Here is a 144,179-nt window from a genome sequence, read left to right as displayed (position 1 = left end):
TACAACACACAAACAAAAATTGGTAATAATCAGTCGGGTGTGGTAGAGAATGCTTTTGGTCCCAGCACTCCAGAGGCAGAAGCAGGAGGATCTCTGAGTTCAAGACCAGCCTGGTCTACAAAATGACTTCTAAGACAACCAGGGCTACACAGAGCAACCCTGACTTAAAAACAAACAAACAAACAAACAAGCAAACAAACAAAGAGTAATATGGTTACAAAACTGTAAGTCAGATACATGACAATATCAACTGTCCAAATAGCTGAATAGCAAAATTTAAGGAAAAAGGTGGGTTGTTATGGTGTATACAATTTAAATTCTAATGTGTTCCATAGTCTGGTTATTCTCTGTTTGCTCCACCAATTTTCAGATTCTTTCTCTAACCCCACATGTCCTGGAGGCTCATTCCTAGGAACTATCAATAAAATAAGGCTTCCTTGTTCTGCCATTCCTGGGAAGTCATTCGCAGTTAACAGCAGTGGGAAGACAGAAAAGTCAGATTTGTTTTGTTTTGTTTTTCTTGACAAGATTTCTCTGTGTAACAGCCCTAGCTGTCCTGGAACTAGCTCTGTATGGCTGGCCTTGAACTCACAGAAATCTGCCTGCCTCAGCCTCCTGAGTGCTGGGATTAAAGGCATATACCACCACTGCCAGTTTTTTCTACTGTTTTAAAATATTTTGTATTATAGTGTGTGTATGTGAACTCCATGTGCGCAGGGTGCCTGCAGATGTCAAAAGAATATATCTGATCCCATGAAATTGGGAGTTATAGGCCTGATGTGGGTGCTGGGGACTGATTTCAGATCCTCTGGAAGAGCAAGTGCTCTTAACCACTGAGCCTCCACACGTACCCCTTTTGATGGGAGCCTTTTGGCAGATAGCATTGATGGTCAAAGCAGTTATGTGCCAGTAATGACAGCATTAGAATGACTCAGCTAGTGCTATATCAGGACCTTGGAAGCCAAGGGCCAGCGAGATGGTTCAGCAGGTAAAGGCACTTGTCACCACGCTTGAGTTCAGTCCTCGAGATCAACATGATAAAAAGAGAAAGCCAGCTCCCACAAATTGTCCTTTGACCTCCTCTCAAGAGCTACACAATATGTGGGGTTCCTCGCCCCACAAAATGAATAAACAAATGTAGCAATGTTTTTTTAAGTCCAAAGGACTGGAGAGATGGCTCAGTGATTAAAACACTGACTGCTCTTCCAGAGGACTCAGGTTCAATTCCAGTTCCAGGGAATTTAATGCCCTCTTCTGGCCTCCTAAAGCATTGGACTTGCAAGTGATACACAAACTTACATGCGGCCAAAACACGCATACAAATAAAAGTTTAAAAATAAAATTTGAAGAAAGAAATGCCACTTGAGGATGGTACCATTTGAGAGACTTGCCAATCAGGAGCAAGTCTCTCAAGTACCTGTTCGGTCTGAATCAAAGTCTTGGGTTAAGTTGGTTCTGAGTCCTGGTGAGCTGAGCCCAGACTCTTGAGGCTCAGCTAGTATTAACATTTTGGAGGATGTCTCATATAAACAAATGTTGAAATAGCATAGAACAGATTTAAAGAGAAGCCAAATGCTCAGCCCCCGAAAGAGAAGGAAACAGCAGGGAAAAGTAATGAGGGAGGGGTGCAGCCTGATGAAAACAGCTGAGAAATTGGGGTTTACTCAGCTGAAAAAAACCACTCAAAGTCACCCCCTTTATGGAAATTAGCCAGTTTCAAAGTTTGAAAATTGGAAATATTTATCCAAGCACACCGTGTGGGACTGTTACAACACAGACCCTGCATGGCAGAGGTAAGCTAATGCAGTGAGCTTCCACTGGGCCTTGTGAGCAAGGGACTCTTTCCAGCAACCTGAGCATGGGAAGGTTAATGTTGTATGCATTACAGGCTATGCCAGTCTCCTAGCTGGGACCCAACGTTCTTTTAAATCTCCAACCACCAGAATTCCTTAATAAGAAAAGGAAGGAAGGAAGGAAGGAAGGAAGGAAGGAAGGAAGGAAGGAAGGAAGGAAGGAAGGAAGGAAGGAAGGAAAAAAGCCACCTTTTGGGAACACCCTTGACAATCCTCATTGTCTCCAGAGCTGTCATCGGTGCACAGAATGGTTCCTCTGATTAGATTGCCAGGAGGTAGCTCCTGAACCATGACTTGAAGAATGAAAACTAGGAGGCCAGGCTCCCCCAAAAGCATTGTCCTCCCATTTGCCAGAAATTTAAGAAGTCGTGGGGACAAGGTACATATTAACCTACACATACTCTAGAAATTTAGGGTCTCATTTTTAGGTAAAAATTTGGCAAGATTAAAACAAAAGATTAGTATTGTGCATCCCTCTAAGGCCCAGGGAACATTATAGAAGAAGAGGCAGAAAGACTAGAATAGCCAGAAGTAAAACGATGTAAAATGTCATCTTCCAGAATCCACAGCTGCTACACTGCCTGGACTGGATCTGCATAAGAATGGACCATCCGCAGTCAGGGATCAGGAATGGAAGAGGGTTCAGGGCTTACTGCTGCTGAGCTATGTGCTACTGACAATTCAGAGTGGTAGTCATTGACTTCAGTTGTATATACCCACTGATGACTAGCTGGAGTAGGGGTAAAGTGATTGGAATATATTATATACATGGAAGAAAAACAGAATCAAGTAATCCAAAGCAAAGATTAGAATTAACAATTGCTCAAAGGGGTAGAGTAAAATTAATCTGGCAGACAAATGAAGTTAAATTTAACGCCAGGGGTGAAGCAAGTAGAAGAATTCGGTTGTATGTAAAGGTAGTGGCTAATAGGCATCTCCTGTCCTAGCAAGTCTTTTCTAGGCATTTAAGGGAACAAGGAGCCATAGCCACATATAGTCAAGAAAATAAATGCTACTGCTCTGTTTACTAATTTTCCCGCAGTTAGGTTAAAAAGTGTGGGGGGGTAGCATTCTGTAAGTCAATATTTAGTTATTTATTGAAGAAATGCCATTATTAAAGTAATGTTTCAGAATTCAACTTCCAGGGAAGACTTACAAAATATGTGGATATTATCACAACAGCATTTACATACCTATCATGGCAACCTTAATTTAATCCTCTATTAGTGTCTTGGAACACCCAGGCATCCCAGGAAATGAGGAGGGTGACTCAGCGGGTGGCACACTCCTGCCTCTGAGTCAGGATGGCACAAACGTCCTCCCTCAGGATTGCCAGAGGCACCGGTGTGTGTGTGGGGGGGGGGGTGATCCATGACACTTTGCCCAGGAGCCAAGTGCTGGCTTGGTTCATCTCCTGTGCTAACACAGGGCCTTTCTGTGCGGTCTTAGGTTTTCGGTCAGATCACAGCTCGTCACTTTCCTCTTCGGGCAAGGTTGGTGGGCATGTAGAGCAGCTCTCTTACTGCCTTTCCGCTTTCACTTGAAAGCAAGTGAGAAAAGAGATGGAAGTTAATGGCTGAAGTGAGATGTTGTTGGTGTTCATCTCCTGGCACTACATCCTAGACCAGAATTCCAGGACCAGATTCACACTGGGAGCTGTGGGAAGCTCCTGTGGTTTGTGTGCTCCACACGAAGCGATATATCAGCTTGACTCCGAAACCATTATTATCTGCAGTGTGCTGAATTCAAGAGCAGCACACACGCTGGTCCGTGAGCCATCCCTCCAGCCTGCTTTGTATTTGTTCACTTTTAGTTGTTGATTTTGTCTGGGCTTTTGAGACAGAGTCATGCTGTGTTGCCTTTGCTGCCACTGGCCTGGTCCTCACTGTAGTCCAGGCTGCCCTTGAACTCACAGCAATGGTTCTGCATTAGTAAACCTCCCAAGCACTGGAATTAAAGGTGTGCTCTCCCACAGCACACTCTAACAAAAAAATAAAATGAAATGCAAATCATTTGGCCATGTTGAAAAAGTGCCAGCAAGGTTACTGAAGCATAGAAATTGCTCACTGATGTTCTCTGTCGACTTTTTGAGACAGGGTGTCACAGTGGAGGCCACCTTCCTACCCCCACCTCCAGGTTCTCAGATTCCAGGCCTGTAGCCCCACACCAAGCTCTATTTTTCTGTCCAATACATTTTTACATTTCTTGAAAGAATTTTGTACAGTTGGATATTTCTTATATATTATTTAGACTGGGTGAACTATATGAAGGAACTCAGAAGTTTGGAACTAAGGAAAGAAGAAACCCTTCACCCTTGGTTTTGCTAAGGTCTCTGTCAGCACTGCCTATAAGTCCCATACAGATGCTTGTATCTCCTAGTGTTCAATTTCCCAGAACTTCAAGCAAATAAAGCACCTTGTTTCCCCTGCCCATCTTTTGTCAATAATGCCTCCCTCTACTGACTGTGACGCTCCTTCCCAACCCGTATCTCCGGAGTGCTGTACTGGTCCACCGAAATGGCTGGAGAGAAGACTGTGTGGTCCCCGTCCCCCCCCCCACCCCCGGGGAAGTCCTCTGAAGTCACTCCAGAGCCTGCCTTCTTGGTGGTGACCATTATATTTTTCTCATATTAATCAATCTGTTGAAACAGGATTGCACACTCTCTGTCAAACTGGTTCCACCTCATTTCAGTGACCTTCGTTCTGCATGTTTGCCGTGTACGCTGGCTGCGAGAGAATGAGACTAGCCTGAAATAGGACTCTAGCATAACATCTGCTCTTTGATACTTATTTCTCAAAGTTTTAGACACACAACATTTTGTTCACAGAAATTCACATATTATTGTCAAAAAATCTTCTATCTATATTTTTTTTAGCCTATTTGAAGTAGATTTTTTTCTTTTGAGACAAGTTCTTACCCAGGCTGTTCTGGAATTCCTTGTGTAGCCAAGGCTGGTCTTGAACTCAAAATTCTTCAGTTTCAACCTCCCAAATGCCACCATGCACACAATTCTTTATCATCTTTAGTAGAGATTGCTTTTATTGGTTCCCTAGCCTTTCTTACGTGTTTCATAGGAGAAAGAAGAAAGAAAACATGGTTCTGCGTGCCTATAATCCCAGACTCAAGGTAGCTGAGGCAGAAGTTTCAGGCTAGTCAGAGCTGTACAGAGAGGAGGGGATGGGAGAGGAGGGAAAATATAGAATCCTGTACCTACTGGTGCTTCAGTTTCATGAGTGTTTGCTGAACCACTTGACATAACCGTTTGGGCTGGAGATGTGGCTCAGTAGTAAAACCCTTGGCCCAGAATGTTCAGCACTGTGTGATGGTTTATATCAACTGTCAACTTTATAGGATCTAAATCCACTTTGGAAATGATCCTCAGGGCATGTCTTTGAGGGTTTCTAGATTACGTTTATTGAAGTAGGTAGATCCATCATGAATGTGGGTGGCACCATTACACGGACTGGAATTCCACATTCATCAATCAGCAAAGCTGAGCACCCACAATTGTGGCACACATACAATGTGAGCAGTGCCCTCTGCCCTGCTGCCACGCCTCCACCACCTGATTAGGACTCTCCTTCAAGTGAAAACAGAGATAAACCCGTTCTTCCTTAAATTGCTCTGGTCAGGTAACTTTCATAGCAGTGAGGAAATTAAAACACTGCCAATCAACGGGTGAGAAGAACAATTATTATCCTTATTTTTTTCCCCTTTAGAGACTTAGGAAAGTTACTTGAGAAGTAGGGTGATGGCTGTTATAGAGTCCTGGTTAGCATGTGAGGCCTAGTTCCTGCTCTCAAACTCTGCCAAGCCCACATGCCTGGGTCAGGACATTCTCCAGCACACAGCCGGAAGCTCAGCTGACTCACATTCGCTTCCAACCAGGCAGTCTCTGTATCTTTTATACTTTTTCCACTGTCTCTATAGCCCAGGCTAGCCCGGAGCCTGAAGTGCTGCCTTCCCATGTGCTGATACTGCCTACCCATGTCACTGTGCTAGACCACTTCAAACACCTGCTGGAAGAGAAGTGCCAGGTGTCCGCGCAGGCAGAGAGCCTACGCTTCCCTCTGCAGCACCCCAGCTTTGCACCCCTCTTTTGTCCCCGACGACTTCTCTTAGAATTCGCTGCTTCTGTTAGGAACATACAATATCTTTTGGGTACTGAATGTAATTAGTTCAATTTGAATATCAACCACTCCTCCACCCTTTCACAGCTGTTCTGTAATATGTGCTTCTGGAAACAAAAGTTTAAAAGAGACAAAATGGTACAACACATTTTGCTCTCAACTTATAGATCAAAAATGCAAGGCATGGTCCCCTTTCGTGAGACATGCTGCTAGCCCCAAGCACGCTGGGTGCAGCTGTGCATTATATCCTGTCTTGCCCTGGTGCTCGGCGTTCCGATAGTACCACCCGTGAGCTCACGCCCTTGCAATGCTCGAAACCTGAACCATTGTATCCGTCCCATTCACCCTGCTCACCTTTATGGCTTATTGCCATCCGCTGGAAAAACAGGCTTGGCTACCAGATGGTGGTTCTGAAATTTGTGTAGTGAATTAGTCCTCTTTAAGGGAAAAAATGTGTTTATTTCTCCCAGGGATGTCTTGGGGTTCTAAAGTGAGGGGTTTTCTGCTGTTTCACTCAGGGAAGTATTTCTTGGGTTCAGGAGCTGAGTAGATGACAGATGTATTTTCTTTAAAAAACCACAGGAAAGTAATACTTAAGAAAAAGTCGGACCATGTGTTTATGTAACTGTGATCCTAAAATGAAAATGACAGAATAAAGTAGAGCTGAAAGCCTTCTGCTACCTTGCCTTTTGCTGACAAAAAAAAAAATCCTGCTGCTAAATTCACTAATAGCATGCTTCGGTCCTTGAGCACTTTTCGGGCATATTGGTTTGTAAACTGGTGTTTATTTGTGTTCAACATTTAACATTTTTCAAAGTGACAAGATAAGCATACATCTAATGCAAGGATGAATATCTCTTTTGTAAGCTGTCACAAAATTTGCTAGCACTGTCACCGTTCTTTACAGTCAGTAAAAAGGGAGCAGGTGCGAGTTGCTCAGCTGTCACCATGCGCCTGGAAACAGAAGACGGAAGATACGACAGAATGAGCATGGCATAGTCTACCTGCCTGTCATCCTAGCACTGGGAGCCTGAGGCTGGAAGATCGGAAGCTGGAAACCAGTCTAGACTAAATATCCAGATGCTATTTCAAAGGATAATAAAATTGGTAGTTACTAAATGCAGTGAATGATTCTTGGTTGGACTGTTATCTATCAAAAAAGCAAAACAACAAAAGACACCTGGAAAATTTGACTAAGAACTACATAGTGGCTACTATTTGTGTGTGTGTGTCTGGAGGTAGGGTATGTACGGCTGTAGGTGTGTGTGTGTGTGCCTGAAGGTAGGGTATGTACGACTGTAAGTGTGTGTGTGTGTGTGTGCCTGAAGGTAGGGTATGTACAGCTGTAGGGGTGTGTGTGTGTGTGTCTGGAGGTAGGGTATGTACGGCTGTAGGTGTGTGTGTGTGTGTGTGCCTGAAGGCAGAGTATGTACAGCTGTAGGTGTGTATGTGTGTGTGCCTGGAGGTAGAGTATGTACAGCTGTAGGTGTGTGTATGTGTGTGCCTGGAGGTAGGGTATGTACAGCTGTAGGTGTGTGTGTGTGTGTGTGTGCCTGGAGGTAGGGTATGTACGGCTGTAGGTGTGTGTGTGTGTGTGTGCCTGAAGGTAGGGTATGTACAGCTGTAGGGGTGTGTGTGTGTGTGCCTGGAGGTAGGGTATGTATGACTGTAGGTGTGTGTGTGTGTGCCTGAAGGTAGGGAATGTACAGCTGTAGGTGTGTGTGTGTGTGTGCCTGGAGGTAGGGTATGTACGGCTGTAGGGGTGTGTGTGTGTGTATGCCTGAAGGTAGGGTATATACGACTGTAGGTGTGTGTGTGTGCCTGGAGGTAGGGTATGTACAACTGTAGGTGTGTGTGTGTGTGTGCCTGGAGGTAGGGTATTACGACTGTAGGTGTGTGTGTGTGTGTGTGTGTGTGTGTGCCTAAAGGTAGGGAATGTACAGCTGTAGGTGTGTGTGTGTGTGTGTGTCTGGAGGTAGGGTATGTACAACTGTAGGTGTGTGTGTGTGTGTGCCTGAAGGTAGGGTATGTACGACTGTAGGTGTGTGTGTGTGTGTGCCTAAAGGTAGGGTATGTACAGCTGTAGGTGTGTGTGTGTGTGTGTCTGGAGGTAGGGTATGTACAGCTGTAGGTGTGTGTGTGTGCGCGCCTGAAGGTAGGGAATGTACAGCTGTAGGTGTGTGTGTGTGTCTGGAGGTAGGGTATGTACAGCTGTAGGTGTGTGTGTGTGTGTGTGTGTGTGCCTGAAGGTAGGGTATGTACGACTGTAGGTGTGTGTGTGTGCCTGGAGGTAGGGTATGTACAACTGTAGGTGTGTGTGTGTGTGCCTGAAGGTAGGGTATGTACAGCTGTAGGTGTGTGTATGTGTGCCTGGAGGTGGATTAGTATGTGCGTGTGGAGACAGCGGCCTTGCTGTTGTTCTCAGCTACTATCCTCCTGATTTTTTGAGACAGGATCTCTCACTTGGCCTTGAACTCACCGATTAGTCTCTTTTGGCTAGCCAGAAAGCCCCTGAGACTGCCTGTCTGCATCCCCAGACTGGGATCACAAGCTGTGCCATCACAACTGACATTTTTATATAGACACGGGAATCAAACTTGGCCCCTCATGCTTGCAAGGCAAGCACTTTCTTGACTGAGCTATCACCCCAGCCCTACATTAGTGTTGTTGTATCTGTGTTACATAATACATAATGCTTCCTAAGTAGACTGCTGATGTGGCTTTATAAGAGAATGTTGATGCAGAATAATCTTTTTTTCAATTGATTGAAAATTTAAAAAGGAAATAAAGTATTTGTGGCAAAACATTAAAACTAGTGAATCCAGACAAAGACTATATGCATAATCACTGGTCAGTATTTTAATATTTGACATAAGGCCAGGCGTGGTAGCATACACATTTAATCCTAGCACTCAAGAATTTTGAGGCCAACCTAGACTATATAGTCTGTCTCAGGCTAGCCAGAGTTTATATTGTGAGACCCTGTCTCGCACAAACAAAAATAAATAAAATATAATTTCATATAATCTTCACATTTTTGTTCTAAATAAAAAGTTGTGATGACTTAGAAGCACATGCCTATAATCCCAATGTGTAGGAACTGAGTTGATGCTGTCCTAGACTGTTTAGGAAGACCCTGCCTCAGAAAGAAGAGAAAGGGGCAAAAAAGGTTCAGGAAAGGAAAATCTATGTGAACTTAGTGGTCTCTGGAAAGTTCTCAAGAATGGTGCACACATATTGCGGTTACCGCCAGGCTGGTGGTGCAGTTCAGTGCTAGAGTACATAGCAAAAATGAGGTCTATTTTCAGTCCTTAGAATCCCAAAAAGTGTGACTAATGTGGTTGACAAATGGACCCAATCATGCTCTAACTGTGGACCCATTACTGTATTGCCAGTTGGCAGATTATGAGGGAGGTCATTTAGTCAGATCAAAGAGCATTAAGTAGTTTCTGATTCTAGCCATGATGAGACAACACTTGAGTTTACAGTCTGACTTTAACTAAGAAACTGAACATGTATGAAGCCCGAGTTTCCACACATTGAGCAGCATTTACTCAGGACAGTGTTCCCTGGAAGAAAAGCAAATGAGATGAGACCTACCTTGGTCCCAGCAGACTCTCTAAATGGGAGATTTGGCTCATGGTGAGGAAATCACAAATAGGATCTCCTGGATTCCCTGTGTTGAGAAAATGGAGTTGAAAATGACTGAGTTGGAGTGAATACAATTAGAATCTGTAGCACACAGCCAGGAACATCCCTGTAATCCCAACACCAAGGAAGCAGAGGCAGATGGATTTCTACACATTCAAGGCTAACTGGGTCCACATTGTGAGTTCCAGGCCAGCCAGGGCTACATAGTGACACCCTGTCTCAAAACCAAAGAGTAGGATCTGTACTACTCAGGTGTGTTTGTTGTGTCTGCTTTGCTGTGACCCGAATGCCGGACGGAAACAGCTGAGAGAGGAAGAGCTTTACTGCGGCTCTCAGTTTCAAGGGGTTTTAGTCCCTCATGGTGGGGAAGACACGAAAGCAGCGCACCAGTCCCTGGCTGCAGGAACATCACAGTGGACCGGGAGGGCCTCCCAAGGCCAGCCCCAGGGACCTACTTACATCAGCGAGGTCCCGCTTCCTGAAGGATCAGGGAAGCAGCCAGACAAGCTGTGAAACTGTCCCAAGATGTTCCCAAAGGCTCCACAGACTCTCAACATCACCAGCTGAAAGCCAGCTATTCAAAACATGAGGTGTGTATTTCAGATTTAAACCATAAAATCTGTCCCTGACCCCCCAAAGACTCATGGGCGCCACATAATGCAGAAAGCATTTAATCCAACTTTACAAGTCTCTAGGCCTTAACAAGTGCAAAGTCTACACTAATACCAAGGCATTTTTTCTTTTTTTTTTCTTTTTTTTATGGTTTATTTAACTTTATTTTATGTGCATTAGTTTGAAGGTCTCAGATTCCCTGGAACTGGATTTTCAGACAGTTGTGAGCTGCCATGTGGGTGCTGGGAATTGAACCCGGGTCCTTGAGAAGAGCAGTCAGTGCTCTTAACCGCTGAGCCATCTTTCCAGCCCCCAGCATTTTTTCTTTTTAAAATTTATTTAACCTATTTATTTTATGTACATTGGTGTGAAGGTGTCAGATCCCCTGGAACTGGAGTTACAGACAGTTGTGAGCTGTCATGTGAGTATTGGGAATTAAACCCAAGTCCTCTGGAAGAACAGGCAGTACTTTTAACCACTGAACCATCTCTCCAGACCCAAACAATTTTTTTTTTTTTTTTAAAAAAAAGACAGGCCGGGCGGTGGTGGCGCACGCCTTTAATCCCAGCACTCGGGAGGCAGAGGCAGGCGGATCTCTGTGAGTTCGAGACCAACCTGGTCTACAGAGCTAGTTCCAGGACAGGCTCCAAAGCTACAGAGAAACCCTGTCTCGAAAAAACCAAAAAAAAAAAAAAAAAAAAAAAAAAAAAAAAAAAAAAAAAAAAAAGACAAAGTCTCTCTACATAGCACTGGCTGTCCTGGAACTCACTACATAGATGTAGACCAGGCTGGCCTCAAACTCACAGGTCTGCCTCTCCTCCTGAGTATTGGGATAAAGTTGTTTTCCACCAGACCTGGAGGCACGAGACAGTCTTTCAATTTGAGTCCCTGTGTAATAATTTACAAGGTTACATACATCTGATATACAATGGGATGATGAAACATCCATCCGTACTGTAAAAGGGAGAAAACCAACATTTGACTGAAACTAACAGACATAAATTTAGCTCTGCAGCTCATGCCTGGTATTAAGTGAACTCCAACGGGCATGGGCAGTTTCGCCTCCTTGGCCCTGCCGTTTGTAGCACACATGACTCTTTTCTTGGACTGGCTTTTCTTGCAGGCATCTGCAACATTATAGAATCTCTCATATAACTTAGCCTCCCTCTTGCTCCACACACTGCCTGTCAGGAGCACCCTGCCAGGAACCCAGCGTTGCCACACACTACCTGTTCTCATGAGCTTTTCTGTGGAATCCTGGAAGAAGCCTCCACGATCCTGTAACTCTTGCTGGGGCTCTTGGAGAAGAGCTGCAGCGCCTTCTGATCGCCGGTGTGACTAAACGTGTGGAATCCCAGAAGCATGCAGTGGAGGCTGTCGGCCTCAAGCCTTCGTGAGGGCAATCTTTACAGCTTATCCACGGAGAGAACCTAGTGACTGCTCGCTCCTCAAGACCACATGTCAGTACTGCTGCCCCAAAAGGGCCACAGGAAGCACCATGGATGCTTTCTGTTATCCTAGAGAAGCTATCATTCATGTGGAGCAAATGCAGGAAGTGGGGTCACAAGGGTTGACCTCTGCCGTGCTCCTTTGCCTGAAAATGTTCTAGGGTTTTGATTGACTATTTCTTTATAGCTTCTTTGGGAATTTCTTGGAATTTTTATACACTGATAACGTATACTAAGTTAGCAGTCTTCAGATGCAAATTATGCTCATGGGTTATTTTCCTTTGCAGTGAAAGGCTTCTCTCTGTATCTCTTTTTTCTGTCTGTCTGTCTGTCTCTTTGTGTGTGTGTGTATAATATATGTATAATATAATTATATTTTGACTGACATTCACACACACACATATGTCAAAGTCTCACTGTGTACATCTGGCTGTCCCAGAACCCACTGTATAGACCAGGCTGACCTCAAAAGAGACCTTCTGGCTTCTGCCTCCTGAGCGCTAGGATTAAAGGCATGCGCCATCACACCTGACTATATTCTTTTTTTTAATTTTAAAAACTCATTTTTGTAAAGATCTATTTATTTTTACTTACATTTATGAGAATTTTGCCAACATGTAGGTGTCTGTTCATGCAGTGCCCACAACAATTACTTGTGATCATTGTGTAGTTTTTCAAGGCATCTATGGCATGTTCAGAGTGACTGTTATTGGTCCAAGGGTAGTCTAACTGGATGTTCATCTAAGGGGACTTTTACTTAAAGCAGTCCAGACAGCAAAGTAGAGTTCGTCAGTTGGCAATTAGGGAGCTAAATTGCTCTCCCAACATCATTTTTAATTTACAGAACATTAGGAGTGCAGTAATCCTTTGTAAGAACATAGTGTTAGGATCCAGCCATGCAGGTCATGGAAGCTGCATCCTATTATCACAGATACCTGACAGGAACTGGACTGAAACACTGTGAGTCCCTGGTGATCCGGCTGCTCAGTGCCAGGATCTCTCATCTGGATGATGAGTTTACACCTAAGCCTCACTTCCAGTTCCCAACCCCTTTCCCTGCCTCCAGACTGGGAACCAGGGATCCTGGCTACAGGGTGCCACTGTGAAGCCTACCAATGTTGCCACAGCATGAGATGCAGCACACTGTTGCCTGTCTATCTGTCCATGGCATTTTAAACCTTTTCGTGGGATGTGTGTATTCTCCGGTGTTCTGTTTGCTTGTTTGTATTTTGAGACAGGCTCTTATGCAGCGCAGACTGGCCCTGAACTCACTGTATAGCTGAGGGTGGACTTGAATTCTTGATGCTCCGGCTTCCACCTCTTGAGCACAAGCTTTACAAGTATGTACCACCAACCCAGCTGTTTTCTGGGTCTGTGTGTTCAACTTTCAAGTTAAGACATTGGCCCCTCTTTATTGTCCTTCCTTCCCCTGATGTCTCTCCCATGTGTCTTGTGCTGTAGTACTCACCTTTGTTTTCCCGTGACCCTCAGTGAGCAACCAAACCATGCTGCTGTCCCCATTAGCACCTGAGTTGGATGGGCCATGCCATTTGGGCACCGTAACATTGCACGCACATTTTCTGCTCTCTTCTCTGGTCTTCCCTCTGAGGAAGAAGCCAGAAGTTAAGATTTTCTCTGGATCATTCTAGAAGTTAGTGGGGACAAAATTCCACCTGCTTTCCTGCCTGCTTTTGTCATTTTGTTTTGTTTGAATAGGGTCTGAAATGGCCTAGACTGACCTCAAACTTCCCGTGCTGACAAGGATGGCTGGGCTCTGGTTCTCGTGCCCTCCTCCTAGATTCTGGTATATAAGCATCTAACAACATGCCCGGGCTTCTCCCTGCTTTGATGGAGTTACTTGTGACTTTGTACTCTTACCCAGATGCTCTTGCCTCTTTCTGCGAATACAGTTGGATCTGACTGCCTGTCTGTCTGAAGACTGTCTCCTTGGGGGAGCAGTATTCAGGCCTTCCATCCCATCCTTTCACTCAAATTCCACTCGACATTATTTTAAAATTTGGTACAACATGTTCTTTTAGAAAGGGTATATGCTGCTAACTTGAATGTAGCTGGGAATTTAACTACTTCAGTTACCAGAGTCAGGATATTATATCAAGTTCACAATAATAATGTGAATGGTGGCTTCAGTGTTAAGTAAACGTGAAGGAAGCCCAAGGGAGCAGACCTTTAAGTTCCATGCCCACGTCTTTGTCTAGGCTGCTGTCTGTGCTCACAGAGCCTCCGGAGGGCAGACGCTGGGCAGACAAGAGCTCTTATTTCATCTCTTCTATTGTTTAGCCAATCGAGGCCTAATGGTTAAGGTGTGGATAGCACAACTCTGACCTCATGGGTTATCTGAGGATTTACTAACTTCCTTAAGCTAGTCCCTGGCAGAGTACATGCTATCGATGTACAGGTTGTTGTTAGAATTCATAGAGGAAAACATACTTATCACTCCAATCATCAATTGTAAAGACAGCTTATTTTCTTTTGTTATTTTAAACAGAGTCTACTGTAACCCAAGCTGACTTCAGACTTGTTGGGTAGCCAAATATGGCCTCAACTCCTGATCCCCCAACCTCTGTCTCCCAAAGGCATGCACCACCACATTTAGCCTAAAAAATTATTTATGTCTGGGGAAGAAATTTTGAAAATGTATTTTGAGCTCAGCACTCAGGAGGCAGAGGCAGGCAGATGTTTAACGTTGTGGCCAATCTGATGGATACAGTGAGTTCCAGGCTAGCCAGAGCTACACAGGGAGGCCCTGCCTCCAGAGAAGTGATGGAGTCTGAGAGTCATTCTCGCCCTTTTGTCGCAGATCCTTGACTTTCCGTTTGTATTAGCAGAGAATATTAATGGTATAATAGGATATCAGGGGAAATATGTGCAACTGATTATGTACTTAGAAGATAATTCTAACTTACCTCACCTTGCTTAGTATCGTTTAACAGACTGGATTATCCACAAACTGTGTGGGAGGAAAGCGTAAGAATGGGTCATTTGGTGCTGAAAATAAACTGCACTCTGGCAAGTGTTAATAATAAGTGTTGGCGTGCATGGGGCATTCCCTGAGTGACAGACGCTGCTCTGAGCACTCACAAATCCCTTTGAACTCTGACAGCACAGCAGAAGCAGGTGCTATAACCTTTTCCCTCTGGCAGATGAAGAAACTGAGGCCTTGGGTGGATAAACAGCTTGCCCAATATTGTGTAAGTCATCACCTGCAGAGTCAGAGTAATTATTTGTGGCTCAGTGAGCAGGAACTCCATATGATTAGGAAGACAAGAATGTCATTTATTTCAAAGAAGCTCACTTTGAAGGAATTTAGATATGATGTATTTTAGTGGCAGAATATTGGTACCAATCTAATTTCAGTGGCAGTTTTCTTTTTCTTCTTCTACTTCTTTCTTCCCCTCTTTCTTTTGAAGACAGGGCTTCACTACGCAGACATATAACTTACAGAGATCCATGTGCCTCTGCCTCCCAAGTGCTGGAATTAAAGGCATGTGTCATCATGCCAACTAGATGCTACTTGGTGCGGGAAAATTGTCTGTATTCTGTCAATCATGTTATAAATAAACGCTGATTGGCCAGGCAGGAAATATAGGCGGGAAAACCAGACAGGAAATAGAAATGATATAATGAGAACAGGAGAATTCTGGGAAGGAGGAAGTTGATTCCTCCCACTCCTGCCCAGATCACCGAAGCAGCAGGATGTGATCTGCCCCACTGAAAAAAGGTACTGAGCCACGTGGCTAACATAGATCAGAAAAATGGGTTAATCAAGATGTGAGAGTTAGCCAGTGAGAGGCTAGAGCTAATGGGCCAATCAGCTTTATAACTTATAGAGATCTATGTTTGATTTTCTCTGGGACTAAACAGCTGGGGCACAGGGCGAGACAGAAACCCCAACAACAAACAAGCCAGGTGCGTCCATGTTACAGCAAATTTTCTATTTGTTTATTTTATTTACATTTTTCACCTGTGTGTGCATGGTGCTTTCAGAGACCCAAAAAGGGCATCAGATTTTCTGGAACTGGAATTATGGGCAGTTGTGAGCCACCGTGTTGGTGCTGGGAATCAAACCAGAAAGTGTTCTTAATCTGCGAGCCACCTCTCTAGCTCCATAAGGTATTTTTCTTAAAGCTTAAACTGCATGAGGAAAACGAGTGTGGAATCATTTTAAAACATGTGTTTCTGTATTACACAGTCACCTCCACTACAGTTAATAGTATCAAGATAACAAGACATTTCTCCTCCTTGTTTAAAGATGATAGTCTCCTTTGAGTCTTAGTTTAGTACAAAAATTGTTTGAGCTGTCTTTAAAAAAAATTCTTTGCCTGTAGTTGCTTGTTATGAATTTTGACTTTCTATCTATGAGGCTATGTGAGAGGAGTTTCCAACTAGCACGTCCCCTACCTCTGCCCAGGGTATTGGGCCATGTCTGAAGATGTTTCTTACACACACAATGTGGAGAAGCAAGGTGGCACTCACATTTAACAGACTGAAGCAATTCCTCTAAACACAGGGCAGCTCACAAAACAGAGAATATCAGTAGCACCAAGTCTGAGAAGCACTGGGGTGTGTGGCATTTCCGCAGCTTAGTGGTAGAAAGGAAATCTTACATGATACCTTGTTTTCAAATACAAATACTGATTTTTAAAATATTTATTTTTAGTTTATGTATATAAGTGTTTATGTAGCTGCATGTGTATATGGGCACCAAATGTATATCTGGAACCCAGGGAGGTCAGAAGGGGACATTGGATCCCCTGCGACTGGAGACATAGGTGGTTGTGAGCTGTCGTGTGGGTGCTGGGAACTGAACCCAGATCCTCTGAAAGAGCAGCAAGTGCTCTTAATTATTAAGTCTCTCTCCAGCCTCTGATTGTTCATTGTTGTTTTGTTTTTTGAGACAGCTGTCCTGGAACTCAGTCTGAGGACCAGGCTGACCTCAGATTCAGAGATCTGCCTGCCTCTGCCTCCTGAATGCTGGAAATAAAGGTGTTCTACCACCACCCAGATGTCTGATTATTATTTCTTTAAGAATAGTACTTCATGTATCCCAGACTGGCCTCAAACTAGTTAGCTATGCAGCTAAGGGTGACCTTTAACTTCTGATCCTCCTGCCTCTACCTCCCAAGTTCTAGGATTACAGGTTTGTGCCACCATGCCATGTATGTGGTATTGGGCATGGAGCCCAGGGCTTTGCGTATGCTAGACAAGCACTCTGCCAATTGAGCAGCATCCCTGGCATCAGATACAGTTTGTTGTTTACGATGATTGATTACAGACATGCACTCAGAAGCTCTCTGCCAGATGCCAGCATGAAACTTACTGTAGCTCTCCAAAAAGACCCGAACGGCAGTTTCTAATTACATGTTTGTGTGTGTATGTGTGCACGTGTGTGTGTGTGCGCGCACGTGAAACAGAGAGAGAGGGAGACAGAGAAAGTCTGTGGAAGCCACGGTGCACAGGTGGAGGTCAGAGCCCAGCTTTCAGGAACCGAATCTCTCCACACCACCTGGATCTTGGGGATCCGTCTCAGGTCATTGTAAGTGGTAGGACTGTGCCTTTGTCTGTTGAGTTACCTCATTGGCCCTTGTTAATATTTTATTAGCCTAAGCTAGGCTGCTTCAAAGCATATTTTCACTTAAAAAGGAGGGCAAGAAGTCAGCTGCCAACTGGCTTATGATACAAGTATAAAATCAAAGGAAAATAAATGAGATAAAATAGGAAAACAGTTGTTGTAGGAGCCCACTTGTTCATTCCCGGCTGCCCAGACTCAAAACTGTATTAATTAAATTACCGCTTGGCCTATTAGCTCTAGCTTCTTAAAGGCTAGCTCCTACATCTTTTTTTTTTTTTTTTTTTTTTTTTTTTTTATTTTTCGAGACAGGGTCTCTCTGTGACTTTTGGTTCCTGACCTGGAGCTCCTACATCTTAATTTAACCCATTTCTATTAATCTGTGTATCGTGGCTGTGGCTTACCAGCAAGATTCCATCCTGCATCTGACTCTGGTGGGGCTGTATGGCTTCTCCTGACTCTGCCTTCTTTCTCCCAGCATTCAGTTCAGTTTTCCCCACCTAGCTCACAGGTCAAGCCAACTTCTTTATTCATTAACCAAAAAAAGCACCACATATACAGAAGGACTTCCCACAGCAAGCAGTCATCCACCTAAGGTTGTTGGAAATGTTCAAGAGAGCAAACCACTGAGGTGTTTTGTTGTGTTCCTTAGTGGGTAAAGTTCCCAGGAGTCATTGCTCTTCCTTAAAGTATGTGTCTTTAGAATGAGATGGAACATTGCACCTGAAGCTCCTGCCAGTCTTACTTGTCCTGTTCAGAGACAGTCCAACTGTTTACCTTGCACAACAGAGAGGTATAGGGCTGAGGAGAGATTCAGTGCTGTTCTTCTGACAAACTGAGTTCTGTTCCCAGCACCCAGCTCAGGTGACTCACAGCCACTTATAAGTTCAGCTCCAACGCCCTCTTCTGACCTCCATGGGCACCTGCACACACACACACACACACACACACACACACAGAGAGAGAGAGAGAGAGAGAGAGAGAGAGAGAGAGAGAGAGAGACTTTGTTCTTTTTAAGACAGGATCTCTCTATGTAGTCCTGGGTGACCTGGAACTCTCTATGTAGACTAGGCTGGCTTCAAACTGACAGAGATCAGCCCAACTCCACCTCCTGAGTGTTGATATTAAAAGTGTGTACCACCCTACCTTAAATCTTTTTTAAAAATTAAGAGAAATTCAGTCAGCATCCCAGAAACATTCCAGACTGGGTAGGGCTTCCTTTGGATTAGGAAGTATGTATTTAGAAGTTCCTTATTAAAGTTCAAAAGGGCAGGAGCGAGGGAGAGGGAAGAGTTGTGTCATGCTTGCTTCCCTTGGGAATTACAGTATTGAGGTGGAGAGATAGAAGGAAGGGCCAACAGCTCACAGTATATACAACTGGGCCAGATAGAAGGAAGGGCCAAAAGCTCACACTATATACAACCGGGCCAGGTGACAACAGCTCACACTATATACAACCAGGCCAGGTGTGGTGACTCATCCTGGAATCCCAGCACTCAAGAGACAGAGGCAGGGGGATTGCTGTAAGTTTGAGGCCAGCCTGGTCTACATTGTGAATTCTAGACAAACCAGGGCTACAGAGCAAGACCTTGTCTCAAAAAATAACAGAACAATGGCAAAAACAGCACACACTTTAACAAACTGAAGAACAGGTTAGATATGGAAAGGTGGACAGGGAAGTCAGGGAGATTCTACCCGAGTGCTGGATTGCAGAAGATGCTCGTTACTTACTGCTAATGCACGACATGCAAATGTTTTATTTTTAGACTGTTAGCATGTCCTATTTACATGTTTACATGTTTTCAATGTGTGTGTGGTACTTGGATGTAATCTAGGATGTATGTGTGTGTATAATTATTTCTTTATTTGCTTATACTTAGCATAAGCATCTTCCTATATGACCCAGGGTGACCTTGATTTTTCTGGGTCAAGTGATCTCTTATCTCAGCCTTCTACGTAGCTGAGATATTTGCCCAATTTCAGTTTTCTTGCAGAGGGGAAAAGGTAACAATGATGCCCCGAGCAGAGTGACATACCGGCTTCATAAACAAAGCGCTGGAGCTGGAAACGGGGAGACACTGTCCCGGGAGAAAGCTTAGGTTTAAACATGATGGAGTCTCAGACAACTGACTCCATGCCCAGTTAAGCTTTCTGTCTGTCTCCTTGAGTAGCTCCCCGTGGTCTAATGCACTACAGGACATTCAGTGTCACCTTACAGGACAGTGTGGCTCTGTTTTGAGTGGTGGGAAGGGTTCCTCTGCATGAACTAAATGGTGAGCTTATTGGCTTGACAGTTTATTCCTCAGCACTGTTTCAGAAATCTGCAACAAAATCTGCTGGAAAGATTATTCTCAATATAAAGCTAAGTGCAAATGTGTCTAAACAGTCTGGAACCTGGCAAAAGGAAAACTACAAACACACACATGTGCGTGTGCATATGCACACAAGCACACACATAGGTGTGTGTGTGTGTGTGTGTGTGTCTCAGAGAACAATTTGCAGGATTTCTCTCCTTCCATTGTGTGAGTCCTAGGGATCAAACTCAGGTTTGGCAGTAAGCACCCGCTGAACTGTCTCAGTGACTCCAAACAGACACTTAACAAAACCACTTTGTTTCTGTTTCTCTTGGTCTGGTGATTGAGGATGTTGCTGATGACACACTTGATTTAAGCAAAGCAAAGTCAGAACTTTAGAGTAATGTTAAGTTCTAGACAAATTTAAGGACAACCCTTAATAAACACTCAGAATCAGCAGTGGTGATTATTAACCATCTTTTTCTTTGTTTGTGTGAGGGGATATTGTTTGTTTGTTTGTTTTGCCCCTCCCCTTATTTTAGGTTTTTTTTTTTTTTTTTTTTTTTTTTTTTTGACAGGGTTTCTCTGTGTAGCTTTGCAGCCTGTCCTGGAACTCACTCTGTAGACCAGGCTAGCCTCGAACTCACAGAGATCCACCTGCCTCTGCCTCCCGTGTGCTGAGATTAAAAGCGTGTACCACCACTCCCAGGTCTTTTTCTATGTTTTATATAGTGTTTCACTGCAAACTTTTCTATTTGTTCATTTTTGGGTAAAGCTCTCATTGTATTGACCAGCTGGCCTCAATCTCATGGGTTCAAGCAATGTGTCTGCCCTAGTGTCTCCAGCAGCTGGGAACCCATGTGCAGTGCCCCAGCCCCTTGCTGGCTCTGCGTTTCTGTCCTGATAGCCTAGTGAAATGTCATAAGCACCCTGAGGACCTGAAGTGTCTCCGCTGCCATACAGGGATGGAAGGCACAGGATAAACACACTGTGCACTTTGCATCCCCACCCTTGGAGTTGAGTGAGGAGCCGAGCTCTTCACTGTGTGGGGCCAGCAGAGCACACGCAGGAGAGATGCTGGTGTAGGAAGCCCTGGGAAGGTCTGGGAGGAGGTAATACTGCCAATCAGACAGGGTGGAGGGGAATGATAGTTCAAAGTGACCTGAAAACAGTAACAAGAGCCCAGAGTGTAAATAACTTCCCATGGTTTCAGAAGACTCCACTTCCAGGCAAGGTTGAGTGACCGGGATCAGTTTTAGTCTTCCATCTGAAATGGGAGAATTTCTGAAACCACGGGATTCAGATGCTGCACACTGGAAGTAGAGAATGGGGATTATGGGGGTACATTAGGAGGTACAAGGGATTATCCAGACCCTTCTGGAGGCTGCAGGAGCAAACTGCCAGGAGAGCAGGGCCTTGAAAGGGCCTGTGAAGCACAGGGCATCATGGGAAATACTCAAAGAACATTGCCTCCGGAGCATGGGAAAGCCAGCTCTAGAATAAAATCTGTGTTCCTTTTGTCTATCAAAGCTTTAAAAAGTGTTTGGAAATGTTGAACTGCTTCTGTACAATAGAAAGTCAGGCAGAGGTTTGCAGGACACGTGAGGAGGGGACCCAGCTGTGCCGAAGGTGTGCTAGTTGTCTTCCTGTGACCATGCTAGACCCTGACAAAAGCAATGGAAGTTTCATAGACCAGTCTCATGGTGGGGAAGTCAAGGTAGCAGCACCGTGAAGCCCGAGACAGCAGGATTCCATTGTGTCCAGAGCAAGGAAGCAGAGACAGGTGGATGCTGGGAATCACCTCACATTCTCCTGTTCACTCAGTCCAGGACCCAGAACATGACCTGCGGCTGCCCACTTCCACAATGGGACTTCTCACCTTCATTAACCTACTCTAGAAACTCCCTCCCAGATGTCCCCAGAGGCTTGTTTCTATGAAGATTATGACAAACTTAACCTTCACATTTCCTGCATGTAGACATGCAGGAAAATACAATAAAAATTAGAAAAAAAATCATCAGTAGAAATGACACATATTAAGTTTGACAAAGGTAGGATTAATAGAAAGAAACATTAGTTATTTTTTTATGAAAGTAACTCATGCCTGTCAAGGACTGTATGTGTTTGTTATTAACTGGCTCATAGTCTCCAATCTTTAATTTGGTAACTGATGAGATGGGCATCTTTCCACATGGCTTTGACTGTCCATGTAAGTTTCTATCCACACTGTACATGCACTTTTATCTTCCTTTCCCTCTCTCTCATGTGTGTATTGTGTTACATGTGTGTATGTGTGTATATGCATGTATGTGTGTTACATGTGTGTATATGCATGTATGTGTGTTACACGTGTGTGTGTCTTCCTTGCTTTTCCTCCACTTCCTTCTTTTTCTCTTCTACTTTTTTTTAAAGATTTATTTATTTATTTATTATATATACAGTGTTCTGCCTGCATGTGTGCCTGCAGGCCAGAAGACGGCACCAGATCTCATTACCATGTGGTTGCTGGGAATTGAACTCAGGACCTCTGGAAGAGCAGCCAGTGCTCTTAACTCTGAGCCATCTCTCCAGCCCCATACAGTTATTTAAGTATATTTTGTATGCTTAAAATCTAAAGGGAAAAAATGATTATGTAAGGCAGAGAAGTGAGGTTATAAAAGACATTAATTTCTAGATTAACTAGAATACAATACTTGCCATGTAGTGGTGGCGCACGCCTTTAATCCGAGCACTCAGGAGGCAGACCCACCTGGTCTACACAGTGAGTTTCAGGACACAGAGAAACCTTGTTCTGAAACACACTAGGAGATTGACAGCAGATCAGACACAGCAGAAGGGATGAAGGAAAGGCTGGATACGCGGACATAGGCTATCCAGAATGAACACAAGGAGAAACCATGTTGAAAGCCAAATAAACGAGCGCCAAGCTGTGAGACAAGTAGACACGGAGCCTGGAGAGACAGATCTGAAGGAGTTCTGGGTCTCAGCTGCACTTGCTTCCAGCTTGTCCCCGTGGTGTTCAACTTCTCCTTATAATTCTGTGACATGTTGGTGTTTGTCACATGCATGCAAAAGCCTAACCTTGTTACTGATGAAGCGTTTGGTTTGGGTGATGGACTGTCCATCAGAAGGGTGAGCAGTGGATTAGAGAGTGGCTGCTGTGCAGCTCTCTGCATTTACACTGAGATGCGGGGAACTGTGTGAGATAAACATGCCAAAGCAAGTAACCGTTTCTCTCTCCAGCTGGGAAAGAGATGAAGAGCTCAGGGCCCTACTAGTCCCCTTCAAAGGACTATAATCTAAGATACATAAATATGGAGGGGAAAAAAACATTAATAATGATTAGAAAAAATGGATCAGTAGAAACGCCCAAGAAATGAAACACACTTTTAATTTGAAAAAAGATGGAGTTAATTGACCAAAACATCAATAAAGTTGTTGAAACTACCACATAAAGAAGGGGAAAAACTAAAGATGTGATCTGGGGATAAAGACACATTAAAGAGGCAAAACCAGAAAGGTCCAGGGCTGAGATGTAGCTCAGTTGACAGAGTACTGTCTAGAATGCATGAAGGCCTGGGTTCAGTCCCAGCATAAAATCTAGTCTGGTGGTGCACGCCTGCTGGTGGTACACACCTTGTTGTTGGTGCACGCCTGTTGGTGCATGCCTGCTGGTGGTACATGCCTGCTGGTGGTGCATGCCTGCTGGTGGTGCTTGCCTGTTGGTGCATGCCTGTTGTTGGTGCATGCCTGCGGGTGGTGCTTGCCTGTTGGTGGTGCTCGCCTGCTGGTGGTGCACGCCTTGTTGTTGGTGCACGCCTGTTGGTGCCCGCCTGCTGATGGTACACGCCTGCTGGTGGTACATGCCTGCTGGTGGTGCTCGCCTGTTGGTGGTGCTTGCCTGTTGGTGGAACACACTTGCAGCCGCAGTGCTTGGGAGAGAGAAACACAAGGGTGGGAGGTTTGAGGTCATTGAAGTCCACAGTGAGTTTGAGGCCAGCATGGGCTATATGAGACCCTGTCTTCAAACAAACAAACAAAATCCAGAGAAAGTATTGGAGAAAGAATGTCTGTTTTCCCAGGCATAGTATGGAGGAAACCTAGGAAAAGAAAATTTTGCAGAAAAGGAAAATTGGGGCAGGTGAGGTGACTGATCCTCACAGCCCACCGTGGAAAGAGGAAGCCAACTCCACTAAGATCCCCTCTAACCCCTACCAAGCACCCAGGTACAACTGAGCTTGTGTGTGTGTTCATACACACAGAATCACACACTCAGACACATTGTGACATACACACAATAAATACACATCTTTAAAGAGAGGAGGGAAATTGACAGCAGTACAGATTCCCGAGGATCTAGAACATTCCTGACCTGTGATCATAAGCCACCAACTGCGCATGCTTCTCACACTGCTTCTTTTTTTCCCTGCCTGTATTTACACTCATGAATCAATATTTCTGTTTCTTACCTCACCTTGCTAACTACTCTACAATGTTATTTGACTTTAACTCTTCAGTGTCCTGTAGTACCCGAGGGGCTTGGTAGATGAACAAGGGAGGAAGGAATTGCTTAGCCCTTCTCTCCAGAGTCAGGGCAGGAGCGAGAAGAGAGTGTATGGTGTCAGTAAGAGAGCTGAGCCGAATGGGTCTCTTAATGCCTGTTTTGGAGGCACATGCACTCATGGGAAGAAAGCCGTGAATGGTGTCTGTTTAGATTTTCAAAAGGCCTTTCACAAAGTTCCACACAAAAGCCTGTTGTGGATGTGGAGTCGTCGTGGTTGCATGGGGACTGGGTGATGCAGGAGGAAGTTGCTTAGGGACAAGAAACAATGGTTTAGGATAAAAGAGCTTCTTGGAGGACTGAACGTGAGCACTGGCATTCCCCTCCCCGCTTTTATGAACTGTCTGGAGGAAGGAAGGCGGAATGGCAGCAAGCTCTTCTGATTAGGAAAAGCCTCCACATATGGGGCTAACCCAGGTGGACAGAAAACACTGAGCCAGTCTTCATGTGGGCAAAATAATGTGCTGAATGAGCTCTGGGGAAAACAATCTAAGCTATACTCAGAAGATTCGTTAGTCCATTCGACAGTTGTTGACAGGGTGCTGTGTGACTGAACACTGCTACATGATGAAGACAGCAAGATTAGGAGCACAGTAGGAAATCGGGGTTTGATTTGCTAGGTGTTAAATTGCTAAGACTTAAAAACTGTAAATATACTCATTGTGTTTAGACGATTTTACAAAAGGCTGGTGTGGTTTCAAAAAGGGAAGCAAGAATGAGGAGACACACCCCTGACATTTGGGTACATTAGTCAGGGCCACTTTTGTTTCATGAGGTAAACATTCCAAGCCAAATATGGTGGCACATGTCTGTCACCGCAGCACTTGGACACTAAGACAGGCTTGAAAGGTCAGACCTAGACTGGGCCAGATAACAAGTCTTGTTTCAAGAAATATCAACAAAATGAAAAACACTTGTGTAATGGCGTAAATGAATGCAGACAGATAATAAAAATATATACAGATTTAATGGGGAAATAGACTTACAGGACCACAGGTTCCCAGAAAATAGGAAAGCAGAAAAGGGCAGTGCAGAGCACGCCCTGCAGATTTATCAGTAAACATTAGCCCGAGGCGAACACGCCCCCTAATGGGCGGGGCTTATCCCTACATCTCCCCCTTTTGTCTAAATAAGACAGAACTAAACCAAATACAACTATATACAATAATAACAAATAATAAATATAACAAACAATATTGAGAACAAAAGTTTTGCTAAACATTCTATCTCAAGGAGTCTAAATAACGTAGAGAGTAACTACAATTATATAATCTTCAACTCCATCAAAGATCTGAGAAGGGAATAAATATTACTTAACAAATGAGAGATATCCAAAATGTGCAACAATTGACAGAGACAACTGACTACCTGGGCAATCACCCAAAGTCTCATTTGCAATGTTGAGTCAACCAACTTTGGCTAAGGCCTAACATAACTGACATACCATTCTTAGAACTATCCTACCCTGTCTCGGCAGGATAAGACAATCTTGTTTCATCCACTTAGGGATATTCTGTGTCTTTGTCAGAAGTTGAGGTATGGGCTTTTCTTAACACAAAGGCCAGTTCTGCCAAGAAGACAAACTCCCAGTGGAGTGTCTTTGGTGCTCAACGTTCTCTCGGGAGTAGAGTGGCGTTGCCAGGAGTAATTGTGTCTTGTTGGCACAGAATTTTAGGTTAGATTAAAGGCCATTTTCTTTTTTTTTTTTCCTTGCTGATTTTTTTTATTAATTAATTAATTTAATTATTAAAGATTTCTGCCTCTTCCCCGCCACCACCTCCCGTTCCCTCCCCCTCCCCCAATCAAGTCTTCCTTCCTCCTCAGCCCAAAGAGCAAGCAGGTTTCTCTGCCCTGTGGGAGGTCCAAGGACCACCCACCTCCATCCAGGTCTATTAAGGTGAGCATCCAAACTACCTGGGCTCCCACAAAGTAAAGGCCATTTTCTACAGCTCTTTGAAGAGGCTGAAGATTATACTATCTATATTAAACATAATCTTTATGTATCTAAAAGACCTGATTAACCTAAAAATAAATATGACAAACATATAATTCTCAATACCTATCTAACTTGAAGACTAAAAGAATAAACAACTGTGCAATATATGAAGACAATGATCTTCAACTGTAAACAATGTCATTATATAAATAGTATCAGAGGTAGAAATGTACATTGTAATATGGTAGATGTATCAATACAATATAGACAAAGTTATAAGCATACTCTTATACAAAAATAGAGGTAGGAACACTCACATTCAATATTCAATATATCAATATACAAGAAACAGTACCAATACAATTTTCTAAAAACAGTAATTCACAAATACCAATCATCCCATAAAACCAGTTAATCCCCCCCTTTTTTTTGAAAATACCCCTAATTCCATAAAATATCACCCCATCCCCTCAACCCTAAACGAACCACTAAAAGATGTCCCTAACCCTGAGGGCAAACTCTGTTGGGAGAGGGGATGTCGTCCTCTAAGATTGCTTCTAGCTGACATGGGGGTAACGTTCTTCTTAGGGGGTCCTGTGAAAGCAAATGATGGCAAAATTCCCAATTTAACCTTTGACCTAAGACAATTGTAACTAGTCTCTGAGCGTTTTGAGAAAGTCCGGCCAGAGTGTTGTCAAAAATGTGCACCATTCGAAATTGTCTCGTGTAGTTGGTACCAAAAAACAGGTCTAATATTAGCACTTTAAAAAAAAAATCATGACGTCATAAAAACCAGATTGAGTTGATGTCGTGGGGCCCCATCATCATCCTGGAAACTTCAAAGATTACTGTAGGAAAATTTGTTGCTTGTTATGGGAAATTTAAACATTAACAACAAGGACATATACTGACATATAAAGAAAGACAGATATGAGGAAAGACAAAGAAAGTTTAAGACATATATATATATAAAATTAATACTTACAGAACATGTCCATCTATCAGTAATTAAATATTCAGGGTCCCTTAAATTCTTTGAAGATGGGTATTTTCCTGTGGAGATAAGAAAAGAACCCTACCCCCATCCTATCTGTATTACTTACCATCAGTATGATCTCCATCCTTGTGATTGAATTGTTATTTATCTTTTCCAAGTGGATTCTCTTCATTAAAACGAACCTTTATTAATTTTGACGGTATCCACATTTTTTCCTCACCTGTGTAGACAAGAGCAAATCCCCTTACCAAACGCAGCACATCTCCTGGCTTCCATTGTGAGGTCAGCACATCCTTGAAATAAACTGGTTGATTTAGTTCAGTAGACTTTTCCATTATCCAATGTCTTTCTGCAGCCGTTGTTCCCTTCTCATTAGCATTGAGAAAATTCAAGGTTAACAAAGCATTATGTAACCTATTTCTGGGGGTGTTTTCCACCTGTTTCTGTTTGTTCAACATATCCTTTATAGTTTGATTTGATCTTTCTATGACTGCTTGACCTGTAGGATTGTATGGTATACCTGTAACATGCTTGACATTGTAATAATCAAAAAACCGTTTCATTTTCCTAGAGACATAAGCAGGACCATTATCTGTCTTTATTTGTGTAGGTATACCCATGATAGCCATGACTTCTAATAAATGAGTGATTATTGAATCAGCTTTTTCTGAACTTAAAGCCATTGCCCACTGAAAGCCTGAATATGTGTCAATGGTGTGATGAACATATTTAAATTTGCCAAATTCTGCAAAGTGGAACACATCCATCTGCCAGATTTCATTCCTTTGGGTGCCCTTTGGATTAGCCCCTGCAGGCAGTGGTGTTTGGTTATAGAAAGAGCAAGTAGGGCATTTCTTTACAATCTCCTTAGCTTGATGCCATGTAATAGAAAACTCTTTCTTCAAACCTTTGCTATTAACATGATGTTTTTTATGAAATTCAGAGGCTTGTAGCACACTACCAATCAATAATTGATCAATTTCTGCATTACCTTGTGCTAGAGGACCTGGCAGACCCGTATGGGATCGGATGTGTGCTATGTACATAGGGCAAAGCCTGTTCCTAATCAAATCTTGTACCTAGATAAACAATGAGGTTAGTTCTGTATCATCAGGTATAAATTCAGCAGTTTCAATATGTAAAATAACTCTTTCTGTGTATTGTGAATCAGTAACTATATTAATAGGTTCTTTAAAATCCCTTAGCACCATAAGAATGGCATATAATTCTGCCTTCTGGACAGAATCATAAGGACTTTGTTCCACCTTACCCAAGTCTTCTGATTTGTAACCTGCCTTCCCTGATTTATTGGTATCAGTATAGAATGTACGGGTTTCAGTTATTGGAGCATCATGGACAATTCGAGGAAGGATCCAAGAAGTTCTCTTTATGAAGTTAAGCCTCTTGCTTTTTGGATAGTTGTTATTAATGTCTCCCAAAAAATTAGCACAAGCTCTTTGCCATGGTTCATTATCTTCCCATAATTTCTTTAGTTCATCAGCAGTGAAAGGCACTATAATTTCTGCTGGGTCTATGCCTGCTAGTTGACGAAGTCTCAACTTACCTTTTATAATTAACTCAGAGACTTTTTCCACATAAGTTTTCAGTTTCTTACTTGGTTTATGTGGTAAAAAGATCCATTCCAAGATAATATCATCTCTCTGCATTAAAATTCCTGTAGGAGAAATTTTTGATGGTAGTATGACGAGAATACAATCGAGCTCTGGATTCACCCTGTCCACATGTGCCTGTTGTAATTTTTCCTCAATCATTGTCAGTTCCTTTTCTGCTTCAGCTGTTAATTCTCTGGGACAGTTTAAATCTTTGTCACCATCCAAGGTTTTGTTCAAATGAATTATTAGATCAGGTGTTATCCCAGTAGCTGATCGTAGACTGGAAATGTCTCCTAACAGTCTTTGAAAGTCATTAAGAGTCTGTAGGTGATCTCTCCTAATTTGTGCCTTTTGTGTCTTAATTTTTTGCAAACCTATTTTATAACCTAAATAATTAACAGAATCTCCCTTCTGAATCTTTTCAGGAGCAATTTGCAATCCCCATTTCGGTAAAAGTATCTTTATTTCTTCAAACAGTCTGTTCAAGGTATCCATGTTTGAATAGGATAACAAAATGTCATCCATGTAATGATATACTATCGATTTGGGAAATTTCTTGCGTATTATTTGCAATGGTTGATTCACAAAATATTGGCACAGGGAGGGGCTATTTAACATACCCTGGGGGAGGACGGCCCAGTGGTACCTCCTCGAAGGTTGAGAATTATTATAAGTAGGCACTGTGAAGGCAAATTTTTCTCTATCTTCTTTTTGTAAAGGTATAGTGAAAAAACAATCCTTTAAATCAATAACTATAAGAGGCCATCCTTTTGGCAATAAAGAGGGCAAAGGAATTCCAGATTGCAGAGGGCCCATAGGTTGAATAACCTTGTTGATAGCCCTGAGATCTGTCACCATTCTCCATTTACCTGATTTTTTCTTAACCACAAATACAGGAGAATTCCAAGGGCTGGTAGATTCTTCTATATGTCCAGCATCTAATTTCTCTTGTACCAGCTGTTCTAAAGCCTGTAACTTTTCCTCAGCTAAAGGCCATTGCTTTGTCCATATTGGTTTCTCAGTCAACCATTTTAGAGGCAAGGCTGTTGGTATCTCTGAAGGGACATCAATTGCTTGTTCTTGTACAGCCCGAATGGCCGGTTTTCTCCGTTTGTAATATCTTTTAATATTATCCCCAGAAATATAGGCTCTAGAAGTAGCAGGAATGTTAATTTGGGTATTCCATTGTTGTAATAGGTCACGACCCCATAAATTCATTGCAATATTGGCTACATATGGCCTTAATTTTCCTATTTGTCCCTCTGATCCTATACATTCAACCCATCTCATGCTCTGCCTTACTCGAGATAGGGTTCCAATTCCCAGGAGCTGAACATTTACATTCTGAAGAGGCCAATACGGATGCCAAGATTCTGGGGTAATGTTACTTACATCCGCACCTGTGTCCAGCAGACCAGTAATAAAAATGCCATTTACACACACTCTTAGCTTTGGTCTTTGATCATTTATAGAAGTTTGCCAAAACACACGGAATTCATCTTTCTGATCATTATTGCTTGTAACAGTAGGCATGGGGCTTCCTAATTGTCCTGACGAGGCATGTTCTCTGCAACAACTGGAAATGGCTGAACCATGTTTGCCATGGGGGCCTGTGAGGCCCCCCCTCTCACGTTTCCCCTCTGTATCAGGTTGCCTTGTCTATCTCTTGTAGACCTGCATTCATTCGTCCGGTGTCTGCCTTTCCCACATCTTCTACATAAACCTGAAGGCTGAGTCCTCCTATTTCTGTTATTTCTAGAAGATGCATTATTATTATTTCTGAAAATCCGTTGTCTACAATTCCTTTTCATATGACCCATTTTGCCACAATTAAAACATTTGGTATTCTGATGTCTCCTTTTACCATTGGAAATTGCTTCTTCTACCCATGCTTCAGTGCCATAGTCAAATGTATCAACATTCAGTGTATGCAAGACCCATTCTTCCAAGGGCGCTGATCTGAGCTTTAAAGGCCCCAAAATCCTTTTGCATTCCACGTTTGCATTTTCATAAGCCAAAGTCTCGATCATTATACGTCTTGCTTCTAGGTCAGATATCCCTATTTGTACAGCCTTAGTTAGTCTCTGTAAAAAGTCACTAAAGGGTTCTCTCTGACCCTGTTTAACTCTGACAAATGATTCCAATTTCTGTCCTGGGTCTTGCACCCTGTCCCAAGCCCTTAAGGCTGCTGTAGTACACATGGAGAGTGTGTTTTCATCCAAATTAGCTTGTTCCTGAGGGTCAGAAAAGAGCCCCTCTCCTAGAATTTGATCTAGGGAAATCTCAATTCCCTTCACTCTTTCCTGCTGTTCTAAAAGTCTAGCCGCTTGCCTGAATAAGCATTTCCATTTCAATTGCGGTCCACTCTCAAGTACCGCCGAACTCAGCTGTAGCCAGTCAGAGGGAGTTGCTTTGCTTGTCGTGGCCCAAGATTTTAGCATCTCTTTAACAAAAGAGGCATGCATCTCAAAAGTCATTACAGCCTGTTTAATTTCTTTGAGATCATTCATGCGGACAGGTTCCCATGTATCTTCCTTGATGACCCTAGGGTTTCTGGAACCAACCACTTTCTCTGTTGTTACTAATGGAAAGGCAGGTAGAACTGTAGGTAGAGCTTTGTGGGAATTGTCCAAGAGAGATTTACCCACAGATGTAGTTAAAATTTGCCTTTCTACCCCTTGCTCATCTTCATCAGAATTTAGAAATTCCTCAATCTTTTCAATTCTATTCACCATTGCCTTCTGCAATGTCTGAATCTCCTGTCCAGAATTATGTTCCAAAGCCTTCATTGAGGATTCTAAAGTATGAAGTTTGTCCATTAGAGATAACATCTCATCTTTGGACATAATTTTTATAGCATAAACCGTGCCTTCTTGTATTGACAATCTTTCCGCCAATCTGTAATGAGCTTTAGACAAAATCCAATTGTCACATTCAGCAGTTTTGATTCTCTCAGTTAATGTTTCAGTTCCTACTGAAAGGGACTGAAGCTTACGATCCAAATCAGCTGTTCCCTCTTCCATAGTAATGAATTTCTCCTTAATATCAGCCGTTAATGTTTCAGTTCTTACAGAAAGGGACTGAAGCTTACGATCCAAATCAGCTGTTCCCTCTTCCATAGTAATGAATTTCTCCTTAACATCAGCCTGTACCTCTTCTAAATTTTGTTCAGTTTGTCGAGTTGTGTTAAACAAAGATCTGTTCTCTGCCTGGAGGACTTCAAACTGATTCTTGATAAGATTGTTGTCATTCTCAATTGTTTTTAAGCGTTCAACCTCATCTCGTAAAGACTTTATCATATTTCCATTATCAAACCATATAGTACCAAGGAAAACTACGAATCCCAGAAAGATCCATATCTGTGGGGTGACAGACACTTCTTGTAAAATCTCCCACATGGTACAATCAAAAAGGCTGTTAAAGTCTTGAATGGTAATGTTTTCAGACATTTTTCTTATTTATAAAAGAAAATTATTTACCTGTAATGACGTTTTCCTGCCAGTGGTGGTGAAAGAAATGCACCTGAGTCCACGCGGTCTAAGCCAGAGCCGGTCTGAAACAATTAACTCAAAATGAAAATTATTGTACTGCCTGAGAAGTTAGATTGGTCGCGGAAGGGGTCACTTTGTCTGCTGCTGTGGCGGCTTTTGCTTCAAAACCACAGGTGCTTCCGTTAATTCAGGCAGCGGGGTTCCACTGCAAACTTAGCCAAGGCAGGCAGGGAGCGGTTAACGTGCTCTGGCCCAAGTAAGTCTTTGACGGGGTGGGGCTGAAGGCTAGACTTACGGGGCCCGAGTGGGGGTCGCCGCTCTACAACTGTATCGTGGCCTGGAGTGGGGGAAGGGAAAGCGAGCCAGGAGTGTGCTGTGAAAGCTAGCGGGCTATGCTTGCTGGAGCCCAATCGAGCTTCCTGAGCTAACTTGCTAACTTGCTCTCAAAGGCTGGGAAAGATCGAGCTTTTTAATAGCCCGAAGTTGGACGCCAAAATGTAACGGCGTAAATGAATGCAGACAGATTAGATTATAAAAATATATACCGCTTTAATGGGGAAATAGACTTACAGGACCACAGGTTCCTGTGGAAAACAGGAAAGCAGAAAAGGGTGGCTTGGAGCAGCCCCGCAGATTTATCAGTAAACATTAGCCCGAGGCTAACACGCCCCCTAATGGGCGGGGCTTATCCCCACACACTTGACTCCTTTTTACACATTAGACGAGTTTCAGACTTAACAGGGGACAGAAAGACAGGACGTTAAAGAAGCCGGTGTTGCCCGCTAGCCCACTCTCAGCTTTGCTGGCTTTTGTTTGCTTTCCTTCTAGAACTTCTTTCCCACAAGGAACAAATGTGGCCTGTGTGTAAGTATGGAAACCGGAAAGGTATCTAGTGTCCTGTGTCCCACAGAACCTGAGATACCACCAGGGAGTCCCACATGAAGGAAACAGGATTTGGAATGGCGGGTCCCTGAAACACTCACATAGGCCAAACAAATTGAAACATTGTTCTCATCCAGGTCAAGAACACTTCGCTCCTGCTCTACAAGCCGAGATGGGTAGAGCTGTCAGCTAGCCTACCAGGATCTGCAAACTCAGGAGTCCTTTCCCAAATAGATAGTGCAGAGAGAAAACTGTGTACACTATATAAAACCGACATAGGCAATGCCCCTGGGGTAAGCAGCCACTGTGATAAGTGCTCTTGAGTGCCACTTTCTGGTATTCAGACGTTTGTGTGGTCCCCTCTTTTCCAGCATGGGCTGGATTGGTGTCTAAAGATCCGGCAGAACCAATGGTTCGTCCCTTTTGAGATTAGATTATAAAAAAACTATAGACTCCATTCGTGATGGGTGCTTTTATATGCTCTAGCTTTCTCTGGAATATTTACTGGAGAAAGCCAGCTACAGTGTTGTAAGTTAATTCTGTGGAGGCTCATGATAGTGATCTTGGAATCAGCTTTTCTGAAACTAATGATAATCAAGTGTGTGAACATGGACCATGGCCATCCACCCAGTCTGGACTTCTGCTGAGATGTGGAGCAGGCTGCCAGCTTATAGGAAACCTCCCAAGAGACCTAGAGTCCCAGGGGTGCTATTCCCATTGTCCTGAACCACACACACTGAGAAATCAGTGTTGTAGAATATTCCTTTACACTGTGTGAAGATATATCACTGTGATTGGTTTAATAAAAAGCTGAACGGACCAGTTGGTAGTGGCTCACGCCTTTAACCCCAGCACTCAGAAGGCAGAGGCAGGTGGGTCGCTCTCAGTGAGTTTGAGGCCAACCTGATCTACAAAGTTAGTTCTAGGACAACCAGGACTGTTGCACAGAAAAATCATGTCTCAAAAAAACAGAACAAAACAAATTAAATACAAACAGAAAAACCAACCAATGAACAAACAAACAAAAAATGGCCAATAGCTAGGGAGAATATTTGGGACAGAGAGAATGCTGAGAAGAAGAAGGCTGAGTCGCCAGCTGGGTTTGGTAGAAGCAGGACACACAGGAGATGCGGCAACAGCCACGAGCCATGTGGTAGCACATAGATTAATAGAAATGGGTTAATTTTAAATTATGAGAGCTAGTTAGAAACAAGTCTAAGCTATCAACTGAGCTTTCATAATTAGTAAGAAGTCTCCATGTCGTGATTTGGAAGCTGGCTGGCAGGACAGAGGAAAGACTAGGTATAACTTAGTCACTAAGTTTGGGGGCAGTTTGTTATATAGCAACATTTAACCAATACACTGAATGACAGAATAAAGCAATAGTTGTATAGCTTTTTCTAAAATTTAACTTTAACTGATGCATAAAACAGGGTATCATGTAATTTTTTAAAAGTGTGTCCATGTCTTTGTCCGTGTTCATGTGTGTGTGCGTGCGTGTGTGTATGCGTGTGCAGATCCTGAGAAGTTCAGAAGAGGTCAGGAGTGAAGCCGGAGGTATAGGCAGTTTCCAGCACGTGATGTGGGTGCTGGGAACCAAACTCAATCTTCTTCAAGAGCAGAATGTGCACTTAACCCCTGAGACATCTCCCCAGGAGGGACTAGGGAGATGGCTCAGCCGTAAGAACATTTGTTGAGGACCTCGTTTGGTTCTCAGCACCCACATGGTGGCTTGTGGTGTACAGACATGCAGGCCAAACACCTGTACATGTAAAATAAAAATGAATGCTTTTTCCCCCTTTTGAGCCAGAGTTTTTCTGGATAGCCCTAGCTGTGCTTACTCTGTAGACAAGGCTGGCCTTGAACTCAGAGATCTTCTACTTTTGCTTCCTGAGTGCGGGGATTAAAGGCATGCATACCCATCACCCAGCTGAATTTTTTTGTTGCTGTGTTAAGGAAAGAACTATTTGGGAAGAGAAAGAGGCCATATGGAGGTGGGAGGGAGGATGAGGGAAGTAATATGGGGTTGAATATAATCAAAGTGTATTTATATGTGTATAAAATGTCACAATGAAACTGATTACTTTATAAACTTAATATGTGCTACCAAGGGAAAGAGGAAGCCCCAATTGTCTTGGAAACTCATCCTTTTTCTGATGGTGGTTTCACAGTAAGATAGCAGCAATTTTTACATTTCTATGTGGTGCAGTCTGGTCATAAACTCCAGGCTGCTGTGATGGGAGTCAGAGTACAAGCTGGAACCAAGGGCAGAACGGAAATGCCACTTGCCCTGCCCAAAATATGCATGCCTGACTGCTGTTTTCAGAGATTTCTCTATACTCTGGAACATTTTAAGACGTATCTTATTTCTATGTATGTATGATTTGGAGGGGGGCTACCCAAAGAAGCCAGAGTAAGATGTTGGGTCCCCTGCGCTGGAGTTGCAGGTGATTGTGAGCCACCTGCCGTGGGTGCTGGGAAGCAAACCCGGATCCTCTGGAAGAGCAGCAAGTGCTCTTCTGAATTGTGCCACTGACATCATTTTTACTTACCTATAACTTTGAGTGGGATTTTCCTATCCTGATTGCCCCTATAATTTAGACAATTTTAATTAGGAACTAATTACCATTCCTCCCGTCACCACAGGACTCATTGCTGCTGCTGATTGCTGTCTTCCCATGTGATGGGCAGCTCACAACATGTTCTGCTAATTACACAGCCCAGGGAACAATGCCACATGCAGTCACTTCTGCAAGACGTAACTGTGTCCAGACAGGCAGTGGGCTTGATGTAGAACCAAAAAAAGGCTTTCACTTTTGGTAGGTTCCAGCACTCCTTGTAAGGAGTTGGAAACAGGGCTCTTTAGTTAGCATCTGCTGAAATCGTAAGTCCACGCCACTCCTTCCATGAAGTTTACATGTGCGAATGGAGAGGAAGCAGAACTGGCGTGGCATCTTCTCTCTGGCTCCTGGGCCCACCTGGTGCCATGGTGGAAAGGGGTGCTTTCGTTTGGCATCACAAAGCTGAGGGTCGAGTTCTGGCTGCTGGTAGTGAGAAAGAATGATTGTGATGGAGAACTAGCCTACTTAGCATAAATGACAGGTGTGTATCGCAAAGAAGCCCTCAAGGGAAGAACTGTTCTAGTACAAAAAGGACAAGACACCATCAGTTAGAGTAGAGCGAAGATGTTTATAAAATACCTGATAACACAATAGAGACTGAGGCCAGAGTTGTTAGAACTTTTCTTAACCTGTAGATATAAAATTGGGGTTTTGTTTCTTTTTTCTCTGCTGGGATGGTATCTAGAAGTGTTTAACATGGTGTAGTATTTGACGTGTGTACTGGCTAGTTTTGTGTCAGCTTTGAGAAAAAATGCCTCTAAAGATCCACCTGTAGGGCGTTTTCTTGATTAGTGGTTGATGGGGGAGGGCCCAGCCCAATGTGGATAGTGCCACTCCTGGCTGGTGGTCCTCGGTTCTGTCAGAAAGCAGGCTGAACAAGTCATGAGGTGCAAGCCAGTAAGTAGCACCCCTCCATGGCCTCTGCATCATCTTCTGCCTCCAAGTTCCTGTCCTGATTTCCTTTGATGACGAACCATGATCTGGAAGTATAAACCAAAAGAAAAAAAAAAACCCTTTCCTTCCCAAGTAGCTTTTGGTCATGGTGTTTTATCACAGCCACAAAGACCCTGACTAAGACAACACACCACTGAAGACAGTCAGAAGCTGGGCTCCTGGGAGGTCACAGGATATGAGGGCTCTTACCTCCTCAGTGGAGAGCAGCTCAGTGCGTTTGGAAAGGGCTTCGCTGTAAGGGGAATTTTCTCACCACCTTCTGGCCATTCTGAGGTGAACACATTCATGCCAAAGTGTTCTGCCTCACCACAGTCAGAACCAACAGGGCTAATGACCGTGGACTGAAGTGTCTGGAACCACGAGCCTCCATAAGCCTCCCTCCCCTTCACTGGTCACACTGCTGCGAGAGCCAAACTCCTTCAGCAGTTTCATAAGATGAAAAGCATGTGTCTGTGGGGCCAGCAGTAGCCCTGTGCACTAACCACATCTGTGACGAGATCAAGCAGGCTTTGTTCATGAGGAGCAGAAAGCGGTCATCAAGGTTTAGAGGCATATGCACAGCCACAGGGTACATTTAAAAAAGAAGCTGGCATGACGGTTTAGCTGGTAAAGGCACTTGCTGCCAAACCTGAGTTCCCACAAGTTGTCTCCTGACCTCCACACATGCACTGTGTGCCACCCCTGTCCCCCGGTACATGCACCCATGTGCCAAAGAAGTGGAAAACAATCAAACAGGAAAGAAGCTGGGAAGGTGGCTCAGGGCACAGACACTTGCCACACAAGGACTAGAACTTGGGTCTCAGCACCCATAAAAAGGGTGGATGTAGTGGCCCATTTGCAATCCCAGTATGGAGGAGAAAATTGCCAGAGTAAGGTGGCTAGCCAGACTAACCAAATGGGTTAGTGAGAAACCCTGCCTCAAAGTATATGGTAGAGAGTGACCAAGGAAGGTACCCAACACCAACCTCAGGCCTCTACAGGCTCATTCATACACGCGTGAATATACACACACATACACACATATGCAAAAAAATCTTCTGCATGTGTGTTTGTGTGTGTGGTGTATGATGTGGGGGTATGTGTGGTCAGGTCAATAGGCTAGAAGTAGTGGTATTGGATGCCTTCTTGAACTGTACTTCATCTTACATTGAAGACAAGGTCTCTCATAAAACCTGCAACTCTCCAATTTTGCTAAACTGAGCAGTGAACTCTGGAGATGTGTCTGTCCTCTTCCCTTCCCCCAATACTGAAGTTACAGGTGTGCAACAACGCAGCCATGCGGGTGTTAATCTAAACCCGGTCCTCATGCTCGCACAGCCCGCACTTCATTGCAGCAGTGGCATTGTGCATGGGGATGTGGATGGGGCTGCTGCAGGTCTTCCTACTTGCAGCTTCTAGACTCTGGGGACTTCTCGGTTCCCATCCTTCCGGGCTGGTTTTTCTTCTCCCATCATGCTCATAGGCATCTATTAGGCTGCCAGCAAGATCTTTTCTCCTTAAGTTAGCCAGGGTCTTTTTCTGTCACTTGTAACAACAAAAACAAAAACAAACAAACAAACAAACGTCTTCCCGATATACTAATTTTTAACACCTGGACAATGAATAAAGCAAGTACATTACGTGACAGCAGCTGCAGAGCCTCTGCAGGGTCCCCTGGAAGAGCTCTTAACTGCTGACCCATCTCTCCAGCCCCCAGGAACTCTTTTCAATGTTGATACATATTATTTGTTTCTGTAATGGAAAGCTAACTAAACAACACAGCAGATAGACGGATAGACGTTGAGCTTTGTGCTGGGAAAGTGCGCTCCAGGACAGGCCGAGCTCCGAGCTCCGTCTGCTCTGGCGGCTGCAGGGTATCTACACCTAACTTGGTAGCATGACGCCACTTGTTTTCTAAGCTTTTCTTTGAGCCAGTTATTAAAATGATTATAGTCCTTGGTGCACAGGTAAGTACTTGGTCTCCAGCACACAGCCCTGGCCCTTAGCTTCCTAACAGTTTGAAGTAAAAGCTTCTAAAGTTTCGTTCGCCTTTTCCGGCATCCGGCCAGTCCTCTCAGGCGGTGCTCAGGAAGACCCTTCCCGCAGCGAGTCTGACCTGGCACTTGCACGCGTTTTAACGCTTAGAGGACACAGAACATTTCGGAGACATCAACCATGCACCTCTTTAGAAATACTTGCTGTAAATACACTTTTCATTCATTATGCAGCTTCTTGTAAATTATACTCAGTTTCTTAAGGGCACCAGGAGCAGTTTTACTCTAAATCAATGCATCTCAGTTGGATGCACTCGTATCACGGAGCAATCTTGTGAGTTGTGGATGAGGGCTGAAGGATTTTTCTGGATGACTACTGCTGAACAGCAAACCCTCCCAAACACATCGGGCTAAAATAGTCATTAAATGAGTAGTCATTTACTTTCTCACATCCTGAAATTTGGGCAGGGTTTGGTAGGAATAGTTGTTTGTGGATGCTGGTTGTTAGTGGAGACCAGAGCTGGAGTTCATGACCATAAAACACACATGCTTGCTCCTTGTGTACACACATAGCTTCCTGACAACATGGTGACTGAGTTCCACCAAGGGTCCCAGCAAAGAGAGTGAAGTGTAAGGTACCTCTCAACCTGACCTCAGAAGTCACACAGCCGTTTCTGCCACATCCCTGGCCAAGGCCATCATAAAGGTCTGCCAAGATTTAAGGGTGGGATCAATGACCTCATTAATTGATGGGATGGGTGTAAACTTTATAGGAAGGGCATGTGAAATATAACTTACCATCGTGGTCATACTTATAAAATAGCATTGGCTACATTAAGGCATGGAAGCTGAGATTTCATTTCTCTAATAACCAGATGATCCCAGTGCTGCTGATACTGCGTCTGGGCTTTGAGGAGCAAGGGTCTAGACAGCTTTTTAAAGTCAATGGATATTCTTGAAAGATACTGTAATGGTTACTTTGCTGCTGCTGTGATAACACACCAAGACCAAAGGCACCTTAAGGACGAGGGAGTATATCTTGGCTTCCAGTTCCAAAGGATAAGAATCCACGAGGCAGCAGGAATGGAGGTTGCAGCAGGATGCTGAGAACTCACACCCTGTACTGAAAGTGTGAAGCAAGAGAGTAAACAGGGAGTAGCAGGAGGTTTCCTACGCTAAAAACTCATCTCCAGTGACACACTTACTCCAACAAGGCCACACCTTCTGGCCTTCCCAAACAGTGGCACCCATGGGAGAGCAAACATTCCAATACCCGAGAGCATGGGGCATTTCTCATTCAAACCACAAGTACGTTTTGTTTCATCTTTTGTTTTCTGACAACGTTCCTTTACCCGCATCCTTTACTCTTCTTTCTCTGTGACACTCATAAAGAAAGGAGACATGCTCCGTGAAGCTTTGGTTAATGTCCGAGCTTGTCTTCTAGTGCATCACCACCAGCATCCTGGGGAAGAAATGGTCATCTTACGGCCCATCCCTGAGAGAAGTCAGGACAAGAATTCCAAAGAGGAACCTGCAGGTAGAAATGTTGTGTACTGGCTTGCTCCCTGTGACTTGCTCAGTTTTCTTCTTTCTTTCGTCCTCCCTCCCTCCCTCCCTCCCTCCCTCCCTCCCTCCCTCCCTCCCTCCCTCCCTCCCTCCCTCCTTTCTTTCTTTCTTTCTTTTCTTTCTTTTTTTCTTTCTTGAGACAGGGTTTCACTGTTAAGCTCTAGCTGTCCTGGAACTCACTTTGTACACCAAGCTTACCTCGAACTCACAAGAGACCCACCTGCCTCTGCCTCCCAAGTGCTGGGATTAAAGACATGCACTACCACCTTAATGTAGCCCAGGCTAACCTGGATCTCACGTCCTCCTGCCTCCACCTTCCAAGGCTGAAATGATAAGCAAGAGCTACCATGCCTAGTTTAGCAAATTTGTTTACTAAGGCACATTTATGCCTGCTGAAACTAGGTAGTTTTAAGCTAATTTATCTTTATTATGTTGATTGTTTTGTTTGTTGGTTTTGTTTTGTTTTTCTTGTTTCTTTTTCACGGGACTGATGATGGAATTCAGGGCCTTACACTTGCTAGGCAAGCACTCAGATCAAACATTGAGCTCTATCCCGGACTCTTGCATTTCTTCTGTTTTGAGTGAATCTATGATAAAGTGACAGAGTGACTCAGATGGCCTCCTGAGGAGTCACTAAACAAATGACTGCTGTGGTTCTCAGGGAGCTAAGTATAGGGGCACAGGATTCCTGCTCCCTGAGCTTCTATTTGCTGGGTAGTATTGGGAGAAAGCAATTACTAGCAAGCAATTAGTCAAAGTCCCCAAGACCCTTTAAGGAGGACTGCAGTGTTGTGTCTGGGTAAAAGATCTGATCAAAGCACAAATAAGCAATGGATTTTAATAAGGTGGAATGTGTGGAATCCACATCTCAGTTTGCCTTTCAGAAACACATCCAGTCTGCCTGCAGGATCAGAGGCAAATACCCACATACCCGCCTGTGCTAGGGTAGATCAGCTCCAGACATTTCAGCCAAAACAAAATGTTTCTTTGCATGCAAAAGCAAAGAGATTTGCAAATGTGGAAAACAATACTCCTCTTACTTAGTTTAAATTTTTTTAAAAACATTTTATAATTTTGGGGGGGGGCATATCCATGCATGACACAGATAGCATGAGGTCAGAGAATAAACTTCAGTAGCTGGTTTCTCCTCTATGATATGGGGCTCAGGGGCAAGGGTCTTTACCAGCCCTGATTTTAGTATGGAAAATATACTTGAATTTGTATAAAATATGTGCTAGGGAATATAACACATTGTAACACAGTGGTGGAGCAGATGTTAGCATGTATATGCTGAGGCTTGAGCATATACACATGTCATAAAAGCATGCTGTTTGCCTTAGTAGTACCTCGTGGGAGGAGGATTGCCCACAACTGGAAGCCAGCCTGGTATACACAGTGCATTCCAGGTCAACTAAGGCTACATGTGAATGAAATTCTGCCTTAAGCCCCCTGCCCCATAAAAAAGTAATATTAATGTCTGCATCTGAAATTTTCATTATTTTAAATCCACTAATACATTAACATTTTCTCAGCTCAGATTTCAAATATAACTAATATGGGCATATGTGAACCACACTGATGACTTTGATGTGCAGAATGTGTTTCCTACACGTTTTTGTTTTTTGAGGCAAGGTCTCACTATGTAACTCAGGTGATTCAAACACATGATCCATTTATTTTAACCCCTGAAGCACTGGAATTACAGGCATGTAGGCATGTAACATCTTGCCCTGAAACCTCCCACATTTAAATTGTATCACATGTCCTTCTGGGTGCCTATAATGGTTTATACTGATTGTGAACGAGACAGGAGCTAGGATTTTCTAGAAAAGGATCCTATGGTCATATCAGTGAGGAGTTATGGAAATTAGGCTAAATTCTGGGCATGTCTGTGAGGGATTATAAAATTAGGCTAGCCTCTGGGAACCCCTGTAAGGGATTTTGTAGATTTGGCCAACCTCTGGGCACCGCTATAAGGGGTTATGTAGATTAGGTTAGCCTCTGGCATGCCTCTGAGGGAATATATATATATGTATATATATATATATATATATATTAGTCTGGTTTGGGGGTATGTGTGTTATTAGGTAAATTGAGGTGGGACGACCCACCCTAGGTGGGGATGGCACCCTCCCAAGGGCTGGGGTCCCAAATTGAATGAAGAGAAAGTCAACTGAGCATGAGCACCCACCACTTTGCTTCCTGCCCATCAATGCCATCTGCCCATCCACTCCGTGATCCCACTGCTGCGGCCACCCCGCCATGATGGCCTGTCCTGTGGAACTGGGAACCAAATAAACCTTCCCTTCCTTAAACTGCTTCATCAGGGTATTTTGTCATAGCCACAGAAAAGTAACTAATACAGTGGCATTTGGGGATGCCACATTTGCACCTTTCTGTGTGGTTTCAAAGAAGTGGCTCACAACTACCCATGACTCCAGTTCAAGGGAACCTGATGCTTCTTCTGGCCTCCATGGCATCAGATACTCACATGGCACACAGACATGTACATTCATCCAAAACACCCACACACATAATAAATAATTTTTTATTAAAAAAGGAAAAAAGTGGGAGAAAGAAATGAGATAAGTAAATAAAATCAAGCACTGGCGAGAATATGGAGAGATTAGAATCCTTGTGCCCTATTAGAGCGAGTGTAGACAGCTGCAACTACTATGTAAAATGATGCAGAAATGGCTCAAACATTTAAAAAGTAGGACTATCATATTCTGCAATTTCACTGCTGGGCAAATACCTGGAAAGAAAGTAGAGGCTCATGTTTGTAACAGTATTGTTCACGATAACCAAGATGTGAAACTAGCCAACCCAAATGTCCCTTAACAAATGGATAGCGGCAACAGGTATACAAGGCGCACCATGACTGTCTATACTGCGACTAGACTGAAGCAGGAGAACTGCATGCCACGTGCAACAAGCAAGTTACAAGGGAGGGATGCTTCCATTCATAAGAGCTATCAGAAACAGTCAGGCTTTGAGAGATGGAAAGCAAAATGGTAACTATCAAAAGCTAGGAGAGATGGCAATGGAGTTATTGTTTAATGAATGGGCATAGCATCTATGCATAGTTTTCAGTGATGAAGGCAAGGCAGCCAGGGTGGTTCCATCTGTGACCATGGGAACTTGTTTATATGTTAAAGGGCTAGGGAGCAGAGATAGCTTTGCCCAGACCAGAAACACTTGATCCTTTAAAGGCCCTTCCTCCAGTGACCCGCTTTTGCTAGCTAGGTCATGATCCACACCCCAACACACACTCTCTCTCTGTCTCTCTCTCTGTGTCTCTCTCTCTGTCTCTCTCTCTCTCTGTCTCTCTCTCTCTCTGTCTCTCTCTCTCTCTAAGTTCATTAGGGCTTGAAGAGCTGGGTCAGCAGTTAAGAGCTCCCCCAGCGGACCTGAGTTCATAGCTGCTGTAACTCAGCTCCAGGGAAACCAACCTCTTCTTCAGGCATATGCTGCCGCCCCCACAAACATGCTGAGCAGGGGAGAAAGACTCGCAGAGGTGAGCTAGTTCCTGGGTTGTGATGGTGGAGAGGTTTTCCACAGAGATAGCCCTTGGAAATCAGAATGAATTCAGTCTCGTGGGAAGTACGTGTGGGGTTGGGTGGGAAGAACTTGGATGTTCCCTCTATGACGAGCCTCAGGAACACGGACCTCAGCATCCCTTAATAACCAGGCTTTTCAGTGTCCATCTAAGAATGGGGTAAGGCCTCCCTTCCTTAAGAGTTCTCATTAATGGTCAAGAGAAGTTTCTAGCCCCCTCAACAGGTGTCTTTGGGACGACAGTGGTCCAGACCTTCTGATGAACTAGCTGCTACAAAGGCATGGGAGGCACAGGAGACCCGGAGATCCCTCCGCTTCCTCCAGGTTCTCCAGCCCCAGCAGGAGTATTCAGAGTACTAGTGTTCAGGCACTTCTGAAACAGAGACAACTGAGAGATTTCAGGTCGTTAACCCATGTGGTCTCCTGGCTAATAGAAGAAAAACCCCTTTGTCACGTTCAATTCTCAGCCTTAAAATGTGGGCCTTTGTGCGTTCTGATTCGCCTACATCCGCCTAAAACAAAAGTCCATTCTCAGAGCAGTGAGAGGGTGTCTGTGCACAATTCTAGTCATTGCACAGGAAAGCTGTGCGCCTGATGTTTTGTTCAGAGAGAAAATAATACTGGGGAGATGCAGATGTGGTTATTTTCTGTTGCTCATACTGGTGGCATCTTGTCTGTTTCAGAAAACAATGGGCACCAAACTGGGTTGCTTGAACCTTCCCATGCTGGTTGTCATTTCAAATGGCTCTGAAAGAAATGGATGAGAAATGCCAATTTTTTAAATGATTTAAATAGTTGCCATAGATTTTAATTTTACCTATGGAAAAACAGTTTGAATGTATGGCATAATATTAATACTACTTTAGTAAATTTATGTAAATTGAAAAACTCTAAGCAAACATTTTGGTTTGGATCATGAAACATACTTGCGGCAAGGATAGGAGTGGAGCTAGAGATGACCAAGTGAATGAAGGCATTTGCTGCACAGCCTTACAGCCTGAGCTTGAGCTTAGTCCCTGGGATATGGTGGAGGGGGAAAGTGACCCTGGATTAATATTACCCCCAGACCTACACAAGCATGCTGTGGCATATGTGCATGAGCTGCCCACACCCCAAAATAATGTAATTTTGTTTTGTTTTGTTTGCTTTTCAACATAGGTTTTCTCTGTATAGCCCCGGCTGTCCTGGAACTCACTCTGTAGTCCAGGCTGGCCTTGAACTCACAAAGCTCTGACTGCCTCTGCCTTTGCCCCCCCCCAACACTAGAATTAAATGACTTCTTTTTAATAACAAAATTTCGAGAGTTCCATGGTGAAATATGTCCATTATTCAGCTGTTCCTGCACTAACTGCTGGGCAGCTTGTAATTTTTCTTGTGTTAGAGGCCACTGATTCACCCATACAGGTTCATCACTTTTCCATATCATTGGGTCAAGAAAGATAACAGTAACTGTAAAATCACTAAGAAGGAAAGGCAGAGAAGGGGCTCAATAGCAGGGGCAAGACCAGCAGAAGGGTGCCCCAGGGGCCCCACTCACAGCCTGGGGTGATTATGAGGAAAGAGAAAGGGGACCACAGTTTTCCCCTATTTGGCCCATGATTGGTAGTTGCTGGGAGTAGGGAGCCAAACAAGGTGAATGGAGTTTCAGAATGTCAGGTAATGGATAAGCATCTTTCGTGGCCCCCATTACTGGGGCCAGTAGGGCAAGAATCTAGAAAATCAAGTTACTTTAGCATGGCCGTGGCTAGCAATAGCAAACCTCACAAAGTCCGAGACCTTGTGGGCTTGTTCCCATCCAATCTGATTATGAAGCCTTCATTAAAGAAAACCCAACCCTTCCTTCTCATGCTACATTAATAATTTCAGACGCGATCATTCAACATCTCAGAATCAGAGAGCAATAACAAAGCTAGGGGTCACCTTGAGGTTTTCAAATGACAACTCATTGTTTCACAGATGAGCAGTGGCATCCGTGAGGGCACCATGTGACCAGCTGCCCCCTCTCCTACTGCCATGATTTCCCAGACACAAGGAACTGAACCCTTATCTATGAGTTGCAGACACTCTTCCTTCTACAAGTAGCTTTCACCAGGTATTTTGTCATAGCAAGGAGAAAAGGGATTGATACTGTCAGGAAACTAGAAGCACATGTGACCAACTACACTTGGGCAAGTCAGTTGGCTCTAGGAAACCTGCTTCATAGCCGCAGCTCCCTGCCATTTCACTTCTCTCCTTCCCAGAAGCAAGCAACCACTCTCTCGACTTTAATCTCCAAACCACTGATATTCTCAATTATCCACTATTAGGCATCATCTGTTCTTCACTATGTAAGATGGAAATCGAACTCTTAGAATCAGCACCCCCACATCTCTCCCTCTCAATTATGAATTTGTTAATCTGATGAACTGCTAATCACTGCTGAGCCATATAATATAGTATGGTGACATTTCCTTTCTTGTCTGGAATCAAAGTCAGTGTCTTGCATATGCTAAGCACACACTAGGTTATATGGAAAGTTCTATGCTTTTCTGAATCAGTATGTCTTTTTTGTGACTTATGTACCATTTTCTCAACACTAAGCTGCACTCCCAATTGTATTAACTCTCCTATCAAAATGCAATACATCAATTAATTTGTCCCATTTTTTCTTAGAAACTTACCGCTGGCAGCTTGCCTTAGCCAGGACTGTCCTATATGCAGTCACCTTGGCAAGTCCTCTCAAAAAGACTTTTACTGTTTTAAACTATGTGTAGGTACGTGTGTTTGCATGTGTCCAAGTGCATGTAGGTGCAGGTGCCTTGTGGAGGTCTGAAGCTGAAGGTTGTGAGTAGCCTGATACAGATGCTGGGAACTTAATTTCGGTTATCTGAAAGAGCAGTTAATGCTCTTAATTGCTGAGCCATCTCCCTAGCCTCAAGTCTTATCTTTTGTTGGATTTCCTTTTTTTTTTTTTTTTGGTTTTTTTTGAGACAGGGTTTCTCTGTAGTTTTTGGTGCCTGTCCTGGAACTAGCTCTTGTAGACCAGGCTGGCCTCGAACTCACAAAGATCCTCCTGCCTCTGCCTCCCAAGTGCTGGGATTAAAGGCGTGTGCCACCACCGCCTGGCTCTTTTCTTCTTTTTAAAGACAGGGTGTGTGTGTGGGTGTGTATCTGTAGTAGCTCTGGCTGTCCTGGAATTTACTCTGCAGACCAGACTGGCCTCGAACTCACAGAATCTGCCTGCTTCTGCTGCCCGGGTGCAGAGGTTGAATTAACTTCTTGAAGCCCTCCAAGTGGGCTATGTATGAAGCTGTGAGACCCTAAGATATTGGAGATGCTAACATAGAATGTGTGCTGAGGAAAGCTGCAGGCACTGAGTGGAACAAGTGACAGGAGCGTAAGGGAAGTGAATTCAGGCTCACGCCATGCTACCACAGAGCCTGCAAGCTGGACAGGTTATGGAGAATGGAATGGGGTTTCAGCCTTGTTCTAGATCCAATCTTACTATCTGTTCTTCCCTTAGAGGATAGGAATGCTTACCCCTTCCATTGTATATTGGAGGTAGTTCTATTTAGAGTCTGGCAGTTGAGGGTTTGTTCTGAGGACTTGTAAGATGGTTCAGAGTGTAGAGGTACTCGCATGTAGGCTAATGACAGGGGTTCAGCTTCTGGATCCCACAAAGTAGCTGGAGAGAACTCACTTCTGAGAATTCTCCTCTGATCCACACACGTGCTGTGGCACACACACATCTGCACAATACATAAAGCGTTTGCATCTTAGCAGACTGACCTTTGAACACTCACAGTGTTGGATCTGTCAAAATGATGGTCTTGTTGTCGGCTTGAATACTATATGAGGGTTGAGATTCTCTGGTCTGAGTCTGCAGTATGCCCCCCAAGGCTCATGTTTTAAGCATGTGATCCCCAGCTATGTGGTGGTGCTACTTTAAAGGTAGTGGAAACTCAGGAGGTGCAACCTGGCTGGTGGAAACAGGGCTGGCTCTTTGGAAACTGTTCACGACTTTGCTTTTGCCTTCTGTGCTCTGTGAACAAGCCTCTGCCACATGCCCCTGTTGCTGTAACAACCCAAAATCTTTTTATAACTGTAAGTCCAAGTAAACTTTCCTTCATTATGTTGTTTCTAAGGCATTGTGTTTACAGGAATGCATGAGTAATTAATACCCCAGGGGACACAAACCTGCTAGGCTTTAGTGTGATCCAGCCTAGGAAAGGGCTGCAGGAGATGCAGCTTAGTTGTAAGAAGACCCATCGCATATACTATGACTAAGACCTAAGGACACTGGAGATACCAGTGCTAGGACAAGAGGCCAAAGGCAATTAGTGGCGATGCCTGGAGGCCAAAGTCCCAAACCTCTGCAGTAGGACTGTAAACTCTACAGTCAAATTTATACTCTTGGAAAAACAAGTGCTGGTATGATGCTGGGTCTAGCAGAGATGGAGACCTGAACGCAAAACCCATAGTGATAGTCTACTTAGAAATTCCACCAAAGCCAGAATATTACAAGGTCAGTGGTGCATTCGGATTGAGCATGAACAAGACCACAGGTACAAACGAAATCCTGGTCTCCAGATACCCACATCATCTATCACTACTTCACACCTACCATACGAGTGAGCCCATGTGAACTGGAGGACAATCCCAGGTCTGTTTCACAGATGGGCTACTTTAGTGAATAGCGTCAGGTCAAATGTGGACTGCAGTGTTCCATGTGTAGTCTATAATGACATGACGGGGAGACGCCTGATTTCTAGTCTAACAGATCAGGAGTTTGGAAGACATCACTCCCATTCTGGATCGGCTGCCACCTACTTCAACAGTGCTGAAGATGGCGCCTAGGCCCTTGAGCATGGTAGGTAAGTGATCTCCTCAAGAGACATGGACAAAGTACTGGTTCCTAAACTAGAGACACAGGAGTACAGACTGCTGGCCAACTGGAGGAGCAGAGTTACATGAATGACTCTAGGAGTCAGTACTGAATTTTAAACCAGTACATCATGTCCAGCTTTTAACAAAAGATTGTAAGACATTTCTTGTCGGAACAGATACAGAAAAGAATCAGAACATATTCAGATATCAGTATAGATTTTAGAATTTAGAATAACTTATGGGGTTGGGGGTGTAGCTCAGTTGGTTGGGTGTTTGGTCAGCACTGCACAAATGGAGTGTGGTGACTCACACCTGTAATCCCAACGCTAGGAGATCAAGACAGGAAGATTGGAAGTTGAAGGCTATCTCTGGCTTCAGAAGGAATCTGAGGTAGCTTGGGCTACATGAGACTGCTGCTAAACAATAGAACTGAAAACGTATGATGGACATACAGAGTTGGTATAGTAAATGTGAGCAACACGGAAAACAGTCGGAAAATGTCGGGGACAAAGACTGAATATACTAAAGTTCATTACAAAGGCATCAATGTAATGGCAGCAAAGGAGTATCTGAAGCAATAACAACCAACGTTTCCTAAAATTAACAATACAAACCCACACAGATCTGGTCAGGTATAGTGTTGTGGGCCTGCAGTTCTAGACCTTGGGAGGCAGAGGCAGGAGAATCACATTGAAGCCAGCCTACCTATTAGAAGACACTGTCTCAAAAACTAAGACAGCAGATATCCAGTCACTCCTCGAAATTGAAAGGGGAGTACTTCTTAGATAAAGCTAGAAGAAATGAATGTCACTGGTAGATGTGCCCAGCATGACAGAGCTCACTCAGGTCTAGGGAAAGGAAGAATATGGAGAGGAACAGACTGAAGAAACCCTAATCACAAGGGAAATTGCACCTGTCATCCAACAGAGGGGAAAATGCTCAGGAAATACCAATTTGTATGTGTATTCACAGGGAAGAGCCTTAAAACGATGGTTTTATTCTGTTGCTTGACAAAACCAACTTTATCTTTCGCTTTTAGTTCCAGAGGGGACACAGTCATCATGGGGAAGAAGGTGTGGTGGCAGAAGTATGAGTACAACTGGCAGAATGCATTCAGTCATGAAACAGACAGAACAGGAAGTTGGACACAGCTATCCCCTGAAGTGTACTTCCTCCATCAAGGCTGTGGCTTCGAAAGACTGTAACTTTCCTGTTAACAGTGTTGCTGCGGAATGACCCTATGGAAAGGAACTCTTCCCATTCAAACTTCAAATGAAGAGCTAGATGAGAACAGAGGTGTAGGCTGCCGTGAAACCATCAAGAGCTCTCCGTGACACTGCGATGCCTACCAGGAAGACACATTCCTACACAGTAGGACTTTCAACATCAATTGAGTGCTAATAGTGGGCTCTATCAAAACCAAACCTGCTCCTAAAACAAGGACACCAACTTAGGAAGTCTGAGCCAAACACCGCTTTAGTGTCATGCTCTACCTGTTAGCAATGGGCTTAGACATCCTTGAAGAGACCATCTAGCAGTTTGGTGGTAAGCTGCCGGACTATATTAAGTCTTCCACTCTGGAAAAGCCAGAGATGTGTCTTTTTTGGTTCTGGATCTTAAGCAGTATTGAGAGAAGTTAGAGCAGTTTGATCATTGTAAGACCAGAATTCTCATTTCACAAAGAAGTAGAGTATGGGCCCATTGTTAACTGCCCATAGATCAGACCACACACTTCAGAGGCCTCAACTGCTGGCCTGGCAGCAGAAGAGTAGTGTGATGATAATGGTGTTAACTGCAGGGTCATCTTATAAACAAAACCTTTATGAGTGAGGTACTATCCTTTAGAGCACAGTACACACTTATCTGAGCACTTCTGAGTTCTCTGTTCCCAAAAGAACAGTTCTACGAACAGAAGGAAGCACCAAGACACCATTTACCACCCTACCCCACGCCCCTGTGACCATGAGAACATAGTGGCCCCTCCCCTATAACCCAGAGTTCTACAAAGATAAAGGTCCTGAACGTTAATGAGAAGAGTTGTACAACAAAATTAAATCCTGCAGTACTCTGCTACTTCATGCAAATTGTGTGCACATGAATTTATAGGCCGAAGGTCAACCCTGCGTAGCATTCCTCAGATATCACCCACTTGTTTTTTGAGACAAGGGCCTCTTTTTGGCCTGGAACTCCTCATTCAGGCTAGGCTGGCCTGGCAAGTGAGCCCCAGGGATCAGTTTTTTGCCTCCCCAGGACTGAACTACAGCATGCCCCTATCAAATCCAGCTGTTGTTCTGTGGCTACTGGGGATGAACTCAAGTCCTCACTCCTGAGTGATCTCTCAGCTCCTGCTTTATGTAAATTTCTTTACACTAGCAATTTAATACAAAACTATAAATTCTCTGTAGCCAAAGCCAAACTTAGCTCTCAATGAACAATGCACATTTTTTATTGCCTGCACCACCATTGCCAAGCCTGAGCTATTGGGTGAGCATTTATAATTAATATTAAGGCTGTGTGGTAATTTGGAAGCAGACTGGAAGGAAAGGAAAATTCTATCTACAAATGGTGCCCAAACATTCAGCACCCACAATCACATTAAACCCGAGAAAGCCTGGGAAAGGGATCTAGACACAGCAATGGAGTAAGACACAGCTTCCTAGTCTTGTCTTTCATGGTGGCTGTGGTGTGGAGGCATCTCCCAACTGTTGCCTGTGGACTTGAGCTGCCAGCCTGAGCCCTGCTAGCACACCATAAGCTAAGCAGCTTGGTGGGGTCCTGCAGTCTCCCACGTGGGCAGTACTAGAGGTGTCTCTTGGCAGCTGCCTGGGGAAAGAGCCAGCCACCATGCACTACTGCCACTAAGCTAAGATACAGTGGAGGCTGACACAGCAGTTTAAGATTTATCTCATGTGATCAGAAAGCAATATGGATGCTCAGCAAAGAAGCCTCTGAATGGGTTAGTGTGTCAAAAACATATGAATATACATAGGCTTGGGAAAGAGAAGAGAAAGTATATACAGTCATAAGATTTTTAGCCTGGAGAGATGACTCAGAGGTAAGAGCACTAGCTGCTCTTTCAGAGGTCCTTAGTTCAAGTCCCAGCAACCACATGGTAGCTCACAAACATCTATAATGAGATCTAGTGCCCACTTCTGGCATGCAGGCATTCATGCAGGAATAACACCATAAACATAGTAAATGAGTAAATAAATAATCTTTAAGGAAAGTTTTAAAATAATAAAGTCCTTTAAAAGGGAGCAAAGTAATATATAAAAAGGTTCATAAAAATAGAAAATAGGCAGAGTCTGGATACTCTATGTTATTGCAATGTCTTTGAATTTTTTGACTGCTGAGGAAGGAGCAATAGCTGCTAAGAGACATATGATTACAAAAGCTGCTGGATTAAACTAACCTATATATTTTTAAAATGCCTTGACTTCAAAATGAAAGCAAAAAAAAAAGTATCTTTGAAAAAGTTTCTGCTTTTATTTCCACAGAAAATAAAGGGCTATGGATTTGTTCCAAGTTAATCAGGTTTGAACAAGGAAGAACTACAAGACATGTGATGTATATTTTTTACCTGATCAAAATATAACAAAAGATCATCTTTGGCCGACTTGTGTACAATGCAATCTATAATTGTATTAAAGCATGTATGTCTATGTATTTTCAGAGCAAGGTGACCAGATACCAATGAAAATGGATGACCCAGGTGATCCAGCATCCAGAACAGTTTGAAGGCTCTGGCTGAAACGATCCAGTCTCATAGAACATTCCATAACATAATAGTCAAAGTTATAGTCATTTTTGTATGTTTTCAAGGTCCATACACAGATATACTTAGGTTGACAGATGGTATTCAAACAGTTCAAAGGTCTACAGAATATGGCATTTAACATGTTTTAATAATATAAGGCTTTTCTTGACAGTGAGACATATATGCTCCTGACAGCACCAATTTACTTCAAGGATGATGGGCAGCAAAGAAACTCTGTATGAAGTTTACTTTCTTCACGGCAAAAAAAGCAACTGTCAAACCTTGCCAAGACAAGGTAGGACGTCCTTCAGAATTCCCTTTTTCTCAGAAAAGTCTGTCAGATATACTAGGCCTGTAGACCAAAGATGGATACTCCACTGTTACAAAAGAACTTTGAGTGACCATCAGACAGCCAGATGTCCCTGTCATTAGGTAACATTTCACTCCTTTGGGATCTTTGATGGAACTGAAGACAAGGCAGTCATCGTTAAAATTTTCCTTAGTTATACGCTAAATTAGGTATAAAACTTTAGAGTCACAAAGATAAAGTAGATAATAGAGTATTTTCTCTAGTTCTGCCAAAACCAAACTAGATATTGTAATTCTTACTTGATAACTGTATTTGTATATAATTTTACTATGTTAAAGTTAAAACCTTCCTTTTTAGTTAGACAAAAAGGGGGAAATGTGGAAAAATTCACCTGTACACTGTAAAGATTTGTTTCTTGGATTGGTTTAATAAAGAAGCTAACCAGCCAATAGCTGAACAGGATGTTAGGTGGGAGAGTCAAACTGAGAATGCTGGGAGAAAGAAGGATGGAGCTAGACAGTCACCAGAGATGCAGAGAGAAGCAAGACGGGCATACTGTACTGAGAAAAGACATAGAGCCACATGGCAAAGCACAGTTAAGAAACATTGGCTAACATAAGTTAAGAGTTAGCTAGTAACAAGTCTGAGCTATTTGGTGAACATTTATAATTAATATTAAGGATGTTTAGTAATTTGGAAGTGGGTTGGTGGGATAGGAACTTCATCTACAGTGCTTGGCAACTGGGGAGATGGAAATTGCTGACTAGCTAGTCTAGCTGAACTGGTGAGCTTCAAGTTCAGTTTGAACCCTGACTCAAAAAGAATGGCGGAGAGCAACTGAGGACACCTGGGGTTTGCCTCAAGCCTCCATATGTACATTCACATGTATATATACATAGAGGGGAAAATGAGCAACCACCTGGTCATCACTAATGATGAAGAGAAGCAACAGATGTTGTGAAGCTAACAGAGACTAGGAAGAAAATCAGATATTTATTTTCTCTTTTTTATGCAAATCAACCTTCGGGTAACCAATCAGGAAGATGGCAAGTTACTCTGCTGAAGCTAACAAAAGGAATGATAGGATTACAGTGCCGCCATTCAGTAAGTCCTACTGAACTGGAACATCCATGGCATTATTAAGTGCTTGATAACTGGTAAGAGACTATGAACTATACTGGTAGTTCTACTGGTGAGGTAAGTCCCCCTCTAATAAAACAAAATACCTGCATCCCAGTTGATCTAAAACAAATGTTCAAAAATACAAACAATAGGCCGGGCGGTGGTGGCGCACGCCTTTAATCCCAGCACTTGGGAGGCAGAGGCAGGTGGATCTCTGTGAGTTCGAGACCAGCCTGGTCTACAAGAGCTAGTTCCAGGACAGGCTCCAAAACCACAGAGAAACCCTGTCTCGAAAAACCAAAAAAAAAAAAAAAAAAAAAATACAAACAATAGAGTAATGTTAAATACTCAAAGGATTGTAAGGGCACTATTGGGGAAACTATGGCAGCCTACCTGCTGTCTTCGTAAACTAATTTCAAGAGAAAAATAATAGATGCAATAGATGGCCCTTACTTAACTGGATCCTGGTGCAAACACATTTTTTACAAAAACTAAGAACTTGGTTCAGAAATTTTTTCTGTGCGATAATGGTATCTGGTGTGTCTGTATTCTTGTTAAGATAAGGTATACAGCCCAGGCTGGCCTTGAACCCAAGATCCTCTTGGCTCTGCTTCTGGAATCATTGAAGGCATTAAAGGCATGTTCCACCATACCTGCCTTTGCTATATGCCTCAGGTTATTTTTATTTTTAAGAAGTAGACAATAACAGCATCATGAAAATACCTTTAAAATACTATAGACGAGGGCTCATTGGTTAAGAGCACTGGCTGCTCTTTCAGAGGTCCTGAGTTCAATGCCCAGTAACCACATGGTAGCTCACAACCATCTGTAATAGGATCCAATGCCATCTTCTGGAGAACAGAGGAACATGCAGATAGAGCACCCAGACATAAATAATACATTGGTATATAATTAAAACTTTCCACAATAAAAGATACAAACCAAAATAAAAGTCAATCCCACTTGAATTCAGTAGTAATCACTCACTGCTAAAACATACACAAATGAGTAGAAAGATGAAACTAACACTAAATAACAAAAACGAGACTGATGATTTCTAGGTCTTAATCTTTGACCTATCTATTATAGTTTGAGAAGCAACAACACATTACACACACACACACACACACACAAGCACACGCACACACACAATTCTGTCAAGGCAGACCATTCAGTTATATAAAATCAAGCTAATAACTTCATTAAGTAAGGTTCAAAAGTGTCATTACATTTCAAAAAGATTCTCCTTTATTTAAACACATTTACAGCATGCAGGTTAACTTAAAATTATATGGCATTTTCTCAAACCAATTATATTCGAATGTAACTAAGCACTGAAAATAAACCAACATATTCCACAGGTAGACTCAGACTCTCTTCTGTTACCTCAAATCAAACTGAGAGTTGTAAATGAATTCAGTTATGCATAGTTAGTTTCATTAAGTTAGGCAAATAATTTAATTGATCACCATGAATAAATACTACTTTTATTTCACTGAGTCTCTTTTCTGAACCAATTACCAATACCACTCAGAGGAACATTAATATATCCAGTCACAAAAAAAGACACTGCAAATTAAAATATTTTCAATATTCTAGATGATTAAAAAATGTCCATTTTGAGTGAATTTAATGACCTATCATAGCAAAAAAGAGCAGTTCAATTCACTGAAAAGAAATTTATAAAATTCTTAATATACTTTATGAAAGTTTGAAATTATAAATAGAAAAGAAATGTTAAAATTTAAAAAGCCTAACAATGTGTCTTCCTAACAACATGCTAGTTACAATTCATTTTCTGTTACACAGCACCAATACCCATGATACATTTATTTAAAACTACTGTATTCAGACAAAAGAGAAATTTTTTCCAATTATGAAAACTGCCAAAGCAAATTTTCATTTGGAAAGACTGTCCTTCTGAATGCAGCTGATGTGGAGCAGTGATGACCACAGGACCCATGCATCTCACTAACCACGCCTTACACCTCGCTGCATCAAGATTTCACTTCAATCTGTGGAGTGTTTCTTTTGATCATAAAAGCAACACAATTATTAAAGGCTGCAGACTACAACAGCAAAGATTTTGACTGTTAAAAAAATAAATAAGTTTATTTTTCAAATCAAAATTATTATAAAAGTGAAAATTACAATAGTTAAGGAAATAGAAAAATAAGCCAATTATGATCTGAGTCTTCTGACTATGGCTCCAATTTTAATAATACAAATATCTGTATATAAAACTTTTCCAAAGATTCTGACAGCCAGATTCTAAGACAGAACTTCCAAAGCTTCTCTATTAACCAAATCACCTTAGACACCCCATTTCCTGTGGATTTCTGCTAACAGGGCTGCAGTTATACCAGCACTGAGGAAGCAGATGTTGAAATCTTCCCTGTTACTTTTATAGATCCTTAAAATAAACTTGATTGAGTTTAATCATCTGAAAAATGAGTGGCAAAAATAGGTATACACAGTTCTAATTACAAAACTACGCACTATGGCCAACAATATAACTTTTTTGGGAATTAGTGATTTGCAAACAATTTATGATTTCTAACTAAACAAATTATAGTACATGACTTGGTGGAGCAGGTGAAAACCACCTTCAAGATTTCAGAGCAGAATAAACTATGTATTTTAATTTTACAGTTTATCTGTCCTGGTCACAATTTTTCTCAATTTTTTTAAAGTCTATGAATTTTTATCAGTCAAAGTAATTATTTAACAATTCAAAATTGTTTAATTCTATAATGTCTTAATCCATTTATTCCTAATATTAAAGATACATTAGCATCTATCCGATTCTTGCTCGAGCAGGCAGGTATAACAGTGGATGAAGCACGGGCACTACTGTCCCATTAAGCTATGTTTAAGTGCAGAAGTCGAAAGGGATACAGTCATTTCCAAACTCATCCTTAAAATGAGACTTGCTTTTGATATGTAAAATACTTCTATTTAAAGTAATATGCAACAGGAATTTCATGAGTTTACAGTCTCGGAGCCTGCTCAGTCTTCAACTCCTGGCTAGACAATCAGAGGTCTCAGTGCTCAATGTGTTCAGAGGCAAGCTTCAGAGAATATACCAGCAACACAAACCCTGACTTCATTTCAAGGAATATTTATTTGTAAATGAGTAAATTTTTTTTTGTCTTTGTTATTTGAGACAGGATCTCTCTACATAGCCCTGGCTGTCCAGGATGGCCTCAAACTGGCAGATATCTACCTGCCTCTGCCTGGGATTAAACATGTATGCCACTGTACCCTGCTCAAGGGATTTTTAAAATACAGTACTCACTGATCTGATAAATTTTGTGGCATGTAGTGTTCTAAGTGGTAAGATTTAAGATATTTAATCTAAATATGGGATATTTCCTTAAAAAAGAAGATGTTTTAGTAGGAAAAGAAAAATGAAAAGCAATAGCAGCTAGGTAATGTAAACCAAGATTAAACACACACAGAAAAGGCAATCGCAAAGAGCACAGTCCAGTAATGTAGTCACTGGGCACAGTGAACATGAAAGACAGACTGTAATAAATAGGGCTGCAGTTGTAAGCTGTCATTTCCCCTCTAGGACACCAACATTGCACTCCAGTGTTGAGAAGCAGCAGAGTTACAAGAGTGGATAGGAAACAGCTGTACAGGTTAGGAATAATTTACACATTAAAAATTAAATTTCTACAATCCCAAGGGGACAGAGGTTGTAGTTACTGAAAGACTGATTTTATGTCCTCTTCAAACTCCAATTATTTTCAACACCTGAAATGGGAGAAAGCAGAGAAAATTTTAGTTTTTATAAAACTCAAACAGATAATAATGAAGAATGAAAACAGGAATGATTTAATTTCTTTTAAAAGTACTTTTTAATTAGATTTATTTTACATGCATAAGTGTCTTGCCTGCATGGGTACCACTGACTGGTGCCCATGGCGTTCAGATGAGGGATCTCCTGGAACTGGAACTAGGCATGATTATAAGCCACTACATGGGTAATGGGAAAGGAATTCAGGTTCTAAGCAAGAGCAGCAAGTGCTCCTAACCAATGTGTTATCTCTCCAGCCCAATTTCTATATCTCCTAACTTGAACTATTTATGAGCAGGACAGTATTTACAAGTGATCCCATCATTTTTTTCATTGCCAGTAATAAAGCTATAGGTGGGCTGATATAGGGATCATTTTAATAAAGAAAACGGAGCTGGGCATGGTGGCTCAAACCTGCAACCCTAGTTATTTGGGAGTCTGAGGCAGGAGGCCTTACCATGAGTTGGGGTTGGAGCATGGAAAAGTGGGGGAAAGCAGGCTTGACAATCTTTTTTTTAACTAGTAAACATGACATTCTTAAATCAAGGACCACTAATTAGCAGCAATTAGTTTACAAATACATGTGGCTTAAATAAACATAAGGAAGGACTGGGGAGATACTTCAGTGTGTAAAGTGCTCACTTGAGTTTGGAATCTCAGAACTCACATGGAGCAGGAAGAAATGCCTGTGTATCTACAAGATGGGCAGGAGACAAGAGAAGGTCTGGAAGCTGTCGGGATAGTTAGACTAGAGTGTGCAGAAGAGCCTGTCTCAAACAACGTGGAAGACAAGGACTGACTCTGATTTCCACATATAGGCTGTGTTACTTGAGGGTCTGCAGACATATCCCCATCCCCTCACAAATACACAATTATCCTCAAGTACCTGAAATTAGTAAAAATCTGTTCACAGTGCTATGGGGCAGAAGACTGGCTATGTAAAAGTGGAAACACACATATTAAACACTACTAATGACTATCACCACTGCCCTAAATATGTTTTTCTCAACAATGAAAAAACTGGATATTTAACTTTTCAACAGCTTATCAGCTACCCATCACAGGTGAATATGCACTGGTACAGGGAATTAAAAGGCGGGAAGGATGATCAACACAAGAATGCATGTTGCTTTTGCAATAGGCATCAGTTCAGGTCCCAGCACTAAGTTGGCGGTCCAAAGCCACCTGCAATTCCAGTCCAAAGGGATTGATGACACTGGCTTCTGTGGGCACTACACATATGCACATAATTAAAAAATATTAATAAAAATAATCCAGGTGGTGGTCACACACGCCTTTAATCCTAGTGCATGGAAGGCAGAGGCAAGCAGATCTCTGTGATTTCAAAGCCAGCCTGATCTACAGAGTGAGTTCCAGGACAGCCAGCGGAACCTTGTCCTGAAAAACCTAAATAAATAAAATTTTAAAGATGAAATAAAAAGATGACTCCCCTTTGATCCAGCAATTCAACAAACCTATAAACAATTATACTTCATAAATACACTTCAAGACTTAAGAACCCACTCAGCTGAGCTATCTCCTTTATGTGCTAAACTGCCATCACTATAGAGATGAGCTGTACGTATTTAACATGGTCTACTCTATGCAAATGAAGTAGGAGTTCAGGGTTTGCCTATGAATTTTAACATAAACATTTGAAGATATAAACGCTGAGCTCTAAACTTCCATCCTCTAGGATGCAGAAGGTGCAGTTTCTATGCAGTAAAAGCTTGATGCTACATGATGAGATCTTAACTCATAATTCTTAAGAAGTGTTTCCATCTTACTAATAAAAGGGCTTGAAGTCAGTTATTAAAGTGGAGTTGGGGGGCACCTTTAAGTGTAGGAACATCAACTACTCTGTCTCCTACTGTGTCACTACAATATAGCTCAATCAAAAAAGCTTAAACTATTGGCATGGTGGCACAAAAGGTTAATCCCAACACCTGGGAGGCAAAGGCAGGCGGACATCTGTAAGTTCAAGGCCAGCCTGGTATAATAGCAAATTCTAGATAAGCCAAAGTATACAGTAAGACTCTGACTCAAAAAAAAAAAAAAAAAAAAAAAAAACCAAAATGACAACAACAAAAAAAAACAAAACAGGAAACAAAAAGCTTATGCTATATCAATCTATATCCATATACAGTGAATAAAGGGATAACCACAGACATCATTAAATGCATCCATAAGGTAGCATACATTCATGATAAGAGGTGAGTGTCTTTAGTAAATCACTGCTGTTAAAAGGTATAGATATGTTCTAGATTAAAAGAAAACTAAGGGAAAAAATACAAAGTCCTCAATCATACCCTTATTTAGAAAAATATAGGATCTTAACAAGAAACAGAAGGGTTGAGGGGTACAGATCAATGGCATAGCCCTTGACCAGCAGGTACAAATCCTCGATTAAGTCCCCAGCACGCCAAGAGAGAAATTCAAATTTGAATATTAGATATTACACATATTAATTTTGTTGAATGTGATTGTTAATTACAACTGCGCAAAAAACCCAAACACTTATTTTTCATGAATCTGTAACTTACATTTTACAGTGAATTTCAAAGGGACTAAAAAGGAGAATGAGTCAATTTTCATGTGTGTGTGTGTGTATGCAATTTGCTTCACACAGGACATCTCACTAAACCTAGAATTCTGATTTACTACTACTGCCCAGTAAATTCTAGAGACTCCCCTCCTCCAAGCTGGATTTACAGATGTGCACTTCCGTGTCTAGCTTTTACATGGGTGCCAAGGTCTTTTTGCTTCTGTGGCAGGCACTCAGCTGGAAGACTGAGTCATCTCCCCAGTCCAGAAAAAATTAACTTTAAAAAGTTACTAGGCTTAAGTTCACAAACACAGCAAGGCAGACTGACACTTCTGCCCCACCCTCTTAATCTCTCACTTAAATCTTACACTAGATATTGTTGCTTTAATCTCTTTTAAAAAGTTAGAGACAGCATTATGCAAAGTGTCAAACAAAACTAAGCAAAACTAAAATAAACCAGCCTTAGCATTTCTCAAAAGCAGTAAGTTTACGATTTCATAATTATCTAGTACTTTAAATTTTCAGCGTGCATTTGTACATGGAGTTTGAGACCGGATTTCTTTCTGATAGCTGTTCTAGAACTTACTTTGTATACTGGGCTGTATACAAACTCAAAAAGATCCACCTGCCTCTATCTCCAGAGTGCTGAAATTAAAGGTATGCGCCACCACGCCCAGACAATTTCAACATTTACTGTAGGACTTCTGTAGTTAAAGTCAGACTTCTGGCAGATGTCATAGACTATTTACAAATGAACATGATACACAACAAAGAGCTGAGTGCATCACTAAGTTAAAGAGAAAGCTATCAAGTACCACACGGGAACAGGTGTAATATGTCATTTCTGCAACTTTAAATTTCACAATTATACTATATAAAGAACAGTCCTCAACTAACTAACTAACTAACTAACTAACTAACTAACTAACTAACTAACTATAAACACACACATATAAAGAAAGCCCTCAAGCACATATATCTAGTGTATAAAGAAAGCATTCATATAACATCTTTTATTTTCCTGCAGGGAACAAATGACAAGCCTGCATTTGATCCCTGGGACTCATACGGTGGAAGGAGAACAGAATCTCAAAGTTGTCCTCTAATTTCCATAGTTGTGCCCACACACAGACATGGAGATACATACATGTACATCAAACAAGTGGGGAAGAAAAGAAAAAGAAAAAGAAAAAAGAAAAAAAACTCAAAAATCCATTAGAAAAATCAACTCACAGGAGCTGGAGGAATAACTCAGTGCTTAAAAGCAGTACCCTCTTCCAGAAGATCAGGATTTAATTTCCAGCACCAACATGGTGGATCACAACTGTCTATAACTTTATTCCCAAAGGATCCAACACCATTCTGAGCCACCCAGGGCACTGTATGCATGTGGTACACAGTCATATATATATAGGCAAAATAAAACTAAAAATTTAAAAACAGGAAGGAAAAGACTCACAAAAGGTGACTGCAAAGGGACATAGAGAGGTAGCTTGTTTAAAAAGGAAACACAAATGGAGGAAAGGATGCACATAAAGTCCACCCTCATTCAACAGACCAATGGGATGCTACTTGGGGCCTATCAAATTAGAAGCTTACAAACTACCAATATTCAATGATGGCAAAGACGCAACTAAAGCTAAGTTTTATTAAGATAAAATTTTAGGGTTGCCCTTCTGGAAAGCAACTGTAAAAGCCTTAAAAATGTTCACACCTGGGAGTTCTAGTTTTAGGAATCTTCTGATAGTAATCTAAAGGGTGAATAGTATAAAAGACACTTCGTATTTCTAATTTCATTTATAGAAGTTTTAATTTTGGAACAAAATGGATGTGCTTCACTAAATTTCTAGTAAAGGGGATATAAATCTGGGCATAACCATTCAGTAGGATACAAAGAACTATTATAAATGATCCAACGTGAGTTTTTTTATAAATTTTTATTGAGCACTACATTTTTCTCTACTCCCCTCCCTGCCTCTCCCTTCCCCTTCTACCCTGTCCGAAGTTCCCCATGCCACCAATTTACTCAGGAGGTCTTATCTTTTTCTACTTCCCGTATGTCTCTCTTAGGGTCCTCATTGTTGTCAAGGTTCTCTGGGATTGTGATTTGTAGGCTGGTTTTCTTTACCCAATGTGAGTTTTAAAAACAACACAAAACTGAAGCTACAGATTATCTGAATCATGACGGAGACTGGAGAAATCCATGCCAAGCTACTTTCATAAAACCACACACATTTTAAAAAACAAAAACAATTCCTGTTCCTACTGTGAAGCTCTAATCCTAAACCAGCAGCTCAGAATTTCCACACAGTTACAACTCAAAGGCCAGGCATGAGCCCACACCTGCGATGTGTCAAGGTTTACGCTTGCTTGCCTCCACCACCTCGCAACGCCACTGGCTGGTTGTTCTGAACAACTGTGCCTCCTCCACGAACTGCAGCAGGGTGAGTTGGAGAGGCTGCCGGGTGCTGTCCAGGACGGATGGGTTTTGCTGTAAGAAGATGGGAGTTAGAACACGGTTTAACAGTGACTGTGGTGATTACGTGGGTTTCTACCCATTCCCCAGTGCTTCCATGTATTAATTCCTTTTATAGTTTTGTTTCTTGATCTCTTGGTTATTTCCCATTCTTCAGAAATAATATAATATCTTGCCTCTAACAATCTTTCAAAATATTTATCAATTTCTTGCTAACTTTTGAACAGGTTCTTTCCACAGGGCTGCAGTTGTCCAGGAAAACTCTCCATGCGCACTAAGCTGGCCTAGAACTGGCGGGTGGGTAATTTTCAGGTCAGTTCTCTTTCCACTGTGGGATTTAGGGATTGAGCTCAAGCCGTCAGGCTCGCACAGAAGTGCTTTCGCCTGCATGCTCTTACAAGTGTTTTTCTGCACCTATAATTAATTATAGTTAATCTGAAACAGGAGTAACTAAGTATGGCTTCCATTTGTCCTTTCTGAAAATTCTCTTCTGCTTTCCTGGTGTTTACCTAGACAGTCACTTAAGTTATCTGTCCAGTGTATGTGGCTATCCCTTAGTTTCTATCTTCCTTCCCAACACTATCACTTTTTAGTAATTTGGAAAATAAAGACAGGAAACACCATCATGACAAACATAAAGGAGAAAATGTTTTCAAGCTGAAGGACAAGCTACTTGGGCATCATGTAAAAGTTGATTTTGTGTATTCTACTAACCAATCTGTGCAGAGTGCCCTCTTCTGGCCATATTCTTTGACCTGACTGCTTCCTTTATCCGATCTACTTCTTGCTGATAGCGTTTGCGGTCGCGAGATGCATTTTCTTTGGCTTCTTTCAGGGCAGACTCCAAAGCTTTCACTCTCTCGGCAGTAGCTCTAAGTCGTTTCTCTAACTTAGGAAGTTCACAGCGAAGATCTGCATTATCACGTACCAACTAAAGGTATACAAAGAAAATACGGATAGCTTTTAACAAGATGATTTAAGAAAATGAACATTTCATAACTCAATTTAGAAAAGTATATAAAACTACATTTTCTGTTGAGCTTTTCCATCTAGGCAGTGCCATATAAAAATTTCCCGTTTGGGCAGCACTATGTAAAAATACACACATAACAGACATACACCTCATAAAGCACACACTCCTTTACTTACATGAGACAGTAGACTAGAATAGTTTCAAACTCACTGGGTAGCAGATGACCATAAACTTCTGATCCTGACTCTAGTGAGTGCTGGGATTAGAGGCACCATCACACTAGGTTTTCTGCGGTGCTGAGCACAGAACTCAGGGAGTCCAGCACACTAGGCAAGCACTCTACCAACAAACCTAACACCCCAGCCCTGTTCATTTCACTATTTTTTATGGGGCTGAGACAGTTTCATGGATCCCACATGACTTCCTATACATGAGGATGACCTTGATCCTCAGTCTCTACGCCCCAGCTGGGATTACGGTATGCACCACCATGTCCAGTTTTTTTTTTTTTTTTTTTGGTTTTTCGAGACAGGGTTTCTCTGTAGCTTTGGTGCCTGTCCTGGTACTAGCTCTTGTAGACCAGGCTGGCCTCGAACTCACAGAGATCCGCCTGCCTCTGCCTCCCGAGTGCTGGGATTAAAGGCGTGCGCCACCACCGCCCGGCCATGTCCAGTTTTTATGGGGGTGGTGGGTACTAAACCTAGGATTTTTTATATCTTAGGCAAACACTATTAACTTAAGCCAAGTCTCCAGCTTGCTTTATATGCACATGAAAAACCTAAGTAAACACACAAATAAAGCTAAAAAGTCTTTATACTGGTACAGTAATTAATTTTGCAGTAACAAAATTATATTTTTTAAAATTGGCAAAATAAACATACATTCCTGTAAAAATATAAACTGCTCATTGCGTAATTATTTCAGATAATGGGCAAAAAGATCAACAAAGAGAAAGACCATGCTTTAACTACAAAATGTAGCCTATCCAATAAATTAACAAGAAATTTCAATCTTGAAGTCCTACAGAGAAAATAAAGATATTTCATACTTTTCATAGGACTTGAATCAGGGTTGATAAAAACATTAACTTCTCACTTAGGCATGAAGTCCATACCTATAATTATAGCACTTGGGAAGCAGAGACAGGAAGACTGCTTAGCTACATAATGAGACAAGGTTCAAAATAAAAAGTAAAAATGTTAGCTTCCCAGCAAGTTCCTCGTCTCTGTTCAATCAAACAACAGAGCAGCACAGTACAGTGGTTCAGGGCCCTGGAAGGTTAAAATGCTTCCTACTCCACATTTATGGTTTTGCAAAGGTGCCACACGACCTTTACCTGTTTGTGCACTTTGGTAAGCTGTTCCAGATTGTTCTCCAGGAAGGAGATTTTCTGCTTCTGTGCAGCGCTGCCGCCAGTGTCATCAGAGTCAACCTCAGCGCTCTGAGAGGAGGGGGTAACAAAACAAATGAAGGGAAAGATCAAAATACCCACGGTTCCTCCACACCAACACGGACATACCAGACTCACTCATGAAGGCGTGCCCAATTACGCACCCCTAAGAAAGCACCACACACAGCAAGCACATCTGTACAAGCAGCCCTCAGCACTGTCACCTTTTTCACCCTGGTAGCCAGGTCCTGAACAAAAAGCTTGCGCAGGTTGTGTAAAGTCTGCAGTTCTTTTGCCTTGAATTAAGAAAAAAGATATTGGTCTTACATTCTTAACAATTAAATCAGAAAAATCCAAAGTGTATTCTCCAGTCCTACTTATTTTCACATTTTCTTACCACCGTCTCCTCCAAACCCTTCAAGTCTTGTCTTGCTTGCTCTCGTCTGTCTTGCATAACCCTAAATTGAAGCAAATCAGGTACATTTTTCAACTTTGATTCCAAATCAGTTTCATCTAGCAAAAATTAAATCAAACGTTATTAAGTTAAAATAGAAAGATGCTCATATTTAAACAACAGTTTGTGTTTGTCCATGCTGTATCTTTCTTTCTTTTTTCTTTTTGAGACAGGGTGTCTCTGTGTAACAGCCCTGGCTGTTCTGGAACTCACTCTGTAGACCAGGCTGGCCTTGAACTCAGAGATCCACCTCACTCTGCCTCTGAGTGCTGGGATTAAAGGCGTGCTTCATCACCACTTGGCTATGCTGTATCTTTCATGTAAATCAATGTGAATATTTCAGTCTCTTTTTCAATACATAGTTTATTAGGGAGAACAGACCTCATATAGCAATGGAGGAGATCAAATAGTATGTGGCAGAGTTCATATAAGGGATGGCTAAAATTTTTATTTTAAAATATGCTATATATAGTATACTGCTAATTCATCCAAAATAATACTCAAATTGTTGATACTAAAATTTGTCTGAGACTAAAATATTTTATATCACACAAAATTACAGATGAAACTCAGCACAATGCCCCCTGCATTGTAGTGCTGGGACTTAGTGCAGGCCTGGCACATTCCCCGCCCTCAGTAGAACCTTTAGGCAACTCACGCTGAACTGATCTACAGTGTGACTATCCTAACTACCATAGTTCATTTGCAAATGATTTCTTAAAATTCAAGACTTGTTGCTGGGTGGTGTTGGCGCATCCCTTTAATTCCAACACTCGGGAGGCAGAGGCGGGTGGATCTCTGAGTTCGAGGCCAGCCTGATCTACAAGAGCTAGTTCTAGGACAGGCTCCAAAGCTACAGAAACCCTGTCTCGGGGGGGGAGGGGGGAGGAATTCAAGACTTGTGGAAGACTATCATCAATGAGTTATCTACCTACTCAGACTCTTGGGAAAAGTAACTCACAGTGAATGAGAGAAAATACGGGAGAAAAAAAAATCTCTGTTCAAAAAATTAAGGTTAGGGGCTAGAAAGATGGCTTGGCAGTAGAAGCACTTGTTTTCCTTGCAGAAGACCTACATATTGACTTGAGACAGCCTGTGGCTCCAGTTCTATGGGATCTGTCACTCTCTCTTTTGACTTTTGTGGATACCAGGCATTCACATGGTGAGTTCACATGCATAAATAGGGGCAGGCCACACATACACATGGAGATGGAAAAAACAAAACCAACCAACCAACCACCACCAACAACAGGAAAAAAATCACCTCTTTTTAAAAAGGCCAAAATAATGTCCTTTTTATGAAAAACCAAATTTGGCAAAATGTTAGAAATATATTCTATAATTTTCTAAATTATTTATTATCAGATTTTAAGATGTTTTTAATGATAGTCCTGAAGTACTACAGACACCAAGGAAATAAGAAGCAGTCTGAGAAACAGGATTGTGTCTATGTGAGACTTTGCTTTCACTACAGAATAAACGCATGTCACAAATCAAAGCAAGGTAGAAGGCAGCCATGGCCGTGTATTTCTAAGCTTGAATCCAAGTGACACTCACGTGAGCTCATGCAGCTTCCTGCTCTTCTCTTGGTCTGTGGCTTTCAGCCTCTCATGCTCCACTCTGAGGCGTTCCTGCTCCAACACCATCTTCTGGTTTTGGCTGACAGAAGAATAAAATATAAGATCAACCTCAAAGTTTTCTGAATGTCAGCATTAAAATGTAACTTTGGGGGGGGCTGTGCTTTCTGAAATAGGACCTTATTACATATTCTTGCCCGGGAACTCAGAATCTTCCTGCCTCTGCCCAGGATTAGAGGTATCTGCCACCTGGCTTTGAACTCTAAATTGCTCTATGTCATTTGCCAACTGGCAGGACTTCTCTACAGGTAGAAAAGAGGGGCCGGGACACTTTTAATCACAGGGTATTTCCCATATGACCACCTGAAATCACTTTATTCTGCTCCCCAAACTTTTATTTTCACTTCCAAAAGGTATTAGTAACAACGATCTCCCGAAACTCTGTCATCATTTAATTTGTTTCACCTTTTGTTTTCTTAACCAAATTATTACAGATTTCTCAAATATATATAAGATGTTATATATATAACATATACACACACACACATATATACAGCAGAGCATGGGAGCATGGAAGACAGGAAACATGGGAAGAAAAGAAATGGCTTCTAGATTTAAAAAAAAAATGACTATTTAGAAACAAAACAACATCATCATAGTTTTCCAGGATGCTTTTTCCAAACTCTTAGATGCTAGCAATTACCTACACTAATGAGTTCAAGCTGGCACCCCTTGCTCCTTTGTTCCTCTTTTATAAAATAGTCAGATCAAAAGATATTAAAAAAAAATTTTTAAACTGATCTGTAACTTGGGAAGTTTTACTAAAAAATGTGGGAAAAATTCTAATTTTACTGAAAACAGCAGGTTTCTAGAGAGAATGTCTTTGTCCATTAGTACCTACTAGCTCCCCCTGTCTGAAACCTTTCTAAATTAGTCTCTACCATCTCAGAGAAGAGTGCAGCACTTACTCTTGGAGATCGGTGATTAGCTTTTCCTTCGCCTCCACTTCATCTCTCAAACTACTGATTTGTTTCTGGTGAGTTTCTCTGTGACTCTGGATCTGCTGTTCAACAGCTTGCTAAGATTAGTTTGGAAGGGGAGAGGTATATTAAAGTTAGACTAAGATTAATAATGATGATGGATTAAAAACACTAGGACCCACTAGAGCATCACACTTGCCTTGACTTCATTCGCAGTCTGAACCTTGTTTAAGTGCTCCTTTTCCATCTCATGGACTTTCTCTGTTTGGGTACAAGAGAATGAGGGAAAAAAAAAGAGGCCCAAAGTGAGCCTTGGAATTCCTTAATAGAAACCATAGAGGAAGTATGTTTTATAAAAAGAACTCGGCCAAACTCTCCAAGTTCAATAACACTAGGTTATTTTGTTACTGCCACTGTATTGATATTATAACGGGAAATGAAATAGTTTCTAAATGTTGTATGTTAGGATTTACATATATACACATACATACACACAAGAACTTTGTGGGAAATCCCTTGAATTGCTATTTATACTCAATATGATTTTTTCTTTTTCTCAACATGTATGTTTGGGTCACATGTTCACATGGATGTGTTCATCTGTGTGTATGTGTCTGGAGGTCAGATATTCCTTAATTTAAAAAAAATATTTCAAAGCCACACTGAAGTGTATAATTTATTTACTATTCCAATTTTCTTCATTCTTACTATTTTCTTTCAGTGTATGTACACAACAGTTATATTAAAGGAAGATGAGCATAGCAATGTAAAGTCAATACCTTGTGCTCGAAGTTGGACCAGTTCTTCACCAAGAGAATCGACAGATTCCTCCAGCTGTCTCTTCTTTTGTTCTACATTTTGAAGGTATTCAGTCAGTGACTTGATTTTAGCTTCGTGCTTTTGGGAGAAAAATACTGATATGAAGTAGGGGAATTATGCAGATAAAAATCACAGATCAGACATTATCTATACAGTGTGTACCAACTGAAGCCCGAGACAGTGCTATTACCAATCCTCTGTGAACACTTCCTAACATAGTGCCTGCCATTATTCAGCAGCCAAAGACAGAACACTGGTCCCTGCAGTCCTGCTCATTCATTTTGTCAGTCAGTCACATGTGTCTAGCTAATTTCTATATTTAGGATGTACATGTTAAATCATTCAACTACATTAAAAAACAGCTACTAAGAAAACTAGGCCTTTTGTTATTGAAAATACACAGAAGCTTATGATTCTGAAAACCTTTATAATAAAATTTATAAATTACTTTTTAGAGACATGAAAACCATTCTGTAACACATACTTGGGAGATGCGAAGCTGGCATGCTGCTAACTCCTTCTCATTTTCTTCCATTTTCTTGTTGCTCTCAGTCTGTGTGCTTTCTAGCTGTTTGCAGCGCTTCACCATGGTTTTCACTTCTGATTTCATTTTGCTAATGTAGAGCCTTGCAACAGTGAACTCTTCATCTATCATACCAGTTCCCTCTGGCTGCTGTGAGAAAAACATGAAGTAAGTTAAAGCTAGGAACATGTGGTAGCAAATACCTTCAATCCCGTAACTAGAGAGGCAGAGGCAGTTAGATCTCTGTAAATTCAAGAACAGCCTGCTTTCCAAACTGTACCAAGTGAGAATCTGTCTCAATCAAACATCACAAACACCACTCCCCTTGAAGAAGAAGAGGAAGAGGAGGAGAAGCAGCAGCAGAAGTAGAAGAAGCAGAAGCAGAAGAAGCAGCAGCAGAAGAAGCAGCAGCAGCAGCAGAAGCAGCAGCAGCAACAGCAGCAGCAGCAGCAGCAGCAGCAGCAGCAGCAGAAGAAGAAGAAGAAGAAGAAGAAGAAGAAGAAGAAGAAGAAGAAGAAGAAGAAGAAGAAGAAGAAGAAGAAGAAGAAGAAGAAACAGCAGCAGCAGCAACAGCAGAAACAGAAGAAGCAGAAGCACCTTTACACATTTGAGAAAAGAATCCAATATGGCCCAATGAGGTGCTTAGTGAATATTCTATTTCTGTGCCCTGGGTTTACTCCTCTTGTTTCATCTATTTAAATCAGTTATGGGGCTGGAGAGATGTCTCAGTGTTCATAGTGCTTGTTGTGGCTCCTCCAGAGGAGCTGAACTGGGTTGCCAGCACCCAATGGGGTGTCACAACAGTCTATTAACTCTACTCCAAGGTATCTTCTGCTCTCCAGAGACAGATGTACGTACACACATGGTAAAAATTCATACACACACACACAAATAAAAAAAAACAAAACCAAAATTGTAGTTAATACCACCTAACACACATGTCTATGAGGTTAGCAGGTGTAACAAGAGCTTTGTGAAAACACAAACAGCAGAACTGGGGATTCAGCATGGTCAGTAAAACACAAAAGCCTGAGCATTTTTTTTTTAAATTCACATTAAAAATACCAATATTCAAAACAAAAACAGCCAGGTGTAGTGGGTACATAGTTGTATTTCCAGTACTTGGGAGGAAGATAGATAAGGGTCCCTGTAGGAAATTCCAGGTCCTATTGGGAGACTTATTTCAAAAAACAAGGTAAGATACAAAGGAAAAGAACACCCTAAAGTGAATGGGTGCTAAAGAACAATACCCAAGATTGATCCCCGACGTTCCCACACACCTGAAAACATGTGCATCTTCACCTGCACAATAATGCACACACAACAAAACAGGAAGCCACAGAAAATTACATGAAATAGTCAATAACCGCATTACCTTCACATCATTATTTCCTACAGCAATCCCTATTTCTGCGAGGTCTTTTAGTAATGATGCCATCATTTCAGCTGCTCGTTTCTTCTGGTGGTTGGTCATTTCCTTCAGTTTCTGAAGCTCAGCATCAATACTTGCTAAAGTTGCCTGCCAGAATGAGAACAGTATAGATGAGGCTCTTCAAATATCCATTATAGTCCTTACAAAAACGTTTATTTCTTGCTTTGAGATTCTTGATCTATAATGAATAATGACAGCTTCTATCTCAAGCTTAAAAAATAAGACTCATACTATGTAAAGCAGGCACGTTCTATTCATATATCCCAATAAAAGCTGGTATAAACTTTATCAATTCACTAAGTTCCTCAGGTTGGATTTTTTAAATATAGAAGCGAGGAACTTCATATTAACTAGGTACTATTATCATCTACTACATTTTTGTTTATCTTTTAAAATTAGTCTGAGCACATTAATGTTTAGAACGCTATTCCCTGGTTTTGGAGAACTGCTTTCTGTAGTGATATTTCATTTGTATTTTAATAAATAAAGCTTGCCTGAAGATCAGAAAGCAAAACAGCCATGCAGGCCAGGCAGTGGTGGCACTAGTTTTAATCCCAGCAGGCACACTAGCTAGCCATAAAGGCGGGGAGGTGGGTGCACGCCTTTAATCCCAGCACTAGAGAGGAATATAAAACAGGATGAGACAGGAACTTGCTTTTTCAATCTGAAGACTTCACAGAGGTAAGAGCTCTCCAGTTGCTTGGCTGCTTCGCTTCTCTGATCTTCAGGTTGAACCCCAATCTGTCCCTGGGTTTTTATTATTCATGCTATAGCTTTCTATGCAGTTAGTATGCTTCCTTTATTTACTTTGTACATGCCCACTAAAAATAATCTACCTAATCATAATTATTCTTACTACTAGGATATAAGCGATTACCTAGGAGCTAATGATGAATCAATGTTATTGACTTTAATTACTCTAACTGTACATTTAAAATAATATCTGGTTATCAGCTACAAAATCATCACATTTTAAAGAGTATAATCCAATTTGGCCCATGTTAAAATGATACATCAAATATCAAATGTAGCATGTTTAATGCAATTTGCTGACTTTTAGTCAACATTTGAGTACAGGTGCCATCATTCAACTGCCTGCTTCTTCTACTGGTTGGTCATTTCCTTTAGTTTCTAGTTATCAGCAGAACACTTCTCCCAGTTTACAATATACTAGCTCTACTCCATGTTTCATAATTCAGTATATACTGTTTCTACCCATAATCAAACTCCCAGGTATTTTCTTTACTATCTAAACACAATACTGCTTGAACATATAAGCAACAACATCTGGAGATTTCAGTTCCACATCCATGCTACAAATACAACAGTATTAAATACCAAAATCAGTGGACAAAGGCCAACTAACCACCTCTAAGATTCACCTATTGTTTTGCTAAATATCATTTAGGTTTCCTAAAATAATTCAACTGGGGAAGAATTATAACACTCTTAGATATCCTTGGCAACAAACTATGAAAATCTAACTGTTAACTTTGGAGATTAAAAACAGAAAACAAACATCTGAATCAGTAAACCGTCATTTATAAGCTCTATGTCTTTTTAGATTTACTTTAATGTGTATGAGTGTTGGTTTGTGTGCCACTATGTGGGTGCCAGGAATCAAACCTGGTCCTGAAAGAGCAACAAATGCTTTAAAACACTGAGCCATCACTTTAGCCTTTCAAGGCACTATTTCATAGCAACTGACAAAAGGCAAATCTTTTAAAGGTGCTATTTGATAACATTTCAGGAGCAGTAAGTCTTTGTAAAGGCTTTATTTCTTAGTACTGACTAGTTTCTTTCAGACACGTGAGCACAGGTAGGAAAGGTACGGCAGACACCAATACTGAATACATCTAGGTACTAATTTCTAAGCAGAAAGTCACATATTAACATCTGGAACATAGGATCAGTGTTGTTGAAATAATAATAGCTATTTGCTATTTCTGATGTCACTCCAGGAAGTAAGCAACCCACATAAATCTCCATCTGCTACATAACCTTGAGGTCCTAGTCCTTGTGCTGCAAAGAGTTAGTATTCCAGCGAGCAAAACAATAATTATTCAAAATAATGTACGCATGACACTCTGAATAACTCAATTAGATGGCACTTCCTCCCTCCCTTCCTCTCTCTTGGTTTTGCTGAGACAGGTGATCACTGTATAGCTCAGGCTGTTCCGGAATTTACAGCTATCTCTCTGTCTCTCTTCCCTAGTGCTATAATTAAAGACACACGCCACAATATCTGGTTACATTTACTATTTTCTTACATGCATATTTCTTAATTTGAGTTTGATCATCGATAATTTTACTAAAACGTGTGTTATTTTTTTCCAAACAATAGAAATAGCCAACATCATTTAAATTAACAATTAAATTATGTATCAATATACTTTTAGGAATGAAAATTATAACCCTGTTGCTCTACCTCCTAGGGTTTATATGTAACAAGTGAGGGTGAGACCTGACTGTCTTGAGAGCTGATGTTACCAATATCTTGGGCATATATAGGAATAGCTTACTAAAATAACTTTTCATTTAACATAACTTATACTTAAGTATAAATAAAACCAAACTTATCTTACAGATTTTTGATTCAATTCATCACTAAGCAATTCATATTCCTTGGTTTTGTCTTCAACTTCCTGAGACTTCTGATCATAATTTACAGCCAGCTCCTCTAAGGCTTGTAAAACTTCCTTGACTTCCTCTTTGGAGGCATCATTTTCTGCTTGTAGGCGATTCAGTTCAGCTTGCATGTTATCTTGATCCCTTCTGGTTGATGCCAGAAGCTGTATGAAAGAGTAAAACAGAATTTTAACAAACTCGTGAGACAATATTCATTCGCTTCAAGATTTACAAAAACGAGAGATGAAAAGTAGCAACATTAAAGATGTTGATACACAGATGACCTACTATGTGCAGGCACTCGGCTACACTTTGTGGAGTACAGAAAGGGAGAAAAGTAACACTCTGTCTTTGAGAAATCTACTAAACTGGTCCAGGAAAATAAGGGCAATACAAGGCAGAGTTTAATAGCATAGAAGAGACATCAGACTGATTGGTACCATAGAAAAGGAATATCTTTCTGGATGGTATTCATGGAGAAGTTAGCTAAGAAGTAGACTTTAGTCATGTAAATAAATTTTAAAAATTAAAAGGAAGAGGATTCTAGACTTGCGAGTACCATGTTTAAAACCCCAAGTCCAAGTCCAAAATGATTAGTTCTTTAAACATTTGGATCTGGAGCTGGAGAAATGGCTCACATTGAAGAACACTTGCAGTTCTTCCAGAAGATCTGAACTCAGAATTTAGCACCCACCCATATCAGGAAGAACAAAATTGTCTCTAACTCCAATTTCAGGGAATCAAATGCCTTCTGTTCTCTAAGGGCACCAGGCACACACACGCTACACATGCATATGTGCAGGCACTCAGATATACACATGAAATCAAAGTAAATCATCTCTCAAGAGCTTAGATCTGCTTTAGGGAACTAAGGGTGGCCTCTAAGTTATGCCTCAGAGAAACATTTCAGCATATTAAAGCTTGAACTGGAGAGAAGAAAAGGATCATACAGGTCAGTTACTTTTCAGCAAAAACATTTGGAAACGCATGGGAATGTTAGTAATGGCTATTAATAGCATTAGAAAACAGGAATAACGAATGCTAAATGTCCCACACAGTACAAAGAACAGAAGAGTAAAAAATTATCAAATCCCAAATGCTAACAGCGTCCCTCCAAGACCACTGCTATGGCTGAAGTAAATAAGAAGACCCCAGGCATGGGCTCAATGTGGAGTTCCAGGCTAAAAAGCAAGACTGTGTCTCAATACTCCATAAAGATAAACTGATTTTCCTGGTGATGGATATTCAGTCTACTGGAGCTTATAGCAATTCTATTCCTTCAGCCTCTCAAAACACCTTAAATAGGGACTATTTTTCAATTATCTCCACTGTATTGGGTGAAGTGAGGATCCAGACTAAATCATAAGAGAAACATGGGAGAAATAAGATGAAAAATGGCACAGACTGGGTGTAGGAAGACAGCATGAAGGAGTAAAAGTATGTTTATTCATGTGACATTCACATTTCCAAAAAAAGTCACATTGAAAATTACACAATTACTAACAACAGTGATGGGTATTCTTGGTTGTCAAATTGATTATATCTGGAATTAACTAAAACCCAAATAAATGGCTGGGTATACCTGTGAGGGATTTTTTTTTTTTTTTTTTTTAATTTAAATCATTTGAAGTAGGAAGGCCCATTTCTGGTCCAGCTCTTTCAGGTGAGACAATCCACCTTCAACCTGGGACATATTCTCCATGTAAGGACGTGGAGAAGGAAGTTTTACTCTTCCTTCCTTACTCTCACTCTGTGGTAAGTCCGTTCCCTCCAAGTAGGCATTAGAGACCACTTCTTTGCAATTCTGTTATAGTTGAATACCAGCTGAGACATCCAGCCTTGTGGACTGAACAACTAATAGATTCTTGGATATTCTGTTGGTAGACAGCTGCTGTTAAGCTAGCTGAACCACATTCTAAAGTAATGCATTCTAATAAATCCCCTACAATGTTCTGTTCCTCTAGAGAACCCTAATTAATACAATGACTAAGTCAATGTGTTCAGAAACTATCTTTCGTAACAATGGTTTAGTCCCAGCTTTTAAATTCTGAGTAACAACCTGGCATAGAGCTATGAAAAATGTATCAGCAGTAAAAGTTTCTTATCAATGACCAAAAGGAAACCAAAACTAATCAAGAACTAAATCAGGTGTTTCTGGCACACACACTCACACACCGCCTCCATTTTACAGCATGTATCTTGACAGTCTGCGATATGAACATGTAATATTTAACCATCCCCAAGCCTGTATGGATCAAAGAACTCTAGATATCTGGGCTCAGGTCCCAAGATTGTATGTTATTAACGACAGTGTTTTTATTGTGCATATAAAGGTTTCTGTTCTTATAGAAATAAGGTGATTTAATTATGGAGAATAAAGACTTAATATTTTTCTACCATCATCTCCCAAAATATAAATATCAAATTTTATGGTGGTATTATTTTAGACTATTATTCTCCCAATATGTAAACATCAAACTTATGGTGGTAATGTTTTAGAATTTATTATTATTATTATTATGGTTTTTCAAGATAGGGGTTCTCTGTGTAGTCCTCGATGTCTCTGAATTCTATCTATAGATCAGGCTGACCTTGAACTCAAGAGATCTGCCTGTCTCTGCCTCCTGAGTGCTGGGATTACAGGTGTGCACTTCTACTACCAGGCTAGAATACTTGATTTTAAAAACTGGCATGAGGTCGGGCGGTAGTGGGGCACACCTTTAATACCAGAGCTTGGGAGGCAGAGGCAGGCCAATCTCTGTGAATCTGAGGTCAATTTGATCTACAAATCAAGTTCCAGGACAGTCAGAGCTGTTACACAAAGAAACCCTATCTCAGAAAACAAAACAAAAGGTGAGACATTCATTAGTATTCAAATCTGCTTTCATTTTTAATAGCGAGAATAAATGCATACCAAAGAACTGTTCTAAAATAAATTTCTTTATGATTTATTATACACCTATTATACTGGCTAGTTGTTTGTTTTTTGAGAGAGGGCTTCTCTGTGCAGCCTTGGCTCTCCTGAAACGTGCTCTAGTAGACCAGGCTGGACTCAAAGTAAGTGATCTACCCCCTGCTTCTGCCTCCTCAGTACTGGGATTAAAGGCATGTGCCACCACTGTCCAGCATGTTGGCTTTTTAAAAAAATGATTTATTTATTTTTTTATTTTATGTACACTGGGTGTTCTGCCTGCATGTTTGTGTGAGGGTGTCAGATCCCCTAGAACTGGAATTACAGATAGTTGGGAGCTGCCATGTGGGTGCTGGGAATCGAACACAGGTGCTTGGAAGAGCAGCCAGAGCTTTGAATCACTGAGCCATCTCTTCAGCTCATGCTGGCTATGACAATTTGATGCAAGTTAGATTCATTTCAGAAGAGGGAACCTCAACTGAGAAAATGTCCCTACCAGACAGGCCTGTGGGCAAGGCTATGGTGAATTTTCTTGATTGATGATTGATGTGAGAGGGACCTGTCCCATAGGAGCTGGTACCAACTCAGGGCTGGGGGTTCTGGGTGCTGTAAGAAATCAAGCTGAACAAGCCATGAGAGAAGTCCAGTTAAAAAGCTCAAAGACATACGGTGGTCCAAAATTTCACTACTGTTGTTTCTGAGAAAGTGGCTCACTATGAAGTCTTTGCTGGCCTTAAATTTGGAATTCCCCTACCACAGTACCCCTACTTCTGAGATTATAAGCTTATGATGATTATAAATCACTACAGCTGGCAAAAATAAACATTTTGTAGAAGCTGTCTTCTCCCTTCCATAAGAGGAAACTCAAACTTCAAAACCAAGCAACAAAAAGCATTTAAAGGAGGAAATCAGTCTCTGCTTCATTCAATATAAGCAATGATTAATCTCATAGTACATTGACAATTAAGCATGCACACACTCAACAACTTTAAAAGTATAATACTTAACATAATCTGAGCTCCATAGATTCCTTTATCTTCAGATGATAAACACTAAAGCTATTCTGAAAGCACTTAACTCACCTCTTCCTGATCCAACATTTGCGTTTTCAATTTCTCCACCAGTTGACTTTGTTGATTAATCTCTTCATCCTAAAAATGTAAAGGATCCCGTTAGCAAAGTGGACTATAATGTGGCTTGTTTCCCAACACCAACTCCTCCAAAACAGTCCACAGAATATGTTTTGTTTTGTTTTTAGAGATCAGATTTCTGTGTGTAGCCCTGGCTGTCCTGGAACTCTCCCTATAGACCAGGTTGACCTTAAACTCAAAGAGATTCGCCTGCCTCTGCCTCCCAAATCCAAGTGCTGGGATTAAAGGTGTGCGCCACCACCACCTGAATTAAATTCCTAAGGAAAATTGAAACGGGAACCTGGCTTTTCTTCATTAATAATGTGCCATTTGCTGTACAACCACGAAAAGGTCCAAAGTTTATGGAATATCTTTAAAGGCTAAAAAATTAGTTATAATTTAAGTTACTACTGAAAATACTGGTTATGTAGTCTCTTCAAAACCCAAAACCATTGGGTGGTGGTGATACATGCTTTTAATCCCAGCAGTTGGGAGGTGGAGGTAGGTGGATCTCTGAGTTTGAGGCCAGCCTGCCTGATCTACAGAGTAAGTTTCAGGAGCCAGAGTCGCACAGGGAAACCTGTTTCGCAAAACCAACCAACCAACCAACCAACCAACCAACCAACCAACCAACCAACCAAAACAAAACACACATACACAAAACATAAACAACAAACCAAATCAAATCAAACCAAACTATGTTCTATTTCCACTGTGTTTATGCCTGTCTTTTTGCTAAGTGATGTAAGCAGGGAAGATAACAACTCTCTATTCTTTGTCCTTTCCTCTCTTCCATGATCTCTTATGAGGGTCTTCAGATCCCTAATTTTAAATGGTTGCTTCATTATGATTCTTCAGTGACCCAATGCCAAATTATCCTATTACATTTTGTCTGTTTTTAAGGGGTAGGTAGGATGTCCAGATCATTCTAGGCAAGTAGCATGCACTCTACCAAGGAGCCATGTTCTGAATTTTTGTTACTGTTGTTGTTTGTTTGCTTTTAAAATAGGGTATCTCCAGCTGGCCTCAAACTGGTGATTCTCCTCCCTTAGCTTCTTGTATGCTAGTATTATAGGTATGCCCCCATCATATGGAGCAGTTTGTTTATATACAATTTCTACACAGAACTGATATTGTATTTTCTTTCCCTGGTGTTGCTAATGGAATCCAAAGCCCCATGCAATGCAAATATTCTACAACTTAACTGTATCCCCAAGCCCTTGAAGTCAGCTTTTAAATTTTCTGTTAACATGATTCCCCAATCCCCTACAATCACCGTGGGTCTCATACAACCACTATATAATCAAGGCTAGAATATTCTTGGTCCTCCTGCCTCCACCTCCCAAGTGCAAGAATTTCAGCATGTTCCATCACACCTGGCAATATCATGGCTTTCTAAAAGCTAAGAGAAATAAAGGAAGATGTAGACCACAAGGAACCTTAAAACTGAAATTAAATAAAAATACTGATCAACAGCATTCTAAAACAAAACAGAAAACATAAAACAAGGTATATGAAATCTACCTTGTCATCAAGTTGTTTATACAATTTAGCGATTTCTTCTTCACACTTCCTTCTTTCAGCATCTGTAAAACTGCCAGCTACTCCAAGTGCAGCCGCTGGTTTATCATTGGTAATGGTAATATCTTTATCTGCTGTGAAAGCCTCCAAATTGGCTTTCTCTTTGTCAAACTGCTCATCAATAGGCACTGTCTCCCCTAAAACAAGACAATGAAATGGTCACTACAAATCTGCACATCTAAAACTCGCACACTCCTCTCCCTCTGCTCGTCTGACCCAGTTGGTGCTCTCTACTGCCATGTCTAGCACAGAGCTGTTTGAGCTTTAAAATGTACTTTAATTTCTCGGGTAAATTTCTCATTCTAGTCAATGTTTTCACTTCCTTCAACTGTCTTTCTATACTTTGCAATTTTCAGAGCTTGGTTACAACAGCTACTCTGAATTATCAGGTGATTCGCTCATCTCTATTTTTTCAGGGTCAACCACCGGCACTTTCTTTTATATCCTTGTAGTGCCATGTTTTCCTGAATGATCCTTATCATACATGATGTCAGCATTTGAAGAACTAACTACTTATTCTAGCTTTTGCAGATTATATTTGTTCAAGAAAGACCAGCAACAGTCAGCCCATCCAGAGATGCTGGACAGAATATTACATATGGTTCAAAAGCCGGGGCTTCTACAGTGGTGCACCAATGAGGCCTGTCTGCTGCTGAGAGCTATCCAAACCCTGGGGTTGCTGATGTTGGAGACAAGAGTCCATTTAGTAGACTTAAAGCCCGAGGCTGTAAGTTCCCACCTGGCACTGGGATGGGACTGTAGGCATCTGTGTGAGATATAATGTAGAGGGGGTCTAATGTACACTTATTTCCTTTGCTTTCTCCCTATCTTGGGTAAGGAATACAGAGACAAAAGAAATCTAAAAGATTCATTGAAATTTTGCTTATTATTAAACTCTATCAAGTTCTATTTTTCAGCTGTTGAGATTAATGTTTTTGTAAAGTGATGGGTAGCACGTCCCATTTCACAAGTCTTCTCGGTTCCTCCCTTTACTCAATGTTAGCAGCTCTTATCAACTTTTCTTTCTGCTCTGTTGTTGAGGTTTGTTTGTTTTTGAGATTGGTAGTCTTTTCATGTAGACCAGACCCTGTCTTACAAAAGCTGGGACTAAAATCGTGTGCTACCACTCCCAGCTATGTTTCATATATAAACATATATAAATGTAGTATGTGTGTGTGTGTCTAAGTATGTATACATATTTTATACAAGGCACTGTTACATAGGCTAGGCAGGGCCAAACCTAAAAAGTCATTGAGGCTCTGCTTCCCAAGTGCTACGCATGTACCACAAAGCTCTGTCCCTAAGATCTGGACATCTGGAACTTACACTCATCGTACTCGCATCTTTGAAATCCATCAAATCTGCCTGTTACTGACTCCTTTCTAACCTAGGCGCCTTACGATACTGTACCAGCTACTGTTAAGTAAACATTTAATGACAGATTGTGATCTTTACTTGAAGATGGAAACCTGTTTAAAAACTGAAAATAGGTTTTATTTTCATTTAGCATTCCTATAAAAATCTCAAGTATGTAAAATAGCCCCAAGTGAGAAAATTTAAACGACAAATCCTTAAATCATTACCATTACGCCATCGGTTGAGTTCATTTTCAAGCCACTGAACGGTGTTTCGCAGAGTCTTATTTTTTTCCTTTTCTTTTTCATACTTCTTTTTCCACTGCTCTGCAGTTAACTCTACATTGACACAGACTGTGTTTTTAATTGTTTTGGCCCTAAGAGATGCAATTATGGAAATAATTAAGAAAAAGTAGTAATTACAAAAAAGAGGATATGACTGAAAGTATTTTTATTTGACATTCCTATTTATAGCTAAGTAACAATTTGTCCAAGATTATCTATTTTTTCTTAGAATAAACAACAAAAGATATCACATAAGAGTATTATCTATTGACAACCCAAATAAACTTGTTAGCCCTAAGTCTTTGGTAACATTAAACAAAAACAAACACACAAACAATCAAAACTAAGAAAATATACTTATTATTATTGCAGCTGTAAGATAATGTCATTGATTTTCCTATAGTAGCCATTTCATGTACATTACTTTGAGTCTGTTAGGTATGTCAGTGAACTTAATACAGGCTCATAAATAGACAAGCTTTTACTTTATCATCTGGTTCAAATGTTTACTTTCATCAATGGGAAATTAGATTCCCACAAAAATGTGACTAAATTTCAAAATCAATTTTAATGTTTATGAAAAGTCAAAGCTCATTAGTCTAAAATAAGGGATCTAATAATATTACCTATATCCTGCTTGAAAAGTACAGGATCCAGCTCTCTGATAAAAATGTATAGATTTGGATTTGAGTAGTAGCTATCTGACATAATAACCTTTATGCACAAGTATCTTTAGACTTTGTTTTTTAGGTTGTTTTTTGGAGACAGGGTATGTTTTTATAGTCCTGACTGGCCTTGAACTCACTGAGATCTGCCTGCTTCTACCTCCTGAATGCTGGCATGAAAGGTGTGTGCGACCACTGCCTGGCCTTCGATTTTGTATTTAACAACAAACCTTTGACCAAAGAGGAGTGTTGATTTTGTTTCAGACTCATTGTATGATGACGGAGAGCAGCAGATGACAATAGTGGTCCTGCAGTTACCACCTAAAGAGTCTTGAAGAATTCTGGTCATTTTACTATCTCGGTATGGAACGTAGGTCTACACACAGAAACCAAGAAAACACAAAACCAGTGAGTTTTTGTACAATAGAAATTGTTCTATAACTTTTCTTTCTCTCTCTCTCCCCCCCTTTTTTATTCTATTATTATTATTTTTTCTTTTTTATTTTTGGTTTTTCGAGACAGGGTTTCTCTGTGGTTTTGGAGCCTGTCCTGGAACTAGCTCCTGTAGACCAGGCTGGTCTCGAACTCACAGAGATCCGCCTGCCTCTGCCTCCCAAGTGCTGGGATTAAAGGCGTGCGCCACCACTGCCCGGGCTATTTTTTTTTTTTTTTTTTTTTTTTTTGTGGTGTTTAAAGACAGGGTTTCTCTGTGTACAGCTCTGTCTGCCTCCCGAGTGCTGGGGTTAAGTTCTGTAACTCTAAATTACCCCACTTCTGCGCTTTGATCAGGCGTGTTTCCTAGGCCTGGCTGGATTATTTATTTTAACTATTTGATTTTAAGATAGGAGCTAGGATTCACTGCTAAGCTCAGAAGACAGCATACACACTTATTCAGATTGACATTTCTGCACATGTATAGTCTCAGAACAGGGAGCTAACATGCACGTATACTCACACTGCCCTCTGCCAAAGCAGAAATGACATTTCCAAGTGCTGAAAGTGATTTGTTGATGTTCTTAGCTTCATCTAGCACAGCACCTTCAGCTCCAGTTTTACTAACCTATGAAAAAGATTACACAATAATAAAGCAAATTTATATTAATTTAAGGTAATTTTCTTCCAATTTTCTAAAAAGCCATCAATAAACAGCAGTATAAAATTACAGAGGAAAAATGGTATTCATACTGAGGAACTAAGATTCCTTGCACACTTACTATTCTAAGAACCTGGTCAAACAACTAATTGTATAATGTGATTAAAGAAATATCAAATGTTTTTAGTATGCTTTTGACAGTAACAAATTTACATTTAAATTTGTAGTTTCTATTGTTAATCTCTTTGCTACATTAGGAAATAAGAAACTATAGTGGTATATTATTTGTATTTTAATAAATAAAGCTTGCCTGAAAATCAGAGCGCAAAACTAGTCAGCAATAGAGGCCAGGCAGTGGTGGCACACATCTTTTATCCCAGCACTAGAGAGGAAGATAAGATGGGAGGAGACCGATCTCATTCTCAGTCTCAGTCTGAGCATTTGGGAAAGCAGGATTGTCCATTTTAGTCTGAGGTAGAGGTAAGAGTCAGTGGCTGGCCACTTTGTTTTTCTGATCTTCAGCCTGAACCCTAATATCTGTTCCTTGTTTTTATTAGTTGTGCTACAAGAAACTGAAAATCAACTAAGTTTAAAAGATGTCATAACTGGTAAAAATAAAAGAACACAGTTCTAAAATACTACATAAGCTAACCTGTGATTTAAAAAACAAGTATACAATTAAAAAAAAAAACAAGGACACTATACTCATTTTTTTGTAGACTAAAATTAGAATCATATAGTACCATAATAATAAAGCAAGAGTCCCCGTTGGTACAGTTGACCCTCCTATATCCATGTGTTGTGGAATATTAGTTGAAAATGTGTTATATTTGTTTGTGTTGTAGAATATTTGTATAATGATGCAAACAAGTGTTGCATTCTTTTATGATGCATTTGTTTACCTCTGTGAAGCCTGTCTAAAACACCTAACTGGTCTAATAAAGAGCTGAACAGCCAGTAGCTAGGCAGAAGAGAGAAATAGGTGGGGCTGCCTGGCAGAGAGAATAAATAGGAATAGAACAAGGGAGGGAGGAAAAAAGGAGGATGCCAGGGGCCAGTCATCCAGCCACCTGGCCAGACACAGAATAAGAAGGAAAGAAAAGATAAACAGAATAGAGAAAGGTAAAAGCACAGAGGCAAAAGGTAGATGGGATAATTTAAGAAAAGCTGGCTAGAAATAAGCCAAGCTAAGGCCAGGCATTCACAAGTAAGAATAAGCCTCCTATATTTGTTTAGGAACTGGGTGGCAGGCCCCCAAAGAACAAAGAGTAATAGAAACAACTACACCCATGAACTCAACTAGTCAAAGATAAGATAAGAAGCATTCCAAAACAAACTGCATTTGTATTCAATATATATGAACTTAGTCTCTGGTCAACAGTCTCTAAACAATATAGTTTATCATCCATTTATGTGGTCTTTATACTACAATAAATATTAGTAGTAATCTAGAGAGTATTACTATATAAAAGAATGTGTGTAGGGTCTATGCAAACACTGTATGATTTTATAAGCGACCTGAGCACCTGTGGATGTTGGTATATTAATGAGGGTAGTCTGAGGGGTCCTAAACCAATCCCCCATGATACCAAGGGACAACTGTAAAACCAAACCAGAAAGGTTGCAGACAGGGATAGAAAATAAAGTTGTAAGGGCATGTTAACAATTTGTCAATAAGGACATACATCTTAATTCAAACAGTGTATCTACTGACTGGATCAAATACAGTCAATGACAGTAACTTAAAAACAGGTTATTCAGTTATCACATAGCACTGGTATCAACAGTTATAATTCTCAGATAAACAAGTCCAATTTCACAAGTTCTCAAGATACAATAATAGGTAGCATATAATTTCAATTCGAAGTAAAGTTTACAGAAATGCCTAAGTATCTATCAGAATTTCAAGAGAGGGTTTACCTTTTCACTGCCAGCTAAATCAACCAAATAAAGCTTTCCACTCAGTTTCTGTTCCGTTTGTGTATTCTCTTGTTTTACATTAATCAGAAATATACTGTGACTTCTAGAGCTATGTTCATTCATATCTGCAACAAAATTAGTAAGCAACTATAAATACAGTTCTTTCACTAATGATTTCCCACATGCATTATTTTATATTAGAAATATCTTCAAACTAATAGACTGCATTATCCTCATTGAAAGAATGTAAGACCGACATGCCCTAGCCGGTACTAAGGAATATTCCACTTACTTGTGACTGCTACGTGTCTGTTGGATTTCCCTTCATCTATGGTATCCATCACTTCATCTGGACTACATACAAAACGCTCTGTGCACCCCTAAGGAATAATTTTAAAATGTATTGTTAGTATCCTTTTAAAAACCTGTTACTGGGCTGTCTACAGTAGTCATTCCTTCTATAAGTACCTTCACGTAAGGAACACGGTTTTTGTCTTCATGGACGGAAAGGTTGGTCTTTGAAACTGGAACAGAAAGGCTGTATTAGCGAGATCACCTGAACTCTACTATCAGCTATGAAATAACTAATGTAAGTGCAAGGCTTCCCTTAGCAGTCCAACAGGAGGAAAACTTAAAAATATTTATTGTACATATTATATATGTATTACTATAAAAAAGCAAGGCCTTGTTAACATACTAGGAGAGTATCTGGAAACTAAAGTAACAATATACAATTTAGATCCATTCAGACTTCTACCACCTACATTTTATAAATAAGAACATTGGGCCTGAGGGAAGAACAACACATCTAACAACTGAGACTAACATTTGGTTTAAGCCTACAACTTTTAGTTTAAAGTTCTCATTACCACTTAAGAATTGCCCATATGATGGCAGATCATGTTCAGGTTCCCTACTAGCTACAAAGAGCTATTCCTTTAAAAATAAATTTAAAAATTGCCTTTAAAATAAAAAATTAAAAAAAATTTAAGTACCCATATGCTGTAAGTTATCCTATGTACAGCATGTCACTTCATGAAATTTCATCCATGTTACTAAGAACATCTATTACTAGAAGAGAAATAGGTACTACTAAAATTATTAGAGCAATAATTTAACTTACCATCTAAAAGGTCCCTTATCTTATCCAGATATATTTCAAAATATGAAACCTAAAGCACAAACAAAGAAAACCTCAGTTCACCAAAACTACAACAGTGTGCTCACTTTACAAGCAGTGCAGTCTGAGCGACCGATGTGCAGACTAGGACACCACACCAGCAGCAGTGCACACGCTAACAGGAAAATGTGAGCTACAAGGCTGCTGGAAGAATGAGAAGCCCATTTCTGTTACAAATCACTCACAACGGACAGAACAGTTAAATGTGATGGGAATCTTACAGGGAGAGAAGCTAAGAACAGATTTAGCTAACCCAGGCAGTCATCTAATGGCATATGAACTAGAATCAGCTTGCTAACTCTAATGATCCTTCAACCTTATCTACCTATAACAACTTTTTGAAATTGACTTTAAGAAAGCAGCTATTTTGGAAAATAACTTTTCCCATTGGAATTTACCTTAATATGAAATTCCAAATTTTCATCCATCGAGTAAATATAATTAAAAATATCTTGCACTATTCTTGGAATAATACCCATGCCTTCTGGATCATGTAGTTTACCCTGTATGAAAAGAAAAGCAGAATTTTTAACAAATTTTCTGAGATAAATTAAAAACAAAATCTTTGACTCTTTAATAATATATAATTAATCAGATAAGAACTATGTCTGGCTTTTTCTTTTGGTAGAAGTTGTTCTATAAATAATTAAGAATTTCAGCTATTACATATAATATGTATAACCACAAACCAACTAAGTTCTTTCCTTTTCTTTTTATGAGGCAGGGTTTCTCTGTGTAGCCCTGGCTGTCCTGGATTTTGCTCTGTAGACCATATTCACCTCAAACTCAGAGATCTGTCTGTCTCTGCCTTCGAGTGCTAAGACTAAAGGCACACGCCACCACCACTTAGCCACCAACTAAATTCTTTAAGTACTAGATTTAGATCATCTGCATTTGTAAAATAAACAGAAGATTTTAATTTCTTTTCATATAAATACACATTATTTTCTACACTAAATCAAATTTATGCAAATACTAGGAATGTCTTTATTTCTATTATTTTGTGAAAATTACAAAAATAAGTTGTCATTTACTTTATACAGTACATTCAGATAAATGATAAACCCAGATGGCCTGCAGCAGGGATCTCAGGCTGTTTTCTAGGAACAAAGTCAGAAAAGGACAGTCATATCTAGTATTAAAGAGCAGAACTGAGAAGGGAGGGGATAATCTTATTAGAAAAGTATAGCAGATATTCAGGAGAAATTAGTCACTTATAATCATCTAAATTTTCCCACATGGTAGAAAAACAAATGTTTAATTCTAAAATGTTCCTTATCTTATAGTTACACTAACCAGTAAAAGACTTCATAATACAAAATATAGGTACAGGTTACTAATCAAGCTCAGGAGCTCATTAGAATCCAACACTTCTGAATCATTTGCATGAGAAAAGACAAAGAGTAAATAAAAACATTTAAGCATGATGAATTAACTGCAAGAAATCAAAATGGATGAGTTATTTATGCTGTAAACTATATTCAAGCAAAGATTATGAAATGTTACCTCCATTGTGTGTGTCTTCCCAGATGATGTTTGCCCATATGCAAATATTGTTCCATTGTAGCCCTCAAGAACATCTGTGAAAAAACAAAAGACCTTGTATTTCCGGGACATTAAATAAAGTACTTAAGAAGTGATTAAAGTTTAATGTGTAGAGTGTTTATAAAGTCATAAAAAGAATGCATGGAGAGATGGCTAGTTTATGTCAACTTGACATAAGCTAGAGTCATCTCAGAGAAGGGAACCTCAATTAGGAAAATGCCTCCATACGATCTGGCTATAGGCAGGCCTGTATGTCATTTTTATTTATTTTGGATGTTTTTCTTTTTTCTTTCTTTTCTTTTTTTTTGGACAGGGTCTCTATAGCTTTGGAGCCTGTCCTGGAACTTGCTCTGTAGACCAGGCTGGCCTCGAGCTCAAGAGATCTGCCTGCCTCTGCCACTGCCGCCCGGCAGTAGGTAATTTTCTTTTCTTAGTGATTGATATGGAAGGAACCAGCCCATTGTGGGTGAGGCTATCTCTGGGCTGGTGGATCTGGGTTCTATTAGAAAGTAGGTTGAGCAGTCAGGCACTGGTGGTGCATGCTTGTAATCTCAGCTTCGGGGTTGGGGTGGGGGACAGAGACAGGCTAATGTCTGTGTATTCAAGGCCAGACTGATCTACAAAGTGAGTTCCAGGACAGCCAGGACTGTTACTGTCTTGAAGGTGAGGGAAGGGGGGTGGGAATAAGGCTAAGCAAGCCATGAAAAGAAAGGCAGTAAGCAATACCCCCATGACCTATGCATGAGCTCCTGCCTCCAGGTTCCTCCTCACTGCTTTTGATGATGAACTGGTATCTAAAACTGTGAGTGAAATAAACCCTATTTTCCCCAAGTTGCTTTTGGTCATGGTGTTTCATGACAACAGTAACCCTAATTAAGACAGATGATTCAGTTGTTAAGGGAGCTTCCTGTTCTTCCACAGGATCCAAATTCAGTTCCCAACATCTACATGGGGTGGCTTAGAACCACCTGTAACTCTTTCTCTAGGCAATCTAAAGATTCAGGCCTCCAGGGGAATCTGCACTCACTAGTGTGTGCACATCAGCACACACACAGACTTTAAAATAATAAAAACAGGAGCTGGAGAGATGGCCCAGTGGTTAAGAGCTCTGGTTGCTCTTCAGAGGCCCTGACTTCAATTTTCAGCAACCATATGGTGGTTTACAACCATCTACAATGAGACTATGGTGCCCTATTCTGGCATGCAGGCAGAACACTGTATACATAATAAATAAATCTTTAAAAAATTGTAATAATAAATCTTTAAAAAGTTAAGGTATATTTAATAGTAGCTTCCAGTAATTATCCATACAAGCAATTACTTTCAGGCCTTGATTATTTTCTGTGATCAATTAAGAAACAAATTTGAAGATCCACTGCTTAAGATCAACTTTCCAACATTAAGCTCATTTCACTACACTTATATTCCAAAGTCTTATTGTCTTAAAAGACAAAAACTGACCAGCAATGGTAGTACACACCTTTAATCCCAATGCTCAGGAGGCAGATCTCTGTGAGTTAAGAGACCAGCCTGGCCTACAAAGGAAGTTATAAGACAGCCAGAGCTACATAGAAACCCTGTCTCAGAAAACCAAAAAGACAAAAACCCTGTCAATTAATATACATGTATGAATTAGCTTTACAAAAAGGCTTAATTAATTGCTTGCGAATCTCACAAACCCACCCATGAGTATTACACAATTCTGGTGTGAATGAGATTGGCCCCCACAGGCTCATATATTTGCATGCTTAGTCCCCAATAGACGAGCTAAGGTCGGTAAGAATCAGGAGGAGATGTGGTCTTGTTGGAAGAACTGTGTCAAGAGTTCACTTTGAAGTTTCAAAAGTCCAAGCCAGGTACACGGTCACTCTGCCTGCCTACAAATCTGGATATAGTTCTTAGCTGCTTCTCTAGCACCATGCCATCTATGTGAGTAGCTATGTTTCCCCACTACAATGATAATGGATTAACCCTCTGAAACTGTAAGCAGACCTCCAATTAAATGCTTTCTTTTCTGAGTTATGCTGTGGAAAAATCTTTTTGTATACTGTGAAGATGTGTTCTTGCCAAGGTGCCTTCTGATTGGTTTAATAAAGAGTTGAATGGCCAATAGCTAGGCAGGAAGAGGTCAGGCGGGACTGCTGGGCAGAGACAGAAGAGGAGATGAATCTAGGCAGGAGAGAGAGACACCAGGAGACACCTAGAGGAGACAGGATGTGCAAGATGGAAGAGAGGTAACGCCACATATAAAGCGTAGATTAATGTAAATGGGTTAAATTTAAGTTATATGAGCTAGTTAGGAAAAAGCCTAAACTACAGGCCAAGCTTTCATAATTAATATTAAGTCTCAGTGTCACTATTTGGGAATTGGTGATACAAAGAAAAGTCTTACTACAGACTTGCTACGGTCATGGTGTCTCTTCACAGCAATACAATAATGAAGATACTAACTCAAATTCAATTTTGCTAAGAAATTATTAAAGACCTTGGGTATCCCAGGATCATTAACATGCAAGAATCTTAAGTGGGGGTTAGAGGGAAAGGTTTTGTAGGGACATAGCCCCACCCATTGGGGGCGTGTTCGCCTCGGGCTAATGTTTACGGATAAATCTGCCGGGCGTGAGCCCAGCAGCCCTTTTTGTCTTTTGCTCCGCCGCGGGAACCTGTGGTCCTGTAAGTCTATTTCCTTATTAAAGCTGTATATATCTATATAATCTGTCTACATTCATTTGCTCCGCCACATTTGGCGTCCCAACGTCGGGCTATCTTGCCCCCGACCCGGCACAGGGGGGGCGCAAGCTCCACCTTTCCCGGCTAGTTGCCTGAGCTCAGGAAGGCGATTTACAGCGTGCTCCCTGCTCGCTTTCCCTTCCCCCACTCCAGGCCACTACGGTCGCAGAGCAGCAACCCCCACAGAGCAGTTAATAGCTCCCTGTTTCTTCCAAACCTTCACTGCCTGATTTAAGTGAAGCACCCGCGGTTTTGAAGTAAAAGCCACCAACCCCTTTCCTTAACAGGCAGTACAATAATTTTTGTTTTGAGTTAATTGTTTCAGACCGGCTCTGGCTTAGACCACGTGGACTCAGGTGCATTTCTTTAGCCACCACTGGCAGGAAAACTTCATTACAGGTACATAATTTTCTTTTATAAATAAGAAAAATGTCTGAAAACATTACCATTCAAGACTTTAACAGCCTTTTCAGTTGTACCATGTGGGAGATTTTACAAGAAGTGTCTGTCAGCCCACAGATATGGATCTTTCTGGGATTCGTAGTTTTCCTTGGTACTGTATGGTTTGATAATAGAAATATGATAAAGTCTTTACGAGACGAGGTTGAACGCTTAAAAATAATTGAGAATGACAACAATCTTCTCAAAAATCAGTTTGAAGTTCTCCAGACAGAGAACAGATCTTTGTTTAACACAACTCGACAAACTGAAAAACGCTTAAAAACAATTGAGAATGACAACAATCTTCTCAAAAATCAGTTTGAAGTTCTCCAGGCAGAGAACACATCTTTGTTTAACACAACTCGACAAACTGAAAAAAATTTAGAAGAGGTACAGGCTGATGTTAAGGAGAAATTCATTACTATGGAAGAGGGAACAGCTGATTTGAGTTGTAAGCTTCAGTCCCTTTCAGTAGGAACTGAAATATTAACGGCTGATATTAAGGAGAAATTCATTACTATGGAAGAAGGAACAGCTGATTTGGATCGTAAGCTACAGTCCCTTTCAGTAGGAACAGAAACATTAACTGAGAGAATCAAAACTGCTGAATGTGACAATCGGATTTTGTCTAAAGCTTATGACAGATTGACAGAAAGATTATCTGTACAAGAAGGCACGGTATATGCTATAAAACTTATGTCCAAAGATGAGACATTATCTCTAATGGACAAACTTCATACTTTAGAATCCTCAATGAAGGCTTTAGAACATAATTCTGGACAGGAGATTCAGACATTAAAGAAGGCAATGGTGAATAGAATTGAAATGATTGAGGAATTTCTAAATTCTGAGGAAGAAGAGCAAGAGGTAGAAAAGCATATTTTAACTAAATCTGTGGGTAAATCCCTCCGGGACAATTCCCACAAAGCTCTACCTACAGTTCTACCTGCCTTTCCAGTTGTAACAACTGAGAAAGTAGTTGGTTCCAGAAACCCTAGGTTCATCAAGGAAGATACATGGGAACCTGTCCGTATGAATGATCTCAAAGAAATTAAACAGGCTGTAATGACTTTTGGAATGAATGCCTCTTTTGTTAAAGAGATGCTAAGGTCTTGGGCCACCACGAATAAGGTCACGCCCTCTGACTGGTTTCAGCTGAGCTCTGCTGTCCTTGAGAGTGGAACGCAATTAAAATGGAAATGCTTATTCAGGCAAGAGGCTAGACTTTTAGAACAGCAAGAAAGAGCAAAGGGAACTGAGATTTCCATAGATCAAATTTTGGGAGAGGGGCTATTTTCTGAGCCTCAGGAACAAGCTAATTTGGATGAAAACATACTCTCCGTGTGTACTACAGCAGCCTTAAGGGCTTGGGACAGGGTGCAAGACCCAGGACAGAGGATGGAATCATTTGTCAGAGTTAAACAGGGTCAGAGAGAACCCTTTAGTGACTTTTTACAAAGAATAACTAAAGCTGTACAAATAGGGATATCTGACCCAGAAGTAAGACGTATAATGATCGAGACTTTGGCTTATGAAAATGCAAATGTGGAATGCAAAAGGATTTTGGGACCTTTAAAGCTCAGATCAGCGCCATTAGAAGAATGGGTCTTGCATACACTAGATGTTGATACATTTGACTATGGCACTGAAGCATGGGTAGAAGAAGCAATTTCCAATGGTAAAAGGAGACATCAGAATACCAAATGTTTTAATTGTGGCAAAATGGGTCATATGAAAAGGAATTGTAGACAACGGATTTTCAGGAATAATAATAATGCATCTTCTAGAAATAACAGAAATAGGAGGACTCAGCCTTCAGGTTTATGTAGAAGATGTGGAAAGGGCAGACACTGGACGAATGAGTGCAGGTCTACAAGAGATAGACAAGGCAACCTGATACAGACGGGAAACGTGAGAGGGGGGGCCTCACAGGCCCCCATGGCAAACATGGTTCAGTCATTTCCAGTTACTACAGAGAACGTGACTCGTCAGGACAATTAGAAAGCCCCATGCCTACTGTTACAAGAAATAATGATCAGAAAGATGAGTTCCGTGTGTTTTGGCAAACTTCTATAAATGACCAAAGACCAAAGCTGAGAGTGTGTGTAAATGGCATTTTTATTACTGGCCTGCTGGACACAGGTGCGGATGTAAGTATCATTACCCCAGAATCTTGGCATCCATATTGGCCTCTTCAGAATGTAAATGTTCAGCTCCTGGGAATTGGAACCCTATCTCGAGTAAGGCAGAGCACGAGATGGGTTGAATGTATAGGTCCAGAGGGACAAATAGGAAAATTAAGGCCATATGTAGCCAATATTGCAATGAATTTATGGGGTCGTGACCTATTACAACAATGGAATACCCAAATTAACATTCCTGCTACTTCTAGAGCCTATATTTCTGGGGATAATATTAAAAGATATTACAAACGGAGAAAACCGGCCATTCGGGCTGTACAAGAACAAGCAATTGATGTCCCTTCAGAGATACCAACAGCCTTGCCTTTAAAATGGTTGACTGAGAAACCAATATGGACAAAGCAATGGCCTTTAGCTGAGGAAAAGTTACAGGCTTTAGAACAGTTGGTACAAGAGCAATTAGATGCTGGACATATAGAAGAATCTACCAGCCCTTGGAATTCTCCTGTATTTGTGGTTAAGAAAAAATCAGGTAAATGGAGAATGGTGACAGATCTCAGGGCCATCAACAAGGTTATTCAACCTATGGGCCCTCTGCAATCTGGAATTCCTTTGCCCTCTTTATTGCCGAAAGGATGGCCTCTCATAGTTATTGATTTAAAGGATTGTTTTTTCACTATACCTTTACAAAAAGAAGATAGAGAAAAATTTGCCTTCACAGTGCCTACTTATAATAATTCTCAACCTTCGAGGAGGTACCACTGGACCGTCCTCCCCCAGGGTATGTTAAATAGCCCCTCCCTGTGCCAATATTTTGTGAATCAACCATTGCAAATAATACGCAAGAAATTTCCCAAATCGATAGTATATCACTACATGGACGACATTTTGTTATCCGATTCAAACATGGATACCTTGAACAGACTGTTTGAAGAAATAAAAATACTTTTACCAAAATGGGGATTGCAAATTGCTCCTGAAAAGATTCAGAAGGGAGATTCTGTTAATTATTTAGGTTATAAAATAGGTTTACAAAAAATTAAGACACAAAAGGCACAAATTCGGAGAGATCGCCTACGGACTCTTAATGACTTTCAAAGACTATTAGGGGACATTTCCAGTCTACGGCCAGCTATTGGGATAACACCTGATCTAATAATTCATTTGAACAAAACCTTGGATGGTGACAAAGATTTAAACAGTCCCAGAGAATTAACAGCTGAAGCAGAAAAGGAACTGACAATGATTGAGGAAAAATTACAACAGGCGCATGTGGACAGGGTAAATCCAGAGCTCGACTGTATTCTCGTCATACTACCATCAAAAATTTCCCCTACAGGAATTTTAATGCAGAGAGATGATATTATCTTGGAATGGATCTTTTTACCACATAAACCAAGTAAGAAACTGAAAACTTATGTAGAAAAAGTCTCTGAGTTAATTATAAAAGGCAAGTTGAGACTTCGTCAACTAGCAGGCATAGACCCAGCAGAAATTATAGTGCCTTTCACTGCTGATGAACTAAAGAAATTATGGGAAGATAATGAACCATGGCAAAGAGCTTGTGCTAATTTCTTGGGAGACATTAATAACAACTATCCAAAAAGCAAGAGGCTTAACTTCATAAAGAGAACTTCTTGGATTCTTCCTCGAATCGTCCGTGATATTCCAATAACTGGAGCCCGTACGTTCTATACTGATGCCAATAAATCAGGGAAGGCAGGTTACAAATCAGAAGACTTGGGTAAGGTGGAACAAAGTCCTTATGATTCTGTCCAGAAGGCAGAATTATATGCCATTCTTATGGTGCTAAGGGATTTTAAAGAACCTATTAATATAGTTACTGATTCACAATATGCAGAAAGAGTTATTTTACATATTGAAACTGCTGAATTTATACCTGATGATACAGAACTAACCTCTTTGTTTATCCAGGTGCAAGATTTGATTAGGAACAGGCTTTGCCCTATGTACATAACACACATCCGATCCCATACGGGTCTGCCAGGTCCTCTAGCACAAGGTAATGCAGAAATTGATCAATTATTGATTGGTAGTGTGCTACAAGCCTCTGAATTTCATAAAAAACATCATGTTAATAGCAAAGGTTTGAAGAAAGAGTTTTCTATTACATGGCAACAAGCTAGGGAGATTGTAAAGAAATGCCCTACTTGCTCTTTCTATAACCAAACGCCACTGCCTGCAGGGGCTAATCCAAAGGGCACCCAAAGGAATGAAATCTGGCAGATGGATGTGTTCCACTTTGCAGAATTTGGCAAATTAAAATATGTTCATCACACCATTGACACGTATTCAGGCTTTCAGTGGGCAACGGCTTTAAGTTCAGAAAAAGCTGATTCAGTTATCACTCATTTATTAGAAGTCATGGCTATTATGGGTATACCTACACAAATAAAGACAGATAATGGTCCTGCTTATGTCTCTAGAAAAATGAAACGGTTTTTTGATTATTACAATATCAAGCATGTTACAGGTATACCATACAATCCTACAGGTCAAGCAGTCATAGAAAGATCAAATCGAACTATAAAGGATATGTTGAACAAACAGAAAGGGGTGGAAAACACCCCCAGAAATAGGTTACATAATGCTTTGTTAACCTTGAATTTCCTCAACGCTAATGAGAAGGGAACATCGGCTGCAGAAAGACATTGGATAATGGAAAAGTCTACTGAACTAAATCAACCAGTTTATTTCAAGGATGTGCTGACCTCACAATGGAAGCCAGGAGATGTGCTGCGTTGGGGAAGGGGATTTGCTCTTGTCTCCACAGGTGAGGAAAAATTGTGGATTCCAACAAAATTGATAAAGGTTCGTTTTGATGAAGAGAAGCCAGTTGGGAAAGATAAATAACAATTCAATCACATGGATGGCAATCATACTGATGGTAAGTAATACAAATAGGTTGGGGGCAGGGTTCTCTTCTTATCTCCACAGGAAAATACCCATCTTCAAAGAATTTAAGGTACCCCTAATATTTAATTACTGATGGAGGGACTTGTTCTGTAAGTATTAATTTATATATATATATATATATATATATATGTTTTAAACTTTCTTTGCTTTTCCTCATATCTGTGTCTTTCTTTATATGTCAGTATATGTCCTTGTTGTTAATGTTTAAATTTCCCATAACAAGCAACAAATTTTCCTACAGTAATCTTTGAAGTTTCCAGGATGAAGATGGGGCCCCACAACATCAACTCCATCTGGTCTTTATGACGTCATGATTTTTTTTTTTTTTTTTAAAAAAAGCGCTAATATTAGACCTGTTTTTTGGTACCAACTACAAGAGACAATTTCGAATGGTGCACATTTTTGACAACACTCTGGTCGGACCTTCTCAAAATGCTCTGAGACTAGTTACAATTTTCTTAGGTCAAAGGTTAATTTGGGAATTTTACCATCATTTGCTTTCACAGGACCCCCTAAGAAGAACGTCGCCCCCATATCAGCTAGAAGCAATCTTAGAGGACGACGTCCCCTCTCCCAACAGAGTTTGCCCTCAGGGTTGGGGACATCTTTTAGTGGTTGGTTTAGGGTTGAGGGGATGGGGTGATAATTTTTTGAAAAAAAAAAAAAAAAAAAAAAGAGAAAAGAGGAAGAAGAAGGGGGATTAACTGGTTTTTTGGGATGATTGGTATTTGTGAATTACTGTTTATAGAAAATTGTACTGGTACTGTTTCTTGTATACTGATATGTTGAATATTGAATGTGAGTGTTCCTACCTCTATTTTGGTATGAGTATGCTTATAACTTTGTCTATATTGTATTGATACTTCTACCATATTACATTGTACATTTCTACCTCTGATACTATGACATTGTTTACAGTTGAAGATCATTGTCTTCATATATTGCACAGTTGTTTATTCTTTTAGTCTTCAAAGTTAGATAGGTATTGAGAATTATATGTTTGTCATATTTATTTTTAAGTTTATCAGGTCTTTTAGTTACATAGAGATTATATTTAGTATAGATAGTATGATCTTCAGCCTCTTCGAAGAGCTGTAGAAAATGGCCTTTAATCTAACCTAAAATTTCTATGCCAAAGAGACACAATTACTCCTGGCAACACCACTCTACTCCCGAGAGAACGTTGAGCACCAAAGACACTCCACTGGGAGTTTGTCTTCTTGGCAGAACTGGCCTTTGGGTTAAGAAAAGCCCATACCTCAACTTCTGACAAAGATACAGAATATCCCTAAGTGGATGAAACAGGATTGTCTTATCTTGCCAAGACAGGGTAGGATAGTCCTAAGAAAGTTCCTTGCCTTTAATAATGGTATGCCAGTTATGTTAGGCCTTAGCCAAAGTTGGTTGACTCAACATTGCAAACGAGACTTTGGGTGATTGCCCAGGTAGTCAGTTGTCTCTGTCAATTGTTGCACATTTTGGATATCTCTCGATTGTTAAGTAATCTTTATTCCCTTCTCAGATCTTTGACGGAGTTGAAGATTATATAATTGTAGTTACTCTCTATGTTATTTAGACTCCTTGAGATAGAATGTTTAGCAAAAGTTTTGTTCTCAATATTGTTTGTTATATTTATTATTTGTTATTATTGTATATAGTTGTATTTGGTTTGGTTCTATCTTATTTAGACAAAAGGGGGAGATGTAGGGACATAGCCCCACCCATTGGGGGCGTGTTCGCCTCGGGCTAATGTTTACGGATAAATCTGCCGGGCGTGAGCCCAGCAGCCCTTTTTGTCTTTTGCTCCGCCGCGGGAACCTGTGGTCCTGTAAGTCTATTTCCTTATTAAAGCTGTATATATCTATATAATCTGTCTACATTCATTTGCTCCGCCACAAGGTTTTTTGTTTTTTGTTTTTCAAGACAGTGTTTCTCCGTGTAACAGTCCTAGTTGTCCTGGAACTCACTTTGTAGGCCAGGTTGGCCTCGAACTCAAGAGTATGCACCTATCTCTGCCTCTGCCGGGATTAAAGCTGTGTGCCACCACTGCCTGGTTCAGGGTGACCTTTTGATGTCAAATCATCAGGAATTTTCGTCGATTTTTGGTGCCCAAAGGGGGGGGGGGTAGTATAAAATTGTGTTCTATAAGAAGTAAAAATAAAAGACTCTCGCCAGCCAAGGTAGTGCACGTCTTTATTCCCGGTGCTTAGGGAACCGAGGAAGGCATATCTGTAAACTTGGGGCCAGCCTGGTCTACATGAGCTCCAGGACAGTTAGGGCTAGTAGAGACCCTTTGGGGGAGGGGTGGGCATGGTCTACTAAAAATGGACAGTAGTAAAAGGAGCAGCTGGGGCGGTTGGTTTAGTTTGTTTATAGTGTTAGGAAAAGGAAATGTCTTTCCCAGGCTAGGCTAGGACTCTACTAGTGAACATTCTCAAAGCCCCTAGCTGTTTGTACTCATCATTTTGGAAAAGAAAACCAACCAACCAACCAACCAAACAAAACAAAACAAAACAAATTCCAACACTGTACACATTCAGAAACACCATTAACTTAAAAAAGAAGACATTAAGCCTGTTGTGATGGCTCCCCGTCCAAAGATCTCAGCACAGAGGCTGTAAAGGTAAAAATAAAATGCTGTGGATCTCGAGTGGCTGCAGCAGGCAGTGGGCCATGAGACCATGCTGCAGGACTGGGGGCAGGCAACAGGCCCCAGAGCAGCCAGCCTCAGGCAGGGCCTGGGCAGGGAGCCAGGCAGTGGAGACATGGATGGGGTGCCACGCAGAGTGAGGCTGGATATTTATTTAGTGGGTTATAGAGGGAAAAGAGAGAAGGGAGAAGAGCAGAAAGGTTGGGTGGGGGAGAAGGTAGAGAAGGAAGCTGGAAAAAAGGTAGATGGAAAAAAAGAAGACACTCAGGCTGCACGCAGGAAGGAATATCTGCCTGCCTCAGCAGAGGGGGGGAGTAGGTGGGGCTTATCTCTTAAAGGGACAGGACAGATCATTATGAGGCCATTCTGGAGGACCTTGTGGACAGAGGGGGATAGAGGGGAAAAAGGCAATATTACTTAGTTCCCAGTCAAGATATTTAATAAACTCCAAATATTAAAACTTACTTTGAAATCATTTTACTTTTTTGTTATTCTTTTTGTTGTTTTATTTTTGTAATATCAGGGACTGAACCAAGAGTCTTGTGCATGGCAGGCAAGCGCTGAGCTACGCATTCAATGCTCTTTTTATTTTGCACCAGCGCTCTGTTCTGGTTAATTTATTTATTTAGTGGCACTGGAGACTGAACCTAGAGTTTTGTGTATGGCAGACAAGTACCCTGAACTATATTACATTTCCCAAAGTTCTTTTATTTTTTAAGGGGAATAAAATCATTTCTTGAGTCACGTTTACAGCATATGGGATAGTAACGCCTATGCAATTCTAAAGAATTCTAAAGAAGCAGGGCAAACAGTATCAGACCCATTCTAACTTACTTTATACATATCTCTCAATAGGCCTACGTCAAACTCCCTTACTCAAGATCTTTCAACCAATCACATACCTAAACATACAATTCAATGTTTTAATATATCTTTTAAAAAGATCCTTTCTGAAGCTAGAGAGATAGCGTAGCAGCTAAAAGCTCTTCCAAGACCTGGGTTCAATTCTCAGTACCCATATAGAGGCTCAAAAATATAACTAGCTGCAGGGGATCCAATGCCTCTTCTGGCTTCTGCAGACCCCAGGCACACAAGTGTGGCACAGTCATACATGAAGGCAGAACACCCAAACACATAAAAAAAATTAAAATATTTTAAAACAACAAAAGTAAAAATGTCCTTTCACGGTATGATCTAAATTTTCCTGCTACCTTGCAATTAGAACTAAGTAAATATTTGTAAGTAAATGTCTACATAATACATTTGCCAGACTATATATAGTTGTCTAACACTGGGGCAATAAATGCATACATGTAACAAACATATCTGAGACTTAAAGCACAGTTTTTAAAATTTTATATAATTACAGAGACTATGAACTATGTAATGTTCAAATATCTACTAAGCATTCACTATTATCTATGTTCTTTGGAGTGTGGAAAAGGCAGCAAATGCTAAGATTATATGTAAGTATTCAAATATGGCAACAGCAATTGCATTTTTATCAGTTAGGAACAGTATCAAGAGGAACTAGTTTTAGGATTTCTGAGGACCTACCAAAACACAAAGCACAGGTACTCAAGTCTCTTACACAAGATGACATGTTTGCATATAACCTATTTATACCCTCTCATTTACTTAAATCATCTAATTATCTACTAAATGTAAGGCAATGCTACATAGTTGTTACACTGTATTGTTTAAGGAATAATGAACAGGGTAGGTAGGTTATATATGTTTGGTATGGCATAATCTTATTTTTCAAAGGCTTTCAACCTGAGGTTGACTGCAATAATTTTTTCATATCTTCAAATCTACTCCAGACTTTGCTTTTTATAATAATTTTACTGCCAACATTTTTCAATATAATGTGCAGGGGAAAAAATGAGTTCTATGGTGAATACTCTTGTGACCAAGACTCTGCACTAACACCATTTTACTGTTTGCTTTAGTCTTTTAAAGGAAGAAGGAATCCAATAACCCCTGCTGGCCTCCATGAGCACCTGTACACCCATGGCATACATTCACACAGACAAACAGAAAGAGATCCATGAATGGACAGACATACAGAAGCACACATTAAAAATAAAAATCTGTTTTAAGAAGCAAAATAGCAATTGAGAAGATATCAGAAGGTTAACCTCTGACCTCCACATAAAACATATATACCAAGGTAGGTCACAAAGACCACAATATAATTATAGTCCATTATATACTCTTTGGGAAATTATTGATGCTATAACACAGCATAACACCATTGTTCCTCTCTGTTGCAGTTATAAAACAAATTAATCTTTCCTCATTTTACAAACATTTCAGCAGCCAGTTCACTGCCTCTCACCAATACTACTCCCACTCTAATTCTTGGTGGATTTGAAGTCCATACAGTATATGATCTGACTGAGACACTAACTGCCCTCTCAGATACTTAATATGAATGCCAATTTTAGAATGAGACTCCGACCTTTCATTACTAGCTAACCACATCACCACTATAACCTTAATTTTAAATACTTACCTTCTATTAACACTTGACTGAAGGAGTCCAAGAATCCTTTTGTCTTCCTACTACCCTTTCTATCAGTTTTTATGCCTTTCAGACACAGGGTCTTAATATGTAGCCATAGGATGGTCTGGAACTCCCTAGATAGCCCAGGTTGTGGTAATCCTCCTACCTCTTCCTCCCAAGGGCTGAGATTACAGGCATACCCAGTTTGCCCATTAATCCTACCATCTTTTCTCACTGTCTTTCATGGTCCCTCATACTATAACTTCCCTAGCTACCATGGTATGCCAATAGAAAGGTTACAGTGACAATACCCTCACTGCTCTTGACTTTCTTCTCTCCCGTTTTGTCCTTGTCTGCTAAAACTCCAAATGGGTAAATTCAATTCTTATAGAAGCTAAATTCAAATGGGCCCTTAACGCTGCCTAGCAATGATTCTACATGCCCCAATCCATCCACTTCATTGTCTGATCCTAGAACCACCTCCCTATTCCTCACTCTTTGTGATGATTTTGGCTCTGACATTCAATATACGATATGCAATTATTGTGAAAAGAATGCCTATAGTTTCCCATCACATTTATAAACCTGCTTTTATCTCTAAACTCAGCTTTCTCTTATTATTAAGATAACTCTGCTGTTTAATCCTAACACATTCACTTTTTTTTTTCTTTTTTGAGACAGAATCTCACTGTGTAGACTCAACTGGCCTGGAACTTACAATATAGATCAGGATATCTTTGAGCTCATAGAGATTTGGCTACCTCAGTTCTTCAAGCCCTAGATTTAAAGACCTGTGCCACCATGCCTGGCCTTTATTAATTTCTTTTTATATTAAATCCCAATATGTCTGGTAAATATCTTAAGATTTTTGCTTGAAACTAAGCATTTCTAGAACTGTCAATAAATATAATAATCATAAACAACTATTTAATTGTAAAAGCCCTTTGATAAAAGGCATTTTTATAGTAAAGAGAACTTCAGCTAATCATTCAGAACACTCTCTGCTCTCAGAGTTCTATGGTCTTAGACAACATAAAGCTGAAAAACACTCCGCTAGGTGTCACTTTCCTTTTAACCCTTGGCAATCCCTAATAAATTTTTTGCTAATGACCATAAGGTAAACCTTTGAGGAAGGAACAATGGAATAAGAAAAAAAAAAACCTATTTCCTAATGTTTGGAAAATTATCTAGCTATTCTGTTCCATTTCTTTTTTTTTTCTTTTCTTCTTTTTTTTTTTAATATTTATTATGTATACAATATTCTGTGTGTGTGTACCCCTGCAGGCCAGAAGAGGGCACCAGACCCCATTACAGATGGTTGTGAGCCACCATGTGGTTGCTGGGAATTGAACTCAGGACCTTTGGAAGAGCAGTCAGTGCTCTTAACCACTGAGCCATCTCTCCAGCCCACTCTGTTCCATTTCTACACTACTACTTTGGAAATTCTCCCATGAATAGTGAAAAGAAACTCACTTCTCAAGAATACGCTGAAACAGTCTTCACTAGGTGCAATATATGAGAATGTGGCAATTGAAAACACAACAGGTTAACTAACGGTATTCATATTTTTGTTACTGTAACTTTCTTCTAATTAACTTAGGTAAAAGGGGCATTAAAAAGAAAAAGCAATGTTGGGAAATAGGAAAGATCACAAACCAAATTTTACTTATTGCTGGGATAGAACTTGACAAGTTAAACATTTACCTTTAACAATTTTTTTTGCACAATCATTGTACACCTGTTCTTGAGATGTGCTTGACTGGAACACACGATCAAATGCATAAGGTTTGGACTGAAAAATAAAAGCAAAAGTATTATACAAATTACAAATGAGTGGACATTTTTAAACTCAAAGACACCATGACGTTCTTTAAAAATAGTATACCTATTATGCACCTTGAGGGTAAGGGACATTAGAAAATTAGCTCCACTAAACAAGAACATCTGTTTTTGCCCTCATTGTACCCCAGAATCTATTCTGACAAGTACTGAGATTCAATTTTCTTTTTCTACGCCCCCCTTCCACTTGCTATCCATAACTCCACTTCTGAGTTCTAGCCCATCAGCTTTCCTCAGCTTCTTTAAAAGCATTTTTGTTTTGAGTCAGGGTTTCACTAAATTGTCCAAGTTAACCCTGAACATAAGTTTCTCTTGGCTCAAGCTCCCCAAGTAGTTTGCATTACAGTCTTCACCTCCAGGACTGGCTTCCATTTTCAATACTGATATTACTTTGCAGATAAGAAAAATAAACAGGCACAAAAATTGTTGTTAATAATAAAATTAAAATAGGTCTGCCAATTAAAATTCTTTCACTAGCTTTGATTCAGCTTTTCATTCTTTCATTTAACAAATATCTATGGAATGCAGATGCCATACCGACCAAGACAGATTCTGTTTCAGTGGAAGCTTAAGTAACAGTGGGGGCCACATGAACTACAGTACTTAACTGACATACCGAGAGCACACAGAGAGCAGGAGAATGTCAGACACTCAGAGAAGAACATCTGACTCACTAGCCCGCTTTTCACTCTCAGCCATAATGCCAGCTGAGTTGGTGTGAGGAAGGGGTACAGGCTTTGTAATAAGATGCTTCAAGAGCTTGGGGTCAAAAGAAGCTTGTAACATTTGAGAAACAAAAGTCTGAAATAGTAGGAGCAAAGATCAAATACAAATGTCAACCCAGGGAAAATGACATCATATTCTGAAAGTCCTTAAACCTTGTGGATTCCTTATGGAAGGTAATATGAATACTGAGCACCATAGAACCACACCTGGAGAAATACTTAGTCTAAGAAAGTGGCAGAGGCCGAAAAGTTTTTTTAGGAATTGGAATGGGGCCAGCGAGATGACTCAGTGGGTAAAGGAGCCTGCCAAGACTGATGACATGCTTTCATCCCCCGGTACTCATGGTAGGTAGGAGGCCTACTCTATAATGTTAAATTTGTCTTTTCCTTAGAGTCATAACTGCTGTATGCTTTGGGATCCAGCTTTTTATCCTTTAGGAAAAACCAGGCAGCAGGCAGGTATATACCTAGACAGTCTGTCCCTCCTTTTCTCATCTTTAGAGACCTGTTCTCCTAAGTAATTAAACTATTCCTACTAGTGTTCAACCCATTTTAAAAATTAAATTAAAAATTGAAGCTGAGGAGATACTCAGCAGTTAAGAGTCCTGGCTGCTCTTCCAGAGGACCCAGGCTCAATTCCCAGCACCCATGGCAGCTCACAACTATCTGTAATTCCAGTTCCATGGAGTCTGGTATCCTCACACTGACACCAATGAACTAAAAATAAAATATTTTTAAACTAAATCTTCTTAGACTCAATGACAAATTTTCTGCTCTACTTGATTGTTTCTTATTCTTTCCCAACCTATAACCTGACCTCTGAAGTCAGTGCTCTATCACTGCCCATACCCCTGGTACTAACCTGACCTTTGTCACTGGGTATTTTTCAGTTCACACTACCTTTCCTTGAGGTACATGCATTTTATATTCTGATTTTCTTAATCAAAAAACTAAAATACGTCAGGTGGTGGTGGAGCACACCTGTAATCCCAGCATTTGGGAGGCAGGCAGCTCTCTATGAGTTCGAGGCCAGTATGATCTACAGAGTGAATTCCAGGATAGGCTCCACAGCTACACAGAGAAACCCTATCTCAAAAATTAAAAAAAGAAAAACAAAATTTTCAAAAAAAGAAAAACATTTATTTGTGTGTGTGCATCACTACACACATATATTCAGGACAACTTGGAGGAACTGGTTCTTTCCAACCACTGAAGATGCTCAATATCTTGCAGACTTAATGCTTTATATAAAAGTAAACAAGCACATCTATCTAATTAGCATGCAAAACTGTATTCATCTTTAATAAGTAGTATCAAAAGAATGCTTTAGGGGCTGGAGAGATGGCTCAGAGGTTAAGAGCATTGCCTGCTCTTCCAAAGGTCCTGAGTTCAATTCCCAGCAACCACGTGGTGGCTCACAACCAGCTGTAATGCGGTCTGGTGCCCTCTTCTGGTCTGCAGGCATACACACAGACAGAATATTGTTTACATAATAAATAAATATTTAAAAGAATAAAAAATAAGAATGCTTTAAAGTATTTTTATGACTATCAGTACATGTCTGATACTTTATCTGTTTTATATACCCACATACCATAAGCACCATTAAGAATCTCTTAGGCAAGTGGGAAAGGTTCAAGAAGCCATGATCTACAGGGCTATCTATCCTGAACCTTTTCTTTCCCTGTGACTTTCTACTAGTCTAGTCCGCTTGCAAATGGTGGTCATATGATGCAGCTCCGAATCATATAAAATAGTGATCTGCTAGAAGGCCCATGAAAAAGTCTTACTTCCCTGATAAAAGGGACCACCCAGTTGGAACTGCTTTCTTCTTGGAATAAAATCCGAAGCTGTAGCATCCATCTTGTAAATGCAGCTAATAATCAAAAGTAACTAAGTATGACATACTATAATAGAGTCTTGGAAGCAGCAGCAATATGAACCTATTTCTAAAATTTCTATGAGAAAAATAAAGGTTTACTTATTTAAGCCCCAGCTGTTTTCCTCAGCAACTGGAAACATTCCTAATTGGACTTCATTTGTGAATCAACTTAAAATGGTATCAATTTTGATTATTCTGTTGATGTAGGATTCCTCTCTGTATGCTATGAATATGTTTTATTACCATTGGTTAATAAAGAACATGCTTCAGCCTATAACAGGGCAGAATATAGCCAGGCTGGAAGAGATGGGAGAGAGAGAGAGAGAGAGAGAGAGAAGCCAAACAGACGCCATGTACCTGCTGAAGGGGACAGATGCCAGAACTTTACCAGGTAAGCCACAGACTTGTGGTGATACACAGAATAATAAAAATGGGTTAATTTAAGATGTAAGAGTTAATTATTAAGAAGCCTAAAATAACAGGCCAATCAGTGTTTTAATTAATATAGTTTCTGTGTGATTATTTCGGGTCTGGGCGGACGGGAAACAAACAAGTAATTCTTTTGCTAAGATGCTACTGACATATTAACATTCAATTCCATATACACAGGTTTGTTAAAAAAGATAGTTTGTTATTTTACTTGTTTGACAAAACAATCTTTTTGGACTGCAGTTCTAAGATACTAATTTTGAGACTGGAAAATGGCTCAGGAGTTATCTCCTATTATTCTTCTAGAGAACCTGACTTCTATTCCTAACATCCATGCCAGGCAGCTTACAATAGCCTATAACTACCTCCTGGCAATCCAATGCCCTCTCCTGGCCTCCATGGGTACCTGCATGAATGCATACATGCATACACATATGCACTCACATACACCCCAATGAAAGAAAAATAAATCATTAATTTTACTATGCAAGGCAAATGTTGTCATGAAAGATACTCACTGAATCTGGCTTCCTTGGAAGAAATCAAGATTGTGTGAATGAAAATTTTACAGTGAAGACCTATCTCTATCTTTTGAATAAATTAAACAAAGGAAACATAAATCAGGTCTTAAGGGTTTTTTTTTCAGTACACTTCTTTGACTTATACACATTACGCAACCTATACCTCTGTGTTTTCAAAATTACTCTATTTTACAAGCTCTAAATCACAAGTAGCATCCATACCTGACTTAGCCTTCAAGGGGATAAACCCAAGGAGTGAGTTTAACTGAACTGCATCATACCTTAGATTTCTTGAATGACTGCCATGTGAGGTTGCACAGATCAAACCAAATTTGGTCATAAAGAAGGGATATGCTACCAATAGGAATTCTGAACAGTGATCTTTCAGACTGCAGTGTGTGCTGGATTTTCCTTTGACATGATGATAAGTAAGGATGTCTCTTTCCTCTCTCAAGGTTTAAACATAAAACCAGCATTGAGATGTAAGTGCAAGTTGTGTTCTGCTTGAGGTAAGTAAGGAAACGGACAAGATAATCTAGTTTTAATTCTCTTTTAATGTCAATGAATTACAGTAGGCTGGCTTCTGTTCTGGTAGCCTGAACAATATACCATATAAGGAATATGATTAGAAGACATTTAAATCTGCAGACACAGTCCATATATCTTTTTATCAGGTTCAGGATCCAATAAAATGATTAAAATAAATCATGTTTTATAACTTTATCTGGTTCTTTGACATAGAGATGTCCATTTCATTCCTTAAATTCCCTTATGCACTCCCAAAGAGGCTTTAAAAATACAATTTACCAAAAAAAATTGAATACAAAGATCCCAGCATATTAATATAGTTGGTATTTGTAAGAAATCAGTTCCTAAAATAATGAATGAAACATATTAAATATTTTCAGTGTCCTTAATTTTCCCTTGGTTTTATAGTTTACTTTTCCATGTACTTTTTACTCATCATCTACCCAAAGTTTCTATCCGTCACTTAAACATGTTTATATTATTTACAGAAACCTTGAAACAAAAATTATGAACAACTTTTCCCAAAGGAAAGAACCTAAAATAAATGTACTTTCTGTAGTGGTGACTATCTTTCGTTTCTTTGTGTATTATATGCCAAATTTGGCCCACACTAGAAAATTACTTTCTAACTTATTCTCTCTCAACTCCCCTCTCTCCCTGGGGGTGGGGTGGCTGTTCACATGTAGCCCAGGCTAAATTCATTCTCATGGGGATCCTCCTGTGTTTGGAGTGCTAAGATTAGAAGTGTAAATTACCACCCAGGCTTTTAAAAACAAAACAGGCGCTCACGATTCTCTTGTCTCAGACTCACATGTTCTGTGACTACAGGTGTGTGAGCCACCTAACTTAAGACATATTGTATATCCTAAATTTTGGCATTCTAAGCAAAACAATCTTAGCAGTATTTATAGATTTGTTTAAACATGCACAAACCCCCAGAGAATAAAGACTATCTTAATACAAGTGGAAAGTGAAATACATCTTTAATTGTCTAAACCACCGCTGACACTGAATAATCAATCATGGATCCTAAGGAACAAGTAGCCCAGGTTTGATAACTAATCCTGAGTCGAAAGTTTCTACTGACTGCAGGCACAATGCACACACCCCACCCCCACTCCCAGGCGCCTAAAGAAAAGGAGGATCCCTACACTAACTTCCCTTCCTTACTATGATGTCATTTATGGCAAGAGCATCTTGAGGACTTTTAACAAAGAACCAGCCTAATAATCATCACACAGCAGTAGCTGGTAGCGACCTAGTGGTTTTCTTTTCCTGACATACCTACCAAGATGTGGCACTAACACATTCAACTTGCGAAACTGAATTTTGGAAACCTGTGCATTAACACATTAACATTAACTTCAGTACTATCTTCAGGCCAATGCTTTCAATCATCAATGGCTCATCTCCTGTGACCGCTCTGCCCTATTTCTATATTAAGTAGTCTAAACGATAGACTAAATATAAAATCCCACTCAAGGAAACAATTGAGAGAGTAAAAACTGACATTAAAAATTGAATCCTAATAATGCATGCCTAATGTACATGGCATTATCACTAAGATGAATTTTCTTTTTAGTTTAGCTGGCTATTCTGTATACAGGCAAAATCTTATTTACTTTTAAGCTTTAATTCAGAATTTTGTCTCCAGAGAACTTGCAATGCTGAATATGAAAAATTCTCATCAACTCAGTCACATTTTACACTACGAAGTATTATTTACTACTTCTCAGATTACCAAGATCAACTTTCTCCAAAACAGATTGTATTTGTACTAATATGAATCTAATAATAGTGATTTCCTCCCTTTAGATGGTCTTCACAACACTTTGCTATTCCATAAAACCCAGTAAAGAGTGAAATTCTACATCTTTCTGATACTTAATTGGCCCAGTCTGAGTCCACTTATATCTACTGTAACATTAGTAGATAACATTTCAAAGAAAAGCCACTATTTCTTTTTACAGGCCTTAATTTCCCACTTATTACTGTTAACACGAAAAGTCTATAGAGGGTGAACATTTGAGATGCAAGCATATTGTAGTTGCGTTCCTCCTCCCCTAAGATTTCAACGCCAGTGGTAAGTTCCTTAAAACAAAACTTAAAACTAGGTATCTATTATTTACCGTACAGTACAGTGGGGCTCACAGCTCAGTGATCTGGATGAACTCTGACTTATTCTCAATTTGGAGGCAGTGCACATCATCAACAGCATCAGGAACAATGAGCACACACAGACACACACGAATGAATACATCCTAGACTCTAGAGTCCCAGGAGAGTATCCTAACATACAGACACATGCAAACAGACAGACAACTGGCTCCCGGGACGTAGCCTCCAAGAGAGCCCTAGGAAGGAGACTATCCTAACACACACACACACACACACACACACACACACACACACACACACACAAATGTGCCCTAAACTAGCTCGTGAGACGTAGCCTCCAGAGTCCCAGCTGGGGGAATATCCAGGCTAAAAGACACCTCCCAGCCTCCAGGGCTTAGAACTGGATTTGGGGGTGACGCTCGAACCACCACGGAGTCGCCGGAACAGGTTCGATCTTCTCTGGCCTTCTGAACCCGCAAATCTGCCTCGCAAGAGAGAGAGCACTGCCCTGCTCCCTCCCGGCTTCGCGACAGGCCACGTCCCAAAACTCACCGCCCCTCCCGACCTCACGCGATGTGGGTACAGGGGCCACTCACCGCGATCATCACCGTGTCTTCTCCCTGGAACTTAGCGACATATTTGTCGCCACGGTTCACCTCGGACTCGTTGAGAGGTCTAAAGCGACACATCACTTTGATGTTGCACTCCGCCGGGTCCGCCATCTTTCTGGCAGCCGGGGCCGCAGGCCGGGAGCCACTCCCCGCCGCTCAGTCTCGGGGTAAGCGGCGGGAGCCGAGCGGCAGGAGTCGAGGGCCGGGAGGGCCGGGCTCCGCAGCGCCGCGCGCCCCGGGCAGCGCCGGGCAGCGAGACCGAAGCGCTCTCGCCGGCAGCCCGCGCCCGAAGCTCACTTCCGCTCCATCATGGCGGCCATTGGCGGCGGCGCCCGCAGTCTGGGCGCTCCTCGGTCTCCCTCAGCGGCCCCCGCAGGCTGCAGGACTGGAGAGCAGCGCCGTCTTCCCTTCCTGGGAGGGGCAGCCGGGCCCAGCGCTCGGCCCACTAGCCGACCCCGGCGACTCGCGGGCTTTCGGGCAGCTGACGCTCGAACCCTCCAAAGGCCGCAGACCCCGAGCCGGCTGCAGGCTGGGCGGGCGGGAGGAGCACTGCGCAGGCGCAGGGAGAGGCCGGGTAACCAATCATAGCCCGCGCCGGGCCGCAGGCCACCTCGGCTCCACCTCGCTCCACCTCGGCTGCGGGCTCCAGAACAAGTTTTCCTGCTAGTTGAGGAGCTGAGAGCGCAGCGGGATTCTTTATAACTCAGGAAGCTCCACCCGTCTTTTTCTTTGGAGAAGTTTGGTTCTACCACTTAATGGTGTTGTTTAATTTAGTATGACATCAGATCTCTAAAAGAAAGAGTTTGCTTTCATTTTGGCCAGTGTTGGTTTTGTTTTGTTTTGTTTTAGATTGCTTTGCCATAACCGGGGAAATCCGAATTAAGGGTGGGGCATGGCCCTGGTGCAGCAGTACTCCTCCATCCCCGCCCCACGCGCGCCCATTTCAGTATGAGTTGGAGAAACATAACAAAGGGGAAGTTTCTTTAATGAAAAAAGTTTTCGAAGAGATATGGAACAGAAGGGTAGAATGGAAGAAGAACCTCTCTCTCACTCTTCCTTTTCAGCTACCCAGGGCTTGACCATCACACAAGTGGACCACAACATCCCGAAGGTATTCGGTGAATTCCCACCACCCGGAAAATGCAACCCAGAGGAATGAAAACTGGTTGCTTAAGATTGTGCCTTTAAAGGTCTAGGATCTAGGCCCTAAATTAATGTGTGAATTACTGTTGCGGGAGGTCCTTCGGCTCCTCCAGCCAATAGCCGCTGAGATACCAGCCCATTGGCGCGTGGTCTCTCTCCCTTTAAAAAAGCGGCCACTTCCCTCCTCGCTCTCTCTTCCTGTTCCGCTCCGCTTCCGGCGACTAGACTCCCTTCCTGATTGCGCAGAGGGCTGTTGTCTGGGACGGTGATCTGTAAGTTTTTTCCCCTTTAAATAAATAACCATTGTATTAATCATAATTTCAAACTAGCGTGGGATTGTTTGTGACTTACGCCTTCGCCTTCATCTGGCGCCCAACGTTTGGTTTTAGGACCCCTCCTTCCCCCGCTCGGCTGCCTGCCGCCAGTTCGGCTGCGGCCTGTGCCTTGCGGCCTGTGCCTTGTGCGTGGAGCCAGCAGTTTAACATAAATCATCACGCAGTGGCTTTTCTTGCTGCAGTTCTTTCTATTTTCCCTTTAGACACCTCAGATTGACTTCAAGTCCCCACACAGCCTATCGTTTGCCTCCCTACGTGGATTTAAACTCCACAGGCCCGCGTAGTCTCTGCCCGCGTGGTTTGCTCTTTTCTGAATCGTTTTCAAATCTCCCTTGCAAGCGCAGCTCTTAAGCGGTGCAAACCAGAGCACGTGGCTACCACATGGAGGCATACACGGCTTCCGGGTTACTCTTCTCTACCCCTGGATTCTGGGTTTATGGTTCCGTGCACAGAATTGATTTAATTACATTTACTTTGTTGAGCAACTTGCATTTCCCAGTTTTTAACAAATACTAGGCGGACACTGAAACAGGACCCCCGTTTTCATCGCGACTTGGCAACAGCGCCACCTGCTGGATAATAGAGAAAAATTGTGGATACCATCAAAATTAATAAAGGTTCTATTTGAAGAGGAGAAACCTCTTGGAAAGGAGAAATGACAACTCATCCACAATGTGATATGAAGAAAAACATAGAATGGGAGCAGGGTTCTGTTCTTATCTCCACTGGAAAACACTGATCTTTGAAAAATTCAAGGGACCCTGGATGTTTGGATACTGACAGATGGAAAAATACTTGTCCAATAGGAACTATCAAGAAAACTGAATAGGTTGTGTAAGTAAAATATACTAAACCATATTTCTAAATTTATAGAGCTGGTTTTGAAGTTGGACTCTGGCTCAGTCCCTCTCCAATTCCAAGCCTGTTGGTAAGAGAAAAACCCAGAGTTTCTGGAGTTTCTGTCTCATGTCAAGAGCCATGATAGGGGACAGAAAGAAATATGAGTTTAGAAAACATCTTTGCTTTTCTTCATATCTATCATACTTTTCATTGAATATATCTATCATGCCTTTCATTGAATATATATATATGTCTATATATGTCTATATGATTAATGTTTAAGTTTTTCACAATGAACAATGAGTTTTTCCTGAAGTGACATTTGAAGTTTCCAGGAAGAAGATGGGGCCCCATAACAACAACTCCGCCTGGTTGATATGACGTCATGATACTGATAGCGCTACTACAAGAACCTGTTTTGGGTACCAGCTGCACAAGACAGTTCCAATTTGGTTAGCTGAAACGGTGCACATCTTGTATAACATTCTGGCCAGACCTGCACAAAATACTCAGAGACTATTTGCAGTTTTAAAAGACATTGATCTTGAAATTTAACCATCATTTTACTTTCACAGGATCCCCCAGAAAGAACGTCGCCCCCATGACAGCTGGAAGTAACTCGAGAGGACGACGTCCCCTCTCCCAGTAAAGTTTGCCCTTGGGTTTAGGGACATCATTTAGGGGTTGATTATAATTGGTATATGGTTGAGGGTTGGGGAAGGAATTTTATAAGCTCAGGGATCTTTTGAAAAAAAAAAAGAAGAGGGATAATAGATTGGTACTTGTTGGTACTTGTGAGTTATTCTTTTGAGACAAATATATTGGTATCGATTCTTATATATTGATACAAAGTGAAATTATATTGACTATTGTATGCATGCATGTTTCTACCTCTTTTTAAAACATTTTTTATGTATTGACATATATTGTATTGATATATACTGTATATATTTACCATATTGCAGTGTACATTTCTACCTCTGATTAAGATACTTACATATTGTTTGTGTATTGATATATATTTACCATACTGCAATGTATATTTGTACATTGTTCATATTTAGAGGTCATTGTCCTCATTTGTTTCACAGTCGTTTATTGTCTTAGTCTTTAAGTTAGATAGGTATTGAGAATTATATAGATCAATAGTATTCTGAGTTTGTCATTTATAATTAGACTAATCAGGTTCTTTAGATACATAGAGATTATACTCAGTATAGATAGATAATCTTCAACCTCTTCAAAGAGCTGTAGAAAATGGCCTTTAATCTAACTCAGAGTTTTGTGATAGTGAGACACAATTGCTCCTGGCAACACTGCTCTATTCCCGAGAGAATGTTGAGCACCAAAGACACTCCACCTAGAGCCTTTCTTTTTGGCAGAACTGTCCTTTGGGCAAAGAAATGCCCATACCTCAATCACTGACAGAGATACAGAGCGTGCATCAATGGATAAAACAGGACTGTCATATCCTGCCAAGACAGGGTAAGATAGTTTTGAAAAGTTGCTTGCCTTTGAAAATGGTATGTCAGTTATGTTAGGCCTAACATAAAGTTGGTTGCTTCAACGCTGCAAATGTGACCTTGGGTGATTGCCCAGGTAGCTAGTTGTCTCTGTAATTTGTTGCATGTTTTGGAAGTTGTTTGATTGCACTTCCTAATTACTCAGTTAACATTATTTCCCTTCTCAGATCTTCGATGGGGTTGAAGACTATATAAATATAGTTATTTTCCACTCATGACTTGGCCAATCTATGTATTATATAAGACTTAAGCTAGTTAGAATAGGATATTTGTACTTATTGTATATAATTTCATAGTAGGTTTAGAACTCTCTTACTTAAACAAAAGGGGGAGGTGTTGCGGGAGGTCCTTCCGCTCCTCCAGCCAATAGCCGCTGAGATACCAGCCCATTGGCGCGTGGTCTCTCTCCCTTTAAAAAAGCGGCCACTTCCCTCCTCGCTCTCTTTTACTTCCTGCTCCGCTTCCAGCGACTAGACTCCCTTCCCGATTGCGCAGAGGGCTGTTGTCTGGGACGGTGATCTGTAAGTTTTTTTCCCCTTTAAATAAATAACCATTATATTAATCATAATTTCAATCTAGCGTGGGATTGTTTGTGACTTACGCCTTCGCCTTCAAATTACATTTCTAAGAAAAACAGTCCGGAGGCTTGAGTTGTAGGTCAGTTGTTATTTTTAAGACAGTGTCTCTCTACATAACCCTAACTCTCCTGAACTCACTCTGTGGACCAGGCCGGCCTTGAGTTCACAGAGATCCACCTATATCTGCCTCTGGAATGCTAGGATTAAAGGTGTGTGCCACTATGCCCAGCACTCTAAAAGTTATTTTTTGCAAAAATATTTTTAGAGCCTAGAAAGATTGCTCAGTGATTAAGGGCACCTGCTGCTACTGTAGGGGGCAGAGTTTGGTTCCCAGCACCTGTGCCAGGTACCTTTGGCTCCAGGGGATTCTACACCATTCTCTGGCCTCAGAGAGCACCTAAACATACATGGTATAGTCAGATACACACATAAATAAAAATCTTTCAACGTTATTTTTAAACATAACACATAAGATTGTATTTCAAGTATATGATGTGAGACTTTGAAGTGTGTGTTATGGAATAATATATGCATTACCTCACATAGTTATCATCTTGCAATAAGAACACTCTTTATGTACTCTCTTAACATAGTTTAAGAATATACTACACGGTTAACTGCCATGTTTCCAATAGATGTCTTTTCTTGAAACCAGTCTTCCCTTTTCAATGGCATTTTTAAATATATTTTGTCCAGCATCTCCAACTCCTTCTCACTATCTACACATTCTCTGGCCGGTACTCTGTATGTCTAGGAATCAATTGTTTTAGATCCTACATGTGACTGAGAACATGAGGCATTTGTATTTCAGTACCCGTCTTATTTCACTTTTCTTTTCCAAGTTGAAGTATCATGTAGCCCAGACTGGTTTTGACTTGCAATGCAGGTGATATGACATTTACATATTTTAATTTTAATTTATTATTATTGATGTGTAAGTGATGTGTGTGATGTGTATGAGTGTGGGTTTGCGTGTGGAGGCTAAAGGACCTGTCAGTGCTTCTGTGCAGCTGTCTTTGCCTCTCACCTCACCATAATAGTGCTGGGATTCCGGGTGTGCACCGTCATGCTTGGTTTCTGTGTGATGGTAGAAGTCGAAATCAGGCCATCACGCAGGCTAGGCAAGAACTCTGCCAATGGAGTTACATTCTTAGCCCACTCATTTCACTTACCACAATGTCCTCCCTGTTCATCTATGCTACACAAATGGCAAGATTTCCATTACTTAAATGGATGCGGAGTATCCATTGTGTGTGTATCATATTTTATCCTTTCACTTATTGGTAAACATTTAGATTGGTTCTGTGTCTTAGCCATTCTTAATAATGTTGCAATAAACATGGAAGCACAGGTACCTCTTGGACATACTTACCGATTGCATGCTTGGATGCATGCCCAGTAGTGGGACAGCTGGGTTGCGCAGTAGCTCCATATTTTACTTTTTGAGGGAGCTGCTTTTTCCCATAATGGCTGTACTGTTTATTCCTACTAACGGTGTGTGAGGGTTCTCTTTCCCACATCATAACCAACACTTAAATTTTGTGTTTTTAATAGTGATCGTATCATGTATGAGGTAATATCTGATAGTGGTTTTGATTTGCATTTTTTTCTGATTGGTATTGTTGGACATTTTTCATCTACGTATTGGCTACTATTTAGATCCATCATCCGTTTAAAATTGTTAAATTTGTTTTCTTGCTACTGAAGAGTTTATCACTTGGATATGAACTGACCCATTAGATACGCACTTTTCAGACGAGTTCTCTCATCCTGTAGTCCTTTTCTTCCTCTGCTAATTGTCCCTTTTTCTGTGCAGAGGCTTTTTAGCCCGGCGTAGCCTCATTAGTCGATTCTTGCTTTCATTGCTATGCTTCTGGGATCGCAGCCACAGAATCCTTGTTCTGGCCACTCTTGTGGAGGATTTCTTTCTCATATATTTTCAGATAGGTTAACAGTTTGAGTTTTGCATTTAAATGTTTATTCCATTGTGATTTTATTTTTGTATATGTTGTGAGATAAGGTTTCATTTCATTCTTCTGCATGTAAGTATTCACTTTTCCCAAATTCTCTGTTGTGTGTTCTTGGCATTGTGGAAAATCAGTTGGACGTGTTGGATTTCTTTGGGGGTTACCTACTCTAGTCCATTGGCCTGTGTGTCTGTTTTGCTCCTAGTACCAGGGTGTTTTGGACACTATAACTATGTAATATATTTTGAAATCAAGTGTTGTTATGCGGGTGTCTACTCCCTAGCTGTATGTGTTCTTTCTGCTCAAGAATGCCATGACCATTGAAGGTCTTTTGTGCTTCATGCCCAACATAAAATTTTTTAAAATATGTATTTTTCTGTGGAATAATCTGGTATTTCCATAGGGATTACACTGAATCTGTAGATTGCTCTGATCTAAACATCACTAATGACATTCTTTTGGACTGATTGTTTTCCATAGAGATGAACTCTAATTTATTGCTAGGTTAACATACACTCTGCTGTGAGTTTTGGGGTTTTTGTTTGTTTGTTTTTTATTGAGTAGGGTTGGATGATCTCAGGATTCAGTCTGTTGTTTATTTCTCAGTTTTCAGGGAAGCAAGCTGGTCTTCTCTCCAGCTGTGTCTTGGGTTCCCTAGTCCTCACCCTCTCTGGCCCAGCCTACCCAGATAGGAAGTTTCCTTCCTTCAATTGTGTAGGAGGGTGCAATCACTTGGCATTTCTGATTGAGGGAGATTGTATTTCCTAAAGTCTCTATTTTCCACTCTACCCTTCCCCTTGCCTCCTGGTGTCTACAATTCCTAAGACTTTCAGTGTTGTATGTAGACTACAGACTGACGTCTTAACTTTCTACTCTAATAGCCTAGGATTTGGCGTCTCCGGAATATTTAGGTAGATTACATCTCCAAAGAGGTGGTACTGTCTTGTTGGTTATGGTTTCCTTACATTTGTGGGTTTAGGAGTTTTGTCTGTATTTACTGTCACTTTAATGGAAAGTCAGGGGACAGAAGATAAATGTGAATATTCATTCTGCTTTATTTTCCTTTTTGCAGTACTGAAAATGGAATCCAAGACCTGTGTCAGGCAAGCACCCCACTACTCAGCTTTGTCTGACCCCCAACTTGCCCACTATGTAACTGGCCACAGTTTATGCCTGCGACTCTGTTTATCACTCAAGAATCTAACCTTTCTGGAGAATGCTACTCATTCTCTCTTAAGTGCTAATAAATCATCTGTATTGAATGACATTGGAATCCAATGAACGCCTCTTAATTAGCCTGCCATACTCAAGAGGTGGTGGCTTAGGAGTGTGAGCCTCTTCCTCTTGAGGGAAGCCTGTTCTGGGGTGGGGTCATTGTAATCATAAGTCATAAGTTCTATAAGTGGTGCCACAAAAAGTGCTCGTTTAGGGAGCAAGTTACTTTAATTTATTTGCTTACTGTGTGTACATACCCCCCTTGCTGCTGCAGCTCTGTGAAGTCAGGGTTGTTGATTCTCTCCTCCACCATATGCGTTCTGGGAATAGAACTCAGAGCCTAAGTCTTGGGGCAAGTGCCTTCTCCCTCCTAGACACCTTCCTGCCTCCAAGGGTTTCATGCCTCTTCTTTTTTACATTTATTTATGTATATATGTGTTTGAGGCGTGCACTTGTTGTTGTTTTGTTTTTGCTGGATTTTAAAAATTGCTTTATTTGGGAAATGTGTAGCTTACAAAAGTCAGTTGCAAATTATAGAGACCTCTGCAGTCATGACTTGATTTTCTTAAGTGACAGAGTGGGTAGGTTCCAGGGAAGTGAGGCAGAAGGATGAATATGAGCATCTCCCAAGTTATTTCAGGAAACAGAGTAACAAAATGCAAAGGTGAAATAGGTGAAAATTCAAAATTCCCATCAAGGAATTTGGGATTTTTTTGCTGTTTTTTTTTTTTTTTTTTTGGTTTCTCTATCTTCCCTCAAGGTCCTTGTGCTCCCAATTTACTCAGGCTTTTTCTACTTTCTACTTCCCATGTAGATTAGATCTATGTAAGTCTCTCTTAGTGTCCGCATTGTTGTCTAAGTTCTCTGAGATTGTGGTTTGTAGGCTGATTTTCTTTGCTTTATGTTTAAAAAACACCTATGAGTGAGTACACGTGATAATTGTCTTTCTGTATTTTGGTTACCTCACTCAAAATAATGTTTTCCAGTTTCATCCATTTTTCTGCAAAATTCAAGCTGTCATTATTTTTTTCTGCTGTATAGTATTCCATTGTGTAAATGTACCACATTTTCCTTATCCATTCTTTGGTGGAGGGGCATTTAGGTTGTTTCCAGGTTCTGGCTATGACAAACAAAGCTGCTACGAACATAATTGAGCACATGTCCTTGTGGTACAATTGAGCATCCTTTGGATATATACCCAAAAGTGGTATTACTGGGTCTTGAGGAAGGTTGTTTCCTAATTTTCTGAGAAATCACCACATTGACATCCCAAGGGGTTGTACCAGCTTGCATTCCCACCAGAAATGCAGAAGTATTCTCTTTTCCCCACAACCTCTCCAGCATGAGTTGTTATCAGTGTTTTTGATTTTGACCATTCTTACAAGTATAAGATGGAATCTCAGAATTGTTTTGATTTGCATTTCTCTGATGACTAAGGATGTTGAACATTTCATTAAGTGTCTTTCAGCCATTTTAGATTCCTCTGTTGAGAGTTCTCTGTTTAGGTCTGTACTCTATTTTTTTTAAGTGGATTATGTGTTCTTTTTGGTGTCCAATTTCTTGAGTTCTTTGTGTATTTTGGAGATCAGACCTCTGTCTGATGTGGGGTTAGTGAAGATCTTTTCCCATTCTGTAAGCTGTCGTTTTGTCTTGTTGACTGTGTCCTTTGCTTTACAGAAACTTTTCAGTTTCAGGAGGTCCCACTTATTAATTGTTTCTCTCAGTGTCTTTGCTACTGCAGTTATGTTTAGGAAGTGGTCTCCTATTGTAACATGAATGGGGGCCAGGCTTGTTTGTTTGTGTTTCTGTCCCGCCTGGTACCCCACAACTGTTTAGCTCCAAAGAAAACCACACATAGGTCTCCATAAATTTTAAGCTGATTGGCCCATTAGCTCTAGCCTTTCACTGGCTAACTCTCACATCTTGATTAACCCATTTTTCTGATCTATGTTAGCCATGTGGCTCAGTACCTTTTTCAGTGAGGCAAATCATATCCTGCTTCTTCGGTGATCTGGGCAGGAGTGGGAGGAATCAGCTTCCTTCTTCCTAGAATTCTCCTGTTCTCATTACATCATTTCTCCTTCCTGTCTGGTTTTCCCACCTATATTTCCTGCCTGGCCAATCAGCGTTTATTTATAATATGATTGTCAGAATACAGACAATTCTCCTGCACCATCCTGTGCCAATGTTTTCAAGTGTACTTCCCACTTTCTCTTCTATAAGGTTCAATGTTGCTGGCTTTATGTTGAGGTCTTTGATGCATTTGGACTTGAGTTTTGTGCATGGTGATAGATATGGGTCTATTTTCATTCTTCTACATGTTGATATCCAGTTATGCCAGCACCACTTGTTAAATATGCTTCCTTTTTTCCATTTAATATTTTTTGCTTCTTTATCAAAGATCAGGTGTTTGAAGATGTATGGATTGATATCCGGGTCTTCTATTCGGTTCCATTGGTCCTCCTGTCTCTTCTTATGCCAATACCAGGCTGTTTTCAGGACTGTAGCTCTGTAGTAGAGTTTGAAGTCAGGGATTGTGATGCCTCCAGAAGTTCTTTTATTGTACAGAATTGTTTTGGCTATCCTGGGTTTTTTGCTTTTCCATATGAAGTTGAGTACTATTCTTTCGAGGTCTTTGAAGAATTTTTCTGGAATTTTGATGGGCATTGCGTTGAATTTGTTCAGTTCTGTTTTTCACCAAAACTCTACAAGCTAAGGAACTAAGACAAATCCTATTCAGAAGGGTCACTAGATGTGTGTCTTACTATGGAGGGGCTGAAGTGTGTGTATGAAAGTTTAGCCGTGCATTTCGTCATATACGTCTTAGTGACAGAATCAAAAGAGAAGAGTTTTAAAGTTGAAATTAAGGAGGCGAAGCCTCCCTTGCCCCAATATAGTCATGTTAGAACATGCCTGTTTTAGCTAAGGCTTAATCAGGACAACTCCACCTCACGATGGGGATAAATACACAGAGTAACTACTAAGCTGTTTCTATGACTAAGAGGTACAGTAGTCTCCTTGTCTGAGGGCAGCATGCTCCAGTGCCTCCAGTGGATGCTTAAAATTGCAGACAGTACCAATGCTCAGCTTTATCCCACCTTTCCTACACATGCACACAGTGCAGTGAGGACCTGGACTAAGGGTGATTCATGCTCTGGGGAGACAGTAAAAGGGCAGGAGACTTCATCACACTACTCAGAATGGCCTGCAATTCCAAATACTTGAATTGTTTATCCTAGCATTTTCCATATAATATTTTCGGATAGCAGTTGGCCAATAGATAATTGAAAATCTATGGATAAGTAAGTGTAGCATGAGTAATAAAAACCCAGAGACAATTGGGGTTCAACCTGAAGATCAGAGCAGCGAGGCAGCCAAGCCACTAGATCTATGAAGTCTTCAGATTGAAAAAGAGCAAGTTCCTGTCTCATCCCATTTTTATATTCCCTAGTGCTGGGATTAAAGGTGTGCACCACCACTGGCTTGTCTCTATGACTAACTAGTGTGGCTGCTGGGATTAAAGGTGTGTGCCACCATTGCCTGACCTGTAGGGGTGACTAGCGTGGTTGTTTTGCTTTCTGAGCTTTAGGTAAGCTTTATTTATTAAAACACAAATAATATACTATTATACATAAGGGGGAACCAAATGTATAAACTCAAATTTTTAAGAATCTTGTCTTTTTCAAGATTATCAAACTGTAAATATATTGCTCAGTGTTAACTGAGAAGCACTTGGCAGTAAGACAGTATTCCCATAGCCTGTTTGTACAGGAGTGCAGTAAGACAGTATCTGATAGCCCGTTTGTATAGGAGTGCAGCAAGACAGTATCCGATAGCCCCTTTGTATAGGAGTGCAGTAAGACAGTATTCCCATAGCCTGTTTGTACAGGAGTGCAGTAAGACAGTATTCCGATAGCCCGTTTGTACAGGAGTGCAGTAAGACAGTATTCCGATAGCCCGTTGTACAGGAGTGCAGTAAGACAGTACTCTGATAGCCCGTTTGGTACAGGAGTCCATTAGGCCTCAAATCTTTCATTCACAGCATTAAAATCCATGGAATTGACATTTCTGAAAGTCGTTTGTACATTTGCAGCTGGTTGATCTAAACCTCACAATATGAAAGAACTGGATATTGGAAGATTAGGAAATGGTTGGAAGGATTCAGATCAGCAGTATAAAACACTGACATTTACAATATGCTTGAACAAAACACACTGATTGATTAATGGTCAAAATGCAACTTCCAAGTACAGATCTATAATTCAAATGCAGCTTTTTCATTTCCTCATTGGTGTGCTGAGAATAAGCATGTGACTGACCAGAATCAGAGTGCAGTATGTACCCAGACTACAAAAATCTCCAAATCAGTGTGTGGAAGTAACTCAGTGTACCTTTGCCAGATTTGATTCCGTAAAATCACTTTCTCTCCTTCTTTAGGTCTGGGAGAAAAATATGTATAAGATCTGATTAAGCTCACAAGATGGAATTCTTTTTTTTTGATTTGTACATAAACATACATGTGTGTACTCTCATATATACATATCACAATAACATATACATTTATTAAGCATACATGTAAGTCATTCATATATATAATATATATGTATGTATTTGGAGTTATTCATTTATTTCCTACATTATCCCCCCATCCTCAAATTCTGCTCCCTCATCCAATTTAATGTAGCCTTAGAAGTAGAAGCAGCCATAAAGTTTGTACCTGCATGTTCAAGGTCACAAACAGAAGAGTTCTGCCAGCCACTGAGTGAAGTGTACAGCAACCACTTATCACTCATGATTAAGTTTTCTTATCTGCAGTCAATAGTGAGTGTAGTCAATCTGATAGTTGCTTTAGCCCATCAGGAAGGACTGGATTCAGGGTTCAGCTGTGTGGTCTTTCCTCTAGTCTTGGATGGCAACACAGGTGCCAGGAGTCCCACAGCCCACAGAGTATCTTCCAGGACAAATCTTCATTCAACAGATAACAACTTTCCACCAGTAAGCCCCAGCCTCTGAGGTTATAATAGGGAAAAAAGACCTAGTCCCACCCTCAAGGCTCTCACAGCCCAATGGCAAAAAAATTAGGTCACTAGTTGAGGTAGAAATCTAATTTTTCCCACTACCATTTGTTAAAAAATTTATAATTCTTCACAACTTTTTAATGCTACTGTCAAACACTAAATTGTCATATATTCATGGACATGTTTCTGGGCTCCTGAAGATAAAAGATATGAGGCAATCACAGAGGCACACACCATGCTCATAGCACTCAGGAGGCAAAGTCAGAAGATCATGAGTTTAAGGCCAACCAGGACTACATACTGAGACCATATCTCAAATAAATAAACAATAAGACACTTTAATTATATACTCTTTCACTTTGTCGATTGTCAAACTTACAGCAAAGTCAACAGAATTTTCCAATAATCACACATGTTCCTATAGCTTGGATTCTGCACTAATCATTTCACTAATGTTTTTTTGTGAATCCAGCCATCCACCCATCTAGTTATCACCTACCCAGCCACCCAGCTAGCCAGCCATCTTCTTATCCTTTTCTTGATTCCCTTATTTTTGGTGTATTTCCAGTTAAACTGTAGACACCACCATACTTCTCCTTAGCTACAATACAGTATTTCTAAAATTATAGTTTCATGGTAAGTTTCTAGTTTTACTGTTATCACAGCTGGATTTTTCAATTACAAATTACAGAAAATTTGGCATTTAAAGTAATTTCCTACTAAGAACATGAAAACATATCAACATTGGGACAGGACAGCTTGTTTGGTGGAGAGTACAGTTCTTTTGGTCTTTTCATTTGCTATCTGCTGAGTTCTCAGCTTACCTGTGCCTGGGTTCCGTAAAACTCAAAGTAGAAAATTCTGAACTCAACTGCATGTTGCCAAGCACGGGGCCTAAATTTACCTGTGAGGGTAGAATGTTCCTTTCTCTCAATTTTTGGAAAATACATTAATGGTCTTTTGGGGAAAGAAACACACACACATACTCTCTGTCTTACATACACACTTATTTTATAATTGAAATCTTCAGTAACAGGACAAGCTATACTTCCTGCATAATATTTAAAGCACTTGTCTTCATTATGGGAGAGATCCTAAGAATTGAGATTTCTTGAGGATAGCATTTCTTCTTTAAATACAGTTTTGCTTTTCTCGTTCCTTGAAAATGATTCATTGTTCTTGCAGGTGTATATGTGCATCTGTCTATCTTTGTTTAAACTAAGAACAAAGTACCTGACACAAAATAGATACCCTATAAAAGTTAATCATTATTCACAATAAAAATACTGGACCTCTGTGGATCACAGCAGACACTGGAAGTCAAGCTTCTCACATTTCTGTGTGACAAGAAGTGAAGGAAGGCAGAAGGTAGAGACATCAGACACATCTGAGTTACAGATGCCTAGAGAACATTCTCTCCAAACCCTCTGGTGAGTGTGCTTAGCAAATTTTCTAGAAATAGGAATGCTAACGAGTGGGAAATTACCTGCCAGAGGTTCTGCCTGGAGTCCAGTGGATGATCAGATGAAAATAGTGAGAAATGGGGAGGCTGTGGGACTCAGAAAGAATTGTGGGGGTATATGGGAGAACTCAGGATCTCAGTTTTCAGCTCTTCCTCTCCAGTCCTTCTTCAACAGCTCTTCTCAAATCTTTCCTCAGAGAGGATTTTAAACACAGTCACAGTCAACTACAACTTACAGACTGTCTAAAGCATCATCTTTCCCAGGGACAGTAACATCTTAAATGAAGCTTAGCTTTAATGTAGCCCCTATAGCGCTGCCCGCAGGGATTAGACAGGGAATGTAACACTGAAACTAGAGTCCAACAGATAAGGATGCCCCTCTGCATTCACCCCCGTGTGTTTGGATATTACAACAGATGTAACAGTGTCAGTAGACATGAAAGAGAGTGCTAACCACCAGTTCCCTTGTAGTATTTCATTCTTAAAGGAAAATCTCTAAAATAATCACTTTGTGGTTGTTAAACAAAATTCTACTCCTCCTTGAGAAATGACTGCCACATCAAACAAATAAGATCACAGCCACGGCCCAGTAAATCAAGACACAATTATTTCCCTTAAGCTAGGAACACAAACAATGCTAGGCATTCTGGGAAACAGAAGATTGAAACCTAGGACCTTAAATTATCAATTAAAAGGAGTAATCACAATTATTGTCTAGCTTTGAGAGGTTTATGTTTTCTTTTCCCCAAATGTGGATGTAAGTGTTGTAGGTCCAAAGCTCCTCTTGTAGATGCAAGAGGCCATGTAGAAACTGACCAGTTACCTAGGACAGAGAGGGCCTTAGGAAACAAGCTCCACCAGGAGCAGAGGCCAGGAACAAATCCAGTCCTGGAAGCCAACCCAATCCCAGAACACTTGTGGATCAGGACTGAGCCAGCGACCATTTCCAGAGTCTGGGATCTCCATCAGAACAGGTCCAACTCCAAGCCAGGGACCTCTGCAGGAGGAGATCCAGACCAGGATTTACAGAAACAGATAAAGCCAGAAGCCTAGGCCAAAGTAGGCCTGAGACAGCAAACTCCAAGGGAGCAGACCAAAGCAGAGGAGCACTGAGCTACCTCCAGGAACAGGAATAACCAACGGGGTAACTAGAACTGTGACACTGACTATACCACGAGGAACAACCACCTGAGCTTTGGATTCACTGGCACCTAGAAGACTATTCAACAGAATCTCAGACAACACCAACCACACCTATTAGAGGAAAAGATGAGTAGAAAAGGTAAGATCACATACTACACCACAAAGAGCAACACAATACCAGTAAAACCTAAAGACTCTACAAAAGCAAGGCCTGAACAACCAAATATGGATGAACCAGAAGAAAACAATCTAAAAAATAACCTCAAGAGAATGCTTGAAATTCTTAAAGATGAAATGAGAAATTACCTTAAAGAAATGGAGGAAAAAACAAACAAAAAATTAGAAGATATCAGCAAATCACTTAAAGAAAACCAAGAAAAAGAACTCAAACATATAAAAGAAACTATTCAGGACGTGAAAATTGAGATAGAAACATTAAAGAAAACACAAGCCAAAGGAATTATTGAAACAGAAATCATGAGAAAAAGATTGTGAACCACAAATGCAAGCATGAACAGAAGAATACAAAAAATGGAAGAGAGAATCTTAAGTGCTGAAGATACAATAGAGGAAATAGACTCATCAGTTAGAGAAAACATTAAATCTAACAAAAGCTTAACCCAAAATATCCATGAAATATAGGACACCATAAAAAGGCTAAATCTTAGAATAATAGGTATAGAAGAAGGAGAAGTTCAGCTCAAAGGCACAGAAAATTTATTTAACAAAATCATAGAAGAAAACTTTCCCTACTTAAAGAAAGATACACCTATAAAGATACAAGAAGCTTACAGAACACCAAATAGACTGGATCAAAAAAAAAGTTCTCTTGCCACATAATAATAAAAACACTAAACATACAGAGTAAAGAAAGAATATTAAGAGCTGCAAAGGAAAAAGGCCAAGTAACATATAAAGGTAGACCTATCAGAATTACACCTGACTTCTCATTGGAGACAATGAAAGCCAGACGGTCATGGTCAAGCATTCTGAAGACATTAAGAGACCACAGATGCCAACCCAGACTACTGTACCCAGCAAAACTGTCAATCATCATGGAAGGACAAAACAAGATATTCTATGACAAATCTAGATTTCACCAATACCTAGCCACAAACCCAGCCCTTCACAAAATACTAGAAGGAAAACTCCAACCCAAAGAAAATAGCTACACCAACAAAAACACAGACAATTGATGATCTCATTACAGCAAATCCCAAAGAAAAAAATGCACAAATTAACATCGCCAACGATGAAAACTAAATTATCAGGAGATAGCAACCACTGGTCATTAATATCCCTTAATGTAAATGGACTAAACTCACCGATAAAAAGGCACAGGCTAACAGATTGGAAACAAAAACAGAATCCATCTTTCTTCTGCATACAAGAAACGCATCTCAACCTCGAAGACAGACATCATCTCAGAGTAAAGGGAAAAAATATACCAATTAAATGAACCTAAGGAACAAGCGGGTGTAGCTATCCTAATATCTAACAAAATAGACTCTAAGCTAAAATCAGTCAAAAGAGACAAAGAAGGTCATTTCATATTAGTCACAGGAAAAATCCATCAAGAGGAAATTTCAATACTGAATATCTATGCCCCAAATACAAGGGCACCCTCATTTGTCAAAGAAACACTTCTAATGCTTAAATAATATATTAAACCCCACACACTAATAGTGGGAGACTTCAACACTCCCCTCTCACCATGGACAGATCAATCAGATAAAAAATGAACAGAGAAATAAGAGAACTAACAGATGTTATGTGTGGCGGTGTAAATGAATGCAGACAGATTATATAGATATATACAGCTTTAATAAGGAAATGGACTTACAGGACCACAGGTTCCTGCGGAGAACAGGAAAAGCGGAGCAAAAAGGCTGCTGGGATCACGCCCGGCAGATTTATCAGCAAACATTAGCCCAAGGCGAACACGCCCCCAATGGGTGGGGCTATATCCCTACATCTCCCCCTTTTGTCTAAATAAGATAGAACTAAACCAAATACAACTATATACAATAATAACAAATAATAAATATAACAAACAATATTGAGAACAAAAGTTTTGCTAAACATTCTATCTCAAGGAGTCTAAATAACATAAAGAGTAACTACAATTATATAATCTTCAACTTCATCAAAGATCTGAGAAGGGAATAAATATTACTTAACAATCGAGAGATATCCAAAATGTGCAACAATTGACAGAGACAACTGACTACCTGGGCAATCACCCAAAGTCTCGTTTGCAATGTTGAGTCAACCAACTTTGGCTAAGGCCTAACATAACTGGCATACCATTCTTAGAACTATCCTACCCTGTCTTGGCAGGATAAGACAATCCTGTTTCATCCACTTAGGGATATTCTGTATCTTTGTCAGAAGTTGAGGTATGGGCTTTTCTTAACCCAAAGGCCAGTTCTGCCAAGAAGACAAACTCCCAGTGGAGTGTCTTTGGTGCTCAACGTTCTCTCGGGAGTAGAGTGGCGTTGCCAGGAGTGATTGTGTCTCGTTGGCACAGAAATTTTAGGTTAGATTAAAGGCCATTTTCTACAGCTCTTCGAAGAGGCTGAAGATCATACTATCTATACTAAATATAATCTCTATGTAACTAAAAGACCTGATTAACTTAAAAATAAATATGACAAACATATAATTTTCAATACCTATCTAACTTGAAGACTAAAAGAATAAACAACTGTGCAATATATGAAGACAATGATCTTCAATTGTAAACAATGTCATAGTATCAGAGGTAGAAATGTACATTGTAATATGGTAGATGTATCAATACAATATAGACAAAGTTATAAGTATACTCATACAAAAATAAAGGTAGGAACACTCACATTCAATATTCAATATATCAATATACAAGAAACAGTACCAATACAATTTTCTAAAAACAGTAATTCACAAAAACCAATCATCCCATAAAACCAGTTAATCCCCCTTCTTCCTCCTCCTCTTCTTTTTTTTTTCCATAAAAATATCACCCCATACCCTCAACCCTAAACAAACCACTAAAAGATGTCCCTAACCCTGAGGGCAAACTCTGTTGGGAGAGGGGATGTCGTCCTCTAAGATTGCTTCTAGCTGACATGGGGGCGACGTTCTTCTTAGGGGGGTCCTGTGAAAGCAAATGATGGTAAAATTCCCAAATTAACCTTTGACCTAAGAAAATTGTAACTAGTCTCAGAGCATTTTGAGAAGGTCTGGCCAGAGTGTTGTCAAAAATGTGCACCATTCGAAATTGTCTCATGTAGTTGGTACCAAAAAATAAGTCTAATATTAGCGCTTTAAAAAAAAATTCATGACATCATAAAAACCAGATTGAGTTGATGTCGTGGGGCCCCATCTTCATCCTGGAAACTTCAAAGATTACTGTAGGAAAATTTGTTGCTTGTTATGGGAAATTTAAACATTAAAAACAAGGACATATACTGACATATAAAGAAAGACACAGATATGAGGAAAAGCAAAGAAAGTTTAAGACATATGTATGTATATATATATATATATATATATATATATATATAATTAATACTTACAGAACACGTCCCTCCATCAGTAATTAAATATTCAGAGTCCCTTAAATTCTTTGAAGATGGGTATTTTCCTGTGGAGATAAGAAGAGAACCCTGCCCCCAACCTATCTGTATTACTTACCATCAGTATGATCTCCATCCTTGTGATTGAATTGTTATTTATCTTTTCCAACTGGCTTCTCTTCATCAAAACAAACCTTTATCAATTTTGACGGTATCCACAATTTTTCCTCACCTGTGTAGACAAGAGCAAATCCCCTTCCCCAACGCAGCACATCTCCTGGCTTCCATTGTGAGGTCAGCACATCTTTGAAATAAACTTGTTGATTTAGTTCAGTAGACTTTTCCATTATCCAATGTCTTTCTGCAGCCGATGTTCCCTTCTCATTAGCGTTGAGAAAATTCAGGGTTAACAAAGCATTATGTAACCTATTTCTGGGGGTGTTTTCCACCCCTTTCTGTTTGTTCAACATATCCTTTATAGTTTGATTTGATCTTTCTATGACTGCTTGACCTGTAGGATTGTATGGTATACCTGTAACATGCTTGATATTGTAATAATCAAAAAACCGTTTCATTTTCATAGAGACATAAGCAGGACCATTATCTGTCTTTATTTGTGTAGGTATACCAATGATAGCCATGACTTCTAATAAATGGGTGATTATTGAATCAGCTTTTTCTGAACTTAAAGCCGTTGCCCACTGAAAGCCTGAATATGTGTCAATGGTGTGATGAACATATTTTAATTTGCCAAATTCTGCAAAGTGGAACACATCCATCTGCCAGATTTCATTCCTTTGGGTGCCCTTTGGATTAGCCCCTGCAGGCAGTGGCATCTGGTTATAGAAAGAGCAAGTAGGGCATTTCTTTACAATCTCCCTAGCTTGTTGCCATGTAATAGAAAACTCTTTCTTTAAACCTTTGCTATTAACATGATGTTTTTTTATGAAATTCAGAGGCTTGTAGCACACTACCAATCAATAATTGATCAATTTCTGCATTACCTTGTGCTAGAGGACCTGGCAGACCCATATGGGATCAGATGTGTGTTATGTACATAGGGCAAAGCCTGTTCCTAATCAAATCTTGCACCTAGATAAACAAAGAGGTTAGTTCTGTATCATCAGGTATAAATTCAGCAGTTTCAATATGTAAAATAACTCTTTCTGCATATTGTGAATCAGTAACTATATTAATAGGTTCTTTAAAATCCCTTAGCACCATAAGAATGGCATATAATTCTGCCTTCTGGACAGAATCATAAGGACTTTGTTCCACCTTACCCAAATCTTCTGATTTGTAACCTGCCTTCCCTGATTTATTGGTATCAGTATAGAATGTACGGGCTTCAGTTATTGGAGCATCACGGACAATTCGAGGAAGGATCCAAGAAGTTCTCTTTATGAAGTTAAGCCTCTTGCTTTTTGGATAGTTGTTATTAATGTCTCCCAAAAAATTAGCACAAGCTCTTTGCCATGGTTCATTATCTTCCCATAATTTCTTTAGTTCATCAGCAGTGAAAGGCACTATAATTTCTGCTGGGTCTATGCCTGCTAGTTGACGAAGTCTCAACTTGCCTTTTATAATTAACTCAGAGACTTTTTCCATATAAGTTTTCAGTTTCTTACTTGGTTTATGTGGTAAAAAGATCCATTCCAAGATAATATCATCTCTCTGCATTAAAATTCCTTTAGGGGAAATTTTTGAAGGTAGTATGACGAGAATACAATCGAGCTATGGATTTACCCTGTCCACATGTACCTGTTGTAATTTTTCCTCAATCATCGTCAGTTCCTTTTCTGCTTCAGCTGTTAATTCTCTGGGACTGTTTAAATCTTTGTCACCATCCAAGGTTTTGTTCAAATGAATTATTAGATCAGGTGTTATCCCAATAGCTGGCCGTAGACTGGAAATGTCCCCTAATAGTCTTTGAAAGTCATTAAGAGTCCGTGGGCGATCTCTCCGAATTTGTGCCTTTTGTGTCTTAATTTTTTGCAAACTTATTTTATAACCTAAATAATTAACAGAATCTCCCTTCTGAATCTTTTCAGGAGCAATTTGCAATCCCCATTTAGGTAAAAGTATCTTTATTTCTTCAAACAGTCTGTTCAAGGTATCCATGTTTGAATCGGATAACAAAATGTCGTCCATGTAATGATATACTATCTTTTTGGGAAATTTCTTGTGTATTATTTGCAATGGTTGATTCACAAAATATTGGCACAGCGAGGAGCTATTTAACATACTCTGGGGGAGGACGGCCCAGTGGTACCTCCTCGAAGGTTGAGAATTATTATAAGTAGGCACTGTGAAGGCAAATTTTTCTCTATCTTCTTTTTGTAAAGGTATAGTGAAAAAACAATCCTTTAAATCAATAACTATGAGAGGCCATCCTTTTGGCAATAAAGAGGGCAAAGGAATTCCAGATTGCAGAGGGCCCATAGGTTGAATAACCTTGTTGATAGCCCTGAGATCTGTCACCATTCTCCATTTACCTGATTTTTTTCTTAACCACAAATACAGGAGAATTCCAAGGGCTGGTAGATTCTTCTATTTGCTATTCATCTAATTGCTCTTGTACCAACTGTTCTAAAGCCTGTAACTTTTCCTTAGCTAAAGGCCATTGCTTTGTCCATATTGGTTTCTCAGCCAACCATTTTAAAGGCAAGGCTGTTGGTATCTCTGAAGGGACATCAATTGCTTGTTCTTGTACAGCCCGAATGGCCTGTTTTCTCTGTTTGTAATATCTTTTAATATTATCCCCAGAAATATAGGCTCTAGAAGTAGCAGGAATGTTAATTTGGGTATTCCATTGTTGTAATAGGTCACGACCCCATAAATTCATTGCAATATTGGCTACATATGGCCTTAATTTTCCTATTTGTCCCTCTAGTCCTATACATTCAACCCATCTCATGCTCTGCCTTACTCGAGATAGGGTTCCAATTCCCAGGAGCTGAACATTTACATTCTGAAGAGACCAATATGGATGCCAAGATTCTGGGGTAATGATACTTACATCCGCACCTGTGTCCAGCAGACCAGTAATAAAAATGCCATTTACACACACTCTCAGTTTGGTCTTTGATCATTTATAGAAGTTTGCCAAAACACGTGGAACTCATCTTTCTGATCATTATTGGTTGTAACGGTAGGCATGGGGCTTTCTAATTGTCCTGACGAGTCACGTTCTCTGTAGTAACTGGAAATGACTGAACCATGTTTGTCATGGGGGCCTGTGAGGCCCCCCCTCTCACGTTTCTCGTCTGTATCAGGTTGCCTTGTCTATCTCTTGTAGACCTGCACTCATTCGTCCAATGTCTGCCCTTTCCACATCTTCTACACAAACCTGAAGGCTGAGTCCTCCTATTTCTGTTATTTCTAGAAGATGCATTATTATTATTTCTGAAAATCCATTGTCTACAATTCCTTTTCATATGACCCATTTTGCCACAATTAAAACATTTGGTATTCTGATGCCTTCTTTTACCATTGGAAATTGCTTCTTCTACCCATGCTTCAGTGCCATAGTCAAATGTATCAGCATTCAGTGTATGCAAGACCCATTCTTCTAATGGCGCTGATCTGAGCTTTAAAGGTCCCAAAATCCTTTTGCATTCCACATTTGCATTTTCATAAGCCAAAGTCTCGATCATTATACGTCTTGCTTCTGGGTCAGATATCCCTATTTGTACAGCTTTAGTTATTCTTTGTAAAAAGTCAGTAAAGGGTTCTTTCTGACCCTGTTTAACTCTGACAAATGATTCCATCCTCTGTCCTGGGTCAGAAAATAGCCCCTGTCCTAAAATTTGATCTATGGAAATCTCAATTCCCTTTGCTCTCTCCTGCTTTTCTAAAAGTCTAGCCTCTTGCCTGAATAAGCATTTCCATTTCAATTGTGGTCCACTCTCAAGGACAGCAGAGCTCAGTTGAAACCAGTCAGAGGGCGTGACTTTATTTGTTGTGGCCCAAGATCTTAGCATCTCTTTAACAAAAGAGGCATTCATTCCAAAAGTCATTACATCCTGTTTAATTTCTTTGAGATCATTCATACGGACAGGTTCCCATGTATCTTCCTTGATGACCCTAGGGTAACTACTTTCTCTGTTGTTACAACTGGAAAGGCAGGTAGAACTGTAGGTAGAGCTTTGTGGGAATTGTCCTGGAGAGATTTACTCACAGATTTAGTTAAAATTTGCCTTTCTACCTCTTGCTCTTCTTCCTCCGAATTTAGAAATTCCTCAATCTTTTCAATTCTATTCACCATTGCCTTCTTTAATGTCTGAATCTCCTGTCCAGAATTATGTTCTAAAGCCTTCATTGAGGATTCTAAAGTATGAAGTTTGTCCATTAGAGATAACATAATTTTTATAGCATATACTGTGCCTCCTTGTATTGACAATCTTTCCACCAATCTGTCATAAGCTTTAGACAAAATCCAATTGTCACATTCAGCAGTTTTGATTCTCTCAGTTAATGTTTCAGTTCCTACTGAAAGGGACTGAAGCTTACAATCCAAATCAGCTGTTCCCTCTTCCATAGTAATGAATTTCTCCTTAATATCAGCCTGTACCTCTTCTAAATTTTGTTCAGTTTGTCGAGTTGTGTTAAACAAAGATCTGTTCTCTGCCTGGAGAATTTCAAACTGATTCTTGAGAAGATTGTTGTCATTCTCAATTGTTTTTAAGCGTTCAACCTCATCTCGTAAAGACTTTATCATATTTCTATTATCAAACCATATAGTACCAAGGAAAACTACAAATCCCAGAAAGATCCATATCTGTGGGGTGACAGACACTTCTTGTAAAATCTCCCACATGGTACAACTGAAAAGGCTGTTAAAGTCTTGAATGGTAATGTTTTCAGACATTTTTCTTATTTATAAAAGAAAATTATGTACCTGTAATGAAGTTTTCCTGCCAGTGGTGGTGAAAGAAATGCACCTGAGTCCACGTGGTCTAAGCCAGAGCTGGTCTGAAACAATTAACTCAAAACAAAAATTATTGTACTGCCTGTTAAGGGAAGGGGTTGGTGGCTTTTGCTTCAAAACCGCAGGTGCTTCCCTTAAATCAGGCAGTGAGGGTTTGGAAGAAGCAGGGAGCTATTAACTGCTCTGTGGGGGTCGCTGCTCTGCGACTGTATCGTGGCCTGGAATGGGGGAAGGGAAAGCGAGCAGGGAGCGCACTGTAAATCGCACTTCCTGAGCTCCGGTAACTAACTTGCTTGCAAAGGCTGGGAAAGATGGAGCTTGCGCCCCCCCTGTGCCGGGGCGGGGGCAAAATAGCCCGACGTTGGACGCCAAAATGTGGTGGCATAAATGAATGCAGACAGATTATATAGATATATACAGCTTTAATAAGAGAATAGACTTACAGGACCACAGGTTCCCGTGGAGAACAGGAAAAGTGGAGCAAAAAGGCTGCTGGGATCACGCCCGGCAGAATTATCAGCAAACATTAGCCCAAGGCGAACACGCCCCCAATGGGTGGGGCTATATCCCTACAGTTATGACTCAAATGGACTTAACAGACTTCTATAGAATATTCCATTCAAACAGAAAAGAATATACCTTCTTCTCAGCACCTCATGGAACCTTCTCAAAAATTGACCACATACTCGGTAACAGAACAAACCTCAACAAATAAAAAAAATGGAATAACCCCATGTATCTTATCAGATCACCATGGTTTAAAGCTAGAAGTCAACAGCAACACTAATTCCAGAAAGCCCATAAACACATGGAAATTAAACAATGTTCACCTGAATCATCAATGGGTAAAGGAAGAAATAAAGGGGGAAATGAAAGACTTCCTAAAATTCAATGAAAGTCACCACACACATACCCAAATTTATAGGATACAATTAAGGCAGTGTTAAGATGAAAGTTCATAGCACTAAATGCCTACATAAAGAAGCTGGAAAAAATCCCACACTAGTGAATTAACAGAACATTTGAAAACTTTAGAACAAAAAGAAGCAAACTCACCTAAGAGAACTAGAATGCAGAAAATAATCAAATTGAGAGCTGAAATCAACAAAATAGAAGCAAAGAAAACAATACAAAGAATGAGACAGAGACAAAGAGTTGGTTCTTTGAGAAAATCAACAAAATAGACAAACCTTTATCCAAACTAACCAAAAGTCAGAGAGAGAATATTCAAATTAACAAAATCAAAAATGAAAAGGGGGACATAACAACAGACACAGAGGAAATACAGAGGATCATCAGGTCATATTTTGAAAACCTGTACTCCACAAAATTGAAAAACTTAAAGGAAGTGGACAACTTTCTGGATAAATATCATTTACCAAAATTAAATCAAGACCAGATAAGCAAATTAAACAGACCTATAACTGCTGAAGAAATAGAAACATTCATCAAAAGCTTCCCAATCAAAAAAAGTAGAGGACCAGATGGTTTCAGCTTAGAATTCTACAAAACTTTCAAAGAAGAACTAATAACAATACTCCTCAAATTATTCCACACAATTGAAACAGAGGGAACATTGCCAAACTCTTTTCATGATGCTACAATTGCCCTGATACCCAAACCACAGAAAGACATTACTAAGAAAGAGAATTACAGATCTCACTCATGAACATTGATGCAAAAATACTAAATAAAATACTAGCAAATCAAAACCAAGAACACATCAGAACCATCATCCACCATGACCAAGTCGGCTTCATCCCACAGATGCAGGGATGGTTCAACATACGAAAATCTGTGAACATAATCCACCATGTAAACAAGCTGAAAAGTATTAACCACATGATCATCTCATTAGATGCCGAAAAAGCATTTGACAAAATACAACATCCCTTCATGATAAAGGTCTTGAAGAGAGCAGGAGCATACATAAACATAGTTAAGGCAATATACAGCAAGCCAACAACCAACATCAAACTAAATGGAGAGAAACTCCCAGCAATTCCACTGAAATCAGGAACAAGACAAGGTTGTCCACTCTCTCCATATCTGTTTAATATAGTTCTTGATGTCCTACCTAGAGCAGTAAGACACCAAAGGGAGATCAAGGGGATACAAATTGGAAAAGAAGAATTCAAATTCTCACTGTTTGCTGATGATATGATAGTTTACATAAGTGATCCCAAAAATTCTACCAAGGAACTTCTACAACTCATAAACACTTTCAGCAATGTAGCAGGATATAAGATTAACTCAAAAAAATCAGTAGCCCTCCTGTACACAGATGATAAAAGGGCTGAGGAAGAAATCAGAGAATCAACACTCTTCACAGTAGCCACAAACAGCGTAAAATATCTCGGAGCAACTCTAATCAAACAAGTGAAAAACTTGTATGACAAGAACTTTAAATCCTTGAAGAAAGAAATTAAAGAAGACACCAGTAAGTGGAAAGATCTCCCATGCTCTTGGATAGGCAGAATTAACATAGTAAAAAAATTGTACAAAGAACAAAATTAATAAAAAGAATAAAACAAGTTAAAGCTGTCACACTATCCTGTTTTTCTTCCCTGTAAACAGCATATGGCCACCCCTTATAAGGTTCCAACCACACACCAAGGTATGAATCCATTGAAGTTCCCTCTGGAACCAATGAGATTATCAGGGTCACTTATAAAATATAAGGAGTTGCTTACAGGAGTGTACGTGACCCTAAAGCTGCCTTAATGGACAATCTCCATCCAGTATGGATGATGGTGTTTCTATGGCTGCATGTGTAGGGCCCCCTTCCATTGTCTTCCTCTAACATATTGTGAGGCCCCAAGGCCATATGCAACTAGAGTCGAATTACAAGCAAATGGCTGGAGAAAGCAGTTGGTATCTCAGGTAAGGGTTAAATAACTGTTTCTGCCCCTTGGCTGAGCAATGGTCAACAGACCTACCAGAATGGACACTTGCAAGCACACACGGATGATCTGGGTGAGAACGTGGCTCTTTTGCTCAGAGAACCACATTCTACAGCACATCCCAATCTCCCTGGAGGTAGCTATGATAACCAGAGGTAAATGGTTTAATCTGTCACACCTGCAGAATGAAGCTCTCAAAAGAAAAAAAAAAAGAAGAAGAAGAAGGACAGGTTGTTGGGGGACTACAAACAGCAGCTCATGGGAAGGTTTGGAGGGTGAGGGACCCAAACCAAGCAGGTTATGGATGCTCCAAGTTGTTCCCACATACTTTGCCCTACACTTCTCTTCCAGGCAGCCATTCATCTGTCTTCACACTATATAGATAAATGGAAGTGAAATGTCTTCCTGAATTTAGTGAGCTGTCCAAACAACTGAATAGAACCCAAGGAGGGGGTTGTGGAAACCCTGGTTGTTTTAGTCAGAGTGCAGGTGGCAGACTATATTTGTGGTTGCAGTTGGTACCTAAAGTAGAGACAATGAGAGGGTGAACCACGTGGATTCAGACACTATTTCCAAATTAAAATAGAATACAATTGAAATAGTAGACATTTGTTTGTGTCCGCATGAGTCTGCTGCAGAATTTCTTTCAGGTAGTTGGGAGTGGTGGTGTAGGCTTATAATTCCAGCTGCTTGGGAGGCTGATGAGGAAGGATTGCAAGTTCAAAGTCTGCTTACTATGGAGCAGGCCTAAGACCAGTCTGGGAAACTCAGGGAGACCCTGCTTCAAAATTAAAAATAATAATAATAATAAAATAAAACTCCAGGGGCAACACATCATGGCAGAACATCTGCCTTGTATGTGCAAGACATGAGGGGAGCAGAGACAGGAGGGGTCACAGCTTGCTTGGCACTAAGGCTAGTCTAGCAAGCTCCAGGTTCAAGGAAAGACCTTGAGAGAGAGGGGGAGGTGCACGCCCTTAATCCCAGCACTGGGAGGCCAGCCTGGACTACAGAGCTAGTTCCAGGACAGCTAGGGCTACACAGAGAAACCCTGTCTCAAAAACAAAAGCAAACAAAACAAAACAAAAACAAAAACAAAAAAAAAAAAGAAAAGAGAAAGAGAGAGAAAATTTTCGGGGAGACTTATAAGACTATGATACCATGATGTCACTTCTGAGTCAAAGGAGTTATATATATGACCATACTTAGGCATAAACTTACTGAAAGTAAGCCAAAACTCATTGTCTTATTAAAATCAAATCACCAAACTGTATGTATCTTCCTGTAGCCACCATGTTTATACTTTATCATTTTTTTTGTAAAATGGATTTTAATGTTTCTTTTCAGGGCATCATAAACTCATAGGAATTCAATTTATTCTAATGATATTAACAATAATGTTTGCTGTTTGTGGAGACTGTTTCCTGATGGGAGACAGCTAGGCAAGTTGTTTGGCCTGCCAGCTCTGCCACTGCCGCCGTGAAGGCCCTCTTGCTTTTCGTCAAGGCATGATGCTTTATTTATTTATTTATTTTTATTGAGCCAAATATTTTTCTTCATTCCTTTTTCCCCCCTCCCCTTCTACCCTCTCCCATGGTTCCCATGCTCCCAGTTTACTCAGAAGATTTTGTCTTTTTCTACTTCCCATGTAGATTAGATAGATCCATGTATGTCTCTCTTAGGGTCCTCTTTGTTGTCTAGGTTCCCTGGAATTGTGAACTGTAGGCTGTTTTTTCTTTGGTTTATATCTAAAATCCACTTATGAGTGAGTGCATATATTTGTCTTTCTGGGTCTGAGTTGTCTCATTCAATATGATACTTTCTAGATGCATCCATTTGCCCACAAATTTCAAGATGTCATTTTTTTTCTGCTGTATAGTACTCCATTGTATAAATGTACCACATTTTCCTTATCCATTCTTCAGTTGAGGAGCATTTAGGTTGTTTCCAGGTTCTGGATATGACAAACAATGCTGCTATGAACATAGTTGAGCACATATCCTCTGGTACGATTGAGTATCCTTTGGATATATACCCAAAAGTGGTATTACTGGGTCTTGAGGAAGGTTGTTTCCTAATTTTCAGAGAAATCGCCACACAGACGGTTGTACCCACAAAGGGGTTGTACCAGCTTGCATTCCCACCAGCAATGCAGAAGTGTTCCCTTTTCCCCACAACTTCTCCAGCATAAGTTGTCATCGGTGTTTTGATCTTGGCCATTCTTACAGGTGTAGGATGAAATCTCAGAGTTGTTTTGATTTACATTTCTCTGATGGCTAAGGAAATTGTACATTTTCTTAAGTGTCTTTCAGCCATTTTAGATTCCTCTGTTGAGAGTTCTCTGTTTAGGTCTATAACCCATTTTTTTAAAAATTTATTTATTTATTGTGTATATAGTGTTCAGCCTCCTTATATGCCTGCAGGCCAGAAGAGGGCACAAGATCTCAGTACAGATGGTTGTGAGCCACCATGTGCTTGCTGGGAATTGAACTCAGGACCTCTGGAAGAACAGCCAGTGCTCTTAACCTCTGAACCATCTCTCCAGCCCTGTAACCCATTTTTTATTGGATTATTTGTTCTTTTGATGACCAGTTTCTTGAGTTCTTTGTATATTTTGGAGGTCAGCCCTCTGTCTGATGTGGTTTGGTGACGATCTCTTCCCATTCTGTAGGCTAAGTCACGATGTTTTAAAAGTGATCCTGACTTCTCTTGCCCCAAGTCATGATATCAGAAATCTTAGGATTCTACCTAAATTCCTAGGAATTTTCATGTTTTACTTTTTGGCACTAGACAGTGTACATAGACACGAATAGAGGCTCTACCACTGAGGGGCACCCCAGTCTCTTCCCCTTTGGATGAAGAACAACATTACGTACTAAAACTGTGCTAATGCGTGTATGTGCTGTTGTTGCTGTGGCACTAAATCCAATCATGACAGACCTGGAAAGTGTGTAACTTTTTCAACGCCAAAAAGTTCATAATGATTTTCTCCTTTTTAATGTATCATGCTAACACATTCTTCCTTTCTTATGGTAGTTCATTGTTGTAAAACTGAGATAAGCCCTTCTTCCCAACAGAAAGGAAACTATCTGAACAAAACCACTCCCAGGGAACAGCGCCTCCTCCAGAATGACACACTGGCCATATTATTCTGTTCAGTAGAGCAGTGTGTGACTGGATCTGAGCCCAGAAGCCAGGACTTAGCTCCCCAGGCCTGAAGATCAGCTCCAAGGTTACAAACACGTCAGAGCTGCTATAATGGGTTCAGTGATTTCCCACTATCCAAGGACTCTGGGACACTGAGATGGAAATTTTGATTTGCTCAAAGATTTTACAGAAGACTCTCAGTTCTCATCCAAAAGGTCCATGTCACAATTATCTTAGATTACCTAATAATTATGATGATCGAATGCTGAGTCATTTCTTTCATAAAAGTATAAATAGAATATCTCCATTTTTAGACTAAGTGATTGACTTCTGTGGACTTTCTTGGGTGGTTTCCAGGTGCAAAGGCCTAGAGACTACCACATTCTGCTCTTGTGAGTGCTTCCTCTCTGGGTGATGGGTGGGGCTCTGCTTAGCTTGCCAATGGGTGCTCATTGAGTCCTTATGACATACCTGGCTAGAAGTGAAAACTGCTTCTTTCCTTTTAACCACCTCCCAAAACTAGCTCAATGTTTCAGAGCCACAGAGGCAAGAGATATGCCCGACCACTCCAGGTCTGTATTCGCTAGTTTTCTGTTGCTGTAACAAAAATATCATAACAGAGGCAATTTTTAAAAGAAGGAGTTTATTTGGGCTTACAGCTCTCATGGATTAAGAATGATAAGGATCCATGATGGCGGAGCAGGAGCATGGAAGCACACACAGTGGAAGGATCGGACACTGAGAATTCACGTCTTCTGGACCAGCAAGCATGAAACAGAGCCTGAACTGGAAGTAGGCGAGACTTCCTCATCTCAAAGCTCCCCACCCCCCAATGATGTACTTCCTCCAGCAAAGCCACACCACCTAAAGCTCCCTGAACAGTGCCACCAACTAGATTCCTAATGTTCAAATGATAGGAACTATGGGGAACATTTCTCATTTAAACTACTGCAGGTCTCTACAGGAATGACCAGTAATAAACTGTGTGTGATTTGGTCTAGGATGGATCAGTGGTCCTGGTTGTTCTACAGTGAGGAAAGAAGAGGGGAGCTGTAAAGAGGAGATTTAGACAGGGAAAGTACCACAGGAGTCCAGACTACCCTTCCACAAGGAATCTTGTACAGCCAGGATGGCGTTCAGGCAGCTTTTCTGATCATCCTGAAGCAGACTAGAGGTCCTGAGCTGGAGTTCTATTCCTACGCAGGAATTAGGATGGATGTGGACTGACCATTGGCTTGCCTTGCTCCAGTCTATTTCATTCTGACCTAGCCTCCCTGAGCCCAGCAAGCATGAAACAGAGCCTGAACTGGAAGTAGGCAAGACTTTCTCATCCCCAAGCCCTCTGCAATGACTGGGTGTGTGTTATCTTGAATTTGAATTCTTTAGGTAGCAACTAACAGAATTAATATTTCTAACATCAAAGAAATTATGCTTGACCTTGAAAAGCCACTTTTAGCAATTATTCCTTTGGTATTTCCAGCTATGGTTCTCCCTTTCATTTGTTCATTTACTGATTCATGCTTTAATACATATGTATCAAAATCTTTGTATATAATTATCAGCAGTAAATAAACTGAGGGCTTACCAAGGGCAGAATAAGTCTGTAGAGAGGTGACAGCCGGTGTTTGTTTCTTTGCTTTAAGTCACCTCCCAAAACTATCCTGACCTAGCGTGTGTGTGATGGACTCATATTTCAGGACCAAGCTGTGAAAGCAATTGTCTCTGAAATTAGTTAGTTGAAACAAAATCTGAAATGCATAAGATTATCTTCATTCATACGAGTTACCCAGCCAAGAAGACACACCTAAAAGTCCAGCTGTGTTCATTCACTACGGTAGTCTGACTGGGGGCACCACTCGAGGCTGTGGTGCAAAGCTGTATTCACATTTCAGAAGCAGCAGTGTTGGGGTGGGGTGAGGGGCTGGGAAAAGTGTTTATTACTGTGCCTCCGGTACTGTCCAGAGGAAGGAAATATCAACCTAGTATTTGTCCCCCCCCCCCGAGAAAGCTACTAACATCTGCATGCACTTTACTTTCCAGAATACTTTCATGTACATTCTCTTCCAACCTTCACAGCTGCTTATAAACTTGGCATCATTATCATCCCCAATTTATTGAGTAGGAATGCCATTGAATCTTGTGTGGTGTTCTCATCACAGAGCAAGAGAAAATGCACAGAACTTAAAATGCGACTTGCATGATAGTTTCTGTGCATCAGCGATCATGTATGTTTCATTGGGATACTTCTCTGTGTCACTTAATGCTAAAATCCTGTAATGACAGCAGCTATAATGATAAACTGTGCGCCGACATTTTCACAAAAATATTTGACATTTATTTTAGTATTTTGAAGATTCTGAAGTCTGTTACCATTTGACTTATTTTTAAATCTTTTAAAGAAAAGCTATAACGGTGAGGTTCAGATGCCATTTGGCCATTTGGAGAATATCTTTCATTTTGAAGACATGTGCACTTGCTAAAATAGACTTGGATCAGCTCACAGAGCACATGCCTTTGGGTCCTTAGAGTGATTACTGCCATTCTGTCTTCTCCAACATTCCAGAGGTACTGATTCATGGTTACAAGTGTTTCAAAATTCTACCACATATGGCCCTGCCAACACTAGTTCAGTTTTTATATCTTTGCCAAAACTTGACCTCTGATGAGGTCTTAGGCTCATTTTTATAATACACCTAGTTAAAAATAGCTAGAAGCAGATTCCATTTATGCAATATTTTTCAGTTTATTTTGTTCTTACACTATTTGTTAAGATGGATAACTTTAAAATGTAAAAGAATATTTAGGAAATGATAAAAACTGTTATTTTATAAGTTTTTAAAGTTAATTTCTTAAATTTTTGTTGTATTTGTTTATTCGTTTATTTTGGGGGTGGGGCAGGTATGGGTATGCACCTGTCATGGCATATATGTAGAGGTCAGAAGACAACTCTCTGCTCTACAGTGTGAGTCCTAGGGATTCAACGTAGATCATCAGGCTTGGCAGCAGGCATCTTTGCCCACTGGGCTGTTTTAGCGGCCCTTAATTTCTTTTACTATATTTTCCCTGATCATTAACAGCATTCTTAGTTTATACGCAGGGCTATTTTATCCTCTTAAACCCTTTAATTAGAGCCAATGGAAGAACAGAATTGTGCTGGTTAGTCTTAGGTCAACTTGACACACAAATTAGAGTTATCTGAAAGGAGAGGATCTTAATTGAGAAAATGCCTCCTTAAGATCCTGCTGTAAGACATTTTCTTAATTAGCAATTGATAGGGGAAGGTCCAGCCCATTCTGGGTGATGTAATCCCTGAGTTCTGTAAGAAAACAGGCTTAACAAGCCATGGGAAGCAAGCCAGTAAGCAGCACTCCTCCACGGTCTCTGCATCAGCTCCTGCCTCCAGGATCCTGCCCTGTCTGAGTTCCTGTCCCGACTTCCTTCAATGATGAACAGTGGTCTGGAAGTGTAAGATGAATAAACCCTTTTCTCCCCAACTTGCTTTTTGGTCATAGTGTTTCATCACAACACACACACACGTGCGTGCACGCACACACACACACACACGTGCATGCACGCATACACACACACACGTGCGTGCACACACACATGCTGGCCTACCACAGTTCTGCAGAAGATTGTCCTTCTGCCACTTTGGATAATCCCATTGGTCCTGAGCTCTGCCCAAGCCTCAGGAATATGCACACTGGATGCTACCGACCCTATTTAAAGAAGACAGTGTACAGACACTGCCTCCATAAACAATCGGATTTGTTTGCTTCACAGAGTAGTGCGAGTTGGGCATCAGGCTTTCCCACAATACCCAAAGGCTGGGCTTCTCCAAACATGTACTTCCTCCTCTATCAGTGGAAAGGGTACAGGACCAAGAGGCCTATCTAAACCATGGCACAAGGTATGAGTGACTGAAGTGACAGTCACGGGACAAGGGTCTGTGCCAGGGTAAGTTTCCACCTGTCTGCACAGACGTTATCTGACTCCTGATTCAAGAAAGGAAGCAAACAAAACTCTTCTCTGTTTCTAGATAAGAAAGCTCTGCTGCACTGGCCCACATTCAGAGCAGGCTGATAGGAAACTTTTACTTTACTCATCTATACTTCTCATTTTTTGAATAAGCATATATAATTATGTAATAAAAATCACATAAAACAGGTTTAAATTAATAAACATAAAAATCACAAGCTCTGATTGCCTCATCAGGCCTAGTGAAGTGCAAGATGGTATCTCAGTAGCTGAACTGGTCACCTAGGGGACAGTGTTTGCAGGGAAATGGCCAAGTCTAAAGTCATGTGTATTAACATATTAATTTGAGGCCTTTCTCTTTTTCTCAATAATTCTAAAGGGAAAATGAAAAATGCTAATGTAGCTAGTGGGATTTTGTGGAGACATTCAAATCAGTTAAATTCAGAACTATATGTAGGCTCTAGCTGGCCTGAAATTCTCTATCGAGATGTGGATGGCCTCAAACTAAGAGAGATCAGCCTGTCTCTGCCTCCTGGGTGCTAGGATTAAAGGTGTGAGCCACCATGCCTGGACTATTTGATTTTTTTCTCAATGTGTCAGTTATAATGATAGGTGCAGTGAAAAGTGACATCCAAACACTAAGTAAAACTCAGTGATAGAACACTTGCCTAGCATTTGCAAGACCATAGGTTTGAACCTTGGTACTGGAAAATCAAAAAACAGTGTTAGAGTCCTGCTCCCAAAGAGCAAACAGTCTTGCAGGTAGTGTGGGAAGTTTCCAAATGCCCATGTATTGTTATCCTGTGACATTAGTGGAGTTGATAAACCCTTAGGAGGTAGGACTATCAAGAAGGTGAAGGCACAATAGGAAGTATGTCAAAAAGGCATACCCTACTTGCCTCTTCAGGAATTTCAAAGGTGGACATTATCAGATCACTCACGAATGGAAGACTCCAGTGCCACTTATAGACTGGCTATAGCATTCACACACACACACACACACACACACACACACACACAAATCCCATGTTCACGTGACATTTAATCTCTTTTAAAGCTATAATTTCCAAGGTACTGGAGGCTCAACTCAGAGAAGTAGAGTGCAAATTTGCCACATACAGACCTGGTAAGACACTCTACAGGTAAAGGCACTTTCCTCTAAGTTCGACCACCTGCTTGTGATCCCTGGGGCCATGGTGGACCGGAGACTTCCACAGGTTGTCTCTGACATCCATATGAGGTCATTAATAAATACATGTAGTTTTAAAAATAAAATCAGTGTTAGCATGCTTAGATCACTCAGGTGAAACCCAGCACTACACCCAAAACA

General features: G+C 40.6%; 1 protein-coding gene across 1 annotated transcript; it reads right to left on the bottom strand.

The window, feature by feature from the left end:
* Positions 1-54,672: 54,672 nt before the first annotated feature.
* Positions 54,673-109,646, bottom strand: Kif5b (kinesin family member 5B). The gene is made up of 26 exons (XM_057786987.1): positions 109,093-109,646; positions 102,159-102,246; positions 87,008-87,081; positions 85,900-86,004; positions 85,445-85,493; positions 84,790-84,845; positions 84,614-84,701; positions 84,322-84,446; positions 82,264-82,368; positions 81,539-81,684; positions 80,587-80,735; positions 78,947-79,140; positions 77,375-77,443; positions 73,339-73,545; positions 70,697-70,840; positions 69,283-69,471; positions 68,759-68,876; positions 68,179-68,240; positions 67,968-68,077; positions 66,980-67,081; positions 65,366-65,426; positions 65,193-65,264; positions 64,915-65,019; positions 63,320-63,536; positions 62,473-62,620; positions 54,673-57,541 (listed from the first exon to the last, which is right to left on the bottom strand). Exons 1-25 carry the CDS (start codon positions 109,216-109,218, stop codon positions 62,490-62,492), a joined length of 2,892 nt encoding a protein of 963 aa, XP_057642970.1. The 5' UTR covers positions 109,219-109,646; the 3' UTR covers positions 54,673-57,541; positions 62,473-62,489.
* Positions 109,647-144,179: the final 34,533 nt, after the last annotated feature.

The sequence above is a fragment of the Chionomys nivalis genome, chromosome 13, assembly GCF_950005125.1.
Source record: "Chionomys nivalis chromosome 13, mChiNiv1.1, whole genome shotgun sequence".
In the NCBI taxonomy this organism is placed as follows: Eukaryota; Metazoa; Chordata; class Mammalia; order Rodentia; family Cricetidae; genus Chionomys; species Chionomys nivalis.
This window is presented reverse-complemented; position numbering and strand designations above follow the sequence as displayed.

Excerpts from the sequence above, each read along its gene's own strand:
- Kif5b (XM_057786987.1), bottom strand. The coding sequence starts at position 109,218 with ATGGCGGACCCGGCGGAGTGCAACATCAAAGTGATGTGTCGCTTTAGA. Across the intron at positions 86,005-87,007 it reads GGAAGACACACACAATGGAG|GGTAAACTACATGATCCAGA; the intron begins GTAACATTTCAT and ends CTTTTCATACAG. Across the intron at positions 84,702-84,789 it reads ACCGTGTTCCTTACGTGAAG|GGGTGCACAGAGCGTTTTGT; the intron begins GTACTTATAGAA and ends ATTATTCCTTAG.